The following is a 144,179-nucleotide window of genomic DNA, read 5'->3' as shown; positions in this document are numbered from 1 at the left end:
GACACCCACGAAGTTGTAAGAAGAATCATGGAATGGGAGTGGAGTTGGGGGGAGGTGCAAATGCAATTACTCTCGAGTTTTTCTAAAAAGGGATTGTTCTTGTAATAACTTAGACTCAAATTATGCCATGTTCTTACTTGAAGAAAAAAAACTAGAAAGCAGGCCTCACAAATTACTGTTAACCTTCCCCCTTCCTTGTAATCTTGAGGATCAATTTGTGATTACAATAGTAGGTAGAATGCTAAGTTTCTGTACATGAAGTATAAGTGATCATAATGGCATTATATCCTAAGGTGAATCATTTCCCATGCCACCCTGCAAATGATATTGCATTGCTTAAGGAACCTCAATCTAAATTAGGTAGTATATGTGTACTTCTAGCAGCCACTAGTATTTGTTATAAATGGAGTATATATGATATATACATTCAAATTAAAAATACATATGAAGATTATTAGAAAATGTAGGTTTCTTCCTGTCCTGTGGTGGTGCAGTAGATAAATAATTGACCTGGAATACTGAGGTCACTGGTTCAAAACCCCAGGCTTGCCCACTCAAGACACATATATATGAGAAGCAACTACTATGAGTTGATGCTTCCCACTCCTCCCCCCTTTCTCTCTCTCCTCTCTCTAAAATAAAAAAATAAAATCTTTAAAATATATATGTTTCTGTATTTACTAAAAAAATATCTTATCCAATGTCCAATTTATCATTAGCTTTGTCATTTTTATTACTTCTTGGCCATATAGAAGTATTATTTATAGAACCAGCATTATATCCCTAAACCCACACACACATATATAAAATAGTCTATTGATTTAAATTCAATAAACATTAAATACTGTTTGTGTGCAAAAAACTGTGTAGGTCTATATCTACACGTGTGAGGTATATACAGGCATGAGCACAAGTAGGGTTACAGGTGTAAGTACACAAAAGTTTATTTTTACATTATTATTTATTAATCATTGTATTATTTTCCATATGAACTATAAACCTACTTCTGCCCACCCCTATATACATATATCTGTGATATTCACACACTCATATATATATATCATATAGATAGATATCAAGATTTTATTGTTATATATTTATTAGTATATAATTAAGTACTTTCAAGACCTTTTTACAATGATGATTCTCATTCCTCTGATGTACTTCAGACCAGAAGGGTGTATATCTCAGTGTGGTATTTTCTAATTCCATAGAATTTGTTTTTAAGGAAAATTTATTTCCCTGAGGAGAATGCTGCCTTAAATCCTTAGATACATTATTGACAAGTAAATATTGAGGTAGCTATATATCAATATTTCATTTAAAAAATAAATACTGAGGTAGAATCAGAGGGAAGAGAATTAAAATACAATAAGCATGTCCTTTAAACCAGTGGTCCCTAACCCCTAGGTTGTGGACCGGTACTGGCCCGTGGGCCATTTGATACCGGTCTGCAGAGAAAGAATAAGTAACTTACATTATTTCTGTTTTATTTATATTTAAGTCTGAACGGTGTTTTATTTTTAAAAAATGACCAGATTCCCTCTGTTATATCTGTCTGACTCACTCTTGACGCTTGCCTCGGTCACGTGATACATTTCTCCGTCCCACCCTAAAGGCCGGTCCATGAAAATATTTTCTGACATTAAACCGGTCTGTGGCCCAAAAAAGGTTGGGGATCACTGCTTTAAACAATATATAAAAAAGTAATAATAGTCACCATTCCACTTACAAGGTTTTTTCTATATGCTAGATACCTCACAATTCTATGTGGTAGTTAACATTATCTCTCGTTTTTATAATTTAGGAAATAAAGCTCAGAGAGATTAAGTAATGACCAAAGTCATACAAATAGTGTGCCAATTATCAATGCCAATTATCATTGTCTGAAGTCTTGTTTTTTCTAATTAAGCTATGTTGTTAAATAGGGAAAAAACTATTCTTCCAAATATATAGCAGACTTACCTTTTCCCCTCAGTGTCCTTTGTCTATTGTGACACAGGATATCATTTGTCTGTTGTGCTTCCTTTTCCTTTTGCTCTCAATTTATGAACACATTGGTTTCAGAACATCCTTTGATGGCAGGTACAACACTTGTTCAAATCCCAAGAACAGTGGAATTACCAAATTTAAAAGTAAAGAGTCCTGGCTGCATAGCTCAGTTGGTTAGAGCATTGTCCCGAAGTGCAGAGGTTGCCGGTTCGATCCCCAGTTAGGGTGCATACAGGAACAGTTCCGTATTCCTGTGTGTGTATCTCTTCCCCTTTCTCACTAAAATGAATTAATATTTAAAAGAAAAAAGTAATGAAACACTGTACAGACCATCTCTTAAGGGATACACAAGAAACTGGTAACAGAAGCAATCCTGGAGAAATGAAGGACTAGAGGACAGTGGTTAGAGATAAAAGCTACTCTTCATGTTTGTGCACATGATTGTGCATGTGTGTATATAATTGTGCATGGCCTTTTAAAAAAACTTCATGTATTTTGAAAAGAGGATTACTAATGATGCCTAGTAATGAAAAAGACTTCTTGGTATTTTGTATCTTGTGTCAGATGACGCTCAAAGCCTTGGTTTTTAGTTGCATCCTAGCTTTGGCCCTCCTAGGAAAAGCTAGTTAATAGGAGGATGTCACAGTATCTGACTAGTAGGAAAACACTACCACCTTACTTTTGTATATATGCCAGAGGATGCCATAGCCCATCATTCACTTTCTAAATGTTCTCAGTGTGAGCTTTATGCCGACTCAACATACACAGAATTCTATTTTGTGACTGCCTCATCTATCTGAAGTAAATCAGTTCCATGCAATAATCATGATGACATTGTAGTCTGAGAACTCCCTCAGGAATATAAACTGCTTAAAAAAAATTAGGGGATTTTTCAAAATGAATATAAAGTGATAAAAAAGCATTTGATTTTTCTTTTTTATTAAACAAGAACATCAGAAAAGCAAATGACAAGTCAAAGAAAGTTTGATTATCAAATGAGATGCAAAACCAACTTTTTTTTCATTGGTGAAAAAGCACTATACAAAAGGCTGGCCCTGGCCGGATGGCTTGGTTCATTGGAGGGTCATCCTGAAGCACAGAGGTTGTCGGTTTGATCCCCGGCCAGGGCACATACAGGAACAGATGGAGGTTCCTGTCTCTCTCTCTCTCTTTCTCTCTCCCTGCTGATTCAGCAGGTCTGGGAGGGGACACCCCCACTTAAGAAAAAAAAAAAAGGCTGAAAGTACTGAAGTATCTGCACATTCCCTGATCTTGAAAGTGCATTAAAAAATATCCTCTAATTTCTGTGAGCAGTATAGTTCACATTTCCTGTCTTGTTTATTTAAAATATTTGCCATGGGGAAAAATGAGCTATTAACTTAAAATAATACTTTTATTTTTATTTAAATTACAATTTCTGAAAAGCACATTTCATTTAAATAACTAATCAGCTACTCTCTTTCCCAGAGACCTATTTTAATTTTAATAATTGAAAACACTGCAGTATCTTGTTTTGTAGGTCTGTCGTGTATCAAATGTAAACAGGTACATTTTACCCCCTTACAGAAAGATTTTCCAAATGTAACCAGTGGGGAGAGACATAAATATTGGTTAGCACGGACTTGTTAATAGTGAACACAGGCCAACTGATAAAGCTTAACCTAAGAAACCCATTATTGCAGCAAACACAAATCTTCAAGCCAGCTCCAGTGGATCAGCTTTTCTTGTCAGATAAAAGAATGAAGTAGTGATAGTGGTGATAAAATGCACCTCTTTGCTTCCCTTGGAAGTAACTGGTAGCTCCCAATTGTTGAAGTTCTCTTGTATCCATCTACTCAATGTAATAAACTTCTTCCTTTAATCTGGGAAGATGGATAGCACCTTATTCACAGGTTACACAAATGGGCACCATTTCTTTATGGTACTTGACTTCAGTTCCTTTTCCTTTTGCCACCCTAGGCTTATTGACATCCATGGTTCATGATTTTTTTGTTTCTTTCAAATGCAAAGAAGGCTGTGGGGTGGGACCCTTTGAGATGAATTCAGCCTCATTGCATATCAGAAGAAAAGTATGTTCACCTCTAAGAATTGAGGGGCACAGACAATGAAGTGAGTTCCTTAAGATATCAGAACAATCACCCTCTTCCAGCTCCGCTGCTAGCTCATAATAATGTGCTCTTTAAAACTAAGAGAGCTTCATTTGAACATTCTTTCCTAGTGAAGGGTCGTGATTTTCTCCTTCCTTCTCTTTAGCCTCATCAAATCTAGAGTATTTCTTTCCACAAATTCTGACTAACTTTATCTCAGAAATTCTTGTCAGAGAAATAGGCTGATACTCTATCAGTGCCACTCTGCATATAGTACTGCCATAAGTGCTAAATGACCATACCAGAAAAACAATATGCTTTATGATTCATTTATTGAAAAAGTAGAGGAGCTTTCTCCTATTTAAAGCTAATTTCTGCACCTGAACTTTGATGCCTACATTCATTCACCTTTCTAGAAGCCCTCACATCAATTATGCCTATAACTGGTTACTCAATTAAATCCTTAACTAAATCTTCTCCCAGCATTACTTCATCTTAATGCTCTTATATCATCCAGTTTAGTCCAAAGCAAAATAAAACCCACTTTTAACCTATTCTTCCTTTACTGACTTTTCTCTCTTTTTACCTATAAGAAATTTATTTTGCACTTCTACCTCACGTTCCTCACCTCTGCTTTTCCAGCCTCTGCTATTACTACCCCAATTGTGGGTACTATTACTTAAGTCTTCTCACATCACTAAATCCAAGAAATTTTTTCCTGTTTTCATCTCATTTGATGAGTAAGTACTGAACTTGACACTGTTCAGTACTCCCTATTTCCTTCCAGAGCACTGTTGCCTTCCTTCAATTTGTTCTAACTCTCTTGCTGCTCCTTCTTTCTCACCTTGCAAGCTAACTTTCCTTTACAGGGCACTCAATGTTCTAGGACTTTAAGACTTGTTTCTATGCCTTTTTTTCTTCTCATTGTAAACTTGGTTCAAGCAATCTCATTCAAACCAACAGCTTCATTTATAATGACAACATCCAAATGAATATTTCTCCACCTTAATACAAAATGGTGTTGATTTGCTTCATATATACATATATATTATATATAATATTTGCTTCATAAAAAGATATATAATTTCTGAACTTTCCCAGGGATGAAAAGTCATCCTCATCCACCCCTCCCAACTCGAACAATAACAAAAAACACCATCCCCCTCTCTAACCTACTTTCAAATCCTATTGATCCTAGCGCCTAAAAAACCCCCAAAACTTCAAATCTTCCCTCTTCAATCTCCATAGTCATTACCCTAATCAAAAAGTCTCTCACCTGACCAGGTGGTGGTGCAGTGGATACAGCGTTGGACTGGGAATCAGAGGACCCAGATTTGAAACCTGGGTCGTGGTTTGAGCGTGCTTGAGCATGGGCTCACCGGCTTGAGCACAGGGTCGCTGGCTTGAGTGTGGGATCCCAGACATGACCCCATGGTTGCTGGCTAGAGCCCAAAGGTCATTGACTTGAAGCCCAAGTTTGCTGAAGCCCAAGCTCACTGGCTTGAGCAAGGGGACATCGCTTTGCTATAGTCCCCCCTCCCTTAAGGCACATATGAGAAAGCAATGAACAACTAAGGTGCCTCAACAAAGAATTGATGCATCTCATCTCTCTCCCTTCCTGTCTGTACCTATCTGTCCTTCTCTGTCACACATAAAAAAAGTCTCTCAATGCATGGCCTGATCTGTGGTGGTACAGTGGATAAAGCGTGGACCTAGAATACTGAGGCCACTGGTTCGAAACCCTGGGCCTGCCTGGTCAAGGCACATATGGGAGTTGATGCTCCTACTCTTCCCCCCTTCTCTAAAAATTAATAATAAAAAATAAGGTCTCTCAATGCAAATTGTCTAGGAGACTCTTTTATTTCCTGGTGTTTCATAAATCATGTTTTAATTTAGAAAACTTGCTATTCTCCCTGTATATAATCTAGACATATATAAATCTAAATATCACTTTGATATAGTCTATAATCCTATTATTTTATATTCTTGAATGCACAGAGCACAGCACATGGCCTGAAACACAAAAAACCACTTGTTGGATGAATGAATAATTATTCAAAGTTACTTTCTTTACTCCCTTATATTCTCCCAATTTCCTCTAAATAAAAATAAAGCTTTCTACTTTGTATGGTGAGTTATTAGATTTTGTCATTTATCACATCATAGGTATATAAATGTGGAATCACCTAAAACTAATATAAAATTATCAACTATACATTAATTAAAAAACAACTTTCAGCTATAATACTTAGTTATTACTTCTGATTATAATCTGAAAGGTTTCACTTTATGTATTTAGGTTTCTAATTTATACAGCTTTGCACATTATGGATGATGACTTCAGCTATAAAGAAAATGAGGCAAGAGTAAATACGGGCAGAATCCCTAACATATCCACAAATCGTGATTTATAGTGATAATCTGTTAGGAAAGGATAACAATTTTCCTTCCTGAAAGAGAGAATTCGGAAAAAAATAAATCTCTAGAATTTCTAAATTTTGCAGATAACGAAGTCCCCTTCTGTTTGATACTCCAGGTCCACAGAGCCAAACCAGATTTTTTCCTGTTCTTTGCTCTTTTTGGTGGGAAAAGGGATCTTTATGGGGGGGGGGGGGGGGGAATGATACCAAGCTTTCTTTTCCCTAAAAGTAGGCCAGAGTAAACAACTAAAACTTTATTATTTTTTAAAAAGATTTTATTTATTTTAGGAGAGAGAGTGAGAGAAAGAGAAGGGGGGGAGCCTCAACTCCCATATGTGCCTTGACCAGACAGGCCCAGGGTTTCCAACCAGAGACCTGTGTTCTAAGTCGACGCTTTATCCACTCCGCCACCGCAGGTCAGGCAACAACTCAAACTTTTTTTTTTTTTTTACAGAGACAGAGTCAGAGAGAGGGATAGACAGGGACAGACAGAGAGGAATGGAGAGAGATGAGAAGCATCAATCATTAGTTTTTTCGTTGCGCATTGCAACACCTTAGTTGTTCATTGATTGCTTTCTCATATGTGCCTTGACCAAGGGCCTTCAGCAGACGGAGTAACCCCTTGCTTGAGCCAGCGACCTTGGGCTCAAGCTGGTGAGTTTTGGTTTTTTTTTTTTTTGTATTTTTTTCTGAAGCTGGAAACGGGGAGAGACAGTCAGACAGACTCCCGCATGCGCCCGACCGGGATCCACCCGGCACGCCCACCAGGGGCGACGCTCTGCTCTGCCGAGACCAGAGCCACTCTAGCGCCTGGGGCAGAGGTCAAGGAGCCATCCCCAGTGCCCGGGCCATCTTTGCTCCAATGGAGCCTTGGCTGCGGGAGGGGAAGAGAGAGACAGAGAGGAAGGAGGGGGAGGGGTGGAGAAGCAAATGGGCGCTTCTCCTATGTGCCCTGGCCGGGAATCGAACCCGGGTCCCCCGCACGCCAGGCCGACGCTCTACCGCTGAGCCAACCGGCCAGGGCCTTTTTTTTTTTTTTTTTTTTTTTTTGCTCAAACCAGATGAGCCCATGCTCAAGCTGGCGACCTCCGGGTCTCGAACCTGGGCCTTCCGCATCCCAGTCCGGCGCTCTATCCACTGCGCCACCCGCCTGGTCAGGCAACAACTCAAACTTTAAACACAATTTAATACTTCAAAAACAATTAATCTAAGTATCTATTAATTTGAGGAGAGAGAGAAAGAAATGGGGGCGTTCTGCTTCTCGCATGTTCCTTGACCCCACAAGCCTGGATTTTCAACCAGCAACCTCAGCATTCCAGGACTACACACTATCCACTGTACTACCACAGGTCAATTAATCTAAATATCATGTTTTTTTGTTTTTTTTTTAAATGTCCTTGTCTGTTTAAGATGAATACTGAAAGGGTAATTGATGTGATCTTTGGGGTTTGCTTTAAAATAGTCCAGGAAAGATAAAAAATGTTTGGGTGGTGGTGGTGGGGATGCAACAAGATTTTAAAAATATTAATATGGCCTGACCTGTGGTGGCGCAGTGGATAAAGAGTCGACCTGGAAATGCTGAGGTCGCCGGTTCGAAACCCTGGGCTTGCCTGGTCAAGGCACATATGGGAGTTGATGCTTCCGGCTCCTCCCCTTCTCTCTCTCTGTCTCTCTCTTTCTAAAATGAATAAATAAAAAAATAAAATAAAAAAATTAATATTTTCTTAAATTCCCTAACTTCATTATACTTTTCTTTGAATTTTTCCACAATTAGAAGTTTAAAATATTAGCTTTTGCTATTGTTTACTCTCCAACTCCCTTTTGCCTATTAATGAGACGGCTCCTGGCCACAGGAAGAGGAAAACTGCACAACCAGTTTTGCAAACCTCTGCCTGTCCACTTGTGAATACACTAACTCAAGACAAGCTTTACTTTTGTTATATACCTGTATAATCAGCATGTAAGTATCGACTTCATTTTAAAATTTATTGACTGATTTTTAGAAAGACAGAGGAAGGGGGAAGCAGGAAGCATTCATTTTTTTGTTCCACTTATTAGTCGCTTTCCTGCTTGTGCCCAGACCAGGTGTTCCAGGACGACACTCTTGACTGACTGAGCTAACCTGCCAGGGCTCTATTTCATTTGGAAAGAAAGTTGGCTTTCTGCATACATCTCAAGTTTGGGGGCTACTAAACCTTCTCCATTTATCCCCTTTTTATAAGCGGAGTACCACAAGTCCTTCCAGAAACAGCTGTCAGCCATCACGTCACGCGTTTCGGGGGCACGGTACCCGGCGTCCGCCCGACAGAGCCATCTCTAAAGCTGGAGGCCTCCGCCTGGCCCACTTACTCCGGGCCTCAGTTTCCCCCGAAGGGAGCGGGCCGTAGCAGGGTCCCGGGCCGCAGGCTGCCCCGCCCCCAGGGCGGAGACCGGGCGGAGCAGCGCGCTCCCCTCCGCCGCCTGCCGACTCGCTGCTGCCCCAGGTGCCCGCGGCGCATGTGCCTGGCGCCCCTCCCCGGCCCTGGATTCCACTTCCCCTCCGCTGGCGCTGCAGCCGCAGCTGCTTCCAGGCCCCGCGCCGGCTCCAGAGTCCATGGCCGGGACGCGCTGGGTGCTCGGGGCGCTGCTCCGGGGCTGCGGCTGCAACTGCAGCAGCTGCCGGCGCACCGGCGCCGCCTGCCTGCCCTTCTACTCGGCCGCCGGCTCCTTCCCTTCGGGCGTCTCGGGCCGTCGCCGCCTGCTGCTGTTGCTCGGGGCCGCCGCGGCCGCCGCCTCTCAGACACGGGGCCTCCAGACGGGGCCTGCGCCCGCCGGGAGGCTGGCGGGGTTTCCCCCTGCGGCCGCCTCCGCCGCCGCCACGGCTGCCGCTTCTTACCCGGCCCTGCGCGCCCCTCTGCTGCCGCAGTCGCTGGCGGCGGCCGCGGGCCCGGCGCGGGGCTACAGCCAGGTGCGTGGGCGCCGCGAGCCGCGCGCGAGACCCTCCCCCGGCCGCGCGCACGCGTCCCCGCGCCCCTCCGCGTGCGCGGCCGGGCATCCGGGGCACGCGCCTTACACCCGCCCCCACCCCCGGCCGCCCAGTCCTCCTATTGGGCCCCGGAACAAGGGATGCTCTCCCAAGCCTCGGGGTTTCTCCTTGTTTTGTTCTGAGACTGTGGTCAGGTGGGCAGCGTAGTGTGGCTGGGGGTAGATGTTGCGGCCTTGTTTCCTGCTGGCCCATGGTAGGTCCTGGGAGGCCGTGGACGCCCGCACCCCGCATCCCTGTGGCTCCCCGTCCGCTGGTTGTGAAGTTGGGAGGCCCCGCTCCTCGGCGGGTTGGGAATGTCTGTGCAGCCAGAGCGCGAGGCCTGGGCGGCCCCGGGCGCCTCGCGGCCGGCGGATGTGAGGGCTCACGCTCCCAGCTGCGTGGGCTGGGTTCTTGGGGAGGGAGGCTCGTCCTTAGGGCTCCTCTTCCCTGTAGTGCTTCTGTGGAAGGCGGGCTGCCCCGCTTTACTGAAGGTCACCTCTGCACCTCCACTTCCTCTGACAGAAGGTCCTGTGGGATCACGGGTCGCCGCCGTCAGGGAGGACAGTTTGGGAGACTGGGATATCGGGGGAGGAGCGCCGAGGAGAGGGGACGTCTAGGACTGAGGGAGGCCAGGGTTGGGGAATCTGGGAGTGGGGTCTACAGTATTTTCATTTTTAAAGTCAGTGTGTGCTTTGAGAACTTAGATTGCAGATTTTTGGTGCCTTGTAGGAAACTTGCTTTTTGCTTGTTACGTGGTGTCTGGGAAATGTCACCACATTTTTTGACTATCCAAGTCCTGATGCTTTGGTTTATGTTTATCTTAACTCAATTTGTGCTTCTCCTTGAACTTAGGGAAACTAAGGGAGGCTAGCATGGCTGTTGTTTGCCAGTGGCTGAGCTAATTGACTTGAATCCAGGCCCAATACTTTCTGCTGCCTGTGATGCTTATGGAATTCTGGGAAATTGGGGGATGTTGCCATTATTAAAAAATAAACTTATGTCTAATAAGCCTTTGTGAGTTGGCTGCTCTCGACTTGTTTTCTGTGGAATTGACTAGTGGTATCTGTTGAGCCTCTACTAGTGTTGTACACTGCTTGTATTTGTCATCGACTTATTAAAATTATATGTAAGTCTTCATGAAAATGATGGGAACATACAAAGGAGAGTATTTCTCTCTTTAGCCCAGTAGAATGCAAGTCACTTAAAGCATGAATGGTCTTCTTGTGTTCATTGTAATGCTATTTGCATTCTTATTAAATATGTTCAGACCCCTGCTAGAGATTTACATTTATCATTGACCCCATAAAATTAGACGTGTTTATGTAAACCGGGCAAGTACAAAGGAATCTTCTTCCTTAGCTCAGTAGAATGCAAAATTTAAAACTTAAGTTGTCTTCCCTGTTATGGTTATGGTGTTTGTTGGAATCTTATTAAATTACAATTTTTGCTTAGTTTTGTAAAATAGTGTTCTTGAGATATGTCTTGGGCTCCTGTTACCTCCCACAACTGCTGTTGCCTTTTATGATTTTGTCCTTATTCAACTGGTCTGACATACCAGTTGACAGATTATTCTTTCCAAACATTCTGCTGTCTTGTTCGTTTATCCACTTCTAAATGGCTTGTATTAACTTCCCTTTGCCTACCAGGTTAAGGAGGCACATTGAGCTTCACACTCAAATCCCTCTGCTAAATGGTACCAAGTTCCTTTTGCCATTTCATCTTCCTTGGCTCCTAATTGAACCCTACAGTTTAGCCAAATGGGATTATTGCTATTTTGCAAATGAGCTTTTGTTTGTACTGCTTTCTACCCTCAGCCCTCAAATTGAAATACCCTTTCCTTTATGTATCGCTGTCAGAAGTCTATCTTTCCTTCAAAGTCCATCTCATATCATGTCTTGATTATTCTTGTAGTGCTTTGTTTTGAATTCTTCTATTATTTTGTATCTTATAGCACTTAAAGCATCTTGTGTGCTTATCTCCGTGTAGATGGTAAGGAAGATAGATATTTGTCGAATTGAAGGGACCCCTCTTCTTCTGCCTTAATGGAAACACTGTTATTAGGTGTGGTAATTTGGGCCTGAAGAATTTCAAAACAAGTCCTGAATAAAATTTCTGTCCTGCCAAACCATTAGGATATACCTGCTTGTTGCTTTAGGATGTACAATTTAAACCAGAACAGGATGAGTTGGATTTTTGATGCTTACTTCTTGCTTCTGAAATATAACTGTCCCTTAAGAATAACATCCAGAGTGTTAGTTTGTGGAAGTAAACATTTTCTAAGCAGTTTGTCAAAGAAATTTTTTTGTATTTCTTCATTTCTCCCGGAAGGAGTCTAAAACTACCTACCTGGAAGACCTTCCACCTCTCGCTGAGTATGAATTGACTCCATCCAAGTTAGGAGAGGAAGTGGACGATGTTTATCTCATTCGAGCTCAAGGATTACCATGGTCATGCACTGTAGAAGATGTGCTTAGCTTTTTTTCAGGTATATTTTATGTGTTTTAAATATGTAGTTTTGAGTGAAAGATAGTCCCACAAAATCCAAGTTAAACTATGCTCTAAACATCTATGATGGTTGAGAATTATCTCATCTGGCTGGTTATATGTGTGTACTAAGTAACACTATGTGTACCATTTGTGATATATACCAGATATATGCCAACCAACCACACACACACACACACACACACACACACACACACACACACCGGATATATACAAAAAATTTAATGCTAAGACTAAAATTTAATAAAACCAGTTTTCTCTGAAGTTTTAATATGTACAGATCAAAAAGCCAAACCTGTTAGTGGAAATATGTTAGTAGGAATATGGATTAAGAGTAGCTGTTTCTGTAATACACATATTTAGAATTCGAGTTCACTTAATATCAAGTGACATAGTTTTCTTAACATGTTTGGAAGGTTTACTTATCTGGTTATTTATTTTTAATCTATTTATTTTATTTAGTGAGAGGAGGGGAAGCAGAGACAGACTCCTGTATGTGCCCTGACTGGTATCTACCCAGCAATCCCTCTAGGGGGGGATGTTCTGCCCATCTAGAGCCCTTGCTCATTTGCAAACAGAGCCATTTTTAGTGCCTGAGGCAGAGGCCATGGAGCCATCCTCAGCACCTGGGGCCACCTTGCTCCAGAGGAGCCATGGCTAACAGGAGGGGAGGATGAGGGAGAGAAGGAGGGAGGGAGAGAGGGAGAGGGAGAGAGAGAGAGAGAGAGAGAGAAGGAGAAGCAAGAGAGAAGTGGGAGGGGGAGGGTTGGAGAAGCAGATAGGTGCTTCTCCTGTGGGCCCTGACTGGGAATTAAACCAGGACATCCACATGCCAGACCAATGCTCTATCATGGAGCCAACAGGCCAGGGCTAGCCTAAATGTTATAAAAGCAAAGTAACATACTAAGTATCTTAATGTGTGGTCAAGCATTTTATAAAGCCATTTACATCTTATACTTTCTCTCATTTTGAGAAGTGTATAGTATAGGGATTTCTTAGTAATTGGAAGAGTTAAATTATGGTAGCAAAATTATTCTTGTAGGAGATATTTTAGAGTTTTTCTGGTTTCTGATTGTAACAAAAGAAGACATTTATGCATAAATGTAACCAGAGAAGCATTGGGAAGGACAATACTTTTTAGGGGGGAGCCTAGCTTGAATTGCCATTTAATAATCAGGAGAGCATAAGCTATGTGCGATAAAGTTTGCTTATCTTTTATACGTGGAACATTTTAGAAACTGTATCATTGGCATTTGGATAGCTTCAGTAATAAGGGTTTGTTTAACAAATATGGCAGGCATTTTGTTTCCTGCTTTGTATTGTTGGAAGATTGCATTCTAGTGATTTGTATAACTGAGCTAAGTTTGATTTCTGGTTTTAATTGACTTTTACTCACATACTTTTAGACTGCAGAATCCGCAATGGTGAGAATGGAATACACTTCCTCTTAAATAGAGATGGGAAACGAAGGGGTGATGCCTTAATTGAAATGGAGTCAGAGCAGGATGTGCAGAAAGCCTTAGAAAAGCACCGCTTGTACATGGGGCAGCGGTACGTGGAAGGTACGTGAAGTCACCTTGTGGCTTTTCATGATCATTACATTGGAGTGAAGCAGTTAGATACTGTGAGTATACCCTTTTTAGAAGGTGCAGAGATGAAGCAGAGATCGTCTGTTTCTTACCTGTGAAATGAAGATGTTGACCAAGTTTACCTTGCAAGTTGTGATGTTTAAATGAGTAAGGCTTGGCACAGAGTACATGTTCAATAAATGTCATTTGTTATTTTCTCCAGAGATGTATAAAAGATTAAAAAAAAATCCTAGCTTTTAAAATCTGGGAGAACCTACCAAGTATGATATTGTTAAAGGCTTCCTTTGTTATGGAAATTTGGCATATCTGTTGTGCTTTTGCTTTGTAGTGTATGAGATAAACAATGAAGATGTGGATGCCTTAATGAAGAGCCTGCAGGTCAAATCTTCACCTGTGGTGAACGACGGTGTGGTCCGGTTGAGAGGACTTCCTTATAGTTGCAATGAGAAAGACATTGTAGACTTCTTTGCAGGTACTTTTCAGTTTTATCATGTTTGGGGACTCATTTTTTTTAAAATTTTTTATTCATTGATTTTTAGAGAAAGGTAGGGGGAAGGGGGAGAGAGGGAGAGAGAAACATCAATTTGTTCTACAGATTTATGCGTTGGTTGATTCTTGTGCCATGACTGGGGATCGAACCCGCTACCTTAGTGAATCAGGACATCACTCTAACTAAGCTAGAGTGATGGGCCTCGAACTGTGTGGGCCTCACATCTTTTTTGTCCCCATTGTCTCTTCTATCTTAGGTGAACCTTTTCCTAGTAACTGCATATAGTTACATTAACTTTTTTAGGGGAGAATTCTTCATTCGGAATTGCAGTATCTAGAAATTATATGTGTTTTGACCTAGAATGCTAATCTTTGGGGGATATCTGATTTCAGAATGATTTCATGTGGGTTTATTTTACTGTTGAGGAAAAATATCCTTTCATAACAGTGTCCGTATTAAGACAGTAGCAATTTGTATGATTTAATACATAGTATTGTCATCTAATTCATAGCTGTAAAATACGCATCATTAGTAGTGATGTTAGTCTAAATCTTTATTTGCCCTACTATATGATGGCTAGAAATGAGAGAAAGAAGATTGTGGATTGCTTGGACTCGAAATATTCTGGAAACATAGATGTGTAGGTGTTACAAGTTTTTGGCTGCATAATAATTTTCTGCCAGTTAGGCATGTATCTAACTTTGGGACTGGCAAAACAGCTCCCAGCTTTTACTGATAAAGTAAAAAAGAGAGCATGTGAATGAATATGTTCATTTTAAGGATGAAAAAGCTCCTGTTAGCACTAACTTGTAATAACTTTTTGGTTGGCCCAGGACTGAATATAGTAGACATTACTTTTGTGATGGACTACAGAGGGAGAAGAAAAACAGGAGAAGCCTACGTGCAGTTTGAAGAACCAGAAATGGCCAACCAAGCCCTATTGAAACACAGAGAAGAAATCGGTAACCGGTGAGTAAAGGAGATATGAATGAAGCTGGAGTATCATACATTGGGTCATTTTGATGAATGCAGTGTAATATGACTGTCAAATGATTTAAACACAGAAAAGTAGAGAGAATAGGATGATGGCCTTTCAAAATGTCTTTCACTAGATTAACAAATTATTGACATGTTAATTTGCTGTATCTGTTATTTCAGTATGCATCTTTAAAATACATTTTCTTACATGATCCCACTATTATCACATCTAACAAAATTAGCAACACTTTATTATCTAATGCCAGTCCATAATCACATTTTCTTAATTATACCTAATATGTCATCCTAGTTGAGGTTTTTTTAATACCGGAATCTAGATAGACATGGTCCACACATTACATTTGATTGTATGTCTGGAGTTCTTTTAAAGTAGAGCAAATCCCCTTTTTAATTTTTTTATTCCTTTCTTTTTAATGTCACTGACTTTTGAAGAAATTGGATTGTCTTATACAGTGTCTCATGTACTATATTTATTTATCTTATTGCTTCCCCACGGTGCCATTTAACTTGTTCCTTTGTGTCTTGTATTAATTCCTGAAAAGGGCAGTTAGAGCTAAAGTCTTGAATTGATTCAAGTTCCTATTTTGATGTGGATACTTTATAGCCGATTCTGTACATCACGTACCTTCAGATACACATAGTGGTGTGTGGCTTCTTTTGTGTTTTAAATTTAATTTTGGAGGAGTACTCTAAAGTGTCAAGTTTTTAATCACTGTTTTGTTGTTTTCTGGCCTTTTTACTTGACTCCTTTGAAAAAAAAAAAAAAAAAAAAAAGCCATTTCAGCCCTGGCTGGTTTGCTCAGCAGTAGAGCGTCGGCCTGCTGGATGGAAGTCCTGGGGTTGATTCCCGGGAAGGGCACACAGGAGAAGCACCCATCCGCTTCTCCACCCTTCCTCCCCTCCTTCCTCTCTGTCTCTCTCTTCCCCTCCCGCAGCCAAGGCTCCATTGGAGCAAAGTTGGCCCGGGCACTGAGGACGGCTCCATGGCCTCCACCTCAGGCGCTAGAATGGCTCTGATTGCAGTGGAGTAACGCCCAGAGAGACTGAGCATTGTCCCCTGGTGGGCATGCCAGGTGTCTGGCATGCGGGAGTCTGTCTGCCTGCCCCCCCCCCAGCTTCTCACTTCGGAAAAGTACAAAAGAAAAAGCCATTTCGAAGCCATTGTATTTCAGAATTCCTTATAGAGTAGCTTCAAAGGTCTTTTATTTTTTAAGTGATAAAAGTATATGCAAAGCACTCACCATTTTCATTTTTTTACAAACATTTTTTAATTTATTGATTGATTTTAGAGAGGAAAGGGAGAGAGAGAGAGGGAAAAACCATCAGTTCGCTGTTCCACTTATACATTCATTGGTTGTTTCTTGTATGTGCCCTGATCGGGGATTGAACCAGCAATCTTGGTGTATCAGGACAGTGCCCTAACCAACTCAGCTAGGACAGCACCCCCATTTTCTTTCAGCACTTGTAGGTCTTTAAATATAAATAGAAATGATTTTTACAATTTAAGCTTAAAAACCTAATTTAGAAAAGCAGTGTTGAGAAAAAGGAACTGGATCCAGAAGCTTGGATTTAATAGTCTTACTGCCAACCAGATTGGAATTGACATTTAGATAACGAGTTCTCATTAGATTCTTAGCGAAGTTCTGGAAAGGAGTTAGCTGCTCATCTACTGTGACTTTTAATATGATTAATTTTCACAGAATTGAATTTTAAGGTTTCAATGGATTGTTAACCAACTGTGAAAAACAAAACCCTCTTACCAGATTAATTCTTTGCACATGCACAATTTACCTGAACATAGTAGTTCTCATGAAGCAAAACAGAGTAGAAAATAGTGTTAAAATGTATATGAAGAAGCCCAGCAGCCAGTAAGTACACAACTGAGTGCAGCAGCAGGTCGATATTTCTCTCTCTCCTCTGAAATCTGTCAAGTAAAATTTTTTTAATGTATATGAAGAAAACTTGAGAGGGGAGTAAGTCATTGATCTGATCTGTTAAGAGTGCTTTTTCATGGGCTAATATCCATTCTTACCTCTTCCACACCACTACAACCTGTTACCTTTGGACACTTGTATTTCATAAGCTGTTGGAAATATTTATATACATGTTTTCTTTTAAATGAGTTCAATGTAAAGTTACTTTGCACCATTTGTGCCTGTTCTCTTTTGCTTTGACATAGTTATATAGAGATATTTCCAAGCAGAAGGAATGAAGTTCGAACACATGTTGGTTCTCATAAGGGAAAGAAAATGGCATCTCCTACTGCTAAGTATATAACTGAGCCAGAAGTGGTCTTTGAAGAACACGAAGTAAATGAGGATGTTCGACCTATGACAGCTTTTGAATGTGAGAAGGAAATAGGTAAGGACCTGCCTGCCTCTTGTTGAGACTCATTAGGTCTATCTTGTATGTTTTGATATTTGTTAAAGTATTTCTTTTTACTATGTTGTATGAAACTATAAAACTGTCAGACAAGGGAACTGAGAAAGGTTTAATAACATCTTTGAATGTAGTATGTACCTTGAATATATGCAGAAGGGCTTAATTACTTCATAAGGTTTTAAAAATTAATATTTGTGAATTGTGTGTCAGAAAAGCTGGGTGGCACAAATATAACAAAAGGAGTAAAATGGCAATATTTAAACGAGGTGAGAAAAGATGTGGGTGGAGAGCAGGAATGCTGACTGAAATGAGGAGTTTTGGTTGCCTCTGTATTTAACTATTCCTGTGAACCCTAACCTCAAAGCAACATTTGGAATCTTTGAAGTTTCATCAGTGCTTTTTAAACTGGTGTGCTGGGATTATCCTGTTACCATATATACATGTGTGTGTCTTTATGTTTTTTAGTGCCTATAAGAAAGTTACTCTTTCCTTAATTTTTTTCATTAATTAAAAAAATAGGCCCTGGCCGGTTGGCTCAGTGGTAGAGCGTCAGCCTGGTGAGCAGGAGTCCCGGGTTCGATTCCCAGCCAAGGCACACAGGAGAAGCGCCCATCTGCTTTTCCACCCCTCCCCCTCTCTTTCCTCTCTGTCTCTCTCTTCCCCTCCTGCAGCCGAAGCTCCATTGGAGCAAAGTTGGCCCGGGCACTGAGGATGGCTCTATGGCCTCTGCCTCAGGCGCTAGAATGGCTCTGCTTGCAACAGCAACGCCCCAGATGGGCAGAGCATTGCCCCCTGGTGGGCGTGCCGGGTGGATCCCGGTCGGGCGCATGCGGGAGTCTGTCTGACTGCCTCCCTGTTTCCAACTTCAGAAAAATACCAAAAAAAAAAAATACGGCAAAAATTTTAGATCACTTTGGCTTTTAAAATTAAAGCCCTCGTTCCTTTCTGGTTCAAAAGGAATTGAGGATTTTGACATAAAAGTTATACCCAGTTGTAATCTGTTAATAACTTTTGAAGCTTTTATGCTCTTGACAGTCCTTTTTGTTCCGCTTCCCAGAGTTGCCTAAGGAGATGTCGGAAAAGCTTCCAGACGCTGTTGATTTTGGGACTACGCCTTCTTTACATTTTGTTCACATGAGAGGGCTGCCTTTCCAAGCCAATGCCCAAGACATTATAAACGTACGTGGCAGTAAGATACCCGGTCTCAATAGGTTTGAGTAAAGGTTCTAAAATTGAACTTCTATTAATTTCCGGAAGATAGAGAAGAAAATACAGTATTTCCAGAGTATCTTCGGATAGAAAGGTGGCATCTCCATGTTTTTGTGGAGGCTTGTTTTATTTTCTTTACCTAAGAAATATGGGTTTTATTACATTTTAGGGTGAAATATATAGTGGATAAGAAGATTTTATAGATGCCACAATGTATTATGCAGGTTTAGTATTCAAAGAATGTTTGGTTTTTCTCTGAATTGGTTCAACACATTCAGGTTTGAGTTTAGGAAACTGAGACTCAGAGGAATTTGCCACCGGACAGTTATGTAGAAGACAAGAATTCAGTACTCCAAAATGCTTGGAACTTTCATTAGACCACGTAGCCTTCTTGCATTATGATTCTCTAATAGGTACCAGATCTTTACCTAAGTGAAGGCTGTATAGTCTCATTACAGCATTCCATTTTGTTGCTTTGGTTTGGAATGATAACCACTAATTTGTCTGTTTAAGTAGTGCTGATAAGAACTGGTCATCAGGTACATGTCGGATGAAAAAAATGATAAAAATGAATTATTAAGAAAGAAAGTATATGCCCAGGCCAGATAGCTCAGTTGGTTAAAGCACTGTCTTAAAGCACGGGGTTGCCGGTTCAGCCCCTGGTTAGGACACCCTACAGGAGCAGATCCACGTTCCTGTCTCTCTCTCCCCCTTCCTCTTTCTAAAATCAGTAGGAAAAAAATGTGTTTGATGGACAAACAGTCTTTAGAAACAGGGAAGGGTGCGTGTGGGAGGAATAATAAAAGTGGTCTTGATTGGTATAAAAAAAAGTTGAGAACTATTTGTTGTATAGTATTATATTTATATACTATAGATTTAAATTCTTACAGACAGTTTTAAGTTTTCTGTGAACAGATATTTGAAATGAACCTTGAGTTTCTAAGAAGATCAGAGAAGCCAGAGAGATGGTAGATGCCTAACTACTTTTGTTGCTTAAAGAGATTGCCTAAAAAGCAAATTAAAGTGTATGAATCAGTCTGAAAGAAAAATGTAGAATCATTAGACTTGTAGAAATGAACCTCATACCATTATGTTCCATTTGGCTCCCTTTGTTTGTTGTTTAGTTTTTTGCTCCACTAAAGCCTGTTAGAATCACCATGGAGTACAGTTCCAGCGGCAAGGCCACCGGAGAAGCTGATGTGCACTTCGAAACCCACGAAGATGCTGTCGCAGCTATGCTCAAGGATCGGTCCCATGTTCGTAAGTGCTGCCTGCTCGTGGTTTTCATTGTCACGTGTGATGTATGTCTTTGCTTACAGATTCCTTGTTCTGTTTTGGATTTTGCCTAGACTATTTCCTTGGAAAAATTGTACTCTAATACGACTAAAGTAAACGTAAAAAGGATAAAGTGCTGTAATGTAATGAAAAGCATTTATTTGCTAATTCTCCTGCATATTTTTATCCAGAGTTAGTCAGGATTTTTAATTTTGGTTTTTATTTTAGTTAAAAGAAATGGGCAAAGGGTTTGAGTTTCTGTCTCAACCACAAGAAAAATGGCTATAATATTTCTGCCTGTTCATCTTTTTGAACTAAAACTTTTTTTGTCATTCTCAGACCATAGGTATATTGAATTGTTCCTGAATTCATGTCCAAAGGGAAAATAAGACTTCTAGGGACTCCAGAGAATAAGGTAAATTTAATAGGTACACTTGTGGAAATTATTTTCAATTGATAAATTAATCATTAACTCACTGATTTGTAATATGGTAGAAACTGTTCTCTTTAATAAAGATGAAAGAGCCTGACCTGTGGTGGCGCAGTGGATAAAGCGTCGACCTGGAAATGCTGAGGTCGCCGGTTTGAAACCCTGGGCTTGCCTGGTCAAGGCACATATGGGAGTTGATGCTTCCAGCTCCTCCCCCCCCTTCTCTCTCTCTGTCTCTCCTCTCTCTCTCTCTCTCTCTCTCTCTCTCTCTCCCCCTCCCCCCCTCTCCTCTCTAAAATGAATAAATAAAAAAATTAAGAAAAAATAAAGATGAAAGTAATTATGATAATTGAAGCATCAATATAAGGAAAGACATTCTGCTCGGAAACAGAATTCATTATGATAGTATAGTGGCTTTGAGTATTTTCTCCATATATAATTCTCGGCACTCCTCATATTATATGCCTAAAAATAATTTTTTACCTTTAGCAGCTATAAATCATACTACACCGGAAATGTGCTTGCATTTGTTTTTATTTCTATGAAATTTTAAACACATTTTCTCAGTTCTAAGATATTTTTAAAATGTTTAAAATGATATGTCTGGAACCAGGGTGTATCAATGATATGTACACTTGCTGTACTACTGTTTCTTTTCCTAAGATGGTGTTATGAAAATGCTTGTGCTAGGAAGTACATGATTTCATGGGGTTAACGTACCTGTGACAAATCTAAATATGTCTTGATGTCTTTTACTTTGACTAAATGTTATGCTGTGTCTTTTTTCCCTGTAAAATCTTTTGGTATATTTTATTCTGATCATTTTCTCTACATGTAGTGGTGCCTTCCTTTTAGACACTTAACCATAATGATTTCTTGAACACACATGGGGCATTTCTTTATCGTAGTTTTCGTGGGTTGTTTTTGGATCTGAAGTCCCACAATTTTGTAATATTAAATGCTGATATTAGCTAAAATCTGTGTAAAATATATTCTGTACTCAACTTTAAAAAGCTCCTATCTTCATACCCGGCTGCAAATACTAATGCCTAATTTTCCTCACCTCAACTTAATTTCTCAGATAAGTTTTACTAAATTGCAAAGAAAAAAAATTTATTGAATTTTTAATTTTAAATGGTATGGGAATATGTTCAGCACTTTTTCATTGTTAGTAAATGTGCAATGCTCTTTTTATTTCAGGATGAAGCAAGAAGCATTTCATTTGCACATCTTTCTTGGATATGGGATATAAGGCTCCAGTTTTTTAGCAGCAACTGCTAGAGAAAGGATTTTGGGGTTTGGGGTTAATTGCTTATAAGAAAAATTCCATAGTGGACTGTTTAGAAAGAAAAAGGAAAGATTTAGTTTGGGATTAAATAAACCACACATTTAAATTTTGTTTAATCTGTCCAGGATAGGATCTGATTTAAAAATCTAGTCTTTATTTTATGATTAAATAATTTGTTTTCATAGAGGATATGTTATCCAGTGTAAAGACTGCATATTTTTATTCAGCACTGTCCTTTAAAATCTCCCATTTTAAAAATGATTTGTTTGAGAGCTCTGATATAAAACTTCCTATGGAATAAAATACGGATTTATTTTAACCAAATACTCACCAAAGCAAGCAAAGGTTTCAGACCTTTGAACCATTATGGTTCAGCAGAGTAGTTATAACTTTAGGTGTGTTGGATGACTTAGGGGTAGAAATTTTTAAAAATGATTCAAACGAGAGAAAAGTAGACCACAGGTTACTGAGTATAAATGACAACCGTCTGGCAGTTTCCTATCTTCAGAAATGTTTTGCCTTTCTAAGCCTGTGCCACTGGCATTTAACATTAGTGCCTGTATACTTCAGGAGGGAGTTCTAGCCTCAACTTAAAAGTTGTCTGAACACATCTCCCCGCCCCCACCCCATTTTTGGTTTTGGGTAAGCATTAGGGGTATTATTTTCAAAACTGTGAAGTGACACGTCACAACAGTCCCTACCAGTAAGGACATTAATGGCTTCACTTGAATTTAAACCAGCTCTAGATAGGAAAACATCTAAATCCCCTCATTTGCTTTTTCAGTGGGGTAGCACATCCCATATTTTAGAACAAGTAGGGGTGCCTTGCTTAAATAAAAATAGCATTTAATGTATAATTGTGTGAAGGGTTTATGGATAAAGCTGTACTTCTGTCACATTGTGGCAGTAACTTCTGCTTTAATATTAAACAGCTTGTTATTTAAATTTTGGGTCAAAATGCTGGCTTCACAATGTAGTCATTAATAAACTAATTTTATGTTCACCTGTGTAGGAGAATCAAAGTCCTGTATATTTTTTTTGCCATGTTCCTGTTCTCAGGGTGACAACTGCTACGTAGTTACCAGGAGATGCAGTTCTAGTTCTTCAAATCGAATTAGTCCAGGTTTCTGAGAGGTGATGGCTGGAAGAGAGATTATGTCTTCTCTCAGTAATTCATAACCATCTTTGATTACCAGCTAAGATACAAAATTACTGTACTGTAAGTAGTCAATAAATGAAGACTTGGTTCAGGCTGCATATTACCTAAGAGTATTTATTTTGGAGTGTGTTGATAAACCAAATATATTTTTATTATATCAAGTCCTGATATATTATTATAAGGAGAAATGATTTTCAGTTGTGTTTGCCATCCTATAAGAATATGACTTAGTCAACCAGCTTGACAGCTTCAGTATTACTGCCTAGATGGAAATGTGTTTTCATATATGTGTGCTGAGCTGTGAGAACTGGTGCCTGTAGCTATCTGTAGCTATATTACCTATTAGAATGTGATCTTGTTTCCCTTTAGCAGTAGCTAGTTAATTTGCTGTGAAAAAAAATCTGTAGGGTCTTTTGAGAATGGGGTTGGTGAGGAATTAATTCATTTGCAATCGCTTTATTTTAAAGCTAATAAGTCATTTGCATATCTCTGGGAAAAGAAGGAGAGCAAAAGCCTTAAAATGTTATGTGGTGAGTGAGCTAGAAAGGGTTTATCTTTTTCGCACACTAGTAGCTGAGTTTTCAGTGAAAAAAAATGGCCATTGGGAAGTTATCTAATGAATTCATATACTTTTTAATACTTGCTTTAGTAAGTTATTGTTCATAATTTAGGTTACTACATGAATGATTGCTGACAAGGCAAGTGTAAAAAGCACGTAATAGAATAAAAGTCTTTCATTTCTATCCAAAAGACATTTTTCTTTCCTTAAATTCGACAAAACTGGGTTGAATATCATTATTGGCTATTAATATAAGTAATGACAGTGATTTTCTTTTCTATTTATGTCTTTATAATCTCCTTTGTGGTAAAGCTATCAAAAAGAGGGGGATTGGATATGGCCAGGTGACCTATATCCTGCTTTAGCTGGCTACTTCTCAAATTGTTGTAAGAAAGGACTCGGTTAATTAACAGAGATACCAAGGAAGAAATTGCTAAAGATTGTGATCTGGTCTGACAGACTCACTGATACCAGAGAATGAAGCAGAACCAGAGTGTTTGTCCCTCTGCCTGGATGAGGGAGCCTTGTGCCAGGTGGGAAGAGAGGCTGAGTCTGCTATGGAGTGGACATCTCTCAATCCCCATAACAGGTGCAGGGTGGGGAGGAAGAAACAGGAGAGCTGCTCTGTCTACATGAGGTTTTGAGGCAAGGACCCTGCTGATTATTAGTCAACATGCCCTCTTGGTATCCTCTGCCCTAAACATCTTCAGCAGATTCTCATGTGGAGATTTTCCTCTGGGTTACATCTATTCATCTTACAATTGAAAACATTTCATTGCTTTCAGAGTTTCCCCTAAATTAGGTGAAAGGGTTTACATTCAATTGGTAGGACCTGTATTATAGAGCAGAAGGGTATTATTTCAGCAGTAGAGGCAGGCCTGAGTTCTGGGGGCTTTCAAAAAAATTTCTCCAATGTAGTTGGAATGGAATTTTCCCCAATTCAGTGGATTAGAAAATCATCTCTGAAGTTAAAACTGCTATAAACATTTCCATGTAGGTTTTTGTGTGTACTGTACATAATATTTCAACTCATTTAGGTAAATTCCAAGGAGGGGTTGTTGGGTCCTATGGTAAGACTTCGTTTTTACAAGAAACTGTGAAGCTATCTTCTAAGGTGGTTATACCACTTTGCGTCTTCACCAGCGAGGAGTGCGAGTTCCTGTAGCAACTCATCCTTGTAAGCATTTGGTGTTCTCGGTATTTTGAATTTTCGCTATTCTGATAAGTGTGTAGTGGTGTCTTGTTTTAATCTGTAATTCCATAATTTCATAAGATGTTGAGCATCTTTTTATATATTTGAATCTGCAGATTGTCTTTGGTGAGGTGCCTATTCACATCTTTTGCCCAGTTTTTTAGTTGGGTGATTTTCTTAATTTTAGGAAGGGGATGTAAGAAGTTTTTATTTGGTCCTTAAGTCTTGAAGATATGAAAATAAACAGTGGGATAAATTTAAAAAATCATTTGTTTAATTTTTTGAAGGAAATGCAATTCTAGAGATACGAAGGGATATACGGTCTCCCTCCCTTCCTGTACTTCAGCCACTTACTTTTTCTTAGGCACCCTGTCATCAGTTTCTAATGTGAACTTCCAGTGATATTTACTGTCCAGATAAGTAAATATAGCCAATGTTTTCATTTAAGATATACAGCAGACTATATATACTATTCTGTACCCTTTTTCCATTTGATACATCGTAAAGATCATTTGCTATCAGTATACAAAATTCTTCCTCATTTTTTAAAATGATTGTACATAGTATGGATGTATGCACTGGAACCGTTCCCTTACTAATGAACACAAATTGTTTCCAAGCTTTTGCTGTTTAATTCTGAAAAGAATTACCTTGTATAAGTATGTCATTAGGTACATACATAAATTTCTCTGTAGGATAAATGGTCAGAGTATGTACACTTGTAATTTAAATCAAATTAAATTTGTATCTCTATATATTTTTTAGCTTGCACCAGCAGTGCAAGTGCCTTCTTCATAGCCTCACTGACACAGTGTATTAGCAGCTCTTTGCCAGTCTGAGAGATTACACACACAAACACAAACAATGGTATTATGAGGTAGCACTTCACATTGAGAACGTTTGCATGTCCTTTTTTGTGAATTCTCTTCATATCCTCTCAGTTTTCTTATAATCCTCATATACTTGTCATCATTAATTTTAAAGCAAATCCAGACCATAGTATCATTTATCTGTGGTTCAGTATACATCTCTTTAAAAAGGACTTTTAAAATAATCATTTCTAAAAATACTAATTTCTTATCACCAAATATCTATCTGAAATATCCTCTTAAAAATTTTTTTTAATATTTTATTTATTGATTTTTAGAAAGAGGGGGGAGAGAGAGAGAGAGAGAGAAGGGGGAGGAGCAGGAAGCACCAACTCCCATAATGTGCCTTGACCAGGCAAGCCCAAGGTTTCGAACTGGCAACCTCAGTGTTCCAGGTCGACGCTTTATCCCCCTGCGCCATCACAGGTTAGGATCTTAAACAGTCAACACATTGCAATTGGTTAGGTTACTATACCACCTTTTCCCCTTGTGACATTTTTAATATAAAATTTCAAGCATTTAAGTTTAGTTATAAGCATGCCTATACCTATCACCTCGATTCTACAAGTAATATTTTTCCATATTTTCATTATTATCTGTGCCTCCATTACTCTAGTTCTTTATGTGTGTCAAAGAAAGTTGTAAACATCTATAGTTGACTCTTAAGTTTTTGGGCATACATATTAAGCTTTTTTCTTGTAAAATTTACAGTGACATGAACAATGTTAAATGTACCATTTGATGAGTTTTGATGTACAACTTGTAACCCAAACCACTAGCAAGCTATGGAACGTTTCCATCACATCAGAAAGTTTCTTTACCTTCAGTTGCTGTACCTCTCCCATCCCTTCTCCCTGTTGGGATACCGTTTTCACCATAGATTAGTTTGGGCATTCTAGAACTTCATGTAAGTGGAATCGTGTCGTATGTATTCTTGTGTAACTGTCCTTAGCATGTTTTGAATTCACCTATGTGTTTCTGCTTTGTTCCTTTTCATTGCCGAGTAGTATCCCATTGTATGAATATGCCTCAGTTTAACTTTTCACTTGTTAGGTGAACAACTGGTGGATGACGGGCGTTTTCCAGTTTTTGGCTATTATAAATAAAGTTGCTGTGAACCTCTTGTGCAAGCCTTTTTGTGGACCTATGTTTTAATTTCTTTTGAGTAAGTACTTAGCAGAGTATCTTGAGTTGAAAGATTAGTGTATTTTAGCCCCTGGCTGGGTGGGTCAGTGGCAGGGGTCTCCAAACTTTTTACACAGGGGGCCAGTTCACTGTCCCTCAGACCATTGGAGGGCTGCCAAATACAGTGGTCCTCTCACTGACCACCAATGAAAGAGGTGCCCCTTCCAGAAGTGCAGTGGGGGCTGGATAAATGGCCTCAGGGGGCCGCAGTTTGGGGACGCCAGGTAGAGCATCGTTTATCAGGCTGAGGTCATGGGTTCAATCTCCAGTCAGGGCATATACAAGAAGCAACCAATGAGTGCACAACTAAATAGAATAAGCAGAACAGCAAGTTAATGCTTCTTTTTTTCTCCCTACCTTCCCTCTTCCTTCCCTTCCGGTTCCTCCCCCCCCCCATATATATATTCAATGGGAAAAAAATTAGTATATTTTAAATGTTACTAAATTGGCATATCTCTTTCCAAAGTGGTCATCCTGTTTTACGTACCCACAGACAAAATGAGAGTTCCAGTAGGTGTACAGTCTCACCATTTGGTGGTGTCATCCTGTAATTTTAACCCTTCTCTGTGTTAAATAGTATCCTATTGTGGTTTTTAATTCAGTTTACTTGATAATCCATGATGTTGAACATTGTTTCATAAGCTTTTGGATCATTCAAATTTCTTCAGTGAAGTTAAAATGTTCGTTTCCTATTTCTTCTCAGTTTCGTCTTCCATTTTCTTTTTCCTTTATTTTTTTAATATAACTTTTTTTTAAAAGACTTTCTTAATTTTTCAGAGAGGAGGGGATGGGAAAGAGGAATAGAGAGAGAGAGAGAGAAGGTGGGGAGGAGCTGGAAGCATCAACTCCCATATGTGCCTTGACCAGGCAAGCCTAGGGTTTCGAACCGGCGACCTCAGTGTTCCAGGTTGACGCTTTATCCACTGTGCCACCACAGGTCAGGCCTTTTCTCCTTTATTTTTGAAGACACAAGATTAGCCTGTAGAGGTTTCCACAGTCTGAATTTTGCTGTTTGCCTTTCTGATTATTGACCACTTTTCTGTTGTTTGGTTTTTTTCTTAGCTAGTTAGCAGGAGCCCTTTATTCTTTTTTTTTTTTTTTTTTAATTTCAATTTATTGTGTCTACATGGATTCAAGTGAGGAGTCCTTTAGTCTTGCAATGAACCAACAATATAGTTTGTCACTATATTATGACAAATTATTTTCTTCAATCTCCCCTTATATGGCTTCCAGGTTTTGTGTCAGAATTAGGACATCCCAGTGAAGTGATTCTGAAAGTACCTGGTGGTAAGACATGAAGGCTTGTAACCAACTTAGACCCTAGAAGGTGGATGGATTTGGTGAAACGGATCATCACCAATATACACTTAAGAAGAAGCTTTTCAAGAGATCCAGACTAGCCTAAATCCCACCAGTGAAACTGTACAAGTACATTCAAAGACTTCTCCCGAAACATACCTGACTCTAATTGAAATAAAGAGGCTCACCACCTTTCTGCCACTTGACAATGACATTAGGGAATAAAGACCACAAGCAAAAAAGCAGCTTGAGTTATTCACTATATCTGATAGGTTGGCTGTAATTCCATTCATTTCTTGCTCCCCTTAAGAAAGCAAATACAGGCCCTGGCTGGTTGGCTCAGCGGTAGAGCGTCGGCCTGGCGTGCGGGGGACCCGGGTTCGATTCCCGGCCAGGGCACATAGGAGAAGCGCCCATTTGCTTCTCCACCCCCCCCTCCTTCCTCTCCGTCTCTCTCTTCCCCTCCCGCAGCCAAGGCTCCATTGGAGCAAAGATGGCCCGGGTGCTGGGGATGGCTCCTTGGCCTCTGCCCCAGGCGCTAGAGTGGCTCTGGTCGCGGCAGAGCAGAGTGTTGCCCCTGGTGGGCGTGCCGGGTGGATCCCGGTCGGGCGCATGCGGAAGTCTGTCTGACTGTCTCCCATTTACAGCTTCAGAAAAATACAAAAAAAAAAAAAAAAGAAGAAGAAAGCAAATACAAGTGATAATACTGGGTTAGTTTTTAACCTGCTCTAATTTATTAGTAAGCTATTGTTGATAAACCTCATAAATGAGCACGAATGATATTACTGTGCCAGAAAGCAGCACCCGGAACAGGTAAGGCAGTACTACTTCCTGGACACTTGCACAGCCCTCTCCCCTGCCTGCCTACTGAATGCCTGGCTGATCTGTTGACCAAGCTTGGTTGTTAGTAACTCCCAGGAATGGGACATCTTCAGCTATGCTTACAATTGGTCACTTGTTCTTCTAACCTATTTTATTTTTCAAGAAAACAGGCTGTCTTTGAATAAAGTTTGTCTCATTCCTAGGTATAGAAACTGCTTGTCAGATACTTGATTTCTGACTTGGTGGATAGACATGCTTACAAAAATCTCATACCAGTGTAACTAAAGTATTAACAACAAAATCAGCTGTCCTGAGGAATGTTGAGAACAAAATGGATGACCTCAACAATTGACAATCCCCAAACCAACAGATGTCTAAGAATCATTAAGATTTGACCTAAGAGATCTTTTTTTTTTTTTGAGGGGGGAGGGGGATATATTAGGTTATTTGAAAGATGATTTACTATAAAAAACATGGCCACCAATTTCTGAAATACAATTCTTTAGAAAGGGCTGGCATTTTCTGTTGAGCAAAGCTGAAATGAGGCTGTGATAGTGGCCCTGAGAGCTACTTGAAAAACCAAAGGCTATACCTGGAGTCCTTTCACAATATAAGTTCCCTTTAAGCTTTTCATCATACATTTTTATAACTTCATTGTAAACGAATGAAGGACCTTAGGCTGAGCTGTAAGTCTGATTTAAAATTCTCAGGGCCCTGGTCGGTTGGTTCAGTGGTAGAACGTCGGCCTGGCGTGCAGAAGTCCCAGGTTCGATTCCTGGCCAGGGCACACAGGAGAAGCGCCCATCTGCTTCTCCACCCCTCCCCCTCTCCTTCCTCTCTGTCTCTCTCTAACCCTCCTGCAGCCAAGGCTCCATTGGAGCAAAGTTTGCCCAGGCGCTGGGGATGGCTCCATGGCCTCTGCCTCAGGCGCTAGAGTGGATCTGGTCGCAACAGAAGTGATGCCCCAGATGGGCAGAGCATCGCCCCCTGGTGAGCATGCCGGGTGGATCTGACTGCCTCCCCATTTCCAGGTTCAGAAAAATACAAAAAAACAAAAACAAACAAAAAAAACTCAGGCTAAGGAAAATCCTCAGATTCTATTTGGAAATGAATTCATTTAGGAAGTTCAGTCAGGTTCTATTACGTTAGACTTGTATTTGAGTAAGAAAGCACAATTTATTTAAAGTTTATTTTATACAAAAATGTTGCAAAAATAGAAGTCCTGTATTTATCTTGCCTAGCTTACCTATTTTTGAAATCTTATATTGCTACAGTGTATTTGTCACAGTTAACATTGATACCATTAACTAGATTCCTCACTACGTATATTCAGATTGTATTAGCTCTCATCTAATATACTCTTTTTGTTCCAGGATCTCACTTGCTTAGTCATCATGTCTCCTTACCCTCAGACTCTGACCTTGACAATGTTAAGGACTACTGGTCAGATATTTTATAAAATGTCCTTCAGAAGCAGTTTCCTGAGGTTTTTCTTATGGTTAGCCTGTGGTTATGTTTCTGGGAGGAAGGAAGGACACAAAGGCATCATTCTCCCTACATCTTAAGGATTCATGTTATCAACATGACTTACCACAGACTATGTGAATGTTGATCACCTGGCCAATAGAATGTTTATCAGGTTACTGTAAAGTTCCTTTTGTAAAGAACTTTACGTGAAGGGATGAAGAAATACTCATTAGTAGTTAGAAAACAGTCACGGGAATGTAAAGTACAGCATAAGGAATATACTCAATATTGTAATAACTATTTACGGTTCTAGGTGGGTACTTGAAATATCAGGGAGAACACTGTAGAGCAGGAGTCCCCAAACTACGGCCCGCGGGCCGCATGCAGCCCCCTGAGGCCATTTATCCGGCCCCACCACACTTCCAGAAGGAGCACCTCTTTCATTGGTGGTCTGTGAGAGGAGCATAGTTCCCATTGAAATACTGGTCAGTTTGTTGATTTAAATTTACTTGTTCTTTATTTTAAATATTGTATTTGTTCCTGTTTTTTTTTTTTTTTACTTTAAAATAAGATATGTGCAGTGTGCATAGGGATTTGTTCATAGTTTTTTTTTATAGTCCGGCCCTCCAATGGTCTGAGGGACAGTGAACTGGCCCCCTGTGTAAAAAGTTTGGGGACCCCTGCTGTAGAGGATATGAATGTCTAATCGCTATGCTGTACACCTGAAACTAATACAAAAAAGGTTACAAGTAAACTGTAATTAAAAAATAATATTTTGCCTGACCTGTGGTGGCGCAGTGGATAACGCGTCAATATGAAACACTGTGGTTGCCGGTTCGAAACCCTGGGCTTGCCTGGTCAAGGCACATATAGGAGTTGATGCTTCCTGCTCCTCCTCCCTTCTCTCTCTCTCTCCTCTCTCAAATGAATAAAAAAAATTAAAAAATATATCCTGACCTGTGGTGGTGCAGTGGATGAGGCATTGATCTAGAGCACTGACGTCACTGGTTCAAAGCCCTAGGCTTGCCCGGTCAAGGCACATATGTGAAGCAACTATGAGGTGAGGCTTCCTGCTACCTGCTGCCCTTCTCTCTCTCTCTGAAATCAATAAATAAAATCTTTTAAAAATTAAATTTTTTAAAATTCCTTTTTTCTTTCCATATTTTAAATTTTTTAATTTATTGATTTTACAGGGAGGAGGGGGCTCAAGAAGTATCAAGTCATAGTTGCTTCACTTTAGTTGTTCATTGTTTGTTGCATGTGCCTTGCCCCGGGCAAGCCCAGGGTTTCAAACTAGTGACCTCAGCGTTCCAGGTTGACGCTTTAATCCACTGCACCACCACAGGCCAGGCTATATTCTCCTTTTTTTTTTTTTTTTGTATTTTTCTGAAGCTAGAAATGGGAGAGACAGATAGACTCCCGCACGCGCCCCACCGGGATCCACCCCGCACGCCCACCAGGGGGCGACGCTCTGCCCACCAGGGGGCGATGCTCTGCCCCTCCGGGGCGTCGCTCTGCCGCCACCAGAGTCACTCTAGCGCCTGGGGCAGAGGCCAAGGAGCCATCCCCAGCGCCCGGGCCATCTTTGCTCCAATGGAGCCTTGGCTGCGGGAGGGGAAGAGAGAGACAGAGAGGAAGGGGGGGGTGGTGGAGAAGCAAATGGGCACTTCTCTTATGTGCCCTGGCCGGGAATCGAACCCGGGTCCCCCGCACACCAGGCCGACGCTCTACCGCTGACCCAACCGGCCAGGGCTCCTTTTTTTTGAAGCAGTTATTAAGCACAGTTATTAAGCCCCACATTTAAGAGGTGGTGAGTTAAACTCCATCTCCTGGAAGAAACAGTAGTTACATAAATTATATGGGATTTTTCTGTATAGAAGATATACCATTTCTCCCCCATTTATTTAATCCTTTATATAAATGTGGACTCATGGATATTTTATACCTTGAGTTCAGTTCTACACTACATTGTTGTTGCTCACGTTTTAGCTTTGGTCCTTGGGAGCTCTCAGTTGGTTCCATGTCCCTTTGATGTGCACCCTCTGGCTTTCCTGGCACTCACTCCCTTACAGGGCTACAGAGTATTTGTTAGTGTGTACAAGGTGTCCCGGACCTACAACCAGCTATTTCTCCAAAGAGCCTTGGTTCCTTATACTGGGGAATGTTATTAGAAACCAAGCTTCAGCCTGACCTGTGGTGGCTCAGTGGATAGAGTATTAACCTGGAATGCTGAGGTCGCCAGTTCAAAACCCCGGGCTTGCCTGGTCAAGGCACATAAAAAGAAGCAACCACAATGAGTTGATGCTGCCTGTTCTTCCCCACTTCCCTGCCTTTCTCTCTCTCTTTCTAAAATCAATAAATAAAATCTTAAAAACAAACCGAGCTTCAGTTTCTAATGAAAGATTGGGTCACTGGGTGTGTGCTACTGGAGTGTTGCTTCTAGGCCCCCTCAGAGGACAGTGCAACATGTCTGTGTACCAACTGCTCTATGCCTATATTATCTATTTTCTGTATCTGCCCTTTTGAAAGCACAATTTTTAAGCATTGTGGCAAAATATTCCTAACCAACTGCCATTTTGAGTATACATTTCTGTGTCATTAATTACACTATTGTGCAAACACTACAACCATCAACTACCAGAACGTTTTCATCTTCCCCAAATGAAACTGCCCATTCCCCTCCATATCCCCAGCAACCACCATTCTACTTGGTCTGAATTTGACTGCTCTAGGAACCTCATACAAGTGGAATGTTTGTTGTCCTGACTGGCTTATTTCACTTTGAATGTTAAGTTCCATCCATGTTGTAGTGTGTCAGTTTCCTCCCTTTTAAAGGCTGAATATTTCATTGTATGGACCTCCTTTGTTTAGTTTGTCTGTTCATTGGTTGGTAAACATTTGGGTTGCTTTATGTTTTGATTATTGTAAATAATGCTGCTATGAATGTGGATGTATAAATGTCTGTTTGAGTCCCTGCTTTCACTTTTTGGGTATATATCCAGAAGTGGAATTGCTGTATTATATGGTAATTTTGTTTAATTTCTTTAGGAACTACCATACTGTTTTACAAAGTGGCTGTACCATTTTACATGGCCATCAACAGTGCATTTCACAGCAGTTCCAATTTCTCCACATTTTAAATTTTGATGAAGTCTAACCTATCATTCTCTTGTCTGTGAATTTGGTGTTTTATCCAAGAAACTGTTGCCAAATACAATGCCATAAATCTTTCACTGTTTTCTTCTTAGAGTTTTATAGTTCTCTGATGTTAGATCTTTGACCCACTGCATTTTTGTATATGGTATAAATGTCCATCTTCACTTGTTGAAAAGACTCTTAATTTGAATGGTCTTGATACCCTTCTCAAAAACCATTTGACTATATTTGTGAGGGATTATTTCTTCTATGCTCTCCATTCTATTCCTTTGGTCTTCTCTTCTGTCTTTATGACAGTGCCACAGTTTTGATCAGTTGCTTTGTATTTGAGACCTCCAACTTGGTTCTTTTTCAAGATTGTTTTGGCTATTGGGTATCCCTTGACATTCCATATGCTTTTTAGTATGGATGCTTCTTTCAATACCATTGCTGCTATACTGGGGTTTTGGGTAGAGATTACACTGAATCTGTAGATGGCTTTGGGTACTGTTGACATCTTAATGATATCAAGTCTTCCAATTCATGAACATGGGTGTATTTCCATTTATTGGTATCTTTAATTTCTTTCAGAAATGTTTTATAGTTTCCAGTGTAAAAGTTGTTTGTCTCTTTGGTTAATTCTTGTTAATACTGTTGGAAATGATGGAAAGCACAATTTTTAAGGAAGATGGGTTTAACGTTAAGTCAAAGTATTCATGACTTGGTCCCTTAATTTTTTGGAATGCTACACTAATAGCAGATCTTTGGAGCTTTGTTTTTAAAAAGGCTAAATAGGTGACGTCAGAGAAATGGCACCGTAAGGAGTGATACCAATAAATCTCCCCCAAAATTCAACAAGATCTTCAACCAGAGACAGAAAAATCTATCCTTGGAGCCTCCAGAAGTTTCACACTAAACGCGAAAGTATGATCAAGTGAAAAATTGACTAAATATATAATCAACCCCGAAGGAAATAAGGAGGAAGAAACACTCCGCCTTCCTCACTAACCTAAATAAGGGCTGCTTTCACTGGGAACTGAGAATATAGGAACTAAGGCAGGCATAGGGGGTGAACAGAACCAGACTGCGGCACAAACATCTGAACCAGGCTGTGGCACGGACATCCAAGCCAAGGAAAAACTGTGCTTGTGGCAACCCAGTCAACACAAGCTAACGCTCGTGCCAAACCCAGACAAAGAAAGGCACTTGGGACAGCCATCTGCTCGATCTCCTGGTTGGCGCGCGCAGATAGTGGGCGAGAGATTCCTCCTAGAGCCCTGGGAGTGGGCGCCCCTGTTACCAGACAGAGGGGCAGAGTCAGAGGCCTTTCTTTGGGCTGAAACTGGAGTCTCGGGGTCGTCCCTGTGCCCCAAAAAGCAGCACGTGGGGAGGAAGCGGGAGCGAAATTCCCTACGCTCAAACTTTTCCATGCGGGTGGGGCGCCTCACGAGGAGTGAGAGGCAGCTGGCCTGATCTCCTGGTTGGTGAGCGCGGAGAGTGGGCGAGAAATTCCCTCCGGGAGTGGGCGCCCGTGTTCCCGGACAGAGGGGAGAGTCAGAGGTCTTTGTGTGGGCTGAAGCCCCGCCTGATTATACTAGGGGCTCTGACTGATTGAGCCTTACCCAGAGCCCTGTGCTGAGTGGGAATAGAGTGGGGATTTACCAGCTCTTTGAGCCTCTCCAGGCAGAGGCAGCAGCAACCCCATAGCTGGATCATCAGGCTACTAATTCAGGAAGGAAAGACTAGGAGAGAGGCAATGGGAATACGGACTCTCTCATTGGCGGAGCCTGCAAATGCTAATGAGCCTCGACTGCCAATGAGACTGAAGCCCAATATATGACATCGCCATAGAGACTTATCAACTGCAAACCTCTACCTAAGCGTGCCACAGGGGCAGAACCTGGGGTACAGAGTCACCGACCAGGAAGAGGCAGAGAAAAGAAAAAGGAAGAAGATAACCTCTCAAAATCAAGAATAATCCACAGACTTTATAACCTATCCCATTTTATTATATTTGTTCGTTAGTTTATCTTCTTGTCTTGATTATTTTCTTCCTTTTAATATGGTTGTTTAATTCTCTGCCGGTCTTACTCTCTCTTCTCCTTGAATTACACTACCCATAAGTGTTACATTTCCCATTATCTTTTCTTTCTTTTTCCTTTCTCTCTATGAGGGTTGCACTCCAAAACCCTTAACTCTCTCTCCTTTTATTCTTTTTTCTTCTTTTTGTGTTTTTCTCTTTTTTTTTCTCCCTCTATATTAGTTTCTTCTTTTCTCCTTTAATTTTGCTCTCATTCAATCCTCAATCAGGAACAAATTATTTTATCTGAGACTCAAATTTTTCTTTGTGGTGCTTTGGGTTTTTTTTTACTTCGCTTTTTAAACTCATCAGCAGGGCTCCCAACCCTGGCTCTCCATTTTATTTAGTTCTTGCTCTACTAAATACAATAGTAATTTTTAAAAATTTCCCCTTTTTTTCTGTTTCCCTCTTATTCCTCTCATCATATCTCTTAGTCAACCATCACCTAAAAGCAAATCATTTTATTCTTGACCCAAATTTCTTTTTTGCATTTTTTGGGTCCATACCCCCTTTTTAGCCCCTTTATCACTTCTCCCCAACAGAGGCCCTCTATTATAGGTAGTTTTTGTTCTATTTAGAACAATATAATTCACAGTTCACCACAAGATTTTCTCAAGAAGGAGGTGAGAGGAGAGGAGAGGGAAAAAAGGGGGGGGGATAATTTTTTTTATTCTTTTTTATTTTTTAACTTTTTATTCTTTATTAATTCCCATTAATAGTATCAACAAAACCACCCTCAGATGCCATTAAGGACAAAGAAATAGAATATCATGGATACAAAAGACAGACAGGTAGCACAGATAGATGAGGAAAAATCTGTGGAGAAAAAATTAAATATATTGGAAACCTTGGAGCTAAATGACAGAGAATTTAAAATAGAAATCCTAAAAATACTCAGAAATATACAAGAAAACACAGAAAGGCAATTTAGGGAGCTCAGAAAACAACTCAATGAACACAAAGAATATATAACCAAGGAAATTGAAACTATAAAAACAAATTAGAGATGAAAAACTCAATTCACGAGCTGAAAAACGAGGTAACAAGCTTAGCTAATAGAACAGGCCAGATAGAAGGTAGGATTAGTGAAACAGAAGACAAGCAACTTGAGGCACAACAGAGAGAAGAAGAAAGAGACTCAAAAATTAAAAAAAATGAGAAAGCCCTACAGGAATTGTCTGACTCCATCAAAAAGAATAACATAAGAATAAAGGTATATCAGAGGCAGAAGAGAGAGAAAATGGAATGGAGAACATATTCAAACAAATAATAGATGAGAACTTCCCAAGCCTGTGGAAAGAACTAAAGCCTCAAATTCAAGAAGCAAACAGAACTCCAAGTTATCTTAACCCCAACAAACCTACTCCAAGGCACATCATAATGAAATTGGCACAAACCAACGACAAAGAAAAAATTCTCAAGGCAGCCAGGGAAAAGAAGAATACAACATATAAAGGAAGGCCCATTAGATTATCATCAGATTTCTCAACAGAAACTCTACAAGCTAGAAGAGAGTGGACCCCAATATTTAAAGTCCTGAAAGAGAGGAACTTCCAGCCACGAATACTATACCCATCAAAGCTATCCTTCAAATATGAAGGAGAAATAAAAACATTCAGATACAGAAAAGATGAGGGAATTTATCATCAGAAAACCCCCACTCCAGGAATTACTAAAGGGGGTTTTCCAACCAGATAAAAAGAACAAAACAAAACAAAACCACAAGTAAAAGCTCCACCAAGAACACAATAAAACCAAATTTAAATTGTGACAACAACAAAAAAAGGGGAGAGGAAGGAGATTAACAGTAGCAAAGGACGATGGAGTGCAAAAGTACTCACAAGATAGTGCACTACAATGAACAGGGTAGGAACCTTTTTCATTACTTAATGGTAAACACCATTGAAAAAACCACCACAGAAGCACATGATTTAAAAAAGATAGCAACAGAGGAAAGATGTATGGAATACAACCAAACAAAAACAAAAGAGAAAAACGAAAGAGAAGAATCAAACAAGACACAAAACTAACAGAAAGCAATGCATAAAATGGCAATAGGGAACTCACAAGTGTCAATAATTACACTAAATGTAAATGGATTAAACTCACCAATAAAAAGGCACAGAGTAGCAGAATGGATTAAAAAAGAAAATCCAACTGTATGCTGCCTACAAGAAATTCATCTAAGCAACAAGGATAAAAACAAATTCAAAGTGAAAGGCTGGAAAACAATACTCCATGCAAATAACATCCCCCAAAAAGCAGGCATAGCAATACTCATATCTGATAATGTTGACTACAAGACAGCAAAAGTACTCAGACAAAAATGGCCATTTCATAATGGCTAAGGGGACACTGAATCAAGAAGACATAACAATTCTTAATATATATGCACCAAACCAAGGAGCACCAAAATATATAAGACAGCTACTTATTGACCTTAAAACAAAAACTGACAAAAATACAATCATACTTGGAGACCTCAATTCACTGCTGACAGCTCTAGATCGGTCATCCAAACAGAAAATCAATAAAGATATATTGGCCTTAAACAAAACACTAAAGCACCTGGATATGACAAACATCTACAGGACATTTCATCCCAAAGTGACAGAGTATACATTTTTCTCCAGTGTACATGGATCATTCTCAAGAATTGACCATATGTTGGGCCACAAAAACAGTATCAGCAAATTCAGAAAAATCAAAGTTGTACCAAGCATATTTTCTGATCATAAAGCCTTGGAACTAGAATTCAACTGCAAAAAAGAGGAAAAAAACCCCGCAAAAATGTGGAAACTAAACAACATACTTTTAAAAAATGAATGGGTCAAAGAAGAAATAAGCACAGAGATCAAAAGATATATACAGACAAATGAAAATGACAATACGACATATCAGAATCTATGGGATGCAGCAAAAGCAGTGATAAGAGGGAAGTTCATATCACTTCAGGCATATATGAACAAACAAGAGAGAGCCCAAGTGAACCACTTAACTTCACACCTTAAGGAACTGGAAAAAGAAGAACAAAGACAACCCAAAAGCAGCCGAAGAAAGGAGATAATAAAAATCAGAGCAGAAATAAATGAAATAGAGAACAGAAAAACTATAGAAAAAATTAATAGAACGAGGAGCTGGTTCTTTGAAAAGATCAACAAAATTGACAAACCCTTGGCAAGACTTACCAAGGAAAAAAAGAGAAAGAACTCATATAAACAAAATCCAAAATGAAAGAGGAGAAATCACCACGGACATCATAGATATACAAAGAATTATTGTAGAATACTATGAAAAACTTTATGCCACTAAATTCAACAATCTAGAAGAAATGGATAAATTCCTAGAACAATACAACCTTCCTAGACTGAGTCAAGAAGAAGCAGAGAGCCTAAACAGACCAATTAGTGGGGAAGAAATAGAAAAAACTATTAAAAACCTCCCCCAAAATAAAAGTCCAGGCCCAGACGGTTATACTAGCAAATTCTATCAAACATTCAAAGAAGACTTGGTTCCTATTCTACTCAAAGTCTTCCAAAAAATTGAAGAAGAAGCAATATTTCTTTTTTTTTTTTTTTTAAGTTTTCTTTTATTAATTTTTAGAGAGGAGAGAGAATGAGAGAGAGAGAGAAGAGGGAGGGAGGAGCAGGAAGCATCAACTCCCATATGTGCCTTGACCAAGCCAGCCCAGGGTTTTGAACCGGCGACCTCAGCGTTCCAGGTCGACGCTTTATCCACTACGCCACCACAGGTCAGGCAGAAGCAATATTTCTAAAAACATTTTATGAGGCCAACATAACCCTCATACCGAAACCGGGCAAGGAAAACACAAAAAAAGAAAACTACAGACCAATATCTCTAATGAATTCAGATGCTAAAATACTAAAGAAAATACTGGCAAATCAAATACAACAACATATTAAAAAAATAATACATCATGATCAAGTGGGATTCATCCCAGAATCTCAAGGATGGTTCAACATACATAAAACGGTTAACGTAATACACCATATCAACAAAACAAAGAACAAAAACCACATGATCTTATCAATAGATGCAGAAAAGGCATTCAATAAAATACAACACAATTTTATGTTTAAGACTCTCAACAAAATGGGTATAGAAGGAAAATATCTCAACATGATAAAGGCCATATATGATAAACCATCAGCTAACATCATATTAATAGGCACAAAATGGAAGGCTTTCCCTCTTAAATCAGGAACAAGACAGGGTTGTCCACTCTCTCCACTCTTATTTAATGTGGTGCTAGAGGTTCTACCCAGAGCAATCAGACAAAACAAAGAAATAAAAGGCATCCATTTCGGAAAAGAAGAAGTAATGGTATCACTTTTTGCAGATGATATGATCCTATACATCGAAAACCCCAAAGAATCTACAAAAACACTACTAGAAACAATAAGCCAATACAGTAAGGTCGCAGGATACAAAATCAACATACAAAAGTCCATAGCCTTTCTATATGCCAACAATGAAACATTTGAGAATGAACTCAAAAAAATAATCCCCTTCACTATTGCAGCGAAAAAAATAAAATACCAGCCTGACTGGTGGTCGCGCAGTGGATCAAGCATCGACCTTGAAAACTGAGGTCGCTGGTTCAGAACCCTGGGCTTGCCTGGTCTAGGCACATATGGGAGTTGATGCTTCCTGCTCCTCTCCCTTCTCTCTCTCTCTCTCTCATCTCTAAAATGAATAAATAAAAAAATAATTAAAAAAAATACCCAGGAATAAACATAACAAAGAATGTAAAGGACTTATATAATGAAAACTACAAACCATTGTTAAGGGAAATCGAAAAAGATACAATGAGATGGAAGAATATTCCTTGTTCTTGGTTAGGAAGAATAAATATAATCAAGATGGCCATATTACCCGAAGCAATATACAAATTTAATGCAATTCCCATCAAAATTCCAATGACATTTTTTAAAGAAATGGAACAAAAAATCATCAGATTTATATGGAACTATAAAAAACCCCAAATAGTCAAAGCAATTCTAAAGAAAAAGAATGAGGCTAGGGGCATTAAAATACCTGACTTCAAACTATATTATAGAGCCATGACAATCAAAACAGCATGGTATTGGAAGAAAAATAGGCATTCAGACTAATGGAACAGAATAGAAAGTCCAGAAATAAAACCACATATATATGGTCAAATAATTTTTGATAAAGGGGCCAACAACACACAATGGAGAAAAGAAAGCCTCTTCAACAAATGGTGCTGGGAAAACTGGAAAGCCACATGCAAAAGAATGAAACTCGACTACAGTTTGTCCCCTTGTACTAAAATTAATTCAAAATGGATCAAAGACCTAAATATAAGACCTGAAACAATAAAGTACATAGAAGAAGACATAGGTACCAAACTCATGGACCTGGGTTTTAAAGAGCATTTTATGAATTTGACTCCAAAGGCAAGGGAAGTGAAGGCAAAAATAAATAAACGGGACTACATCAGACTAAGAACTTTTTGCTCAGCAAGAGAAACTGACAACAAAATAAACAGACAGCCAACTAAATGAGAAATGATATTTTCAAACAACAGCTCAGATAAGGGCCTAATATCCAAAATATACAAAGAAATATAAAATTTAACAAACAATCCAATAAAAAAATGGGAAGAGGACATGAACAGACACTTCTCTCAGGAAGAAATACAAATGGCCAACAGATATATGAAAAGATGCTCATCTTCATTAGTTATTAGAGAAATGCAAATCAAAACTGCAATGAGATACCACCTCACACCTGTTAGATTAGCTATTATTAACAAGACAGGTAATAGCAAATGTTGGAGAGGCTGTGGAGAAAAAGGAACCCTCATACACTGTTGGTGGGAATGTAAAGTAGTACACCATTATGGAAGAAAGTATGGTGGTTCCTCAAAAAACTGAAAATAGAACTACCTTATGACCCAGCAATCCCTCTACTGGGTATATACCCCAAAACTCAGAAACATTGATACGTAAAGACACATGCAGCCCCATGTTCATTGCAGCCTTGTTCACAGTGGCCAAGACATGGAAACAACCAAAAAGCCCTTCAATAGAAGACTGGATAAAGAAGATGTGGCACATATACACTATGGAATACTACTCAGCCATTAGAAATGATGACATCGGATCATTTACAACGAAATGGTGGGATCTTGATAACATATGAAGTGAAATAAGTAAATCAGAAAAAAACAAGAACTGCATTATTCCATACGTAAGTGGGACATAAAAACGAGACTAAGAGACATTGATAAGAGTGTGGTGCCTGACCTGTGGTGGCACAGTGGATCAAGCGTCGACCTGGAAATGCTGAGGTCACCAGTTCGAAACCCTGGGCTTGCCTGGTCAAGGCACATATGGGAGTTGATGCTTCCAGCTCTTCCACCCTTTTCTCTGTCTCTCTCTCCTCTCTCTCTCTCTTTCCTCTCTAAAAATGAATAAAAACCCCTTAAAAAAAAGTTAAAAAAAAAAGAGTGTGGTGGTTGGGGGGTGGGGTGGGGGTGGAGGGAGAATAAAAGGAGAGGGGGAGGGGCACAAAGAAAACTAGATAGAAGGTGATGGAGGACAATCTGACTTTGGGTGATGGGTATGCAACATAATTGATTGACAAGATAACCTGGACATGTTTTCTTTGAACATATGTACCCTGATTTATTGATGTTACCCTAGTAAAATTAATAAAAAAATTTTTAAAAATAAAATCAATTAAAAAATCTTAGGGAAAAAAAAAGGTTAAATAGCTTATTTGCAGTTCAAATTAAAATCTCAAGTGTCTAATTACAAATGCCATCTTACAGTCCATGTGCAGAAATGCCTGTTTTCAACTTAATTTGAAACTAATTAAAAAATTATTTTGCTAATCTAGGATAATTCCCCAAATTATCTGTAGCACCTCAAACACTGCTGTAGCCAAAAATAAGGAAAATATTACTTAAAGGGGAAAAAAAGACAACAAACCAGGCTAGAATTATTAATTTTATTTTTCTATAGTACTCTTAAAACTCAGCATCACCAAGTAACATGCTCGAATTTTGAAATAACTCTTTCTCAGGCTGAACCCTATTTTAGGAAGACAGAATTTCTTAAATACCATGTTCCAGGATGTTTCCACCCCAGAATGTAACCCAGTAACAGAATCGTACCTTCTTAGGTCTTCATTGGATTCAAACAATCTCGGCACAAATGAAAAATACCATCTACCATTTCTTTCCTTCCCTTGGTAAATGCACCTTGCCTTTTCACCCCCACAGGGCTTTGTTACTGGAAGATGTTTGAATATCATACTGTCCAAGGAACTTGTCTATCAGTTCTAATTCTTGGCTCAGAATAAAGAACCCCTTAATCCAGAATTTAATATTCTGAGCTCATTGTTCTTTGTCATGGACAAATGAAATCATTTTACTTTATCTTTGCTTTGCTTTCAACAATTTCTATTTTGCAAAAGTCAAACCCCATCTTTAACACAATTTGTATTATGACTTGAAGAGGAGGGAGGGACTGGGGAAGAGTTGGCTCGTTTTGTATAGTAGGTGACTCTGAAAAGGGCAGATATTTACTTTTGAAGTCATTAATGGGGAATCAGCAAATGTTCTTCTACTTTGTTCTTAAAATGAAATCACCTGCAGGCCAGGACCAGAAAATTCTGGTCCTGAAACTATAATATATTACAATATTATTTTAACTACATTCAGAATTTATATTACTCTTTAATTTCTTCTCCCTGAGTTTGGGTTCACAGTTTGGTAGAGATACTTTAAAGAGGTAGTTAGAGGGGTTGAAGAGGAAAGAGTTTCCTAGCAGCACCTGGGAAAATAGGTAAGACCAGTCATTTTGGCCTTTGTGAACATTTCTCTTTCCCCCTTGAATCTGTAAATGTTGACGAAGATGATAATTTTCCTTTTTATTCTTATCTGCTAAGGATCCTCTCTCCTATTATCTCTACCCAGTGTTATTATCACTATCCACAAACATGAATAGCCTTTCCAAAGACATGCTATAAAATTAACTCTTCAAGTGGGGTTGTCTGGATTTAGAAGAGAAGTTCATCCGAGTAACTTTTATTCATACAGTCTTTAGGGAAAAGGAGCAAAATTTCCAGCACGCCCATCCACTGCATTTTCTCCCTGGACCTGGTTTATTTCAATCATTTCTGTAAACTCTTGAGATGATTTTAAGGTCTGGACTCTGGGAAATCCTGATCCCTAACACAGGTAGAAACATTCTGGTCCAGGTCTGGTCTCCATTCTTACGATGGGCTGGTGGAGTACTGTTTCATCAGATGCTCGTGACAGGGATTGCAAACTCGCTCAGGCTTGATACTTGAAGGAAGAGGCAGTTCATTTGTTGAACAGGCATTACAGAAGGTCCCTCTGCAGTTCTTACATACATTCTACAAGGAAAAGAGGAGGTTAGGTGGGGAATAGCAGAGAAAGGGTAAGGATGCATGGAATATAAAAGGCCAAATACTGTAAACGCCCAATGTCTAATCAAGATTTGCCTGAATGTCTGCTAATGCACAAGAAGGTTAGCCGACCAAACACAATCTCTGCCTACAAAGAAGCTTACAGTCTAGTTTTTAGATTTAAAAACAAAACAAAACAGATAATACACAAAAATCTTTTTTTTTTTTTTCTTTAAAGTGAGAGGGTCAGATAGGGAGAGAGATGAGAAGCATCAATTCTTCACTGGGGCAGCTTAGTTGTTCATTGACTGCTTTCTCATATGTACCTTGATGGGGGTGGGGGGGCTACAGCAGAGCCAGTGACTCTTTGCTCAAGCCAGTGACTTTGGGCTTGAACCAGTGACCATGGGGGTCATGTCTATGATCCCATGCTCAAGTCTGTGACCCTGCGCTCAAGCTGGTGACCTTGGGGTTTTGAACCTCGGTCCTCTGCATCCCAGGCCAATTCTCTAGCCACTGTGCCACCCCTAGTCAGGCCACAAACTCTTTATCTGTAGATTATATACTTTCATTCACTATATTCACGGTTAGATTAGGTAATTATAAAATTAGTTCGCAAGTACTTAAGCATACTCCAAGTAAGCCAGGCAGTGACCTAGCAAGGGACTGGGTAGTAGCCTAAGATAAAAATCGTGCTGAGCATGAACTGAAAGTAGAGCTCCTTACACCCTGATGTGCTTCATGCTTTCCTGTGATGCTCTACAAGCACATTCTTTGGGGTATCAGTGCAGCAGAAGCATAGCTTCCTATGGTCTGTTTATAGGGAAATCAGTCTCTTTATTAAGCATTTTGAATCTTTAGAGGCCAAGTGGTAGGACAGCATGTGGGTCATTAAGGCAGTGTCACTGGTAAGGTTGAGGCAGAGTGGTGCACAGAGCTCCCAGTCTCCATATAAAGACTGTGAAGAATAACTTCCCCTACGGACAATGCTGCCTTTTCTCTAACAATTCATCTTCCTGAGGGTGCAGTGAGGCAGAGGCTCCCTTTTATTTAAAAGCCTGGGAGGAGCCTGACCAGGTGGTGGTGCAGTGGCTAGAGTGTTGGACTGGGAAGCGGAAGACCCAGGTTCGAGACCCGAGGTCTCCAGCTTGAGCACAGGCTCATCTGGCTTGAGCAAAAAGCTCACCAGCTTGAGTGCGGGGTTACTCGGTCTGCTGTAGCCCCACGGTCAAGGCACATATGAGAAAGCAATCAATGAACAACTAAGGTGTATCACAACGAAAAACTGGTGATTGATGCTTCTCATCTCTCTCCGTTCCTGTCTGTCTGTCCCTATATATCCCTCTGATTCTCTGTCTCTGAAAAAAAAAAAAAAAAAAGCCTGGGAGTTTTCCTCTGACATGCTCAGTTACTGAGAATGGCTTAGAAGCTAGAAGTCAGAATTAGAAGAGCAGTTTCTTCTGTATTTCTACAATCACAACTTCCAACACTATAAAAGCACTTCATCTTTATCTGATTCTGCTAATTTAAGACTAGGACATATTATATAGATATCTTAATTTTTTTATTTATTGATTTTAGGGGAGAGGAAAGGAGAAAGGGAGAGAGAGAGAGAGAGAGAGATGGGAACATCAAACTGTTCTGTATGTGCCCCGACCAGGGACCGAACTGGCAACCTCTATGCTTCTGGACAATGTTTTAACCAACTGAGCCACCCGGCCAGGGCTATAATTTGCCAAAATCCAGCATGATCACGAAGGATGGCAGGCAGGTTGTACTCCAGAAGTTGGGCGTGTTTCCTACACCCACTCATCCATTAGCTTTCTGGAGACTGTACTGTGAACTGGGCAACATATTGATGCTGGGGGTACTATTGTAGGAAAGTCATCAGTCTGGTGGTCAGACACTTTTCCTTTCACTCTCTTTACCCTGCGGATAACAAGCAGGGAAAGTGCTCAGGGGAAAACATGTGGTTTACTAGAGAGAGCTCACTTCCCTTTCAGAGGCTGTTTCTCCAAATAATTCAAAGAACCTCCTTCTCCAAAGCCTATCTTAGTCTGTCCTAAGCAGAATGGACTACTGGAAGGAGTGTAGACTTCGGAGCCAAAGTCAGGTTGCCTCTGAGCTCTGCCACTTTTATGAGTTGAGTAACTTTGGGAAAAGCACTTAAACTCTCTGAGCCAAGGTTCATCTATAAAATGATAGCGCAAAGGTCATAAGTTTCACAAGAACAGGACTCAGTCTACCTTTTGTTCACCACTCTTTCTCCACCATATGGAATGGCACATTCCACACTGTAGGTGCTCAAGAAATCTTTATTTATAAATTTATGCTGATTTGTGGCCCTAGCCAGATATAGCTCAGTTGGTTAGAGTGTTGTCCTGATATGCCAAGGTTGTGGGTTCAATCCCGGTCAGGCCACATAATATATCAACCAATGAATGTGTCAATGTGTGGAACAACAAATTGATGTTTCTCTCTTGGCAATAAATAAAAAGTAAAATAAATTTGTTAATGGGGATTTATCAACATGACTTAATATGACTGAAAAACAGGTACACAATAACTGTTCGTTCTTTTTGCTTTCTCCCACTCCTCGCACTCTCCACAGTAGAGCCCCTGTTGTTGGAAGGGGCGCGTGGGGTCAAGGAGGCCCCTGTGAAGAACCATTCACGTCTCACCATTACCTTTGTTAGGCTGCCCCCTTCCTGGCAGAGCTGGCACACTTGTGGCCTTTCAGGGAGCAGTGGCTGATCCTAAACCACACAGCAAGCCGCAGAAATATTAGTAATTTCAGAATAGACATTTTTAGTCACAAAATTAATATAACCACACTACAGACTGTCTGGAAACTAACAAATTACAGTCCCACCACCTTAATACAGCTCTGAATAATACTACCATTAGCCTTGGAGCTTCTTTAATTTTTATAATGAAGTAATGTGATTTTACTTATAAAGAGAAAATTCAATTATGTAAGTGTAAAGTAAAAAAAAAAAAGCCCCATCCCTCTTGCTTACTCTACCATCAAGAATGGAAAGCAGGCCCTGGCCGGTTGGCTCAGTGGTAGAGCATCAGCCTGGCATGCAGGAGTCCCAAGTTCGATTCCCAGCCAGGGCACAAAGAGGAGACGCCCATCTGCTTCTCCTCCCCTCCCCCTCTCTTTCCTCTCTGTCTCTCTCTTCCCCTCCTGCAGCCATTGGAGGAAAGTTGGCCTGGGCGCTGAGGATGGCTCTGTGGCCTCTGCCTCAGGCGCTAGAATGGCTCTGGTTGTAACAGAGTGACACCCCAGATGGGCAGAGCATCGCCCCCTGGTGGGCATGCCCGGTGGATTCTGGTTGTGCGCATGCAGGAGTCTATCTGACTGCCTCCCCGTTTCCAGCTTCGGATAAATACAAAAAAAAAAAAGAATGGAAAGCCAGTTTCATTTTATATCCTAATAAGTAAATGACAGAGGTGACTCAGTCAAGGTAGCATTTGTCATCTTTCTCATTGAGCTGTCATACGCAATTTAGTAGTAAAGTATTTTACAATCATTTATATTTGCTTGTTTCTAAGTGACTGAGAAGTATTTTGTATAGGGAAAACTAAGGGAAAGGGAGGTACAGTGAGCTTTGAGGTCCACTTTCTTAGGCGTCAAAGAGAATTCAAGTAAGTGAGAACTGTTGTTTACTTAGTGAAGTGCTCGAAGCTCTGCTGATTTCAGGCACATGCATTATTTGTTTAAGGGACTGTTAAAAGGGTGGCCAGAAGCTATGCGTCTATCTACTGCATGGTACAGCCAATCATATAATTTATACAAGACATTTTTCAAAACAGGAGACTCATTACCTGTTCATCCACAGGGTGAGGCTGCAGCCTAGAACGGAAAATTAAAACTAGTAAAAACAGCAATTTATTATATTTCCATTTGTATCATTTTAGAAGCACACACAAAAAAGCAATACCATGGTTCTTTTATGTTGTTGGTAACAATATAATAACTAATCTTGGCCTCCAAGGAGGGGAAATTTTGGTTGTTAAATCTATTACTAGAAGCTGATCCTTGATCTACATTCTGGTTCCTGTTTAAAAATAGGTTTGGAGTTATATGCTTCCTTTTTACTACCAAGCAAATAGCACTTATTTTTCTAAACTATAAAACTCCAAATGATCAGTGCCCTGTTTTAGTAGCTTCTTTTCCTGTATGATATTATAGAAATCTATTAATTATGCCATGTTATCAGTCCTCTCTCCCTAATAATGTTATTATGTGAACCGCAGCAAACTAATCAGGGACAAGGAAATATCCACTGTCACATGAGTACCCATTCAGGGATACTTCATGAGACCCAGCTGAGCTAACTCTGATTTTCCCAACTTAAAATAAACTTCAGAGAAAAGCAAGGTCCACTTTCAGTTCCAGAGAAAATGTACCACAGATCTACAGCAGTTACAGTTCTCTTCGGTTGAATGGCAGCGTGACCACCAGTGTGACCAGGTTTTCAGCTGTTCCTTGGACCACAACCCTAGGAAGACTGAGTATGCTTTAGGACTGCAGTTTGGGTCAGGACAGGCCCTGGATGCAGCTATTATGCAGCAGAGACAAGGGACTTAAAAAGAGAAGACAAAGTAAGCACAGGCAACTTGGGTGTGCCACCCATCCTATGCTCCTTAGGCTTTTTCATGTGTAAAGTAGGAACAGATTAAATTTTTATAAGGAGAGTTAAATGTGTAAGGCGGTAATAGAACACAACAGATATAAGGTAGTACTGTCTTACATTTGCAGGGCCTAAGTCAGAACCTGGCATGTAAGACACTCCTGATTGCTATGACTTGAGTCTGGAAGGAGGCTGACCCTTTCAAGTCCTGGTTAATTCTATGGCCTACTCCCTTCCGTGGCCCAGGCTGATCTGATTGTTAGTGGGCTGTTGATTAAGGTTGGTCCTGGGTCAGACCATGCTTTTTGGGAGTTGACTTCAAGGCTCTGGAATCATTCCGGCCTTGGGGGTGAGGAAGGGCTGGTTAGGCCAAGTACCTGCACCACCAGCCTCCTCTTGCACCATGTGACTTATCATTCCAGCAGCCTTTTGCTCCAGGTGACACACAACCTCTTTCTTAAGGCATCCAAGACTAGAAGGGGCAAATGCCAACAATATGCCCTGCATAGTTCTCTCAGAACCCTGCTGAGGTATCTTCCATTGTTACTGAGCTTATACTGTTGTTGTTACAAGTCACTTTAATTTTTAGAGCAGTTTTAGGTTCACAGCAGAACTGTACAAGTACAGAGATTCCCCATATATTCCGTCTACCCTCTGCCAATATCAACATTCCTCACCAGGGTGGTACCTGATGTTATAATCAATGAACCTCCATGGATACATTATAATTACTCAAACTCCATAGTTTACCTTAGGGTTTAAACTTGCTTTTGTATATTCTATGGGTCTGGACAAATGAATAATGATAGGTATCTATCATCATCGTATCCCACAAGTATTTTCACTGTCCTGAACAAATCTGTGCTCTGCCTGTTCATCCATCTATCCATATTCTCCAAACCCAGATAACAAATGTCTCCATGGTTTGGCTTTTTCCAGGATGTCAAATAGTTGGGCCTCCTTTGGTTTTTAATGCAGTAGCACTATGTAATATTTTGTTATAGTTCTACCTGCGAAAGTATTTTTTTTGTGTGTGTGACAGAGACAGAAAGAGGGACAGATAGGGACAGACAGACAAGAAGGGAGAGATGAGATGCATCAATTTTTCGTAGCGGCACCTTAGTTGTTCATTGATTGCTTTCTCATTGTGCCTTGACCAGGGGGCTCCATCATGGCAAGTGACCCCTTGGTTAAGCCAGTGACCTTTAGGCTAAAGCCAGCGACCATGGGGTCATGTCTATGATCTCACACTCTAGCCAGCGACCCCACGCTCAAGCTGGGACCCCGCACTCAAGCTGGATGAGCCCGTGCTCAAGCCGGTGCCCTTGGGGTTTCGAACCTGGGTCCTCTGCATCCCCCAGTCCCACACTCTATCCACTGTGCCACCGCTGGGTCAGGCAGAGAAAAATTGTTAAAAGTCAATTTCCTTGAAACAATCTTAGGCTCTTCATCGGAAATAGGGGCACATAGCTGCCTTTCTCCGAGCACATAGGTGGAAACAAGTCACACTCACACCAATCCAGCAAAGATCAGAAATAATCTTTTAAGTGATCATTTGAGTTTGGGGATTAACTGAGGGAGAGTCAAAGGACAGCTTGCCCACCCTTCTTGTTTCTGAAATGGACTGATTGGGTTTGTTTTAATATGTTACAATATTTATTGGTTTATTATTTATTCATTCCCCTTCAAAATGTCTTTCTAGAATATTAGTATTACAAGTCAGTGTCCAGTCTTGTGTCATTGCTAATGTCTATCAAAATCTCCCTCTTTCCCACCATCACAAAATAACTTCATATCTTAGTTAACATTTTATTAACAAACACCTGTGGCATTCTTCCAGGGGCTTTTTTAGATTAACATTTTCCTCTTGAATTTTGTGCTTCCCATCCTGCCAAAAGAAAACAGCCCAATTTATTAATTATTCAGAATGCTAAACAACGATGATGTTGCAGACATTTTCCCCCTTAGCTTGGGTATAAAAGCTAAGCAGCTTTTTTTTTTTTAGGGAAGGAATTTAACTTTCAAGATGTTTTTCCTTATTCTTTGCCCCAAGTAGTTTCTGAACAGATTATTCTGGTAGAGTTTGCAACAAATGATCTTCAGAGCAGTTATTTTATTTTTTTAATTCTTGAGATTCAAATTAAAATCTCGAATGTATACTACTTATTTACAAAGTGGGCTCAAGGTATCAGTTACTTCTCCGAGGAGAAAAAGAACAGATACAGGCACATATATTCCCCCGGCCAGCTGAGCTCTGGGGAACTGGCAGACCGAGCATGGCCACGTCCAGCAGACCGTGTCACCTGGACACTCAAGGCTGTGACGACTTCTACAGCCTCTACAAGTCAGAGAGTTTTCTTCTCTGAAGGACCAATGTAAAGTTCTGAACTACATTTCTGCCTGCAGTTTTTAGAGACAAATTCTTTTGGTGGCACATACATGCTTGCTGCCTCTCAGCCCCCAAAAGTAGAATGCATGTTCTTATGTTGCTCAGATATCAAGGGAGGGAGGGAGATGAGATATTACCCTGTGGGAAACCCCACTGCAGGGCAATTCCAAGACTGAGAACCCCAAGGGCAGCCTCACTGGAAAAACATAGTAAGACAGGCCAAGATTTCAGTAAATCTCTGTACGCCCCTACAAGTACACTTTGTATCTGCTAAACTAACATAATAAAGACAGTATGCTACACAGTGGTACTTTGCAGACTTTAAATTAGTAGTAATGAGTACTATATAATAAATTTCCATTCTTTTCTACTCTCCAGCTAATTAGCAGCCCACGCTCTAGAAATTTTAAAGAAGCAGCTTATGCCCTGGCCAGACAGCTTGGTTGGTTAGAGTATTGTCGCGAAGCGCAGAGGTTGCTGGTTTGATCCCCAGTCAGGGCACATACAGGAACAGATCGATGTTCCTATCTCTCTCCTGCTCTTTCCCTTGCTCTCTCTGAAGTCAATAAAACAAACATTTAAAAAAAAAGAAAGGAAGCAGCTTATCAATTTCTTCTGTTTTGTTATATATAAATGTACTAAGAAGGTGATTTTTTCCCTGTGTTTGTCTTTAACAGAACAAGTATTTCATGCTTTTCTAATTTTATTATATGTTCTTACCTAGTTTTGGCTCCCTTACAACTACAGGGGCCAGAGGTCTCTGTCCTGACACTGTTCTGTAGAAACTTCTACTTCTGCTCTTTAAACCACTCTACATTACTGTCCCTTCTCCACGCCTGGTTCTGTTTTCTTCTGATTTTCCCACAAGAAGTACCTTGAGTATGCTAAAACTGAAGTCCTCATGGTTTTGAAAACAGTTTAAAGAAACAAATCCACACTTAAGACAATTCTGGTAAAGGAGAATTCAGGATTGGGGAGGGGTCATACCATGCCATATTATTAAAAACATTAGCTAGCAGATGTCCAAGCAACACATATTTTTGTTAAGATACCAAAATAATCTTACTTGACAAATTAAAAAGGATAACAGGGCCACTGGAAAGCATGGTTATTAATCCCCTGCTCCAAATGAAATCAAGTTAGAGCATCTTAGAGGGAGACTCAGAATTGAGCACGTCTGAGTTCACTCCTGCTCTAGCCTGCCCTCTACTGGCTCAAGGCCACAGCGATTCAGCATGCACTCCGGGAGAGGTAACTGTCCGGCCCATCGAGGTAGCTAGCCTCTAAGTACTAAGTAAATGAACAAGGGAGTAACAATTATTACCGTTTTGGGTTCTGGGTTCTGGGAACCCTTTCCTGGGATGCTTCTGTTGTTCTGTAACCTTCTTTCTCTTTCCTGTTTTAGTTCTAACTCAAGCTGATTCCTGGGATAGGTGGGAGAGGAAAAGGATGAACATTTGGATTTCTGTTCTCATTTACATTCTATAAGGAATAGCAAACCTTTTCCTTAAAGTTTAATAATGAAATTTTAATACTTGGTTAATAAAATATCACCATACATGTGGACGGCTAGGCTTTAAAGCACAAAAATACAATATAATAAAACTAGTAACACTAAAATACATATAACATGTTTAGTCTTTCTTAGACTAAGAAGGTACTTCAGAATCTCCAGTGCCTGAGGGTCACCATTCTGAATGTCTGAATGTCAATATTTAATATTAACTCTTAATGAAACGTTGTGGTCAACTGAATGACAATTACTAGGACTTACTGTAACTGAAAGACAGTATTTAAAAATTTTCAGCAAGACGGTATGAATTCACAGGCACTAGAGACCCATTTCATGTGAACTCTCTCTCTCTATAGTTACAGCGTTCAACCCCCAGTTACACCTTTGACCACTAGCGTCCTCAGGAGCTATGTGCTTTCATATCCAGCAACCAAGTTCTATTTGATTAAAGTCTGTGGCTTCTGCACAGAATCAAGTCTCATTTGAGAAATAACATGGATTAGGGGCTTGGAGTGAGAGACAGGTTTTTAAGTTAGAATGTTGCACTTACTAGCTTAATTGTGTAAATCTGGACAAATTTAACTCCTCTAAGCCTTAATTTCCTCTGAAGTGGGGGTAATAAGATCACCTACTGAGAGGGTTGGTAGGAAGCCGTTAGGAGAGAATGCATGTGAAGTGCTTAGTAAAGTATTTGGCACACAGCAAGAATTCAGGAAATACTGTTATTATTAGTGTTATCTTGGCAATTAATTCTCTTACTTTTTCCTATATATCTGGGGCCTTGGTTTCTAACTTCCTAATTCTTTGATCACAAAGGATGTTGTCAAGATATTGAGGCTGCTAACGCATGTGGAGCTCTCTGAATTCTAAGTTCAGAGACAAGGCCCTGTGAAGACAGAACAGACGGCTGGATCATGAGACCACTTCTCTTGCTGTCCAGCCTTCAACCCCCAGGACCACCCTGTGGGCTCCGGGGCCCTCTGGTCACCGCTGCCTGGTGAGCTCGTCCACCTCCAGCTGCAGGCTGTTGATCTTGTCTCCGAAGTCCTGCTTGAAGAGCCGGTTGTCCAGTTCCGCGGACTGGCGGCTTCGCTCAGCCTGGCGCAATCTGGGTGTGAGCCACATGAACTTGTGATAAAAAACAAAAGCCATGGTAGGGAGGAAGACCAAAGTTCACAACACAAAGTAAAACAACCCAAGGAAGAAGGCATGGAGAGACAGAGAGAGGCGAAATAAAACAACAACAAAGAAACTTTGTAGGACATAGGGGAAGAAATTATAAGGAGAAAGAGAGAAGAGACAAATTCTAAAGAAAAGCAAGATGAAGGTGAACCAGGCAGAGGAAAGTGATTTTCCATTGTTTTTTATTCTAGTACTACAGTTTACAGCCATTAGATGATAAACAACAAAACATCACTTTTTAGAAAATCCATATCCAAAGCCAACCGTAACACAGGAACTAAAGTTAAATCCACTTTGTTTTTATTTCCTAATTGGTTTGGTATTTTATATTTGTTTTATACATATTACTGGAACTTGCCAATGGGCAACTATCTTCTTATATATGAAATTAGGACCTTTTCCAGTCCGTCCCCTAAACCACAAATTGCATCAAATCATGGGGCTTTATAGATCAACCCTTGCCCAGGCTTTGGGTTATTATATAAGGGGAAGCCTTTGTCCGAGTCTGGCCATCTCTTTCCTTTCTGTTCCTGCCACGCGGTGTGTGAGTACGTGGACGAACAATGCAGCACTGGGCCTGCACAGGACTCCGGACCACTTTCTCAGGAAGAGGCCGATGTCTTCCATACGTCCTCTAACTTCGCACCTATTAAGAAGCATGTTCTAAGAGGTGAGACATCTGGGGCTCTATATAATAGCATTTGGAGGCATGCTATGTATAGTCTGTAGAACATTTTATTTTGGTTTTGAGCACTCCTTCTAAATGCTCATAGAAAAGGCAATTCACCATAAAAGGTTGATGAGGATAAAAATAGGTACAAATTATAAGAAAGAAAATAAGGTGAAGAGCACAGGATCCTCCAAGAGGTTGGTTATGTGCTCCTTGACTTGATTTTGGTTCAAGTCTGCAAGGGCCTATAAAAGCATGTATGAAATATATCTTACTCTCTAAATTCTGGTTTTTCCAAGAAGGCATAGAATTTCAGGAGCAGGAAGTAAAGGAGTTATCTTTGTCCCAACTTAAGCAGCTGAAATGCTGCAAATAATACCATAATGGAAAAAAGAGAACAAAACTTTCTGTCATGACTCTGAAGAAATGATGGCTTATGCAAAGCCTGTCTCTCAAAATAAAATCATTTTTAAAAATCATATTATTTATAGGATTATTTATAATGTAAAGCCCAGGAAGGGTTAAATTTGTGGTCACTTAGAGAAAGAAGCCCTGCTAATTATTGTTTGTGGAGATCTATTGGGAATCTTTATTTTTTAGACTAAATAATAATAAAGAATATGTATTTTTAATCATTTGCCTATTTCCGACTCTGGGATGGTTTCCTAACTATTAGATTGTTAGTTTCCTAGAAACTTTAGCAAATCTCCATCTAAACAAAAAGTAACAGAAACTCTCAAGAAATGTTTCCAGCACAGAATGACAGGCAGGAAACCATCACTCAGGTCAATACTTTGTCATCTTTACAAAACGAAAAGCAGGATAGATTTAAACACATATGTAGTGTATTATTTTTATAGAAGAGGAGTGTTTTCATTAAAATTGTTCTCTCTGAACTACCTAAATAGGAAGTAGAATCGCAGGAAAATGGCAGAGGTAGAAGATGATAAATATTAGGAGGGTTTTCCCAAGCTTCCACATTACTATGTTATAAGTTACCTAATCACTAACTTTATCTCTATGTATTTAAAAGAAATGTAAGGATGCTGTTTTTCCCACCCCCAAAGTCACTAAGGCAAAAAAGTTGCAAGCAATCTTGGTTACTGAGAATAGAACTGTAGTGAAATACTAAGTACTTATCTTGGCTTGGGGATTAAATCTATGTTAACAAAAGTGAAAAAAGGTCATGGCCTAAGAGACAGAACTACTTTAGAAGGGTCCAAGTCCATACGGTAGTCACCTCTAGATCATTCCATCGCAATGGTAGAACAGGCTTGCTGACAGAGACGATGCCTCTAGAATCTGATATTGTCGGGGACTAGGTTGTAAAGGCATCAACAATACATGTACAAAGCTTCAATTCCCTAGGCTTCTTTTTTAAATGGGACATTTATTTATTGGTCAACCCAATTTCTCAAAGTTTATTTGGAATTTAAGAATTTATACTAAATTTTCTAACTCTGGGAAGAAAACAAAGAAGAAAAAACACAGCCTATATATCAAACTTCCTTTTTTTTTTAAAGTCTAACAAATTCAAAGTCAATTTTTGGTGATGTTTTATATAAATCTGAGCCTAAATATAATAGCTTTCAGATTTCTTCCTTTTACAAATTAAGTTGTGATATTAGACTTGCGAGGTGACCGAACTGTAAAATGCCTAATGATGTTTTGGGATCAATTTATTTGCTGCACTATTTAAGGTCTTTGCCTGTTTCACCAAATCCTTTTCACTAAATTAATAAAATAAAAATAAAAATGGAGTGAAAGGGGCATGAGAAAATGGGTAAACAGAAAAGACAAAGACAGCAAGAGAATAAGTCAGGTTATAACTTGAAGAGGCGTTATTATTTTAATTGTCTGCTTTAATGCCAAGTCAAAAAAACATTAAAAAATAATTTCATAATAAATTTTATTAATTTATGAACATTACAACTAATTTGTTGAATCATAAACATATAATTGCTCTGAGCAAGCACTTAGATAATTTCTTGGATAGACCAATATGTTTTTATTTCAAATCAGCCAAACTAGAAGTTTCAAGATTATTTATTAATTTGTGAATAACTTTTAAGTTACTATCAATATTCAGTGCCACTCAGGACCCTCCCTGGTCAGGAATCATCTGAATAAAAGAAGTCATCCATTCATCCATTCATTCATGCATCTACTAAATGAATGCCTTGTAAATTCAAGGCACTGTGACAGACCCAATGAGGGAACTTAAAAAATTAGTTAATGAACCTTCAAGAGCTCATGCTCTCATCAGAAGATACACATAAATCAAGGGTATATAAGGTAAGGCAGAAATGAGAAGTGCTCTAAGCAGTATGGGCAGGTATGGATTTAAGGCCCCGGGAATTTCTCTCTCTCTCTCTTTTTTTGTATTTTTCTGAAGTTGGAAACGGAAAGGCAGTCAGACAGACCGGGATCTACCTGGCATGCCCACCAGGGGGCGTTGCTCTGCTGCAACCAGAGCCATTCCAGTGCCTGAGGCAGAGGCCATAGAGCCATCCTCAGCGGACCCTGGGAATTTCAACAAGGACATATCTGGCAAATACTTTCAGCTGGAAGAAGTATCAGAGGAAGCTCTGGGCAGGGAGCTTTTGAACCTGAACATGAAAAATGTATCTGAAGAACAAAGAAGTGGGGAGAGGAAGGACATTTCTCATCGGAGAAACTATTAGGAAAGAAATGGATATGAAAAATGGAAAGCATGTCCAGAGCCCTAGTTTAGTTTTGCTCAAGTGCAAGAAGGGTGTTCAATGGGAGTAAAGGGGGCAGGCAACACAGGCTGCCACACTGAGTGATGTGGGTGCCGTGGCTCACTCGCGCTTGAAGTCTCAGTCATTTCTCTGGGCACCAGAGGAAAATGGTGTTTTCAGATCGAAAGAGAAACAAAAGAGTAGCCCAGGGAGACGTGCTTTGTGAATGGGAGGTACTGGCGGAAACAGCTGGTCAGAGGATGGAAACACAAGACCGGTCTCCGGATGGAGGACAGAGCTGCAGATAGAAAGATTTTGGGAGTCATGGGTGGAAGGTGACGGTGGAAGCTACAGAACTATTCAGGAGGGAGGAGGGAAAGAGGGTCAAGTTATTAGAAGGACCCTCAGTACCCCTACATCACCTTGCGCCAAAGTATTCAAAGACTGTAGTGATGAACAATAAGATAACAAAATCACAAACACTGGAGTCCTCTCATCCTTGTTAAGCCTCCCCGCCCTAACACGTGACACTGAAATGGGATTAGTGAGACGGTTAGAGTTCTGCTGTTCAAAACAGTCGTGAGAGGCTGATGTTTCTTAGAAATGTTTTCTGTAATATTTTAGAAAGCACAAAATTTTACTGGTTTTCTTTCTACCAGCATGTCTAATGTTAAGCTGGAAGAATTTCATACACCTTCTGTTTGCCAAATGCATACTACATGCTCTTTATTTCCAGCACTGAAGGCCCGAAGTATTTCACGAAAGAAATGGCACTTTACCTTTGTTCAAGCTGTTTGATGGTAGCAGCCATCTGATTAGTTTTCTCTTCCAAGCGACTGTTTAGTTCACTTTTCTGTTTTACTCCTAAGTCTGAACTCTGTTATGGAAAAGAATTATGAGTAATGTATATATAACATAAAATCCTAAAATAAATCGCACATGCCTTTTGAACCTAGTGATAAGTGGGAAATAGAGAAATAGAAATGCTCATATATTTGGAAATTAGTTAATTCCCAAGTGTAGATAAAAAACAATCACCGCCTGACTAGGCGGTGGCACAGTGGATAGAGCGTAGGACTGGGATACGGGGGACCCAAGTTCGAGACCCCGAGGTCCCAGCTTGAGCACGGGTTCATCTGGCTTGAGCAAAAAGCTCACCAGCTTGGACCCAAGGTCGCTGGCTCAAGCAAGGGGTTACTCCGTCTGCGGAAGGCCCACAGTCAAGGCACATATGAGAAAGCAATCAATGAACAACTAAGGTGTCGCAACAAAAAACTAATGATTGATGCTCCTCATCTCTTTCCGTTCCTGTCTGTCTATCCCTAGCTATCCCTCTCTCTGACTCTCTCTCTCTGTCCCTGTAAAAAACAACAACAAAAACAACCACCAAAGAGCAACATTTAAAATGAGTATTGCTACATGCAGCTTTGTCACAAAAATCATAGTCAGAAAGTTCATCAATTTAGCATATTCCAGTACAAAAGGTAATGAAATATATAACTCAGTTGGCAGGTTAGACCAGAGGGTAAAAATTATAGGCTAAAAAAACACCTCTCCCCATTATAATCTGAAAGGTGATTGTGGCGATGGTGAGACTCCTGAAGGGGTTTGTAGGCAGCTGGCCTCAAAACGAGATGTGACTTCTTGTATTTAAAGCGTGTTCCAGACAACTTGAGGGGCAGAGGGAGCCTGGGATTTTACAGAGCCGTGGGCCTATTCCTCCCATTTCCCCTACCTGCAGCTTGAAGGCAAGTTCATGCTTGAGAGCCCGGAGATCATCCAGTTGCTGCCGCAGACACACCAGGGCATCCTGCTTCTCACAGACATCCTTCTCCAGCATCTTCATGGCCAGTTCCATTTCCTGCCTCATGCTGATCTGGATCTCCAGTTCTTTTTCAACATCCTGCCCCCAGAGGTAAATAAATTGCTTACTCTCTCCTCATCGAAGCACAAACCATAAAACTCCATAGGAAAAGGAGGACCAAACTCTCAGGTCTGAATGTTCTGGCAAAATAGCTCTAAGCGATCATTCAATGCAGGGGCATTCACAGTAAGAATGATTAGGATAATTACAATAACATTTACTAAATAATTTACAAATCTGAAGAGCTCAGTAGGCCAAAGATAGTGCTATTTAATATGTCTAATATATGCACATACCAGAGGCACTGCATCAGATATCAAGATAGACAATTGATTTCATGTCTTATAGAAAGAAATGTAAACTGTTACAGCAGCCAGCAGGAATTGAAGCAGCTGCAGTTCTCTTTGATTTGGATGTTGTTGGCACATTCAAGAGCCCAAGCAAACCAAGATACCTCGGGTCTCCAAGGTAACATTTCAATTACTGTGAATAGTCAATATGGCTAACTGAAGTTTTATATTTCCTTAACATGAACCTCCTTTTTGTTTAAACCACTATTACTGCAACATTATTTGGACAATTGAAGACACAAACACCTGAAGCTCTTCTGCATTCTGGCTTTGCCCAGGGCACACCTAGGATCTTGTCTACTTGCTTGGTTTCTTTCTTCTTTAATATTTTATCTTATTGTAATAAAAATGTGAAAATTTTGTGTAAAATTTTTATCGCATGCTGTTTAACTGAGGCACTCCTCTGAACAAGGTTAGCATGACAGAAAATGAATCAGACTGCTTCCTATAAAGCCAACATATATGATTTGTAGGAGCTTCCTATGGAAAGTATTTTGAGATCTAATTTACAAACACAGTAGAAGGAAAATGATATTTCAAGGATTTTTAAACAATATTGTTTTCTCAGAAAATCTGGAATTCTGTTCTATACATTATTACTTTGTGATAATTTATAGTACAAATCAGGTTACCCATATTTTCAGCTTTCTCCTTATTGTTAGAGACATTATTGGGGTATCCAATGGTTTGTCATACTATCTAAATTGCAGGAAGGGTTAATATACTAATACCAGAGGTGTATTAATATACTATTACGTGGATAAAATCTAGGACAAGAATATAATTTTCTATTGTACATTCTTTTCTTTTCATTTAGAAATTAAATGTAATGGAGTGACATTAGTCCACAGGAACCCAGGTTTCAGATGGACATTTCCACAGTACACGAACTATTCATTGCATTGTGTTCTCATGACCCAAAGTCAAACCACTTTCTGTCACTGTATATTTGATCTTTACGCCCCTCCCTTCCCTCCTTCTGGTAACCACTTCACTCTTGCCTGTGTCTGAGTCTCAGTTTTATATCCCATATATGAGTGTAATCATATAGTTCTTAGTTTTTTCTGATTTACCTATTTTATGTAACATAATATTCTCAAGTTCCATCCATTTTGTCACAAATACCAATATTTAATCATTTCTTATGGCTGAGTAGTATTCCATGTATATATGTACCACATCTTCTTTATCCAACCCTCCAATCGAAGGACACTTTGGTTGTTTCCATGTCTAGGCCACTATGAATAATGCTGCAATGAGCATGAGGGTGCATGTGTCTTTGCAAACAAATGTTTTAGAGTTTTTTGGGTAGATACCCAGTAGAGCGATTGCTGGGTCATATATCGATATTAACTCTATTCACACTGTTTTCCATAGTGGCTGTACCAGTTTATATTCCCACAGGCAGAACCTCTTTTCTCCACAGCCTCTCCAACACCTGTTATTATGTGTCTTGTTGGTAACAGCCAATCTAACAGGTGTGAGGTGGCATCTCATTGTAGTTTTGATTTGCATCTCTAATAGCTAGTGAAGATGAGCATCTTTTCATATATCTGTTTGCTGTTTGTACATCTTCATGAGAGAGGTATGTTTAGGTCCTCTCCCCAATTTAGTTTCTTGGTTGTTGAGCTCTGAGTTTATTGCTTATTTTGGAGATTAATCCTTTGTTGGAGCTGTTGTTTGCGAATACCATCTCCCATTTGGTTAGCTGCCTTTTTGTCTTGTTAGTTTCTTTGCTGTGCAGAAGCTTTTTAGTTTGATATAGTCCCATTCATTTATTTTTGCCTTTACTTCCCTTATCTTTGGGGTCAAATTCATAAAATGTTCTCTTTGGCCAAGGTCCAAAAGTTTAGTATTTGTGTTTTCTTCTATGTAATTTATTGTTTCAGATCTTATATTTAGGTTTTGTCCATTTTTAAAAAATTTTATTTTATTGATTTTAGAGAGAGATGAAGGGAGACACAGAAACATTGATCTATTTCTGTATGTGCCCTGACCAGGGATTAAAATGGCAACCTTGGTATACTGGAGTGGTGCTCTAACCAACTGAGCTATCTGACCAAGGCATGTCCATTTAGAATTAATTTTTGTGCATGAGGACAAACTGTAGTCAAGATTCATTCTTTGGCATGTGGCTTTCCAATTTTCCCAGCTGCATTTATTGAAGAGGCTTTCTTTCTTCTATTGTGTGTTTTTGGCTCCTCTGACAAAGATTATTTGCCATAAACCTGTGGTTTTATTTCTGGGCTCTGGATTCTTTTCCATGGATCTGTTGGTCTGTTTTCCTGCCAACACCATGCTGTTTTGATTATCATGGCTCTGTAGTATAATTTTAAGTTTGGTATTGTGATACCTCCAGCTTCATTCTTTTTTCTCAGGATTGTTTTGGCTATTCGGGGTCTTTTGTAGTTCCATATAAATCTGATGTTTTTTTGTTCTTTTTTTTTTTTTAATGACATTTGGGTTTTAATGGGGACTGTATAAAATCTATCATTTTGAGTAATACGGCCATTTTAACTATGCTGATTCTTCTAATTCACGAATACATATCTTTCTACTTCATTGTGTGATTTTCAATCTCTTTTAATAATGCTTTTCAGTTTTCACTGAAAAGAATAGGTCCTTCACATCCTTTGTAAGTTTATTCCTATTTTATTTATTTTTGTTGCAAGTGTAAGATGAATTTTTTTTTCATTTCATTTTATTTTCTGAGGTTTCATTGTTGGAGTATAGGAAAGCAGCACACTTTTGTATATTGCTTTTATATCCTGTTACTTTACTGTATGTTTATTATTTCTAATAGTTTTTGGTAGTCATTGGAGTTTTCTATATATACGAGCATGTCATCTGCAAAAAGTAATACCTTTCTTCTTTCCCAATATAGATGAGTTTTATTTCTTTCTCTTGTCTGATTGCTCTGGCTAAGACTTCCAGCACTATGTTGAATATGATTGGAGAGAATGGGCAGACTTGTCTTGTTCTTGATTTTAGAGGAAAAGCTTTCAATTTTTCACTATTGAGTATGAAATTGGCTGAGGGTTTGTCATATATGGCTTTTATTATGTTGAAGTACTTCTCTTTTATACCCATTTTATTGAGTGTTTTAATCACAAATGTTTCTTTTGGAATGCCTTTTCTATATTTATTGATAAGATCATATGGTTTATGTCCTTTGTTTTGTATTACATTGATCAATTAGCATATGTTGAATCATCCTTGTCCTTTTGGAATAAACCCCACTTGGATCATGATATATTAGTTTTTTAATGTGTTGTTGTATTTGATTTGCTATTATTTTGTTTAGGATTCTTGCATCTGTATTCAACAGAGATATTGGTCTGTAGTTTTCTTTTAGGTTAAACTTGTGAGGTTACGGTATCAGGGTTATATTGGCCTCATAGAATGTGTTAGAAAGTATTGCCTCTTCTTTAATTTTTTAGAAAACTTTGAGAAGAACAGGTATCAAATCTTCTTTGAATGTTTGGTGGAATTCATTAGTGAAGTCCATCTGCTCCTGGACTTTTATTTTTGAGGAGATTTTTGATAATTGTTTTAATTTCCTCATTGTTTATTGGTCTATTTAGGTTTTCCACTTCTTCATGGCTCAGTCTAGGAAGATTGCATAGTTCTAGGAATTTACCCATTTCCTCTAGGTTGTTGAATTTAGTGACATATATCTTTCATAGTATTCTAGTATGATCCTTTGTATCTCTATGATGTCTGTGGTAATTTCTTCATTTTCATTTCAGATTTCGTTTATGTGAGTCCTTTCTCTTTTTTCCTTAGTGAATCTAGCCAGGGGGTTGTCAATTTTATTAATCTTTTTAAAGAAACAGCTCTTTGTTATATTCACTGTTTTCTATAGCTTCTTAAAAATTTTTAATTCTCTATTTCATTCAGTTCTGCTCTCATTTTTATTATTTCCTTTCCTCTGCTGACATTGGGTTGCCTTTCTTCTTTTTCTAGTTCTTTCAGATGTAATGTTAGTTTGTTTACTTGGCATCTCTCTTGTATCTTGAGATAGGCCTGTAACGATATAATCTTTCCTCTTATTACTGCTTTTGCTGCATGCCAGAAGTTTGGATATGGTGTTTTGTCATTCTTATTTGTTTCTACATACATCATTTGATCTATTTTTTTATTTTTCTTTACTTATTTAATATTTCTTTAGTGAGAAGCAGGGAGGCAGAGAGACAGATTCCTGCATATGCCCCGACCGGATCCACCCGGCAAACCCCCTATGGGGCGATGCTATGCCCATCTGGGGTTGATGCTCAGAAACTGAGCTATTTTAGTTCCTGAGGTGAGGCCATGGATCCATCCTCAGTGCCCAGGGCCAACTTACTCCAACTGAACCATGTCTGTGGGAGGCAAAGAGAGAGACAGAGAACGGAGAGGGGAAACAGTGGAGAAGCAGACGGTCACTTCTCCAGTGTGCCCTGACCAGGAATTGAACCCTGGACATCCACAAGCTGGGCTGATGCTCTACCATTGAGCCAACCGTCCAGGCCCTGATCTCTGCTTTTATTTCTTCTTTGACCCAGTCATTTTTTTAGTAGTGTGTTGACTCATTATCACATTTTTTGAGTTTCTTTACTTTCTTTTTGCAGCTGAATTCTAATTTCAGAGCATTATGGTCAGAGAATATATTTGGTATAATTTCAATCTTCTTGAATTTGTTGAGGTTAGTTTTACGACCCAACATATGGTCTATCATTGAGAATGTTCCATGTACACCAGTGGCCCCCAACCCCTCGGCCATGGACTGGTACCAGTCCATGGGCCATTTGGTACCGGTCACAGAGAAAGAATAAATAACTTATATTATTTCCGTTTTATTTATATTTAAGTCTGAACAATGTTTTATTTTTAAAAAATGACCAGATTCCCTCTGTTAAATCTAAGACTCACTCTTGACGCTTGTCTCGCTTACGTGATACATTTATCCGTCCCACCCTAAAGGCTGGTCTGTGAAAATATTTTCTGACATTAAACCAGTCTGTAGCACTGATGTACACTGAAGAATGTATAATCTACCTGGTTGGCTCAGTGGTAGAGCATTGACCTGGTGTGCAGGAGTCCTGGGTTCAATTTCCGGCCAGGGCACACAGGAGAAGCGCCCATCTGTTTCTTCACCCCTCCCCCTCTCCTTCCTCTCTCTTCCCCTCCCACAGCCAAGGCTCCATTGGAGCAAAGTTGGCCCAAGCGCTGAGGATGGCTCCATGGCCTCTGCCTCAGGCGCTAGAATGGCTCTGGTTGCAACAGAGCAATGCCCCAGATGGGCAGAGCCCCCTGGTGGGCATGCCGGGTAGATCCCGGTCGGGCGCATGCAGGAGTCTGTCTGACTGCCTCCCCGTTTCCAACTTCAGGAAAAAAAAAAAAAAATGTATAATCTGATGTTCTGGGATGAAAGGTTCTATAAATGTTAATTATGTCCATTTGGTCTAATGTGTCATTTAAGGACAATATTTACTTATTCTGTTTAGATGATTTATCTAGAATTGTCAATGGAGTATTAACATCCCCAACTGTGACTGTGTTTTTGTCTTCTGTTTCTTCTTTTAGTTCTGTCAGTAGTTGTTTTATATATTTTAGTGCTCCCTTATTTGACGCATATACAGTTATGCCTTCTTGATATAGTGTCCTCTTTATAATTATGAAATATCCCTCTTTGTCTGTTACTTTTGTTGTCTTGAAATCAATATTGTCATATATAAGTACAGCTATACTTGCTTTTCTTTGGATCTTACTTGCTTGGATAATTATTTTCCAACCTTTCACTTTGAGTCTACTATCTCTCTCTCTTTTTTTAATAGAGACAGAGATAGAGTCAGAGAGAGGGATAGACAGGGACAGATAGAAAGGAACGAAGAGATGAGAAGCATCAATCATTAGTTTTTCATTGCGCATTGCGACACCTTAGTCATTCATTGAAATGCTTTCTCATGTGCCTTGACCGCAGGCCTTCAGTAGACCGAGTAACCCCTTGCTTCAGCCAGCAACCTGGGTCCAAGCTGGTGAGCTTTGCTCAAACCAGATGAGCCTGTGCTGAAGCTGGCAACCTTGGGGTCTCGAACCTGAGTCCTCGGCATCCCAGTCCGATGTTCTATCCACTGTGCCACCGCCTGGTCAGGCGAGTCTGCTCTTGGCTTTGCACTTAGATGAGCCTCCCGAAGGCAGCACATGGTTGGGTTTTGCTTTTTGATCCAATCACCTACTCTGTGCCTCTTTATTGGAGAGTTTAGTCCATTCACATGTAGGGTAATTATTGATGCATGAAGATTTTCTATAGCAATTTTATCTTTTGTTTTCTGGTAGCTCTGTGCTTCCATTGGTTTTTTTCCTTGTTTCTGTCAATTGTTTTTGATTGGTGGTATTCCATATTCTTCCTGCTGCTTCCTCCTTTTTTTTTTTTTTTTTTGTATTTTTCAAGTTGGAAACGGGAGGCAGTCAGACAGACTCCCGCATGCGCCTGACCGGGATCCACCCGGCATGCCCACCAGGGGGCGATGCTCTGCCCATCTGGGGCGCTGCTCCATTGCAACCAGAGCCATTCTAGCGCCTGAGGCAGAGGCCATAGAGCCATCCTCAGCGCCTGGGCCAACTTTGCTCTGATGGAGCCTTGGCTGCGGGAGGGGAAGAGAGAGACAGAGAGGAAGGAGAGGGGGAGGGGTAGAGAAGCAGATGGGCGCTTCTCCTGTGTGCCCTGGCCGGGAATCGAACCCGGGACTCCTGCACGCCAGGCCGACGCTCTACCACTGAGCCAACTGGCCAGCCACCCTCTTTTTTAAAGCTATATATTTCAGGGTTTTTTTGTGGGTGGGTTACCATTAGGTTATTAAAAAAAAAAATGGTTTCATATATGTAATAGTTCTTTATCTTATGAATGCTTCTGCCCTTCATCCTCCTGTGCTAATTCAGATTTTTATCCCCTTCCATTTTATGTTTATGTTATGTTTATGTTGTCACAGATTATCCCTGTTTACACTGTAAGCTTGTTGGAGCTTTTACTTACAGTTTTGTGTTGTTTTGTTCTTTTTATCAGGTGGTATAACCCCTTGAGTATTTCCTGTTGTGGGGGTTTTCTAGTGACAAATTCTCTGTTTCTGTATATCTGGAAAAGTTTTTCTTTCTCCTTCATATTTAAAGGATAGCTTTTATGGATATAGTGCTCTTGGCTGGTAATGTCTTTCTTTCAGAACTTTGAATATTTGGGTCCACTCTCCTCTGGTTTGTAGAGTTTCTGCTGAGAAATCCGATGATAATCTGATGGGCTCTCTTTTATATGTCATGTTCTTCTTTTCCCTAGCTTCCCTGAGGATTCTTTCTTTGTCATTGATTTTTAACAGTTTTAATACAATGTACCTTGGAGAAGGTTTGTTTGGGTTGAGGAGACTAGGTGTTCTGTTTGCTTCTTGGATTTGAGAATCTGATTCTTTTCAGTCTTGGGATGCTTTTATCAATTATTTGTTTGAAAAGGCTCTCCATCCCCTTCTCCTGATATCTATTATTTTTATATTGCTCTTTCTAAGTCAGATAGTTCTCATAGAGCTCTAATATATATTTTTTAAATTCTCGAGTCTCTCTTTTCTCTCTGAATCATCTCTAGTTGCCTGTCTTCTATGTCACTGGTTCTTTCCTCTATCTGGCCAGTTCTATTAGCTAAACTTGTTAAATCATTCTTTAATTTGAATATTGAATTCATCTTCAGAATTTCTGTGTGGTTCATTTTAAAGTTTTAACCCCTTTGGTGAAATATTTGTTTTGTTTGTTAACTTGTTTTTTGAGTGCATTAAATTGCCTATCAATGTTTTCTAGCATCTCATTGAGTATTTTCTGAATTCTCTGTCATTTAAATTCTATTTCCATGAGACTGAAATTGCTTTCTGGAGATTTTTCATTTTCTTTCTGAACTGTGTCTCTTTCTTGATTATTCATGATATTCCAAGGACTTCTTCTCTGCCTAGTAGGCATGTGTGAGTGGCACTTTCTTAGTAGTTAATTCCAAGAGGTTTTTAAAAATCATTTTCCAGTAGGTAGTGCTAGATTACAAGTTATAGCTCTGTGAAATTCCCTGGCTGACCCCTGGTGCAATGCTGCAGCTGGGATGATGTGGGCAGGGTGGGCTGTGAGGACTTTTCCTCCCGGCAATGGTGATCTTGGGCATCCGCATGTAATTTCATGTGTCCTGACAAAGCAGGGGCCAGACAGGGAGTTCCCCTGTCCCTCAGAAGAAACTGGTTTTGCATAGCTAGTTCTAGGGTATGCCACTGATGTACCCTGCACCTCAACACCAAGGGCAAAGGGAGGCGAGTTCTAGGAGGCTAAGGGGTTGCACAGCTTTTTGTTTCCATCTCTCTGTCCAAAGTATAGGCTGCAGGCAGACTGTAGGAAAACCGGCACTGTCACAGAGTGTGGCTTCTGCCCTGTTCCTGCTCTTAAAGACACTAGTAGTTTTTCACTCCTGAGAGTCGCCACTGGAATCTCTGCTCCTCTCAGCAGGTGAAAACCCAGACACACCGGGTTCTTCCCCTCTCTAGAGCCTCATCAGCAGTGCTTGGCTGCAGAGCTGGCTGGCATCCTTATCTTTCGCTCCCCCGACTCTGGCCACTCCCTGCCCACCTTTAGTTGCTTCCATGCGCGGATTTTTTAGGTGTGCCTGTGCGCCCAGCTGGCGTTCCTTGGCTGAGTTATAACTATTCAAATTGTTGAAGTTTCAAGGGGAGAGATCAAGGGGATCTCTCACTCTGCCATTCCTCTGACATATATATATGTATATATGTATATATATATATATTTTTTTCTTTTTTTCATCTTAAAAATATTTTTTAAGACTAGCCCTGGTCGGGCTGTTCAGTGGATAAAGCATTGTCCTGACACACCGAGGTTGCAGGTTCAATCCCTGGTTAGGGCATGTATGAGAAGTAATCAATGAGTATACAAGTAATGGAACAACTAAGTATAACATGTTGATGCTTTCCCCTTTCTCTCTCTCAAATCAATGAAAAATTTTAAAAATATATTTTAAGACTAACACCAATGACATGTTTTTCTATTTATGTATAAGAACAAGAATAAATTTAGAAATAACAACTAAAAGTAAAAGAGTATAATTCTACATTAATCATTCTCGGTAATGAGAAGAGGAGCTATCCCCTCTAAGGAGACATGTCAGACTTTTTAGAGGAGTGAGGACTGAGGTGGGCAGGGGGGATTATGCAGTACACACAATGCACTGTGGAATTGGGCACCTGAAACCTGTATAATTGTTTTAATCAGTGTTACCCCAGTAAATTCAGTTAAAAATAACTGAACAGGAAAAAAATAAAAAGAAAATGTAGGTTCCATATACTTAATGCCTTTGCAATACAAAGTATAAAAGCAAAAGCAAAAAAAGTGACAAAATCGTACTGTATGTTGAGAATACTCAGAAGATGGATTAAGAAAGCATTAGAGGGAACATAGCCAATAAGTGACAAACAGGCCTATAGGATCCACAGAAATGTGTCTGAAGTACTGATACTCCTGACCTTAGTCTCTAAGATAAAGCCCCTAAGTAGCTGTTAAATATTAACGTGTTCTGATACAAGCAAAGTTTACCAGTCGTAACTGTGTCTCCTCCTTTAAATGCTTTCTTGCTTCACTTAGTGCTTGTCCTTCTGAAGTTCTGTCTTGCTTAGGACCCTTGAAAAGATAAAAATGATCATACCTAAGCAAGTGTAACAATGAATGAAGACAACAAAGAAATTAAAGAAGTTTAGTAAGTTGAAATTCTTAAGCTGAACTGGGAATTTTGTGTCATTTTAAGTCCTTAGAGAGCTACCAAACCAAGTAGCAGAAGTCTTAAAAAAATCAGCCTCTAAGAACAGAATATCATTCATTGTCAACTATGAATTAGGCTAAAAATTCAAATGGTAATATATTCCTTCTCCAGAGATCTTACATCTGGTGTCTCCTACCATCCAGACAGATCACGGCTAAAAAGAAGGAGGTCATCAGAAAATTCTCCTGAGCAGTCACAGTTGTTTTCAAAGTCCATGCATTAAAGTCAAAAGTTACTCATAGAGAACTGCTTTGGTTCCTACTTGGAACCTAGTTATTTATTCATTAGGAACCATTTTAACACTGGATGTCTGGATTCCTAAGTTCACAGTTGGTTAGGATATAAGAGAATAGGAAGACCTTTCTAGAAATAGCAATACTAACAGCAAAAAGCAGAGATGCCAACAAAATCAGAAAAGACAGAAAATAACACCCACACCATCTGGGAATATTTAAGTACAGGTATTAAAAGCTCTTTCAATTTCAACAGCTCCCTAAAGTAACACCATTATAAATTAGTACAGAATTGCCAACGTTGATAATTACGATCTTCAGATATCATAAAGAACTAACAGTGTTACATTATATTCTCTGCTTAAGAAGGCTGAGAATTGTATAATACATAAAAGTTTTGCAAAATATGTTTATACATATATAAAAACTTTGGTCCTTTTAGGGATTATTATCTAGAAAATTCATTTATATAGTAACTCTCTCCCAGTGGTATCAGATAAATACTTCTAACAAAACAGTAAAACGGTCTAAAATAATAATTCACTTAACAAATATAACATTTTAATACAGCAAAAATCATTAGTATATAAAAACAAGAAACTGAACTAGGCTGTTTCTTGAAGTCTCTAACAGATGCAGGTGGCGGTGAAGCCAAGGAGCATCTGTGGGAGAAGGGGCACCACCCTCCCATAATCTTCACTGCTCACTTAGCTTTGCAGGAAGTCTCAGGAAAAACAGTTTGCTTCAACTGTCCTTGGAGGCGCCCCCCACTGCTAGCACACTGACTCTCCTGTCTAGAAATATTTTATAAATCCAGTAAGATTAACCTTCCGGTTGGATTCCAAAATGTAGGAGCTTTCCTCTTTAACTCGTTCCATTTCTTCTTGCAAGGTAATAATCCTGTTGTTTGCAACTGCAAGCTGTTGATAAAATTAGAAAAATAATCTTTTCTTTCTTTTATTAACACACGATAGGATAATTCATGATTTGTTAGGACATGATTTTCATGCTTAGATATTTTCAAAGGGAAGAAAGCTATCTATAACACCACAAAAATGTCCTTGTAGGGAACTGAGGAGAAATATTTTTAAAGTAGGTTAGATGCAAATTTAAAATATCTCCTTTGTGGCTTTTAGTGTAAACTTTATTTCAGCACCAAAATGTTAACTTAAGATCATTTACCTTAAGGGCATCCTCATGGATAACAATTATATTTAGTTACAATACCTATTTCTAAAATGTTGAAGAGGTCACCTCATGCCCTGGGATCCATCTTATGAATCTTCCATATGACCTTTTACAAATGATTTTTAAAAGAGTAAACAAATGAACTCCTAAGTTCTCAGTCTAAAAGGTGCCATTAAGCACTGGAGAGTTTTCACTTTAGCACTTAAAAAGATAAGGTAATGTTATTAGGAGAATACTGCTAACCGGAAATGCTGATATCCCCATTCCACAGAAGGTTAAAGCAAAGTGGAAACACTTTTGTTCTCTGCACCTACTGACCTTTATTCCCCACAGAGAATGTAAAGGAGCCTGAACGAGGCCCGGAATAGAGCTGAGAGGGTTCCTGTCAGCCAGGCTAGGCTCCCTGTTCATTCTCTTCACTAGCACTGGGCGCAGGTGCTGCCTGGTGCCTTGCTCTAACACAAAAGGGCAGAGGAGCGAGGTCTCAGGCACGCTTTCTAGAGGCGAGTCTGGAAGCCCATTTCTGTCTGCTCCATGGACCTGATGGTGTGTAAGGAAGTAACTCTGGTCTAGATTCAAGGGCCCCTCAGACAGCTTCTTCCAATATCTCAACATCAGAGGAAGTTTTAGGACTTGATGACGTAGATCCAAAAGGGATTTCTAAATCGGCTGTACAATAGTAAGGTGGATATTCAGGTATCGTCTGCTTAATGCTTCTCATTTTGTTATACTGGTTCAGAACTCAGGGGGGAAAAAAAGATCTTTTTTTCATTCTTTTTTTTTTTTGGCAGAAACAGAGAGAGGGACAGATAGGGACAGACAGGAAGGGAGAGAAATGAGAAACATCAATTCTTCGTTGCAGCTCCTTAGTTGTTCATTGATTGATTTCTCATATGTGCCTTGACCAGGGAACTACAGCAGACCAAGTGACCCCTTGTTTGAGCCAGCGACCTTGTGCTCAAGCTGGTGAGCTTTGCTCAAACCAGATGAGCCTGCGCTCAAGCTGGCGACCTCGCGGTCTCAAACCTGAGTCCTCCACATCCCAGCCTGATGCTCTATCCACTGCGCCACCGCCTGGTCAGGCAAAAAGGTCTTCTTTAAAATTTTTATTTTTAAAACTCATCCTCTTAAATCCAAAATAGATGGAAATGAGAAAAAGCAGGCCTCATTACATTTATCAGCTCCTTATAAAGCCTACCCACAATGCTTACTTATCTGTAAACGTTCAAACTTTCAAGAAAATAAATCTTATTGGTGAAATGAATAAGTCAATGAATGAATAAATTAATATTTTTAGTAAAGTAAATCTAGGTCAGGAGGACAATCTTATGATTGACGGAATAAAATTAACAACTATATTTATACTAAGTGCTTGCGAGTTACTAGGCACTGACTAGTCTAGGCCCTTATGCACTAAAAATATTTTAATTTTACAAAAATATTATTATTTCTATCATCCCCATTTTACAGATAAGTAAACCAAAGAACAGAGGCTTAAGTCACTGGCCTAGGATTAGAAAAGCAGGGCTGGGACATGAACCCAAGTGGTCTAGCTCTCGAGAGCATGCTTAACTGCTGTGCCACATTGCCTCAGTATAATAGCAGTAGAATGACAGTATAAAATTTCTGTGTACAATATATCAAAAGCCTTGTGGGACAAAATTCTAAACGTCATATCCATAAATTAAAGTTTTAATATAATTTAAGAATCTATACTCAAAAATAAAGCCCAGAGAACTGAATAATAAAAAAGGTGTTTTAATGTTATAACAATGTAAGTTTGTCTGAAAAAAAAAAGAATGGAGTGACGTCAGAGAAATGGCGCCATGAGGAGGGCTCCCAATACCTCTCCCTGAAATTTCAACAAATTCAACAACCAGAGACAGAAAAACAATCCCAGGAGCATCTGAAATATACATACACCAAACAAAGTGTTATTAACAAAACCACCCTCAGATGCCATTAAGGAAAAGGAAATCAAATATTATGGATACAAAAGACAGAGATGTAGCACAGATAGATGAGGAAAAATCTATAGAAAAAAATTTTAATAGATTGGAAACCTTGGAGTTAAATGACAGAGAATTTAAAATAGAAATCCTAAAAATACTCAGAGATATACAAGAAAGCACAAAAAGGCAATTTAGGGAGTTCAAAAACCAACTCAATGAACAGAAAGAATATATTACCAAGGAAATTAAAACTATAAATATGAATCAAACAGAGATAAAAAACTCAACTCATGAACTGAAAAACAAGGTAACAAGCTTAGCTAATAGAACAGGCCAGATAGAAGAGAGAATTAGTGACATAGAAGACAGGCAACTAGAGGCACAACACAGAGAAGAGGAGAGAGACTCACGAATTAAAAAAAAATGAGAAAGCACTACAGGAATTGTCTGACTCCATCAAAAAGAACAACATAAGAATAATAGGTATATCAGAAGGAGAAGAGAGAGAAAATGGAATGGAGAACATATTCAAACAAATAGACGTGAACTTCCCAAGCCTATGGAAAGAACTAAAGCCTCGAATTTAAGAAGCAAACAGAACACCGAGTTATCTTAACCCCAATAAACCTACTCCAAGGCACATCGTAATGAAATTGGCACAAACCAATGACAAAGAAAAAATTCTCAAGGCAGCAAGGGAAAAGAAGAATACACATATAAAAGAAGGCCCATTAGATTATCATCAGATTTCTCAGCAGAAACTCTACAAGCTAGAAGAGAGTGGACCCCAATATTTAAAGTCCTGAAAGAGAGGAACTTCCAGTCAAGAATACTATACCCATCAAAGCCATCCTTCAAATACGCAGGAGAAATAAAAACATTCACAAATACAGAAAAGATGAGGGAATTTATCACAAGAAAACTCCCACTTCAGGAAATACTAAAGGGGGTTTTCCGACCAGATACAAAGAACAAAACAAAAAAACCCCACAAGTAAAAGCTCCACCAAGAACACAGTAAAATCAAATTTAAACTGTGACAACAAAAACAAAAAAGGGGAGAGGAAAAAGATTAACAATAGCAAAGGAAGATAGAGTGCAGAAGCACCCATGAGATAGTGTACTACAATGAACATGGTAGGTACCCTTTCCATTACTTAATGGTAACCACCCCTGAAAAAACGACCACAGAGCATATGACTTGAAAAAAGAAGTAACAGAAGAAAGAAGTATGGATTACAACCAAACAAAAATAAATGATAGAAAAACAAAAGAGAGGACTCAAACAAGATACAAAACTAACAGAAACCAATATATAAAATGGTAATAGGAAACCCTCAAGTGTCAATAATTATACTAAATGTAAATGGATTGAACTCACCAATAAAAAGACACAGAATAGCAGAATGGATTAAAAAAGAAAATCCAACTGTATGCTTCCTACAAGAAACACATCTAAGCTACAAGGATAAAAACAAATTCAAAGTGAAAGGCTGGAAAACAACACTCCAAGCAAATAACATCCAAAAAAAGCAGGTGTAGCAATACTCATATCTAACAATGCTGACTACAAGACAGCAAAAGTACTCAGAGACAAAAACGGTCATTTCATAATGATAAAGGGGACACTGAATCAAGAAGACATAACACTTCTTAATATATACTCACCAAACCAAGGAGCACCAAAATATATGACAGCTACTGACTGACCTAAAAACAAAAACTGACAAAAACACAATCATACTTGGAGACCTCAATACACCACTGACAGCTGTAAATTGTTCATCAAAACAGAAAATCAATAAAGAAATATTGGCCTTAAATGAAACACTAGAACAATTGGATATGATAGACATCTACAGGACATTTCATCCCAAAGTATCAGAGTATACATTTTTCTCTAGTGTACATGGAACATTCTCAAGAATTGACCATATATTGGGCCACAAAAATAACATCAGCAAATTCAGAAAAACTGAAATTATACCAAGCATATTTTCTAATCATAAAGCCTTGAAACTAGAATTCAACTGCAAAAAAGAGGTAAATAAACCCACAAAAATGTGGAAACTAGACAACATACTTCTAAAAAACGAGTGGGTCAAAGAAGAAATAAAAATAAGGATCAAAAGATACATACAGACAAACAAAAATAACAATATGACATATCAGAATCTCTGGGATGCAGCAAAAGCAGTAACAAGAGGGAAGTTCATATCACTACAGGCCTATATGAACAAACAAGAGAGCCCAAGTAAACTACTTAACTTCACATCTTAAGGAACTAGAAAAAGAAGAACAAAGACAACCCAAAACCAGCAGAAGAAAGGAAATAATAAAAATCAGAGCAGAAATAAATGAAATAGAGAACAGAAAAACTATAGAAAAAATTAATAAAACAAAGAACTGGTTTTTTGAAAAGATCAACAAAATTGACAAACCCTTGGCAAGACTCACCAAGGAAAAAAGAGAAAGGACTCATATAAACAAAATCCAAAATGAAAGAGGAGAAATCACCACAGATATCATAGATATACAAAGAATTACTGTAGAATACATGAAAAACTGTATGCCACCAAAATTTTTTTAAAGATTATTTATTCATTAGAGTGAGAGAGAGAGAGAGAGAGAAGGGGGGGAGGAGCAGAAAGCATCAACTCCCATATGTGACTTGACCAGGCAAGCCCAGGGTTTTGAACCGGCAACCTCAGCGTTTCCAGGTTGACGCTTCATCCACTGCGCCACCACAGGTCAGGCTATAAGCCACCAAATTTAACAATCTAGAGAAAATGGATAAATTCCTAGAACAATACAATCTTCCTAGACTGAGTCATGAAGAAGCAGAAACAGTGGTAGAGTGTCGGCCTGGCGTGCAGGAGTCCCGGGTTTGATTCCCGGCCAGGGCACATAGGAGAAGCACCCATCTGCTTCTCCACCCCTCCCCCTCTCCTTCCTCTCTGTCTCTCTTCCCCTCCCGCAGCCAAGGCTCCATTGTAGCAAAAAAGATGGCCCGGGTGCTGGGGATGGCTCCTTGGCCTCTGCCCCAGGCGCTAGAGTGGCTCTGGTCGTGACAGAGCAACGCCCCGGATGGGCAGAGCATCACCCCCTGGTGGGTGTGCCAGGTGGATCCCGGTCGGGTGCATGCGGGAGTCTGTCTGACTGCCTCCCCGTTTCCAGCTTCAGAAAAATACAAAAAAAAAAAAAAAGAAGAAGCAGAAAGCCTAAACAGACCAATAAGCAGGGAGGAAATACAAAAAAGTATTAAAAACCTCCCCTAAAATAAAAGTCCAAGGATAGACGGCTATACTAGTGAATTCTATCAAACATTCAAAGAAGACTTGGTTCCTATTCTACTCAAAGTCTTCCAAAAAATTGAAGAAGCAATACTTCCGAACACATTTTATGACGCCAACATACCCTCATATCCAAACCTGGCAAGGACAACACAAAAAAAAGAAAACTATAAACCAATTTCTCTAATGAATACAGATGCTAAAATACTAAACAAAATACTAGCAAATCAAATACAACAACATATTAAAAAATAATACATCATGATAAAGTGGGATTCATCTCAGAATCACAAGGATAGTTCAACATATGTAAAACAGTTAACGTAATACACCATATCAACAAAACAATGAACTGAAATCACATGATCTTATCAACAGATGCAGAAAAGGCATTCGATAAAATACAACACAATTTTATGTTTAAAACACTCAACAAAATGGGTATAGAAGGAAAATCTCTCAACATAATAAAGGCCATTTATGATAAACCATCAGCTAACATCATATTCAATGGCATAAAACTGAGAACTTTTCCTCTTAAATCAGGAACAGACAGGGTTGTCCACTCTCTCCTCTCTTATTTAACATGGTGTTGGAAGTTCTAGCCAGTGCAATCAGACAAGAAAAAGAAAAAAAAGGCATTCATAATGAAAAAGAAGAAGTAAAGGTTTCACTTTTTGTAGATGATATGATCCTATATATCAAAAACCCCAGAGACTCCACAAAAGATTACTAGAAACAATAAACCAATACAGTAAGGTCACAGGATACAAAATTAATATACAAAAGTCCATTTCCTTCCTATATGCCAACAATGAAACATCAGAAAATGAACTAAAAAAAATAATCCCCTTCATGGTTGCAACAAAAGAAAATAAAATACCTAGGAATAAACATAACAAAGAATGTAAAGGACCTATATAATGAAAACTACAAACCATTGTTAAGGGAAATTGAAAAAGATATAATGAAATGAAAAAATATTCCTTGTTCTTGGATAGGAAGAATAAATATAATCAAAATGATCATATTACCTAAAGCAATATATAAATTCAATGCAATTCCCATCAAAATTTCAATGGCATTTTTTAAAGAAATGGAACAAAAAATTATCAGATTTGTATGGAACTATAAAAAACCCCAAATAGCCAAAGCAATTCTAAGGAAAAAGAACGAAGCTGGGGGCATTACAATACCTGATTTCAAATTATATTATAGAGCCACGACAATCAGAACAGCATGGTATTGGCAGAAAAATAGACATTCAGACTAATGGAACAGAATAGAAAGTCCAGAAATAAAACCACATATATATGGTCAAAATATTTTTGAGAAAGGGGCCAACAACACACAATGGAGAAAAGAAAGCCTCTTCAACAAATGGTGCTGGGAAAACTGGAAAGCCACATGCAAAAGAATGAAACTCGACTACAGTTTGTTCCCTTGTACTAAAATTAATTCAAAATTAATCAAAGACCTAAATATAAGACCTGAAACAATAAAGTACATAGAAGAAACATAGGTACTAAACTCATGGACCTTGGTTTTAAAGAGCATTTTATGAATTTGACTCCAAAGGCAAGGGAAGTGAAGGCAAAGATAAATGAATGAGACCATATCAGACTAAGAAGTTTTTGCTCAGCAAGAGAAACTGATAACAAAATAAACAGCCAACTAAATGAGAAATGATATTTTCAAACAACAGCTCAGATAAGGGCCTAATATCCAAAATATACAAAGAACTCGTAAAACTCAACAAACAAACAAACAAACAATCCAATAAAATATGGGAAGAGGACATGAACAGACACTTCTCCCAGGAAGAAATACAAATGGCCAACAGATATATGAAAAGATGCTCATCTTCTTTAGCTATTAGAGAAATGCAAATCAAAACTGCAATGAGATACCACCTCACACCTGTTAGATTAGCTATTATCAACAAGACAGGTAATAACAAGTGTTCGAGAGGCTGTGGAGAAAAAGGAACCCTCATCCACTGTTGGTGGGAATGTAAGGTAGTACAACCATTATGTAAGAAAGTATCTTGGTTCCTCAAAAAACTAAAAATAGAACTACCATATGGCCCAGCAATCCCTCTACTGAGTATATACCCCCATAACTCAAAAACACTGGTACGTAAAGACACATGCAGCCCCATGTTGACTGCAGCATTGTTCACAGTGGCCAAGACATGGAAACAACCAAAAAGCCCTTCAATAGATGATTGGATAAAGAAGACGTGGTACATATATACTATGGAATACTACTCAGCCATAAGAAATGATGACATCGGATCATTTACAACAACATGGATGGACCTTAATAACATTATACTGAGTAAAATAAGTAAATCATAAAAAAACTAAGAACTGTATGATTCAATACATAGGTGGGGCATAAAAATGAGACTAAGAGACATGGACAAGACTGGTGGTTACGGGGGTGGGGAGAGGGATGAGAGAGAGGGGGTGGGGAGAGGAGGGAGGGGCACAAAGAAAACCAGATAGAAGGTGACGGAAGACTATTTGACTTTGGGTGATGGGTATGCAATATAATTTAATGTCAAAATAACCTGGAGATGTTATCACTGAACATATGTACCCTGATTTATTGTTACCTCATTAAAATTAAAAAATATATATAATTAAACAGCATTTCCTAGCTGGTGATTTAACTTGGTTTTATTTAAACCAAATTTATCCCACTGAGTGTAACAGAATAGTTAGAAATAGGAAAAATAAGGTCTTTTCCACTTGTAAAATTTTATATAAGGATTTTAATAGAAACATCTAATGTCACTGAAGAAAAAAAATATGTAGCTTAGACTTTGGTAAGTCAGGAAAAAATATATTAATCAGGAGTGAAACATAAAGTAATTTCCCTCTTATTTTAGGAACTTTTAAAAGAGTTTTCACATATCTATTCTTATCTGATCTTTAGAGTAATTGTGAGGCTGAAAGAGAAAGTATAAATGACAGTAGGGAACTGGGCCTTTGGAAGTCACATGACTCTCTTGCTCAGCAGCACATGACATGTGGCATGTTGTGTAAGCAGGGATTACTGGTCTTCTGACTAGTGAGTGCTCTAGTGCTCTTTATGTTAGCTACTCACAACCTCAAGGAGAAAATAAAGCCCGTGGAGGTAGGGAGCTTGCCGATATGGCACACATAAATCCATGCCTGGCACATATAAATCTTTGTCTAGCTCTAGCATAAAAGTAGTATCTATGTTTGTTGAATGAATAAATGATGAATAATTTTATGCTATATGCTAAACATTAACTGTTGGCTGGCCCTGATAAAACAAAAGAAAGTAAGATATTTGATCAGCTTAGGTTCCATGCCTGTATAGTCCAACTGGATAATTGAAACCCCTGAGAAAAGCCAGCTGGCCATTCTGAGTCAGAACAAGGAGTTATGTCCTAGAGTAGACAGATCCTAAAAACTCAAGTCCTTTATTTCCAGGGCTCAAGAGATATTACTTTCCAGTAACACACATTACTAAATTCTATAAGTCAATCAAAGAATCTTCAAAACACTTACTTCCTCTGTCAGTTTAGTGTTGGATTTTTCTAAGGCATCCACTTTTGCCTGAAGGTTATTTACAGTAGCACTATTAAGAAAAGAAAAACATAATGGTCTCTTTTGAGAAACAGAACAATATCCTGTACTTTCCTTTTAAATGCCCATCACATTTATCATTCACTGTAATCTCCACGATTTTCAGGAGACTTGCAAGCTCTAGGACAGCTTGCTAGGGGATGTGTGTCTTAGCAGCTACATCACTGGCACTGAAGCTTGTATTTAATAAGGACTTGTTGAATAAAATGAAAGAGCAAATGCATTATACAGGGAACTTTAAGGTTTACTGGTATATAATAAGAGGCTACATGAATTAAGTGCCTGCCACATAACAAACACTCTTCTAAATGTTTTTACTTGTATTATTTCATTCACTCCTTTCAATAGTCCTAAGTGTTAGATATCCTCAATTACAGATAAAGAAACTGAGGCATAAAGAGTAAATTAATAGTGTCATGCTTATATTCTATTGTCAACTGTAACCATATCTTTGCTTGACTAACAACACCTCCATCATTCAGTGTAGTCACTATTAGTTCTTGGTCCCCAGAGAATGCACTTAAATTATTTTGGAGTTTTCTAGCTGGATCCAAGGTGACAATTTAAATTGATATTGCTATAATCACATTATGGTCTTTGTTTAAATTAAAATGATTGTTTTTCATAGGAAAACTATAAACAAAATAGTAATAGATATATTTATTCTTCTTAATTATTTGATAGTCTTTAGAACATCAATGTACTTGAGAACACCAAGATATTTTGGATGGCTCTGCTGTGGAGAGAGAAGACTGTTTCATGTTCCACACACTTCTGAAAAATACTTGGGAAGCATTTGGTAAATGAATGGTAGTGATCGTGAAAAGAAGGTAAATTAATACCACCAATTTGATGTATAAATGAGAAATGCAAGGGACCAATGAGATAGATTAATCTAAAGGTCCTAAAAGCAATGAATGGTTTACCTACAGTTAGTACTGAAATATGCTAGATCTACTGAACCAAGAGGGCCACCACTTTCAGCTGTAAACAGTAGGTCATAGAATAATGTCATCTTGTTCAGCAGCATTGGTTTATGTTCATGAGATGCCGTAGGAACTTAACTCCTTTTTACATCAATTAGCCTGTGGTAAAACTGGTTTCATCACATGTTGTTTTGCGTAAAGCTGCAGAACCTATCGATGATGTTAAATGAGGACTTACTGGATGTCAAATATTTAAGAAACTAAATTGAATGTATTTCTTTAATTACTAGAGGCATAATTACATGCTAATCTTATTACTGTCTTTCACTAAAGGTTACCAAAACAGTTAAATGCCATTTTTCCATTGCCTAGCTCAGTGACCAGCAAGTAGGAATTCTATATATATATTTGTTGTACTGTTTTAATTTATTCTTACAGCTCATCAGTTTACCCTTCGCTTCCCTCTCAACAAAACCCCAAATAAGTAATAATATTTATTCATTTTTTACTTCAGATGTCTGTTGAGTTCTTCTACATAGTTCTTCTGGTCCAGAATTGCAGTAATCTGGCCATCTCTGGGCAGAGGGTTGGGGGAGGTTAGGGGTATAGAGAGAAAATAGAAAATAAATAATATTAGAAATACCGAGACTTCCCTTCCCTCAATCTTTTTATAAAACAAAAAAAGGAAATTGTGGCATAGCCACTGAACCAGAAGACAGACCTGATGTATAACCCCCTTGACAGCAACAGGAAGACTTGAAGGTTTAAAAAAAAGATGCACAAAACCCCGTATTCTATTGATAAAGCCCTGTTATAACTTATATACACAAATCAATAACTTAGGTTACAGATGTAATATTATAACCTATCAGGGGCATTTAAAGAATAAACATTTTCTTCTCCCAACTGATAGTTTTTTTTCTTTTAGCTTCCCTAGTATTATAACAATTTTCCATTTGTTGTAGGAATTGAATTAAGCTTACCCTGGTGTAATAATAGTTGTTCTCAAAGGATATACATTTGCCTTTAAAATAAATGGTATAAAAGGCTTTCATAAAGGTCAAGTGTTTATTATTATGTGAAAAAATAAACTGTGAAAAAAGGAGGTTCACTTTCAGAGCCAGCTAATTTATAATAGGCAAAAATTAAACAGCCAGACTTTTCAAATAAAGACAAAAATCAAGGCCACATACCTATACAACTACTTAAAGAACAAGTGATATAATCTTAGCTCTATGTCCAAGGTTGAAAGCTTCAGACTAATTATGCTTTCATCTGCTAAATTTATAAAGGGCATAAGGTGTGTTTTTGATCTCCAATTTCTAAGTAGTATATCACCATGTTTTAAAAAACTTATTTTGAAATAACTGTATATTTACAAGAGTTGTAAAAGTAGTGCTGTTCCCACACACTTTATCTTAATGTTAACATTTTACATAACCCCATGACACATATTTAATATTGTAAATTTTAAGCAAACTGAGAATGCAATTCTTCTTGTCAAGAGAGACCATGTTTTCAAACACTACTTGAAGAGATTGAGCGTTGGGTTTGTATTATACAAATTTTAATTCTGTTTTCCCCTGAACTACCTAGCAGAAAAATCACTTTCACTAAAACCCCTTTTAGGATTAGACACAATAAACAGTGCTGGCAACATGCTATTAAAACTGTACTATTAGAAATTCTTTCAGCTAGTCTGTTAAAAAGCAGTATTGTTGAAAACTTTAAATACTATCATAGAATATTAAGTTAAAAAGAAACCCAATTTTTTGGGTACATACCCTTCGCTACCTTTACTGCTGTTCCCATCCTTGAGATACATTGAAAAGTCTATAACTCCAACCTACAGAGAGAATTTTCAGAATTTAATAAAAAATTATATTCTTTTATCAAGGCAGAACACGTCTCATTCCAGACAATACTCATAACAGTGATATAGTCATGACAATTACTAAAAGATTTTAATGTTTCACTTTGAGTATAATCACCAATTGACAAGGATTGTAAGTAATGAATCAAAATTAAGTCAATAGGATTAGAAGACCACATCAGACTAAGAAAGTCAACAGAATACTTCTAAGAAATTTAAGGTTTAATGTTTCTTTCTCTTACACTATTTTCAAGTATTCTGCTACTGAACCCTTATATTTGTTTTTAGAAACCTCTTTTAAAATTATAATTACAATAATACTGTTCATGCCCTTATAGAAGTTTTAGAAAATACATATAAACAAAATGAAGTAATACAAAACACCCATAATCCCAGCCACCTGAAGATGACCACTGTTACATTTTGGTATCTATTCTTCCAAGTTTCCACTGGCATGCCTACACTTTTCAATATTTCTATATTATCATTCAGCTTATTTTTCTCTCTCGCCTTCCTCCCTTCCTTCTTTCCCTCCCTTCTTTTTTTAAAAATTCTGATTGGGGATTGAACCCGCAACCTTGGCATATTGGGACACTGCTCCAACCAACTCAGCTACCCAGCCAGGGCCAGTTTTATTTCTTTTTAAAATACACAACAAAATATACTTTCATTTCCATTTTTCATTGGAAAATGTAACAGAAATTCATTATAGCATTTTATACAGAAGGGATGACAAATAGGCACAGTGAAGACAGCAGGTTTATTTATGAGGCAATAAATGCGTACCAAGCTCTGTTCTAAGTATATTACATGTGCTCATTCCTTTTTCCCTCACAGTATCACTGTGAACTAGAGATAGTATTTCTTATTACAGGTAAGGAACCTGAAGCATCAAGAAACTAAGTAACTAGCTAGAAAATGAAGAAGCCAGTCTCAACCTAAACAGTTGGGTTTCTGAGACTTCACTCTGAACTACCATGCTATACTGACTTTTAGCATTTGGCCTGTTTATGTATATGTTAGCCTGAGCAAAATACTTTAAGAGATCACAGTCAAGGTAAGAATTTGATAAACATTCAGAATGCATAAATGAGCCAAGTTGGAAGGTAAACAAACTAATTTTTTTTTAAGTTAGAGAAGGGGTAACAGGGAGACAGATTCCCACATGCACCCCAACCAGGATCCACCTGGCAACCCCTGTCTGGGGCTGATGCTTAATCAATCAAGCTATTTTTAGCATCTGAGGCTGACACTTGGACCTACTGAGCTATCCTCAGCACCCAGGGTCACACTGAACCAACTGAGTGAGTCACTGGTTGGAGAGGGGAAGAGGGAGAGAAAAGGGAAAGGGACAGAAGCAGATGGTCACTTCTCTTGGGTGCCCTGACCAGAAATCAAACATGGGATGTCCATACGCTGGGCTGAAGCTCTATCCACTGAGCTAACTGGCCAGGGCAAACTCATTTTTTTAATATTCACATCAAAATGAAAGGAAATCCTATTTATGACTTAAGGAATTTCCCCTAATTTTGTTGGTGTAATCTGATCAATCCAAATTCTGAGATGACAAAACTCAGAGTGACACACTTGGTAAATGAGTATGTTTTTCATACCTGAGAGTCTAGATCTTCTCCTTTCATACAGAAATTGGCATCAATGACATTCAGGCCCACCAACAGACCAGCAATTATGGCTCCTTCTTCTTCCATCATGAGGGCATTTGGCTCATAGAATTCACTGTAAGAAATCCATAGAATGCTCTATTGTAATAAAATCTCAAGAACCAATGATGAAATCACAAAACAAAAAGGAAAACGCTTGCCTCATGGTTGAATATGGTCATCTATGATAATAGTAAAAAAAAGAAAAGAAAAAAAGATGGCTCGAAGACTTTATTTAGATAATAGATGCATGAATAAACTCTAGATAATAAACAATTCAGCTGAAAGAAAAAAATAATCAGAATGGTATTTTCATTGAAATGAGTATTCATGCTTTCCCCACATATCTGTACTTGTGAACAGAACTTCTTCATTTTAATGTAGACCTATTTATCTATTTGTTATCTTTATAGGTAGAACTTTTTGTATCTTGTTTAAGAAGTTTTTGTCTCCTTTATGTTTTCCTCTAAAATTTTTTTTTCTTCTTTCTCATTGTTTCCATCTGGAAAAAAATTTTTTTGTGTGTTGCATTTGAATTTAATGTTACATGTCAACTTCCTGTCTTATTAAACCTGGGTGCGTGCTAAGGTATCAAAAGCCTTTCCCTATTGTGTAGAGGTGTTAAGTTTTAGACTGCCCTGCAAGGGACCATATATGTGCCACAGTGACAAACAACATTCATAACATAAAAATACCTATTCCTGAGCATGTGTGTTGGAGGTGTGGGAGATGGTGTCAGTTAAACTATGTGAAAGTGTTATGAATCAACTGTTTCTGATCTACAAAACTGATAAATTTACATAACTTGACCTTTTATGATGGATAACATAGCAAGAAAAAACACACCAAAGTTCAATGAGAAGATGCTCATACCTGAGAAGTTCCTTTTTGTTGATCAGAGCTTTCATATATTCTGAAAGTTTCTTTTGCATTAATGCCAATCGAAGCCATGCTCTTCCTCTGCCTACTGGTGTCCTACAAAAACACAGAAACCAAACAACTAAAAGTAGCAGAAATAGGAGCACAATGGGACAGATTTACTTACTTTTGCTAACGGTCCCCCAGCAGAGCACACACACTGAGGTGCTCCTCACAACCTCTCCTCCCACATCCTGTGCAGATTCTGTGTGACGAAAGGGAGCCGGAGGATATGCTTGGGGCAAATACTCTGGTGAAGAATTACTGAATGAGACCACAATTTGATGGTCCAAAGTGTTCCGTCAGATATTCCATCAGATCAATATCAGTGAATCCTCATAAATTTAGTGTGGATCATATAAGTGCCCAAATAATAATAATAATGCAGACACAGGCTACTTAGACCTCTATCTGATTAAAATTAAACCAATCTAACTGGGGAAGGTGATCAGAACTTTTTAAAGTTCTAAGGCAGGTTCTGGGTGTCAGTTCCCGAGGTTCACTTGTTAACTGCTTTAATTTTAGTTGTCAAACTCCATCAAACACATTCTTTTTTTTAAGTCCAGTATGCCACCTCCTTTGACTAATTTCTTGAAATTCACTAAATGTTTCCCACAAGTGCTTTAAAAAAATAAGAAAATGTGTGGTATTTTAACATGAAGACAACTTCTCTCAGATTAATAATAATAATTATTCCTCACAGGCACATTTCTCTTAATATTCTACATTTCCAGTTCTCTCAAAACAGTGCCTACTCATAGCAACAGTACGCATTTTGAATTGTTATGAAATAAATTATTATGGTCATCATTTTTTTAGTCTCATTCTTCAAGGGAATGGTTAATGAGAATGTTTTCTCTCACAAACAGAATCCAACCTTAAACTTACTTAAGTCCTGGAAGATCTTTAACACTTGCTGTTATCTCTGCAGCTTCTGGAACAAGCTTTTCTACCAGTTCTAGAGGCCCCCAGAAGGATTTATTTTGTCCAAGGAAAGTTTTCTTAGCTAAGGAGATAAAAACAAAGCTGTATTTTAATATTCTTGACAACATAAACATGCCCTCAACACACACACACACACACACACACACACACACACACACACACACCTCCCATCTATTCAGTACTCTTTTCCAGGAACTAGTCCTAGATTACCAGGTATTTCTAAAATTATTCATGCTTTCATAATATGTAACATTTTATAAAAATCAAAAATCCCCTACTTTCTAAGACATAGTCCTTCTTTTTTTTCAGGAAGAATTTATGGACTAGCTCTATATATAACAAAACATTTAACAATATAGTACTTAAAGCTATCTGGTATTAGTGAAGAAAAGTCCAATAGGAAAGACTATATAATCCAGAAAGAGGCTATCAACTATCAGGGAAGAAGAAGGAAAAGGAAGGTCAAGAAGACTGGGTCCTACGTTCAAAAGCTTTCAGTTAAGTGGGAAGAGCATGGGAGCGAGAGCCAGGTGCGAGGTCTAGCACTTGCTCTGCCCCACACACGACAGATAGGCGAGGCACCTCCCATCCTAGGCCTGTTGCCAACCCGCCAAACGTAACTGCCGTATTGGAGTAGCCACTTAGAACGGCCCTTCCAGCTCTAGGATTTGTATTTAATGATCTGTGTTTTTTAAGCCCTATAATACTTTAAGACAACCATATCCCTGCACCCACACAGGTTGCATTTCAACAGATTAATATGAATTCAAGTCTCTTATTCTTTGGCTCCACAAAGAATGCTTTTCTTCCTGAGCACACATTGTTAGGCAACAGCTGGACACACATTTTGAGGCCATGGCCCACCTTTCAAGCCGTGTTTCAGGCAGTGCTCCATCACCACAAAGAACTGCTGGAGAGGTGCGTAGTCAGAGTCCAGAGTTCTCCCCAGGTTCAGAGCTGATTCGATCAAGCCCTTGATACTCAGCTTGGCCATGTTCATCAGGTTCATGCGTTCGTTAGCCATGAGATAATTAGGATCTATAGCCAAAGGAGAAGATGTTGCCTGGTTACTGGAAATAATGCATTTAAAAAGTCAGTATAATTTCATTATGTTGACCTTTGCATTGATGGTGCAAAGGAAAAATGGTGGGTAAAATAGTTGTTTTGGCAAAAATCAAGGCAGTGGTACCAAGTTATACTATTAGCTGCTATATTCTTCTCTGCCATGTACTTGTTAAAAAAATAAGATATGTTCCCCTTAGGAATATCCTTAATCACAGAGTAAAAATTTCACATTTTCAGCTTTGAGTGCAGTCTTTTAATATTTTCAGCACTGCCTCTGCCAACACCCTGACTGGGCAGCCATCACAGCTCACTCTCCCACAGCCCTCAGGCTGGTCCGCTTCCACCGTGTGAGCTGCCCCTTTATTCTTTACACAATTTGTGAAGTGCTTTAAAAAATAAAACCAGCCTGACCAGGCGGTGGCGCAGTGGATAGAGCGTCGGACTGGGATGCCGAGGACCAGGGTTCGAAACCCCAAGGTCGCCAGCTTGAGTGTGGGCTCATCTGGTTTGAGCAAAGCTCACCAGCTTGGACCCAAGGTCGCTGGCTTGAGCAAGGGGTTACTCGGTCTGCTGAAGGCCCACGGTCAAGGCACATATGAGAAAGCAATCAATGAACAACTAAGGTATTGCAACGAAAAGCTGATGATTGATATTTCTTATCTCTCTCCGTTCTTGTCTGTCTGTTCCTATCTATCCCTCTTTCTGACTCTCTCTCTGTACCTGTAAAAAAAAAAAAAATCACATAAAAAAATAAAACCAATGAAAAAAAAGATAGAATACTTAAAATTTGTTCCAAATATACTATTTGCATTATTAGTATTTATACTAATTATCATCATTATTATTTGAACTAAGTATTACTAAATAAAAATAATTAACATTATTAGTATAATGCAGTATTAGAACTCAATCAATTCGTAATATTTTTAAGACTTAGAACAGAGTGTGTGGCTCTCATCATTCAAACTATCTGAGAAAAGAGACTAAGTACCATATTTTATTGACAGAATTCAGAACTATTTGTACACTTAACACCTTCATTTACAGGTGTGTATCCTGTGTCAGATACTGTGGGCTGCTGCTTACAATGTAATCTCAGTCCTTCCTTACAACATGCTGCGAGACAGTCACCAACATACAAGGAAGGACAACGAGGCTTAGAGTAAAGCAGCTGCCCCTGCGCACAGCACTAATAGACGATTCAGAGTTTAGATCAAGTTTCTCCAAATCCAAACCCTGTGCTCATGACCTCTATAATCCACTTATAAATGAATCAGTGACTCCAAAAAAATGTTTATCCTTCTTTCTTGCTGACTGTTCTTCTACATGATTACCTTATTTAATTCTTGTGACTCTATCATTTAAGACTATCCCTTCTTTTCAGGAGTTAAAAGTAAACCCATAACAATTAAGTGGTCCAAGGCCAAAATAATTATAGGTGGCAGAATTTGGACATAGATCTTATAATATGAAAATGCTCTTTCCACTATAACATACATCTTCCCAAACATCAAATATGCTAAATTTCTATAAAAACTAAAAAAGGCCTAAAGAGCTATGAAGTATTTTAACTCTTCTTTGGAAGACAAAAAATACTAATAAATCTGTGCTCCCATAATACAAACAAGCCACAACATAAAACGGGGATTATTTTATTTAAATGGTCCCAAGCAATTTTTTCACAAAATGTTTTAATTTATGTCTGCTTTTACAGTTAAATGAGCAGAATCAAATAGCCAAAATCTCAGCTGATCTTCTCTATTAAGGACTTACTGTAAATTGACAGTTCCAACTATACAAATCTTGGTTTATTGGAGAGTTAGTTCTCTATGGTAATACTTTTAGAGAATACTTTATAATGAAAAGTCAGAATTGGTACACATTGCCATTAACTTTTTCTTGCACACCAACAAATGTTTTAGGACCATGCCTCAAACGTGGCTCTCTTTGTTCAAGGTAGGTCAAGTTATCAAGACCAGAATAAGTTCACAGGAAACACAGAAGTATTAAAAGGAAAAAAAAGGATATCCTCTGAAAAAGCAGTGAAGAACAAAGTCATCAGACATTAATTTCCAACTTTGTTACCAGCATTTATGTATGGTAGTGTCTACGACCTCCAGTAGTTACTGGGAGAAAGAAACAGGGTGGGGTGTGCATGGATGTTTCAAGAAAATGTGGTTGAAGTTGGATAACTGGCTGCCTATAAGAAATTATTCTCTCTGCCTCGAGCCTGTACACCATTAAGTCCGGGTGCTAATAATATTAAACAATGTTGCTAGTCAAAGTATATAACCAGTTTCCAATGTAGTAAGAACCAGTCATGTGGGGAGAGCTGGATTTGGAGTATGTACAAAATACCAGGTTTGAAGACCCGATTTCCAGAAGGAGTGATACATTGCTATCAGCTCTTCTGCCCCATCTCATGAGTCTTGTAATCAGTAGCAAAAATGTTCAAGACATCTGGCTGGGGTCTGGGGTGCATAAACTACAGAAAGATGGAACTAGTGCCTAGGAAATTAAATGCGTTAATACCTTAGACTGTTAGTATGGTGCTAAACCCTATCTAAACTAAACTGAATCAAACACAAACAATACACCCATTCTTTAGAAAATATTACTCTCAACCTCATCACTACTGACATTTTGGGCCATAATATTTTTTTGGCGGAGGTAGGGAGGGTGGTTGCTGTTCTGTGAATCAAGTTTAGCAGCAACCCAGGCCTTACCCACTAGATGTCAGTAACACCCTCCAATGACAACCAAAAATGTTTTCAGATCTCTAGATATTGCAAAACATCTCCACGGAGATGAAATCGGGTTCCCTCTCCATTGACAACTACTGCTCTAAACAAATTCTAAAAAGTCAAACAAAAATTGGGGTAATTTGACAATTATACATCAGAGCTGAAAATAATTTATTGCTTGTTATTAGTTTCTTAAAACATAAGTTAAATTGATTATTATTTAATGCATATTATCAACATTTTTGTGTTGTATAGTATATATAAGAGTAATGGTCATTACAAATAATTTAAATTATGTTTTCTGGTTAGTATTAAAGTGCTGAAAACAATTAGTACTTAAAATTAATTATCCTTTTTTATTTTGTAATGTTGGCATTAATTATGAATACCAAATCCTTAACTTGATTTGTCACAGAATAAGAAATTCTCGACTCAATTAATTTGTTGTCTTGACTTGTACTAAAGTATAAAATGATTTTGTGGAACTAATATATACTGTTAAAAAGGGCTGTAACAATCAGATGAGAACATGAAGGGACTTCTGAGAGGCTGGTTAAGTTTTGTGGGGGTTTTTTATATGTGAGAGGAGGGGAGATAGAAAGACAGATTCCCACATGTACCTCGACCCAGATCCACCTGGGTCTGGGCCATTGCTGAAATCAACTGAGCTATCCTCAGCACCGGGGAGCACGCTTGAACCAATTGAGCTACTGACTGCGGGAGGGTAAGGGAGAGAGGCAGATGGTCCCTCTCATGTGTGCCCTGAATGGGGATCAAATGCGGATGTTCACATGCCAGGCCAACACTCTATCCACTGGGCCAACTGGCCAAGGCCAAGCTTGGTTTTTTGATATGGGAATCAGTTGTGTGAAATTGTTGATGTGTGAAATTTCATTGAGCTGAATACTTCTGTGATCCTTGCTGTGTATTTTATACTTTGAATTATAAAAAGTTAAATAGACCCTGGTCTGATAGCTCAGTTGGTTAGCGTCATCCCATCATCCCGACATGCAAAGGTTGCAGGTTTGATCCCAGTCAGGGCACATATAGGCACAGATCAAAGTTTGTTTCTTTCTCTAATATCAATAAATAAAAGTTAAATAAAGTTTTGCTATATTGTATAGGCCAGAAAATTATTTTTTTAAATGCATGACTTTTATAATATTTAGTCATACATTTTCTATGAGAAAATAATCATTAAAATTGTAATTTTCACAGTGCTGACATTTGACTATTAATCTCAAAACTGAACTTTTGTGTATTCATTCATTCATTCATTTTCTTCAATTAATATTGAACATACACTGTTCAGAATCCATAAATAAAAGACTTAGTCCCAAACATCGAAATACTTACTATTTAACAAACTTGGGTAATATAGAAGTCTGGAGAACAAAACAGGGAAGCTTACAGAGAATACTTGAAATTTCAGGATAAACATTATCACCTTTGGCAAAGATCAATTTTATTCCAGGATAAGTATATTCAAAAATTTTATATTAAACCAAATATAATACCCATTGTATGAAATTAAATGTAAATTATATATATATATATATATATATATTAAGGTTAAGACAGTAGACATGATATTAATATAGCATTTTAGGCAGGCTGTAAGTCCAAGACAATTTCTTCTGCCACTGCTGTACTTCTGTAGAAAAGTTTGAGATGCATAGCAAACATATAACAATTAAGAACATCAACAAAAATATGAATAGGACACTATGGGAATATGCATAGGAAAAAGCTACCTGACCTGGCTCCATTTTTCATTTAAATTTAAGGGGCACAGGTAAGTATATATAAATTCTCAGAGAATGAGGATTTTTTAACTTATAAAATGTTTTTTTCAAAGACTCTATCCATTCTAGAGAGGAGAGGGAGACAGAGAGAGAGAGAGAGAGAGAGAGAAACGGGGAGGAGCAGGAAGCATCAACTCCCATATGCCTTGACCAGGCAAGCCCAGGGTTTCGAGCTGGTGACCTCAGCGTTCCACGTTGACACTTTATCTACTGTGCTATCACAGGCCAGGCAACTTATAAAATGTTTATTCACTCTATAGAATTTTAAGGAAATTAAAAGATATCCAGGCCCTGGCTGGGTTTCTCAGCGGATAGTGTCATCCCAGCATGCCAGGGTTGCAGGTTCGATCCTGGTCAGGGCACATACAAAAAGCAATCAATGAATGCACGACTACATGGAACAACTAAGTGGAACAGCGAGTTGATGCTTCTTATTCTCTATCACTCTTTCTTTCTCTCTCTCTCGCCCTTCTCCACCTCTCTCTCAAATCAATGAAAAAAAAAAAAGATCCATTAACATGGCTGTTAACACTGGACTGAGTGTGGCAGACCAATGCAGTTAAAGATAAACTGGAGACATATAAATAGTCTTATATAAAATAGTAAGAGTGGATCAAATATTACTCTTCTCATGCAATCTGACTTTTCACCCCAAAAATCAGACAAAATAAACTAAAATCTCTACAATATAGTAATTCATAAAGGTAGCAGAGTAAAAATTAATATATAGAAATCACTAGGTGCCATTATTTCACTAAGAGGATGAGACTTTTGAATTCATTCTTAAAGGACAGAAATAACTAGTCAGGCAAGGAAGTGGCAGGAGCAGAGCTGTGAAGGAACAGCTTGGGTACAGGCACAGAAGTATGGAAGAACATGGCATACTAAATAAAAAACACAAAATGCCAGAGGTTTACAATGCATGTACATGTTGTGAGATGAGAAATGGGTCAGAGAGATTGCTAAGAGCCCAGTTTAAGGAGTGTGGGTTTTTACTGTAAAGTCAGTAAAGATTTTAATGTGAGGTGTGATGTCACAGATTTGAATGTTAGAGAAGCCATTCTAGTAGCCTTGTGGAAGGTGAATTAGAAGGGTACAAGAACTCAAGGCCGAGGAACAAGTAAGGATCTACTGCAGCAGCTGAGGAGAAATGATAAGGAATGGGACCGGAGAGAGCAGCAGGCACTGAGTGGAGAAGAGGGAGTCCAGTCAGGATTGTGGTGAACACAATACACTACACCAGGGGTCCCCAAACTACAGCTGGGGCCGGGGCCATTTATCCACCCTCGCCGCACTTCCGGAAGGGGCACCTCTTTCATTAGTGGTCAGGGAGAGGCCCATAGTTCCCATTGAAATACCGGTCAGTTTGTTGATTTAAATTTACTTGTTCTTTATTTTAAATATTGTATTTGTCCCCGTTTTGTTTTTTTTACTTTAAAATAAGATATGTGCAGTGAGCATAGGGATTTGTTCATAGTTTTTTTATAGTCCGGCCCTCCAACGGTCTGAGGGACAGTGAACTGGCCCCCTGTGTAAAAAGTTTGGGGACCCCTGCACTACACAGATGATATATTATAGAATTGTACACATGAAACTTATGTGATTTTATTAACCAATGTCATCCCAGTAAATTTAATAAAAAGGAAAAAATAAAATACCCGAAAAAAGAATTAAAGGGATTGCAACTGAAAAACAAACCAACCAACCTGATGACCCCTTGGACATGAGTTAAGGAGAAAGAAGGAAGAGGAACCTTCCCATTTCTAGTTCTGGCGATTAGATGCATGGTGGTGCAAATCATCTTGGTGAGAACACAGCAGGGGCAGTGGACTAAAAAGTTATTGTGGAATGACTGTAGCTAAAATAATGAAGTATACTGATTGATTTTCAAATCAAAATTCTTTCAAGAATGTGTGAGTCTTCATTAAATCTCTTTAAGACTGCTCATTTCCACATGAAAACATTTTAATAAACTTTAGAATCATGTGATTCATTTAGTTAAGTGATGACAGAAGTGAACCCAAAGTCATAGCTAAGAGTGACAATGAGTCACACTGTTTTGTAAACCAATCATCTGACCAAGACCCCATTTTATCTCTTGATACTGCAGTGACTAATGTTCATACAGAGAAATCCTGAAATGTTTCATGAATAATTGAAGGAAAAGTAGGGTATATTTAATCAGTTAAGTATGTTACTTTGCACCCTATTCTTGGCAAAGTGGGGATAATTCATATGTAATAAAATAGTAGTTAATATTCAGAATTCCCTGGTTATTTAATAGATCAAAACTTTTATATGAGAGCCAAAATAGTTGTCACAGAGATTTCCAATGATACCTGAGAGCATTAATAAGAGATTTAAAATGACAAACTAGCAGAAAGGTATGGAAAAGAAAGCCTTTTCTATGTTCAGAATGACTGAAGACCAGTTATTTCTAAATAAATCTATTTTGAACCTTTGCTGTAATAGTTCTTAGGTTATAAAATTGAACATAAAATGAGTCCAATTATGAAGTCCATATGAGTCCTTCATAATGAAGAAAATTACTAAAAAGACCTTGCCATAAAATACCCTTTCTCCATATCTCACCTGTAAAATGTTGGGAGAGACCATCTTCCCTGGACCTCCTGTGCTACCACCTGGGCTTACTGGGCTGTATCAGCACTCCAGGTCCTGACCACTCTTTCACCCAGGCCGTTTCTCAGGGTTGTTTATGTGGCTAATAATCATGAGAGATGAGGCTTTCCTACCGCTTCCTATAAAGCAATGGATCCCCCAAACAGCGCTCCTCAGATGCAACACAAGCTACCCACCACTGGTGGAGCTTCTCGCTGCGCCATAGTGTCCCCCGGTGGGACTCTGGTGCAAGAGGAGCTGACACACATGCGGATGCTCAGGCTGCTTGCAATGTCACGATGACACACATGCAGATGCTCAGGCTGCTTGCAATGTCACGAGGAACATCCTTGGTCTCTGACCTAGGAGTCTTGGGTCTTTTGCCAGTGTCCAAGAAACAGTAAGAGGAGAATTTCTTTCCTTTTTCTTTTCCTTTTCCTTTCCCTTCCTTCCTTTCCCTTCCCTTTCCTTCCTTTCCACCCTCCCTCCCACCTCCCTCCCTCCCTTCCTTTCTCTTTTTCTTTTTTTTTTTTAGCTTTAAGTAGGGTAAACACCAGACCCCCACAAAAACCAGGAATTATCTCTATCTTAAATTCCTGGAGTATCATATACTTGTGCTCCAAATGAGGCACCAAAAGTAACATAAATGAAGTATGAAAAATTTTAGCATATTGTAGAACTCGAGACAGACCCGAAATGTGAAAACACAGGCAAAATGGAAGCAAGTATTCCAAAAGACAGGGATGGGCCTGTCAAGGGAGGGGACGGAAACGGAGTGGAATGGGAGTCCTTCCTGGGAGAACTGGAACACACAGGGAGGCCGGAGGCAGGCAGGTGACACGGGTCTCTAAAACTGGACTTGTACATTCGTGAAAGAGGCAAGGGGGACCTCGTAGATTCTGAGCAGGTGAGCAGTATGATTAAAAGCTTGTATGGGGATGATGAGTCTGAGAGGATTATGCAAAGTGGATTTGGGGGAAGAGGGTCAAAATAGCCTTCCATGAAGAACTGTATCTGCTAAGAAAAGAGAAGTTAAGAATAACCCCAGGTCTTTGCCCTGGGAGACTAGAAATAGAAATGAAAAGACAAAAAAACAAGTAAGTGTTTTTGGAGATAAGGAGTAAAATCAGCTTGGTTTTGGATACAGAAAAGGATATTTATGTAAAAGCATTCTCTGCATAATTTACATCACATTGTTGCAAATACAAATTAAAGTTTGGGGTTGCATAATCACTAGCATAAGGATAACAGCAGCAATTATTAGAAAAGATGCGTTCACCAGAAGAGATATTTTAAAGGGAAATAGGTGGACACAGGGTTAGTGGCCCCGCCTTTAAAGGGTCCAACAGTTATAGGATGGGAACAGAAGCCAAGCAGTCATTTCAGGAATGACTTACATCTTAGCTGCTAGGGCTGAAATGGATCCATACCAGAGAGGCAGTACAGGATACTGGAGTGTCCTGAACTAAAGGTTAGACTCCTTACTGCAGTATAGAATTGATTTAGTATGTTCCTCATAGTGAAGTTATGTATTGTTTCACGGAACTTTTGTTCTAGATATATACACATAAGTGATGTATGTACTAAGATGCAATGGAAATATGCTTTTACAGTGGATCTTGAGTCAAAAAAATTTGAAAAACTTTCATGTGATGGTTAAGAGCATTAAGCTCTGGAGTGAGTCTGTTGGTGTTTTAACTCAACTTGAACTCTTCCCAAGCAATGTGATTCTGTAACGATTCTTTTCTCTCTCTCTGTCTCTCTCTTTTTTGGGGGATCTGCTTTTTATTCTGAGATAATTGTAGATTCACAGGTAGATTTAAGAACTAATACAGAGAAATCATGTACCCTTAACCTACTTCTCCCAAAGGTAACATCTTGCAAAACTAGAGTACCTTATCATAACCAGAATACCGACATTAAGTTACTGTCAAGACACAGAATATATCCGTCAACATAAGGATCTCTCATATTACCCTTTTATAGCTAAGCCCACTTCCCTCCAGCCCCCTACCCTCTAACCCTTGGCAACAATTAGTCTCCATTTCTATAGTTTTGTTATTTCAAGAATATTATATAAATGGAATCATATATTATATAGTTTTTTTCCCCATTGAGAGGCAGGGAGGTAGAGACAGATTCCTGCATGTGCCCTGACCAAGATCCACCTAGCAAGCCCCCAACTAGGTGATGGTCTGCCTGTCTGGTCTGCTCCATTGCTTGGCAACCAAGCTATTTTAGTGCTTAAGGTAAAGCCATGCAGCCATCCTCTGCACCTGGGGCCAACTTTGCTTGAACTATTTGAGCCATGGCTGCAGGAGGGGAAGAGAGAGAGAGTGGGGGGAAGGGGTGGAGAAGCAGATGGTTGCTTCTTCTGTGTGCCCTGACTGGGAATCAAACCTGGGACTTCCACACACCGGGCCAATGCTCTACCACTGAACCAACTGGCCAGGGTCTTATGAAACTCTTTAAATTACCATATTTCCCCATGTATAAGACACATCTTAATTTTGAGGCCTGAAATTTGAAAAAAAAAAAGGATTACATAAAGTTATTGTACTCAAGTTTTATTCATCATAAAATTCATACAACTCCTCAAGTGGGAAATGCAAGTAAAAAACCCTACAACCATTGTATAAGACGCACCCAGTTTTTAGACCCCAAAATTTTTGAAAAATGATGTGTCTTACACATGGGGAAATATAGTAGTTTTTTTTTCACTCAGCATAATTCTTTAGTGATCCATTCAGGTTGTTCTGTGTATCAACAGCTTATTCCTTTTTATAGCTGAGTAGTATTCCACTGGGAAAGTTTCTCACTCTGTAGGCTCACTTTTCTCATCTATAAAATGATAATAGGGCCCTTTTTTTTTTGATAACAGGATTTTGAATATTAAACAAGTTCACATATGTTAAGTATTCAGAAATGCTTGGGACCTGAAATGCTGAGATCACTGGTTCACAACCCTGGGCTTGCCTGGTCAAGGCACATATGGGAGTTGATGTTTCCTGCTCCTCCCTCCTTCTCTCTCTTTCCTCTCTAAAATGAAAAAATAAAATCTTAAAAAAATTTAAATAAAATTAAAAAAGAACAATATATATGTTTGTTTCTTTTAAAAAGAAATGTTTGGGACATACTAAGAACAACCACAAAAAGTCACCTACTAAGAGTACTATGGCCCTCCATAAATATTACAATTTTAGTTAATTTAAAATAAACCTTTACTGAATGACTACATGACACAGTGCTAGATGCCAAGAAAGTCTCTTAAGTATGTTCCTTCCATTCTTCAAGTTGGTGGACACTAAATCTTAACCCAAAAGAAAACAATTCAAAAAACCTGTAAATAATCTTGATCAGGTAATATTTCATTCACATGGCTATAATATTTCCCTAATTCAAGTACTGTCCCAACCATTTCAATGCTCACAGAGATGGGTAGTAATCTGGGCAACTGCAAGTTCACAGAATCTGTTTTCAAGGCTTATAATAAGTATAGAAAGGAATTCAATGTTTATAGCAAAGCTAAAAATATGAATTATGTGCTTTTTATCCTTTCATTTAATCTTCAGAATTTTCTAGTGAGGTTCAAGACTTGTAGACACAAATTAATAGCATATAATGAAAGGAGATATGAGCTAATTGATCACTCTAAGAAGACATGTCATGTTCTACTAGACGGAAGCCAAAGACACACTGAATGTAAAACCAGTCATCACTGTAAGAAATCAGTTCACCAGAAAAACCTTCAATCTTGCCAAAATTAAAAAGCAAACAAATTCTAACTATTCAAATTTGCCACTTCTAAAAGTTTGTTATTTTAAAAAGCATTTTTTCAGGAGTCTAGAAGCCAGTGTTAATACTTTATGAAAAAGCCAACTGTCACGACACATCCACAGAACAGATAAGAAATGGAATTGAAAGAGCTCAGCAATGCGGTAAGTTCCCCTGTAAAGATCTGGGCTGACACATAATCAGCTTTCCCACAGTTTGAAACCAGGATCCTCCCAGACCCTGAGCTGCTGTGTGTGGTTTGTGTGGGTAATTCTCCATAATTCATATTTATGTATATTATTGCTATAAGTATTCATTGACAAAAACTCAAAAGTTATGTAATACAGTAAAATTATAGCATTTCACATAACTGAAATGAGACAAAAGAAGTAGAAAATGATATAAAAAAAAGACAAGGATGAAATGACTCAAAAGTTAACAAGTAAAGCCATTTCCCTTCCTCTATTCTGATGTTTTTTTAAAGACTACATTCCAGAAAGACTTCTGTAAACTGGTTCTTGGCCAATATTACCATATACTACTTGACTGGTAATTGAATAAGATCATCAAAGCATTGATACAATTAATATCTTCCAGATTTTTATGTGCTCTACTGTAACAGCTCATCTTATTGCCCCTTTGATTTTGCCTTTAATAACCATTTACAAAAATTCCAGCAAAAACAAAAAAAACAAACAAAAAGGCTGGCTCACAGTAGGCTTGATTCTTGCAGCAGTCCTTTGTATTAAGAAAACCAGAATTTTACCAGGGTTGAGTCACAGGAAGAATTCCTTGAGAAGGGCACGGATTTGCTGGCTTTTATGTAGAATTTTTCTCTCATATCTACTTTAAAGAAATCAAAACCTTAAACCTATCTAGTGCCTGGGAAACAATAAAAATAGTAGCTAACACACTAGTAAACATTACTCACTGAATGAATAAATCTATACCCTCCTCTTTTTGTGTCTGTGAACTGTCCATCTACAAGTAGTACTGATTTTTTTCACCAAATTATATATAACTAGTTATATTAAAAGTGGAATCAAAGGTGTAATAAAAAAGACAGCTTCACTACAGGAAATGAGCTGAAACTCAGGATAACTTATTCACTCAAAGTGGTAAAGAAACTATTGGGCAGCACTGGACATAGAAAACTGTCTGATTTGAACATCAGGAAGTTTAAGGCAATCTCTGCTCTCAAGGATTTTACTCTGTAAGTAGGATGATAAACACACATGAATTAGAGAACAAGTAAAAAGCCTTAGGCCCCATGTTTTGTAGGATCTGGGTGTGGACCCAAGCGGCCAGGGAGCGCCACCAGGAGCTCTGGTCTATACTGAGGGCGGTGCAGGTGGGTGGGGGAAGGGAGATGGGAGTAAATGCTCTCGGTGGGCCGCCACAGCAACAAGTCAGGAGAGGAGGCTGAGGGCAGCTCACGCAGTCAGTGAACAGGCCAGTCTGGGGGGAGGGGGGGGAGAGAGAGAGAGAGAGAGAGAGAGAGTGTGTGCACTGAGGCTGTCGACCTTCAATTGCCCAGGCAAAGGGGGAGAATGTAAAATGATATAGTAAAGTGGAGCCACACTCCAATTTCTCTATTTTTATTTTAAAATGTGTGAATCATCTTGAGCTCCCTTAAATTAGGTGCCCATTACAGAAAAAACAATAATTGCTTTGGGAAACTTTTATACATTATGTGAGACTTTTCAAAGCAATTCCACCTCAAAAGGAATGATGACCAAGCTGAAAGCATGAAATGTCATGGAGATCTGCAAATCAGAGCCACAATCCAGACCAGTACTGTAGATTGCTGGGATACCTTTGTTTGATTACTGTGGGATTCACAGAACTATATATATAAAATATAAATGGCAGTGCCTGGGGTTACGAACAAGACAGGTCTGTATGTTTGTTCTTCATTTAAATTTGTATATAAGCTGGAAAGAGTACATTTATCTATTAAATGCAACTTAGATATTTGTCTTAACATCATCAAGGGTACTTATTTTCACCTTTCTGGGCATATACATACTGAAACATTTTCAAACCTACAGAACCTACCTCATTCATAACCTGGGGACTGCCTCTTTCTCTGTTTTTATAAATGACAAAAAACTTTACATCTTCCTAACACACAAATGAATAAACAGCCATGGAAAAACTTGATATAATCCTGAAATAAAGTCCTGTTTGAGCAATATTCATTCAGCAAATATTCTTTTTAAAAAAAATTTTTTTTTAATTTATTCATTTTAGAACGGGGGGGGGGAGAGAGTGAGAGGAGAGAGAGAAGGGGGGGGTAGGAAGCATCAACTCCCATATGTGCCTTGACCGGGCAAGCCCAGGGTTTTGAACCGGCGACCTCAGCATTTCCAGGTCGACGCTTTATCCACTGCGCCACCACAGGTCAGGCGATTCAGCAAATATTCTAAGGGAACAGTATTATACATAGATAAATGCCACTTTACTTGAAACCACAAGGGTAAATAAAGATTTTAAATGCAAGACCGAAAACCCTAACCCTATATGAAAAACCTGGCACATATGCTTACTGTTCTAGTTACTAAAATAAAAAAATCAAACCTAAAGCTGACATTCCCTCTTATGAAAAACAATCAAAAGGTGGTTAGAAATTTTTTTTAAAAAGAAAGAAAGAAAAAACAGCTGAAAGATGTTGGTGTGGCACGCACCTTCTGTATCATCACGCATTTGCTCCACCAAATCTGTCAAATCCTCCCAAGAGTCTTTGCAAACGGCAAAAAGAAAGGAAAAGAAAGATAAAGTGTCATGCAAGCCAAGAAAGAAAAATTCTATTAAAAACAAGGTTTCAAAAGGGATAACTGAAAGGGAGATTCCTGGAACTCTTTCCACTTAACCCAGAGATTAACAGTGAAAAGGGCTGGGAACACACCCGAGGAGGAATGTGCACTAACTAAGCAAGCAGAGGTATCCACTCTAGTAAGCTGATTCAGAGCGAAGGTTAATAATTTCAAATTTCCTAATAAAAGGAAACAAAGATTTAATCCCATAAAAAAGTAACTCATATATTTTCTTCCCCACTGAAAATCAAGATTCGGTTCTTTGCGTTCTGAGTGTACAGAACATTGACTTCAGCCGACGTTTATTTTGATCACTTCAGTGAAGCTGAAACACGTGTGTAATATTTTTTTCGACTCAGTACAAATATCATGATGCAAACTAGTGACTCTTCTTAAAATAACCAAAGAAAAAATTTTCCCGGTGCTCTCCACCCCCACAGCTCTCCTTTTTCAAAACAAAAGTATAGATGCTGCTTTGAAGACTGATAAAACACTTAAAATTCAATAAAAACATGTTTATTATATTAAAAGTATAGTACTCCCTCTCCTTACTATAAATTCAACATTCCTGTATATGGGATATTCTGTGTGAGGCAAAGGACAGGAGAGAATATGAAGATTACAAATATAACACTGGGGAACAATTTTTTTTCATTTTCTGTTGCATGAGGTTTTAGAACTGTTTCTATATATTTCTGCATCACTGATTCCAAATCTGAAATCTATTTTTTGGTGCATGCTCTAGTTTTTATGCAATTTTAATTTCATTTTGTTACAGTTAATGGCATGAATTGGTTTTTATTTTTTTTTATTTTTTGTTTTTTTTTTTTCATTTTTCTGAAGCTGGAAACAGGGAGAGACAGTCAGACAGACTCCCGCATGCGCCCGACCGGGATCCACCCGGTATGCCCACCAGGGGCAACGCTCTGCCCACCAGGAGGCGATGCTCTGCCCATTCTGGGCGTCGCCATGTTGCGACCAGAGCCACTCTAGCGCCTGAGGCAGAGGCCACAGAGCCATCCCCAGCACCCGGGCCATCTTTGCTCCAATGGAGCCTTGGCTGCGGGAGGGGAAGAGAGAGACAGAGAGGCAAGCGCGGCGGAGGGGTGGAGAAGCAAATGGGCGCTTCTCCTATGTGCCCTGGCCAGGAATCGAACCCGGGTCCTCCGCACGCTAGGCCGACGCTCTACCGCTGAGCCAACCGGCCAGGGCCCATGAATGGTTTTTAAATTGGAGTTCAAGGGCAACGACTCTTAGATTGAACATAACCACAAGTCAGTTAATGTTTTACAATCATTTTTACATAATTGTAGTTGTTTTTAAATGTAAAAAATTATTATCTGATAAAAACACCCTCTTATTTTGTTTTAAGATTGAATCATGGCTTCTTTGAGTAGGCATAAATGTAAGAATAGTCCTGACACCTTCTGTTATATATGTGGCTGTTACACACTTCAATGTCAAAGGCGCAATATTTCATCATTTGTGACACGTGCATATATTGCCTATTTTCAAGTTCCCCTTGGCAATCAAGACAAGAATTGGGCTTCTCATATTGTGTGTCATAATTGTGAGGAAATGCTTTGTGACTTGAAAAAGGAAAACGCAAAGGAATGCCTTTTGGTATTCCCATGGTTTGGCATGAACCTAAGGACCACAGCAGTGACTGTTATTTCTGTCTGATCCATAAAAGGGCATCGGCAAGAAAAAACAGCATATGATCGCATATGCTAATATTCCTTCAGCAATACGACTTATCCCACACTCTGAGGCACTCCCGGTTCCTGTTTTCAATGGTTTAATTTGTTCTAAGGACGAAGAAAGTGAACATGGTTATCAATTGTAGTTTGATAAGATGCATGAGGAAATGGTTGTAGAATATGAAGGGTCTTCTTCTGATGCCAAGCAGTCATTAACTCCTCAGCAGTTTAGCCAACCTGAATTGAATGACTTTGTAAGAATGACATAAATATTGTCCTCAACTTTCTGAAGTATGAGGAGAATAACTGGATCATTTGTGTGGATTTAAAATGGTAAATTTCCTGCTAGGACAACAGAGAGGTTTCACGAAGTATCTTTGCTTTCTGTGTTTGTGGGACAGCCAAGCTCGGGAGAAACACTGGACACAGAAGGAGTGGCCGAAACATGAAACTCTGGAAATAGGGATGCAACATATTGTAAATGAACCTGTAGTTAATTGACACAGGATCATTTTTTTTTTCAGAGACAGAAAGAGAGTCAGAGAGGGATAGACAGGGACAGACAGACAGGAACGAAGAGAGATGAGAAGCATCAATCATTAGTTTTTTGTTGCAACACCTTAGTGTTCATTGATTGCTTTCTCAGATGTGCCTTGACTGTGGGGCTACAGAAGACTGAGTAACCCCTTGCTTGAGCCAGCAACCTTGGGTCCAAGCTGTGAGCTTTGCCAAACCAGATGAGCCCACGCTCAAGCTGGCGACCTCAGGGTCTGGAACCGGGGTCCTCCACATCCCAGTCCGACGCTCTATCCACTGCGCCACCGCCTAGTCAGGCAAGACAGGATCATTTTTCCTCCACTTCACATCACACTTGGCTTAATGAATCAGTTTGTTCAGGCTTTGAATAGAGAAAGTGAATGCTTTCAACATTTTTTTCTGCTTTTCCTGCTTTGTCTTTTGAGAAGATGAAAGCAGATATATTCGATGGACCTCAAATTCGAACCCTCTTGCGTGACGAAGAATTTGCCAGGAAGATGAATAAGGAGGAGAAAGCAGCACAGCAGTCTTTTGTGGCAGTTACAAAGAACTTCCTTGGCAACAAAAAAGCAGAAAACTATGAACTTCTGGTTCAAAGGATGCTGTTGGCTTTCTGCAACATTGGATGTAACATGAGTGTTAAGATTCACTTTCTGAACAGTCACCTTGATAAGTTTCCCGAAAATCTTGGAGCTGTTAGTGATGAGCAGACTACTGCTAGAGCATCAAATGAGATTGTCCTCAACAAGTACACAAACGCAAGAGCTACAAATGCAAATTTTTGCCTGAATAGAAGTTAAATAAGTTTTGCGCAAATTTTATGATTAAAATAAGTGTTTTAATATGTTCTATTTCAAAATTGTAGACCAATTCTGATGCAATCATATCTTTTAGTGTATTAGTGTATTTATTGCATTATATAAATTATTATATTTTCACAAAGATGATGGACAAGAAGACATTCTACTTCATGATGTTAAACTAAATGTTGAAAATTTTACAATAAGATGAAAACCTAAAATCTTAAATTGCAAAAAAATTGTAGCTTACAGAGAAAAACTAACGTCAGATTTGAGATCAGCACACTCGAATTAGGTAAGAACAAGTGTTTTTGTGGATGCAACAAATATTTTGTTCCCCAGTGTAATAGATATTTGTGTCTTAAACCTGTAAGATCATTATCTTTTCTGAAATAAAATCTGAGAACTTATAGGAAAAAATTTAAAAATTGATTAGCTTTATCCTTTAATAAATCTGAAACTACCAATATTATTGCACACAACTGCAATATTCATATTTAAGCTCACTAGATCATGTGAATTTCATAATGTGTAAATACAGACAATAAACATAAGTTATCATAAGATGAAGCATAACAAAAGTGAGAAAATGGACAAACATTGTCCACAATAAGACTTTCTTCTTGAAAGATTTATCACAGAAGCCAGCATAGGTTCTGAAGCAGTAATTTGGAATCATCATCCAGAAAAAGAATTTTCATTTGCCTTACTCTCTCAATAGTTTATTAAACAAGTGGGCTGTAAGCACACATTCTAGTGTTATCCTACAAAAGTTTAATGAAAGCCCAACCGGTGGTGGCAAAGTGGATAGAGCATCGACCTGGGACATTGAGGACTCAGGTTGGAAACCCTGAGGTCGCTGGCTTGAGCGCAGGCTCACCAGCTTGAGTGTGGGGTCATTGACGTGAGCAAGGGGTAATGGCTGTGTGGAGGACAGCCCCGCCTTGCGCCTTCACGGTGCAGATGAGAAGCAATCAATGAACAACTAAAGTGCTGCAACTACAAGTTGAGTTGATGCTCATCTCTCTCCCTTTCTTTCTCTCTCACTAAAAAAGCACAAGAAAAGATACAAATATATAAAGTTTAAATTTAAATCCAAAAAACAGGGAAGCAGATGAGGATCTAGTGATGTGATATGTGATTAAAGTGGAACTTTTTGGAAACTAAAGATATGTCGACTATTGGTTACGTCAGACGCTGAGAGCAGGTAATATAAAAATCCATGTAGTATTACACTTGCATTGTCTCCCAATTCAAAATTCTAGAATTTAATGACTTAGCAAAGCAAGTACAGGAATGCAGCACAGAAAACTCGGGTTTAATTCCTAACTTCCATCAACATCCCAAGTCAGTCATTTTATAAACAGAGGCGGGAGAGCACAACGGTTCAGAGAACAGACTTCAGAGCCAGACACCTGGGCTCGCATCCCAGCCCCACGCCTCCTGGCTGTGTGACCTTGGTCCTGGTACTTCACCGCTTTTCCTCAGCCAGTAGCCAGTTTCCTCACTTCCAACACAGAGAAAAGAACAGTACCTATCCTACAGCACTATTCAGAGGAGGAAAAGAGTCAACATAGGTCCCAAACCCTGTAGCTGAGTATTTCCTGGTTAAACGTTATTTTAAAATTCAGAATATACATGTATTTTTAATTTTAGAAAGGTGAAATGGTACACCCCGAAACTAGGAAAAACGCAGAACTGTCAAGGCCAGGGCAGCACTTCACAATCAAGCCCATGAATATTTCTGCAGGTAATAATGAATATTCAAATTAAACAGGATAAATAAAAACGATAAATAGCCTCAAGTAAATTCAGGTCATTTGTAGCATTAAATGAGTTCAGGCAAATTTATGAAAAATACTTTTGGTTTTCAGAGCATTTTTGGATTTTGCAATTGTGGATCTGTATGTGTAAAACACTTAGAAAGTGTCTCGTCTGACCTGTGGTAGAGCAGTGGATAAAGCATCGAGCTGGAACGTTCACGTCGCCGGTTCAAAACCCTGGGCTTGCCTGGTCAAGGCCACGGGAGAGAAGCTACTATGAGTTGATGCTTCCCACTCCCCACCCACCTTTGTCTCTCTCTCTCTCCGCTAAAATCAATAAATAAAATCGAGAAAAAGTCTCATACAGAGAAAGTGCAATATAAGGGTTAGCTACTATTATTTTACAGTAAATTAGTGTTAAAGTACATTTCATAGCCTGACCAGGTGGTGGCACAGCGGATAGAGATTGGGACACAAAGGACCCAGGTTTGAACCCCAAGGCCACCAGCTTGAGCGTAGGATCACTGGCTTGGGCATGGGGTTACTGACTTGAGTTCAAAGGTCGCTGGTTTGAAGTCCTAGGTCTCTGGCTTGAGCAAGGTGTCACTTGTTCTATTGTAGCCCCCAGGTCAAGGCACATAGGAGAAAGCAATCACTGAACAACTAAGGAGCTGCAACGAAAAATTGATGCTTCTCATCTCTCTCCCTTCCTGTCTTGTCTGTATCTGTCCCTCTCAGTCTGTCTCTCTCGCAAAATAAAAAGAAAATACATCACATATAGATATATTCATATATATAATTTTAAAGTACATCCCTCTGACAATGTTCTACAGATTTATATGTAGCGCTATTAATTCACAAGAATGTACTCTTTTAACCATCACATCAGTTTGCTCTACAGACTTATGTGACCTTGTAAAAGTCAGTGCAGTGAATATTTCTGGTTTACTCTTAATTTTCTCGAAATAGAAACCCTATTTCTCACCTAATGTAATAAAAGTGTATGTTATTAAAGCAGAATATAAAGAGCCTCCACGATCTGCGCAGAGCTCTGGGCAGGGGCCTCCAGGCAGTGGTGGTTAGTACAAGGGGGCTCGCCGACTTTCCCCACAGAGGAAAAAAGAAAAGTCCCACGCAGAGGACTATTCTTTTCCAACCAGATTTTGTTTTTAAACATAAAGTTTATGTGTCAGAGCAATGGAATCAATTTAAAAGCCTCCCCCTCCCATAGAAGGTAAAAGGTGTGTCTTTTCCTTTTAAAGCTGTTCTCCACTTGACCTTGGCATGCTCAGGATTTTGTTGTAATAAAGAATGAACACCATGGAGAAGGATTTACATATATATATATTTTTAAATTGTGCCCTCTGGAATGTCTTCAAATTATTAAAACAGCAACAACTAAAGCATAGAATACATGAGTCAAAGAGGTGACTGGGCAGCATGGACAACTCTTGTCTCTTTTCCAGAACATTTCATTTTTCTAGGGATAATACTTCATTGCCTTGGGCACGCTTTGCCTTTTTTTTATTATTATCATCATACTAACTTTAATTTGTATCATTATGATACATACTCATGAATTGCAGAGAGGAGTAATCTAAAGGCTTGTTAGTTGACACAGAAGATAGGACTAGATTAAAACTTCATTAGAGAAAATGTGTAATTCAGAGTTGTACCAGTTAGAATTGTGCCAGATTTATAAATGGTAAAGCAAATAGTAAGCTATAACAGTTACTCTGGCTAAAGAGCCTCAGTTCTCATTAAACACAATGACTCACAAGAAAAGAAGTGCACAGCTTAGTAATGCCACGCGGACTGTCACTGCGCATGGTGCCAGGAGACTGGTACTGGAACACCAGGAGCACCTCTCCACTCCAAATACGTGGATTAAATAGTCAAAAATGATGCACCTAACAGACTATAATCTTATTTTAAAGATGCATATGAACAAAGATATTTTTTAAAGTCAAGAGATAAGGGACAAGACTGGAACTGTGTAATGATCCCGAATTAGGAACCATAGCTTATTTGAGGTTCACTCCACTCTTTTCTTGGCTATCACTCTGTTTCGGGTTTAAGAAGGAATAAATCAGCAGACTAACTGAAGTAGCTCTGGAAATATTTAATTAGGTTGTACTTCAAAGTATCTGTTCTTACAGTATGTATATGGTGGCTCAAAGACAATAGCAGTGTGGTCCCGTAGAAGGGGCCCTAGCTTTTACAGAAACAGACGTGGGTTGGTGGGGCCACTGCTCTAACAAGGCAGTTACTTCTTTTTTCTCTGGATGAGGGAACTGGCTGAAGCTCCTTCCCCCTGAGAAGCCTCTTTGAATGGGCTCAAAGTGCCTCTCTGTTGTTTATGTATCTACTGGTTGGAGATCTTTCTGCTTCTTGATAGATTCTTTCTACAGGAGCTTTTTTTTACTGCATACAACAGGGTTACAGTCAAGTTTAAGAAAATGTAACCAAGTTACATTGTTGTCTTGAAGCTAGGTGTTTTTTATTTAGAGTGATACTTATTTTTCTTTTGACAGAGACAGAGACAGAGAGAAAGTCAGAGAGAGGGACAGATAGGGATGGACAGACAGGAAGAGAGAGAGACGAGAAGCATCAATTCTTTGTTGAAGCACCTTAGTTGTCCATTGATTGCTTTCTTGTATGTGCCTTGATGGGGAGGAGGGAGGGAGAGGGGGCTATAGCAGAGTGAGTGACCCCTTGCTCAAGCAAGCGACTTTGGGCTCAAGCCAGCAACTTTGGGCTTCAATCCAGCGACCTTTGGGCACGAACCAGCGACCATGGAGTCATGTCTACAATCCCACACTCAAGCTAGCAACCCTGCACTTAAGCTGGTGAGCCCATGCTCAAGCTGGCGACCTGGGGGGTTCAAACCTGGGTCCTCCGAGTCCCAGTCCGATGCTCCATCTACTGCGCCACCACCTGGTAGAGTTTATTACTTTCTTGAGGGAAAGTTTTCCTGAAGCCCCAACGACAGGTGACAAATACTTAACTCTTTGAATGACTTCGTGAAAATAAAAGCTAACAAATTAAAGTACTTGACACATCAGTTACTCAATGTCAACTTTACCATTTAGAAGACACCAATGTGTGGCCTGAATTCGGATTTGGGTGCAAACTGGGTTCCTCTATTTGCCACAATTATTCACAGAAAAACAGAGAAAATGGGATTAACAAAACAAAACTAAATATTGAACACAGAGAAAAATATAAGTCAACATAAGTAGATCAAATGAGAAATTTAATAGCTGAGGTACTGTTAAACAAACAGTAATATAATTAGCTTGGCAACATGATAAAAATTAACAAAGGTACTGTCAAGCTATTAAAAAAATGCCTAGAGGTCCTGTTCTAATAAAATAATAATTAGTCCAAGGTCTATCTTCTCCCCATGGTATAGTAAAAACAAAAAGATAAGCAAACAAACAAAAAATAATATAGTATATTAATAGTAGTATTATATAATAGCATAATAGTAGTATGTTAATAATAGTAGTATATTAATAATAAATAATAGTAATAATGTTACTGGAAAAAGTAACATTAAGTTATTCTGATATTTGATTTCTTTTTTTTAATATTAATATAGCTAAACCATGTTAGTCTTTGCATGGTATAATTTCCCCTTTTTTCTGTTTAATTTATCTGCTTCTTTAATTGATATTTGATTTCTAATATCAAATATGTATTTGCTTTTCGTCTCCAGTCCCTGAAGACTCTTGAAACTCTTGTAAATTCCTAAGTGATAAGAGCACAAAAGAGCATTTTGTTCGAATGGGGCAACACTGCACGAGCTCCTGAATGTGTCCTGGATGGGGCTAGTCCCCCCAAAGTCCAAGCCATAATTAGAGGCTTGGGATTTTCAGCCATGCTCTCCTTTCTCTAAAAAGGGGTGGGGGCTGGAAATGGAGTTTGCAATTGATCACGCCTACATGAGAAAATCTCCATAAAATTTCAGTAGTGGGACGTTCCCAGACGTTCAGGTATGTGAGCACACACACGCACTGGGAGAGTAACCTATCCTAGTTCCACAGGGACAGAAGCTCCTGCACTTGGGACCACCAAGACCTCGCCCTATGTATGTCTTCATCAGGCTGTTCATCTGTATTCTTTACCACATCCTTTAACCACCTGGCAAATGTAAACATTACTCAGCGTTCTGTGAGCTGTTCTAGCAAATAATTAAATTCAAGGGGGAGGATGTCATGAGAAGCTCTGATTTGTGGAAAAGTAGGACAAAAGTTGTGAGCGACCTTGGGGACCTACTACTTTTGATTGGTACTTGAAGTGGGGGGGGGGGCTCATGGAACTGAATCCTTTACTGTGGGATCTGATGCTATCTGCAGGTAATCAGAATGGAGTTAAATTGTAGGACACCCAGCTGGTGCTGCAGAATTACTTGGTGTTGGAACAACCCCGGGCCCCTCATTTGGTAACAAGAGTGTCAGAAGTGAAGTGTTCTGTGTGAGAGTAAAGGAGGAAGACACAGGAAGAGAACTGTAGGTTTTTTCAATGTAGTTATCAACCCTTGAGCCATTTAACATTTACTGGGCACCTGTGGTAAGCAAAGGACTTTAGGGAGGTAGTCAGTACATTTAGTTGGTACAGAAGTTAGAAAGATGAAATGTCCACAGACATTGTCCTTAGGAGAACTAAGTAATTTTGACACAAGGTCAAACAGGATTGGTATTAGAGAGATGAGGAAAGGTAAAATAGATTCCTAAGTCAGGTAATAGGCGAGGTGGTATCGGAAAGCTAGGGAAGACAGGACCCAATGGGGAGTGACGGGGGAAGGAAAAGGGGCCTTCCGTAGACCCTGTGCCATTTCACCTGAATGGCTGCGATGGCAGAGATAACGTCTCTGATACACCTCCCTGTGGAGCTGCTGCCCGCAGGACGAGACCTGGGGGATTCTCGGATGAGATGCAGTACTTCCAATACACACCCTAAGTTTTACAGTTCCAGGAGAAAAAAAAACCTGAGCCGTCTCTCCATCTCAGAAAGCAAATTCTAGCAATCTAAGTGAAGTGTGAAATTCTCATTGTACATTAACAGTGAAACTCATTCTCTTCTACTTTGGACATTGTCACTAGCTTCAAGAAAAAAAAAAGCAGTTTACAGTTGCTAAATCAACTGTCCTAGAAACCACCACCATTTCCTTTGGAAAGTTCAGATTTTACCACAGTGTGAGAAACCACAAGTCAGTGCAGCAGCGAAAGAGAAACATAAGTTGCAAAAGAGTTGCTTATGTGTAAATTTTTAAAAAAATGTTTATAGCAGCTTGGAAATTATAAGAAAACTGAATTACGTAGCTATATATATATATTTATGATATATATATGGCATATATATATATGAATGCCCCATGGACACAGACAACAGTGTGGTGACTGCAGGGTTGGAGAGGCCGTAGGAGAGTATGGGGGTGATAAATGGTGGTGGACAAAGACTTGACTTGGGGGGTGAACACACAATATGGTACACAGAGACATGCTGGAGAACTGGTCACCTGAAACCTGTATAATTGTTGACCAGTGTCACCCCAATAAATTCAGTTTAAAAAATAAATAAAAATAAAATACATTACTATTTGACCCAGAAATTCCACTTCTGAAAATGAAAACTGGTAAAGTGTCCAAGCTATAAACACAATGATGTACACCAAACTGCCTGTGTTAGCCAAAATTAGAACCAACCTAAATGTCTGTAGTAAGGGAATTAAAGACATTACGCCACATCCAAATAACTGAAGACAATAAGCAAGGTGATGTAGCTTTCTACTTCCTGATGTGGAAACACACAGCAGAGGGAAAAAGGCAGGTCACATAATACAGGTGTGGTATGATTTTACATGTATAAAACTATGTAGGTAAACTTGGTGTGTATACATTTTAAAAAGAAGAATCTGGTTACTAAATCTTATTGGGGTTATATATAGGTGTTAGAAGTTCAGATGAATTATATACTATTTTATATTTTGTACTTTTCTGTATTTTTTTAAAGCTCACAATTTTTCCTAATAACTTAAAAAATAAGGTTATTTTCATTAAAATACATATATAACAATACTAAATATATATTTTTAATAGAACATAATTATTGTCAACACACTGACATATACATTTGGAAGATATTTAATTATGATGACAAATAATTACTTAGGGGCCACTTGGCAACATTCACTGTTTCACCATATTTTTGCTTCTAGCTCATCAAATCCTTCTAGAGTTCTCTAGAAAAGTTCAAATAGCAAAAATCGCAAGGGAACAGGTTTTAGTATTTACTTCCCTGTTCTCCAAAGCAACTTTGTAGCAGTTACAATAGATTGGAAAGGGGTTGTAGGAACCACAGTGGAAAACTGTGCCCCGTTATACTCTTCACCTTCCCCTAAAAAGAGACACTACGAAAAAACCAAACTATTCAGAACCACAACTGAAGAGCGGAGAATACTGTGGGTGCTCTCAAATGACAGCGTTTCTCTTCCCAGAGCTAGGTCTCATAGGCGCCCAGGCTCACGGTTGCGACAACTTGAATTTCAATCTGAGCTCCATCTCTGAGTAGTTATCTAATCTGGTACAGCATTTACCTCTGGAAAATAATAATTAAGTCCATGATTAGGTTAGGACAAAAGACTTTCTGGTGTTGGGCACCAATTACCCAAGATGAGTTAAAGTGAACTCCATGAAGAAAGGGACAAATTAAAGATTTAAGTCAAAGCTCCAGTCTAAGAAGGGCCAGAAAAGGCTCACCAACAGAGAGGAAAGACAGTAAGGCCCTGTGATTACTGACACCGCACTGCAGTGGACACTAGCGCAGGAGCAGTAAGGAGTTGGGGAGAAATGGAGAGTAGGCCTGGAACGGGAAGGAGAAAGCTGATTTTAGGGAGAGCATGTTATATGAGGTCAGCTCAGAGGCATCACGCAGCTCTCCTGGGGTTTAAGCGTGAACTAGGGAAAAAAAGCCACTCTACTAATATTTCTCTACCAGTCTTCGGATTTTATAAAATCTCAGAGGCAGATGGGTAAAACTGACCTTGAAAGGGTACTAGCTAGGCTATCTCAGAGCAGAGCAACAAGATGGGATGAACCTGGTCCAGAGAACTTTGCTCAGCAGGCATCTGAGATGGTATTAAAAGCTTTGACAAGTTCATAAAAACTGCCTTGTGCACACACAAGCACAACTCGGAGAGCCTGACAATGTAAATTTGAGGCTAAATGGGCTGTGGCAACAAATAGTCCAGCAATCTCACCAAGGGCAGATGATAAAAGGAGAGATGTGCCATATCGAAAGCAAAGGACGGGGGGAAAGGGAGAGGGAAAGGGGGAGAGGGAGGGGCACAAAGAAAACTAGATAGAAGGTGACAGAGGACAATCTGACTTTGGGTGATGGGTATGCAACATAATTGAACGACAAGATAACTTGGACTTGTTATCTTTGAATATATGTATCCTGATTTATTGATGTCTCCCCATTAAAAAAATAAAATTATTAAAAAAAAAAAAAAAGAAAGCAAAGGACAACATGATACTATGAAGGAAAAAAAAAGATCCCTAATGACTCAGGTCTTGTTTCCTGAACTCTCAGGAAAGGAATCAATGCTGCATCAACTGCATGTAAGTGTAACACTGTGGGTCGCCGTGTGCATCCGGCACTTGGACAGCTCTGAAAACAAAGCGTGGCTGTAAGGAAACAGGCCCGTGACCTGGAGAGCTCAACGTCTACTAGAAGTATATAAAACTATGCTGGAAACCGAGTCCAGAGCAGTAGCTCCTCTTTTAAGCAACTGTTTCTGTCCGTGGCTGTGTGAAACTCTGTCAGAGTTACTCAATGAGTCGGATGGATGATGAGTGCACACTTATCGTTTCCATGAAGTTCTTTTTCTTTTAAAAAACTGCATTTCTTTCTGATTATATTAATGTATGCTCTTGTAGAATATTTGAAAGACATGAAGAAGTATATATAAAGACTATCATAAAAATCACTAGTAATTCCTGTCCAGAAATATCATTTTACATTTTTGTTACATTTCCCTTTACTTGTGTATCTGTGTACCTACATTTACAACAGATTATGATCATAGTACACATATAACTTGGGAAATAGCTTTTACAACTTATTATATCCTAAACAATATACTATGCCATTAAATATTCTTCCTCAACATTTTAGTGCTTGTTATATAAATGTTCTACACTTTATTGAACAATTTCCCTGTTAAGCTATTTAAATTGCTTTTAAGATTCTGCTACAACACATCATAATACTATGATAAATACACATACTTAAACTTTTTCCCTATTGGTCTGATTATTTCCTTAGGATCGATGTCTGGTATAATCACTGGGAATTACTTTTTTCAAGGTTCTTGATTCGCATTGATAAAGTGATTTCCAAAATGGCCGTACCAGTGTATGCTCTACTCGGAGAGCCCCTGCCCGAGTCTGCTTATACTTCCTTCAGCACTAATTATTATTCACGGATATTTTAAACAACAATAAATGATATTACACTAAACTGCTATTTTCTAAACAAGATATAGTGCATCTGGAGTATGAAATAAATGATAAAAAGGATAGAAAAATTTAAAAACCTAGAAAACAAATTGTGTGCAACAGAGGGAAGGTGTTCCAATAATTTTTTTTAAATGAATTATTTTCTGGGGTTGAGGGGCACTGAGTTCACCTGAAGTGTGTTGGACATCTACCATAAACAGTACACAGTGCTGTGGGGCCTTCTGAAGAGGACTCCCCGAGAAGAAATAAATGTCACTGGAGAAGATTCCAAGTGCACTGAATCAAGTGATGCAGTTCTTAATGATTCGGGAGATGAGGGCGGTGGATTGTTAGAGAAGGCCTTATAGATGACTGGAATCAAGAGTTCCTTCCCTTTCCTGATTTAATGTTAGCCTGAAGAGTGTCAAGAGGGAACAGTGTAATAAGAATAGTCAGGGTTATGGTGAAGTACAGAATCAACAGCTGCTGGAACAGGTAAATAATGAAAAAGACTTTGAAAACCTTTGGGTAAGCATGAGCACCCAAAGAAGGGCATGGGAACACTTGGCTAAAGAGCAAGAATTCAATTCCATTACTATCTCAAACAATCCACAACCATGAGCATTACTGCTACCCCAAACAGCTTTTCACATCATTCTGAATGTCTGCTTGAGAAACAGGTTAAATTTAGCACATAAAGGTGCTATCATTTCAGTAGTGTGCCATTTTTGCCACTTGGCAGCCTCTGCACATGTAAATATTTTTAGACACTTTGAGAGTGGAAAGAGGAAAAGAGAACACTGCATAAAAAGCAAACATTTCTACCTGACCAGGCGGTGGTGCAGTGGATAGAGAGTCAGACTGGGATGCAGAGGACCCAGGTTCGAGACCCCGAGGTCGCCAGCTTGAGCGCGGGCTCATCTGGTTTGAGCAAAAGCCCACCAGCTTGAACCCAAGGTCGCTGGCTCCAGCAAGGGGTTACTTGGTCTGCTGAAGGCCCACAGTCAAGGCTCATATGAGAAAGCAATCAATGAACAACTAAGGAGTTGCAATGCGCAATGAAGAACTAATGATTGATGCTTCTCATCTCTCTTCATTCCTGTCTGTCTGTCCCTGTCTATCCCTCTCTCTGACTCACTCTCTGTCTCTGTAAAAAATAAATAAATAAATTTAAAAAAAAGCAAACATTTCCAATTAATTGATGAAAATCACCAAGCAGGCCCCGAATAGCATGCTTTGGGTGTCATCTGGATGCTCACTGGCCACTGCTGTGCTAACTGTATACAAAACTGCTGGAGACATGTCACCAAGACTAGAAGACATTCCTTATTATACTGAGGTTTATTGTTGGACTTATGGTCACTGAATCTGGCTCTACCACTTACTATATATCTTCAAATGTCAATTTGAGCATTACATGCTTATTATTTTCTTTTATTAAATGATTTTTTTTTATGAGGAACAAGATATTTATTTATTTAGAACTTAAATTTAATGAGGTGACATTGATCAATAAGAGTATATTGGTTTCAGGTAAACATTTCTACAGCATTTGAACTGCTGATTGTGTTGTGTGCCCATCACCCAAAGTCAAATCATTTTCCGTCACTGTGTATTTGTCCCTCGTCGCTCCCCTCCCCCACCAATTTGAGCATTACATGCTCATCATCAAAAAGGAAAGGTTCACACAGAAAGAAATGAAAATAGGAAGTCTAATCACAAATTTACATTACTGCTATTCAATATTAAGAGTAATAGTTTTCTTTTTTCTACTTATTGGGAGAAATGATTCTTATTAGGTCTTATATGATTTACTATACCTGTATTTTATTAAAGTACAGAAATAAATGCACGCACATAGTGAACTTACTCACTGTTAAAACACTTCAGATTTTAATGTTAAAAAATTAACATTTATGCATACCTAGAAGAGAAAAATTTACTACCCCTATATTTTGTCCCTAGTTGAGTATGTGGCTTTATTAATATTTCTGATCAAAGAAGTGAAAATTTAATAGAAAGAAACTTTGGAAAGGAGCTGAAAATATGTACTTAAAATCTTTCAGTTGTGGCATTTGGGTCTCTCTGCCTCTGCGAGTACTGTCTCCCCACCTCCTCACTCCACCCTTCCAGTGAGTGATCAGATAAATCCTGCACACCTTTTAGGTCAGAGCTCAAATATTACTTCACTGGAAATCTTCCCTGGAACTCCCTAACATCAGATCTTTGGTTCTGTAGCACTGCACTGCAAGGACTGCCCTGGTATTTGTTGGAAGTACCCCACCCCCACTTATTAGTTAAGACCCTCTGCCTCTTTGCACAATTGATTTGTCAGCTAGATGTTTCCTTTGGCTCTAAGTTTCAGAACCTGCACATGTGTTGGAAAACATCAGCTGGAATTCCATACAATGACAGTGCCGTTCAAAACAGCCTTCAGGGGAAAAATACATTTTTAGAAGGCTACCAAGAAGTCTTTTAGCAAATGCCTCAATTTGCGTATTTTGTTTTTTAAAAAGTATTCCCATCCATTTTAAAAGTCGTGCAATGGGAAATATTCCCTTAATTATAAAGTCCAGTGGTGTATCACTGTCTCAAAAATAGTTCTGAACAATTTTAGTATTTTGAATGTGTTATTTGCTTTTTGAGCAAGATTCCTATGAATGAATAAATGTGAGCTGTTTGGTTCATGTAAACATTTCTAACAGTGCTGTTTGAATTTACAGGAAAGTTTGTGGCAGAAAATGTGTGAATGCCACTAAACTGTAAGTGGCACACACAGAGCACTCAGCTTGCTCACTGTGCTGTATGTACCTTAGGAGCTAGCATAGTGTGGGGCATAAATTATGAGTAGGATACTTAAATGTATGTTGAATGAAGGGCTGGGAATCTGATCTTATGTTAAAAACTGTGTGCTTTTAAGCATCATTTTTTTTCTTGGGGGTTCTAATGAACACTGAGGATTATTCCCCCAGAAAAAAAAAAGCAGATATAAGATTTTGTATATAGTTTTTAAGATCACGGATCCCAGGATTAAAAGCCTGCAACCGATTGCAGTGAATTCATGCTATGAAGTTTCTTGGTAAACATCATTTGGCTTCACCTACCAAAATGCCCACTAGGATGTACATGTTTTTCATTAAAACATATGCAGCTCCTGCCTGACCAGGCGGTGGCGCAGTGAATAGAGTGTTGGATTGGGATGCGAAAGGACCCAGGTTCAAGACCCCGAGGTCGCCAGCTTGAGCACGGGCTCATCTGGTTTAAGCAAAGCTCACCAGCTTGGACCCAAGGTCATGGCTTGAGCAACGGGACACTCGGTCTGCTGAAGGCCCATGGTCAAGGCACATATGAGAAAGCAATCAATGAACAACTAAGGTGTTGCAACGAAAAATTGATGATTGATGCTTCTCACCTCTCTCCGTTCCTGTCTGTCTGTCCCTATCTATCCCTCTCTCTGTCTCTGTAAAGAAAACAACAAACAAACAAACAAACAAAGAAACAGAAAACACAAAAAAACACATGCAGCTCCCATGCAGGATGGGGTTATACTAGCACACAGTGACATTAGTGAGTAAAAGTACCCTGGTAAATGTCATTGGAGTAACCTCAGCAGCAAACACTTCCCACAGTCACTGAATAACAAACACTTTCCATTTCATCTTCAGGGGATTTTTCTTTGCTTATATCCTATCAGTAGAGTATTCCTTATTGAATGGAAAAGCCCTGATGCTAAATCTGCACAGGTACTGTCCTTAGGGAAATGTAGTCATTCTAAGCACTGTATGGCTTTGGATTCCATGTCCCAGTTCCTAAGAAACAGTGTTGTCCTTTGGCAACTACGAGTTCACACTTGTTTTACCGCAGCCGACATCTTTGTTTCACCTCCGATTTGTTCACCTTGACAGTGAACTCAGAGGGCAATGGCTGTCTTTCTTAGTCCCTAAAACTGGACTTTGCATCAAAGGAAGCCCAACAAATGTTTCTGATCAACTGACGGATCACATTCCTTGTGTGTAGTGAGGTATATTATTACTATACTCACAGATGTTTCACATAAAGCTCTCTCTTTATATATTACAGTATAAATGCCACATACCTAAGTGAACACTAAAAGAAAATGCAAATACCAGGGGAAAACTGCAGGGTTATGCCATAACAACATGAGTAAAGTCAGCCATCACATACAAGTCCCCACAGTAACCCTAAAGTCAAAGCCATGAGCAAAGGCTCTCTTCTCAATGTGTCTGTCCAGTACATCATTTCTTCACAGTCTGTGTCTATTATCTGTATCTGGAGCAGTAAGTTTTCTAAGTCACAAAGGTAATTTCAATGCTTACAGCTGTCTTTGTAACCAAATGGTATCTTTTACTGTATTACACTGATCATCTTGCATCCCCTCTCAAAATCAGATTCCTCATCTTTAAAAGAAGGTTAATAGAAAAATAATTATTCCTTGATAACTGAGTTTTATTTTTAGCCAACTATTTTCTTGTATATAGAAATCTTAGAAAGGACAATGATAAAACATGAATTTAAGCTACTAATATTCCCTTTAAGACTGTTTCAGAAGGTTAGATATAAAAACAGAAACATACATTAATGTGGCAATACATTTAGGAATCTAGATTAAACAGTTGCAGTTCAAACTCCTGTTCCATGAATAACTATTACACAAATAATTGATTTCCTAGAATGCATCACATGAATGATCTCACTTAACCCTTTTAACTTCCTGTCAGGTAGGTACCACTCCTGACTACTGGCCGCTCCCCAGCTCAGCGAGGTCACGAGGTACTGTTTGACCTGCACTCGCTTTATCTGCTTCGTGATCACTAGTTATCAGACAAGGTCCAGCCCAAGTCTCATTTACTGGATGAAGCCTTTCCTGAACCTTCTCCTCTCCTGTGGAATCAATCCTAGGCTTTTGTCTTTAGGGCAAACCTATATACAATTAAAGATAGGTAGATTTGCTCCTGTTTTTTAAAATTTTTATATGTATTAATAAAAAAAGAGGCCTGACCAAGTGGTGGTACAATGGACAGAGCATTGGACTTGGATGCTGAGGACCCAGGTTCAAAACCACGAGGTCGCCTGCTTGAGCATGTGTTCAGCTGCTTGAAGCCCAAGGTCACTGGCTTGGCTGGAGCCCCCTGGTCAAGGCACATATGAGAAAGCAATCAATGAACAACTAAGGTGCTGCAACTATGAATTGATGCTTCTCATCTCTCTCCCTTCCTGTCTGTTTCCCCACCCCTCTAAAAAAGATTAAAAAAAAAAATAGAGATAACATCCTTGCACCAATAAGTATTAAAATAATAATAACAAAGTGGGTCCTGGCAGGTGGCTCAGTGGTGTCGACCTGGCATATGGACAACCCAGTTTGACTCCTGGTCAGGGCACACAGGATGATGTGACCATATGCTTCTCCCTCCCTCATTTCTCTCCCTCTCTCCTTCTTCTCCTCCCGCAGTCAGTGGCTCAATTGGTTCAAGCGTTAGCCCTGGGCACTGAGAATAGCTCTGTTGGAGCACATCAATCTCAGGCACTAAAAATAGCTCAGTACTCGAGAATCATCCCCAGTTGGGGTTGCCGGGTGGATCCCAGTCAGGGCGCATGTGGAGGTTTGGCTATCTCCCCACCTCTCACCTAAAAAAAAAAAGAAGTGAATGTTTTTATTCCCATGTATTAAATAAGAGTTAAGCCAGGCAGAAACTCTAGGTTCAAAGAGGCCTACACTGCACAGTGAAGAGTATGAACTCTGTTTTCAGGAAAAGCTGGAAATCACAAAGCTCCTATTGCTGAGGCTACACCGTCTGTATTACCGTTTTAAGAAAATGCATTATGCTTTCTGCCCACTTTCTTTTGTGGGAGTCAGGGGCCCCACTGCAGGACTTGTGTGGTCAGATGTCTTCTATGATCAGCCAGGAAGTATTCTATGAATACTCCTGTGTGTCCAGGTACCAAGTGCTCCATCTTGTCAACAAGGTGAGATTTATATTATCACTGGCCTAGTGACCACCACTTAAATGCTGACAGCTCAATTAAACCTAACAATGGTCACAATATTATAGCAGATATTTTTTGGGTCCAAATAACTGTTGGTACATCCAGTTAGCCAGTGGAGCGAGGAAATGAAAGGCCTGTAACGTTCCACCTGGTTTTCTAGCTCACTAAACCTACAGATGCTTTCCTGGGCCTGGACCTTCTTCTATTGTTTCCATTTCTACCCATTTGACATTCTTGCCTCTCTTGCCAAATTTAAGGCAGAATTCCAAAATTCATTATCAGCATTTCTCTATTTTCCGCCACACCCTCTATAGCTGATTCTAGGGGTCAGGAACTTCCCATCTGTCTTTTTCCTTAATCAAAGGGGGTGCCACTTACAGTTCAGCCTGCAGCCCTCATACACATTCTGTCACAGATTTCTTCGCTCTAGATGCTTGCATGAACCAAATAGCTCACTTTCGCTCACTCAGGAATCTTGCTCAAAAAAAAAAAAATATATATATATACTCAAAGTACTAAAACTATTCAAAACTATTTTTGAGACACTGATGCCCTGGATTTTACAATTAAGGGAATATTTCATATTGCATGACTTTCAAAATGGGTGGGAATATTTTTAAAACAAAATACACAAATTGAGGCATTTGCTAAAAGACTTCTTGGTAACCTGCTAAAAATGTATTTTTTCATCCCGAAAGGTTGTTTTAAACAGTACTGTTGTTCATTCCATGGAATTCCAGCTGATGTCTTCTAATGCTGTGCCCATTCTGAAACTCAGAGCCAAAGGAAACGTCCAACTGACAAACCAATCGTTCAAAGATGCAGAGGGTCTTAAAAACTACTTAAACATTGCCCTCAAAGACACATCCCAAACGACTGTTCTGTGTTCTGTGATGCCAACCCTAATACTAACTGGGTTGTGTCTAATACTAACAGGCTAAGTCTAACTAGGAAAATAAAATGCTTATCAGACACAATAGGGGGAATCTGAGTCATGGTAAGATTGCAAGTCAAGGTCAAGGAATCAGCCGCCTCTTCCTAATGCCATCTGCTGTGTGCAATTCACCTTCTGCCCCGTCTTGTAGATGATATGCCTACACATTGGGAAGGTGTTCTCATCATATGTGAGCATTTCTGTCTTTACGATTTTAATGGTACAGAAAAAATACTAGCTAAGAGGTTAGAACAAATTAATTCTCTTCCTGATGGTATCGAGTTATGAGAATTAAGGGGTAGAAGGTAGAAGCTGAAAACCTCTCACAATTTAGAAAAGGTTCTGGGAGAAAGTCAAGAGACCACAAAGGTTTCAAAGGCACTGACAGTGGAAATTTCAAATGGGTCATCAGTTACCACAAATAACTTACAAAAGGCAATGGCCAACAGATTCCATGGGTAGGGATTACTTTATTAATCATGTTTAACCTTCTCAGGCACTATGTTTTAAGAGTCCTTATTCATTAAATGAGCACAGTATAAAACTGCTCTTCCATCTAACCTAATAATCTATGTAATTAAAAAAGGGATGTTTGATCAAATATTTTTCTAGATATCATAGCCTTTTTAAGATTATATTATTTCTTGATAGGATATCCCTAGTGTGTTTCAACTGTACCATGTACAATTATTATCATGCCGTCTTAACTCATTTTATTACAAGTCACTGCGATTTCTGTGATAGTTTAGTATATAATCAGAATTAACAGCTTTTTCATGATCAGTTAGGGTCAGATGTGATAAGTGACCTCAAATATTCTCTTCAGAAGCTTCAAGACAAAGAACTCTACATGGTTCTAGCATCTTCTGAAGGGATACCTGAAGGGGGCAGGGAGAAACGATGTCTTTCAGTGAGGGGAGGAGGGGCGCTGGGTATTGGGCAATGAAGAAAGGTTTCCAGGGTTGTTAACAGTTTCGAGTGTGGGCTGTTCCTACCTGTCCCTGACCCTCCCCGCCTGCTGTAACAATGAGGATGCTGCTGAGAGTCTAGGGGATTCTAGGGGCTGGGGTCTGACCATACCTTCATGGGTAGGCTCTGGGTCAGGCGTAAGTGAGATGTCATCCAGCTCTCTCAGGCAGAGCCATTCTCCATCCATAGACACTCGGAATTTGCAAAGGTAGATGGTCTCCATGGCAGCCTGTGTGATCTTGTCAGTGGTGGGGGTTGGCATATCGGTTGGAGGCGTCAGAGCAGACATGATGACTCAGCTGGGACCACAACACACACACACACTCTCTCACACACACACTCACACACACACTCTCTCACACACACACTCTCACCCCCCCAAAAAATAAATAAAACCACTTCACCAAAAAAAAAAAAAAAAAAAAAAAACCCAAAAAACCACAACACCCAAATCCAAAGCTGTGGAACAAAGCTCTCAAGAAAACGGGTGCATAAGGCTAAGGAAAAACATACACAAGAAAAAAATCTTATGGTTGAAGAACCAACTGTTCACGAAAAACAATTCTATATTATCTCTTCTCATAGATGATTCCTACCACATAGCAAAATCAAACGATGCTTGTCTTCTCCCAGCTTCTCTCCTTTTAGCTTCCCTTCTCTACCCTTCTTCAGCTGAGCTAGAGGCTTTAAATCCTGCACAGCAGATGCTGTCTTAGGTGGCTTAAAAAAACCCCAAACTGGCCTATGCATGAATAAGTGAAAAACCCTCCTTCTTTGTGCAGAAAAAAAAAATACAAAAGAAAAAAAAAAGAACAAAAACCAAACCAATATTTTCAATTTAGCTTTAAAAAAATCCTGAACTGCAGAAATCACTTCCAGGAGCGCTCAGATGAGCCGGGATGCTGAGTTCTGATAGGATTGGTTGTGCGCAGTAAGCAGGGTGTTGACCAAAATGGCTGACTAATGAACTGAACTGAAAATTCAGGCTCATGTGACCAGCTGCTCTGAACGGAGGGCGAGCAATTCCCAGGATGCTTTATAGATGCTGCTGATGCAGGGAGAGCAGCTAGGCTGCTCGCTCTCATCCTGCACAACCCACTTCCAGACCGTGCTAGTCAAACTGTGATCAGACATAACGCAATGCACATATCCTCATCAATTCCCGTCACTCTGGGACAACAGAGCTGGATTAACAGGAGGACAATTAACACTGCGTAAACCCCACAGCAGACATGGTAAAAGAGGCAATTAGATTAATTTAACAAGCTTATAATTCACCTCTTTTATGCTTATATACCCAGCTATTAAAATTCTTTACCCCGCCAAAGGTAAGAAAAGCTAAAGCAGATTTTCAATTTAAATACTGTATTATATTTTCAGGCATTTGTAATTTCCTTCGTCAAAGTACAAAAACCTGACATTTTAGACTTGACAGAAATGCAAGAAAAAAAACCCTTGAGGTTAAAAAAGTAAAATCCTCCCAATTAATACCAATTTCATCCTTATTGATGTTCTGTATTTAACAAGTTTCTGTATTTTGCATGTATTGTGTTTCTAATCAGAAGATAAAATTATGTTATATTTTAAAAATTCTCCCATCCCAGAACACCTCACAGGCACATTATCATATTCTCTTAAACCAGCCAACTAACTCACTTAGCCACCTACACACGTATCTGTATTATCCAAGGAGATGCTTAGACCTTGGTTTCTGAGTAACATAAATAACAAGGAGATAAGGGATGATAAAGATTTTCTTTGAGAATGTTTTGGATGATTGAAAACAAATCCCCCTCCCCCATTTAAGGGTCTGGTTGTAAAGAGGAACATACAATTTCAAGAAATATAGCCCGAGCAGGCGGGTCTGGTGCAGCGGGCAAGAGCCCGGAATATGGAGAAGAAATATAGCCCAAGATGACTTATTCCATTCTAGAGATTTCTTATCAGAAAGATGCCTTGATTTACTAATTTCTGAAAACTAGAAAAAAAAGATCTCCTTGAATATTATTAAAATTTCATAAATGCTTCATCTTAATGTGAGATTAAGCTCAATGAACAAATGCTAAGAACCAGATATTGTACGTAACTAAGCATTTTCATAGTTAGAGGAAGGCACACTGGTACAAAGTAAGAAAGCAAATAACTACATGCACTTTTTAAATTAGGAAGCAAATCATTAAAGTACTACAGAAAAGTAACATAAGGTTTATTTATTTCTATTTAAATCTCTTCCAACATCATCCTACATCTGGAACCAGAGCCATCCATTCATTCATTCATTCATTCATTCAATATTCACTGAGACTACTCCTTGCCGCCAGCATGAAACTACTCCATACTGGGCATGCAGCAGTAAGACAGGATCATGGTTTTCTTTTTTTTTTTTTTTCTGAAGCTGGAAACGGGGAGAGACAGTCAGACAGACTCCCGCATACGCCCGACTGGGATCCACCCGGCACGCCCACCAGGGGCGAAGCTCTGCCCACCAGGGGGCGATGCTCTGCCTCTCTGGGCGTTGCTCTGCCGCGACCAGAGCCACTCCAGCACCTGGGGCAGAGGCCAAGGAGCCATCCCCAGCACCTGGGCCATCTTTGCTCCAATGGAGCCTTGGCTGCGGGAGAGGAAGAGAGAGACAGAGAGGAAGGAGGGGTGGGGGTGGAGAAGCAAATGGGCACTTCTCCTATGTGCCCTGGCCGGGAATTGAACCCGGGTCCCCCGCACGCCAGGCCGACGCTCTACCGCTGAGCCAACCGGCCAGGGCCAGGATCATGGTTTTGAGGAGGCAGAGCTTGCATATCCAAATAATAAACACAAGCCTTCATTTAAACATATTCACATTTTATTACAGTTCAATTCCTTTCTAGTGAGACATATTTTTATGTTATACCTTAAAGCTGAAAGGGGATAGTTTATATTTTCACTTTAAGCCATGCAATACTTCAAAACAAGTAAGCATTCATTAAAATCCTTAAGTTAAACTTACACTGAATAGTTCCTGGAGCCACAATGCCAAACAGGCCTGGCTATCTGTTATCTCTGTACACAGGACATCAAGACTCTAGTCATTGATACATCCTTAAAATATACCGTGAATAGCCTGACCAGGTGGTGGCGCAGTGGATAGAGCGTTGGACTGGGATGCAGAGGACCCAGGCTCAAGACCCCGAGGTCGCCAGTTTGAGCGCAGACTTATCTGGTTTGAGCAAAGCTCACCAGCTTGGACCCAAGGTCCCTAGCTTGAACAAAGGGTTACTTGGTCTGCTGAAGGCCCGCGGTCAAGGCACATATGAGAAAGCAATCAATGAACAACTAAGGTGTTGCAATGAAAAACTAATGATTGATGCTTCTCTCTCCATTCCTGTCTGTCTGTCCCTATCTATCCCTCTCTCTGACTCTGTCTCTGTAAAAAAATTAAAAAAAAAAAACCATGAATACAGAAATAAATCTGATTGTTTTGGGGTTGCCAGTGGTCTAAGTTCAGTCCAATTCAGTCTGTCACAAACAATCTTTCTACTAACCAACCAATAAACATTTACTAACCCCTGAATAGGAAATTCAGGTGGATTACAACATACCAGAACAAGAACATCTAGATTAATAAACAGAGAAACTTGGTTAACTCTCCTTCCAAAGGTCATTCTCTTCAGTTAGAGGACACATGAAGGCAAGTCCAAAGTAATAAAACTTTGGCCAAGAGGAGAAAACTTGCCCACACTGGTTCTCCTTGTTTCCCAGATCTATCAGTTTGAGGAGGTATTAGCAGCCATTTCAGAAATAAGAACTGTGGGTGGGCAGGAAAACCTGTACTTCCACTATCTAGTTATACCTGTCCGCAGGTAAACACCCTTGAGTTTTCAGCATGAACAAATTATTTATTGTTTTTAAGCAATGCATTTATTACAAAAACAAACACTCCTTGTAGAAAACTAATAAAATAATTCTAAATACCGCTTTGGTACTGGTTTTACATGTGGGTCTTTACCAAGTACACATATTAGCTTAGAATATAAAAGTAATATTAAGTCATCAGTAAGACATACAAATCTTAAACTTTTTTCTCATAAACTTACTAATTATAAGATATACTGTACTATTTTCTCATTTACTCCCACTTGCGAATAAAGACACATATTTGTAAAATAGATGTGAGGAGGGATGGGGTACAATCTGTGGCCCTAAAACAGAATTAATAGGACTATGTGAAGTTTAAAACCAAGATGATGATCTGAATAACACTATGTTCTTGCTGCTTAAACAGCTCAAATTCTCCACATTATAATTGATTGAAAACAAATGAGATTCACATTTCAAACTTAGAAGTGACATTCCTTTTAAAGTATACTTAGTCACTATTATAAGACAAAGACTGATTTGTTATGCCCAACGTCCCTGCTATACAATATGGAAAAATAATTACTTAAAGTGACTATAATTTATTGAGTTTTAATTTTCTATAAGATGCTTTATAAATTCCCTATCAAATCTTCACAAGAATCCTGCAAGGCAGATATTGATATCCACTCTTTACGTACAAGGAAACCAAAGTTAAGGCAAGTGACTGGCCCAAGGTCACACAATTCGTGAGTGGCAGATCTGGGCTTCCAAGGTGCTTTTGTGTAGATGCCCCAAAGTCTGTTTTCTTCTATACTTTGTAACTTCAGCACTCCATCCCAAGGATTACATTTTACTCAGGGAATAGAAAAACAAAACCAAAACATAAAACGATAAGCAAGGTCTTCACAGAATTTCCTAAACATGAATTTCAACAAATTTAAGATTTGAAAGAGGACATTTCTATCAGCTTTGACACTTTACACCTTAATGCTGCACAAACCATATATTCCACTTAATCACCCTTCTGCATTTAATTCAGGTTTTTATAGTAAGTGGGCATTTTCTGAGAAACTGAGAATTCAGCCTGGATCTTTCCTGCCGTGTGCAGTCTTTTCTGAATACAGTATAAATTGTCTTATTTTAAAAATATTATTACAAGTAAACAAATGCCTAAACACTAGATTTAGCTTCTTAAAAAAAAACTTTATAGAAAGGGTTTCATGCTCTTCATAACCTTCTAAGCCAGTGGTAGTCAACCTGGTCCCTACCACTGTAGGTTGTAGGTAGTAAAAGAGTTGCCTAAAAAATGTTTCCTCTTTATTGTAGTATAGGTTACCTGTACCCATCCTAAAATAAAAGTAGAATCTCACTTTAATGAATTTTGCAGGATATCACAACTGTTACATTTCTACCCAAACCGTATTAACATTGAAACGTCCTCCTATAGTGCCAAGTGGCTCAAGTATGAACTTTAAATTACTTTGGGAAGTCAGTAATGCATCATAAGCATTAAAGAATTGGCTTGAAATTATGTGAAAGGAAATTAAAGTGAGATTCTACTTTTATTTTAGGATGGGTACAGGTAACCTATACTGCAGTAAAGAGGAAACATATCTTTTAGGCAACTCTTTTACTACCTACAACCTACAGTGGTAGGGACCAGGTTGACTACCACTAGTGGGCGTTCCAGCTTTCATGGTGGGCGGTAGCGGAGCAACCAAAGTATAAATAAAAAGATAGATTTAACTATAGTAAGTTGTTTTATAAAGATTTATTCTGCCAAACTTAGCGAAAATCCGACATAAAGTACTTTGTAAGTAATTATTATTATATGCTTTAACTTGCTGTAACTCTGCTTTATAAATTTTATAAAGTTACTTTCCTACTTTATAAATCACCATTACTGTGGAACCGGTGGGCGATTAGAAAATTTTACTGCTAACAGAGATACAAAAGTGGGCGGTAGGTATTAAAAGGTGGACTACACCTGTTCTAAGTACTCAACATTGTGTTTTCTAAGCTTCATCCACACTGTAGTGTGGTGGTGGTGGTGGTTTATCCTTTTGGCTACTGTATGATAAAGTAATATTTTATTATATGTATGAACAATTTTCTAATTCACTCCCATGCTAGTAAGCACTTGGGCTAAGTTTTTCATTTTAACTGATATTATTTAGGGGGTGTGGAGAAGTTGGAGGAAGGAAGAGGGGGGACAGATGGTGATGGAGGGAGACTTGACTTGGGGAGGTGAACACACAATGCAATAAACAGATGATGTACTGCAGAATTGTGCACCTGAAACCTGTATAATTTTATTAACCAACGTCAACCCAATAAATTCAATAAAAAAAATTAAAAATAATATTATTGAGATACTTTTCAGAAATAGATTTCTTGTAGGTATGCCAATTCTTCCTAACAGGTTTGGGGGTAAGAGACCATTTCACTTATTTCTTTTATAGTTCGTTTCCTCCTATTACCTAGTTCGTATTCTGTACATAATGGCACTTCTTAAAATTTGTGGACTTACACAACTAAGTCAGTTTGTAAATCTCCTAAGTTATGTTTCCCAAGGGTTCTTGGGTCATGGTTTTAAAATTTAAGAAGAAAAACCTCATATTCCCTCGCCTCATTTCAGTAGTTGCTATTAGCATAAAAGGATTTCCTTGATAAATTACTGTGATGATGACATTGGTGGAAAGCTCAGATGTTTTGCTAAATTATAAGATTATTCAGTGGAACAATCATGCTTTGCTCACATGCTCCTGACCTCCCACCCCCTCCCTCTCACTTCCCTCTTTCAGACAAAAATCTATTATGTTTACCTCTGGTACTGGTAATATTTCTATAATTTTAGGTTTATACACTTGGCAGACTTGGTATGACTTTGTAGATATTAACCAAGGATGGTAATAAGTGCTTTAAAATGATTACAACTGAGAAGCTGAGTTATTATTTTGTTAATAACAAACACCACCAGGAGTATTACAACACATCATCTTTTTATTTGTTAAAATTAACCAGAATAAGACAAGAAATAACTCCTATCTTAATAACTCAAGCTGATTTCATGGCTGAATGGCAGTAGGCAATGATTTAGAAATGTCAAACTACCAAAGACTTAGTAGAAGATCTTGGGAAATTTATCCTCTTGCCCCAATTTACTCAACTATAAAATGAAACTAAATAACTCACTTTACAGAGATTGTAGGCTCCATGAGAACTCTGCCTGCTTTGCACACCATTCTATCTGCTTAAAATAGTTCCTACCAAATACCAGAGTCTCAATAGATACTTGTTGGTATAGATATGTTAACTCTAAAGTACTCCATATTCTTGCAGTGGTATATTTCCACTCTTCTGTTTCACTTCAACTCTGGAAGCCCCCAAGGTCTATATATTTATGCCCCAACAGACAGGTCATTCTAACACAGGCATTATTAGTTTGTACCTAACATACTCATGTAACATGCATAGGGCACCTGCTATATGCTAACAACTAAGAATCTGAGAAAGAACAAGGCAACAGACAAGAAAAAGGCCATTACAGGTGTTTAAAAAATTCCTAAGTCGTTGTCACACAGATGGCTATTCATTGTTGTTTGCATAGTTAACAGTTTTCTCTATCAAACTAGTGACTTGCGAATTTCACATTCATTCATTCATTCATCCATCCATTTTTAGCAAATCAGGCTTTAATGAATAGAACAAGGAACTAGAGGGTCGCTGTTGCCTGAAAAGGAGCCTTGAATTCAGGACATGATCTCAGTTATGGGAGGCGGTGAAGCAGGCTGAGACAGCATGGGGACTGTGAAGTCAGAATTCCCAGTGAATCCCAGATCCATCACTGAGAAGTTGAGTAACTTTGGCAAATTACTTGTTTCTGAGGCTGTTTTTTTACTGATAAAACGGGGATAATAACATTAAAAACTTCAGAGTTAAAGGAAGCGATCTAAGTAAAATGTTAAGCATGGTGCTCAGGCCAAAGCAAGCAGTCAGTAAATGTCAACATTACCATCATTACAAGTGCTTCTACCTTGGAGAGTTCTAGGGGGGAAAAGCAAAAACTTGATCATCACATCAAATGAAAATTAGTTAAGGATAAATGCTCATGTGACTGAGACAAAAGAAAGTTAAAAAGGAGATCTGAGCAAAGGGTATGCTGGGGCATCTTTTGGGCTTGGAGGAAAAAAGAGGAGATGGGTTAGAATTTCACCAGCATTCACATCAGGTGACCAGATATCCTAAGTTCATAAAAAGGCAAAGGAAGCAGATGAATGTCTGTGGGAAGTCCCTAACCAGATTCTAGGGTAAGAAGAACTGCATTCTAAACGCCAGCATGCTCAAACAATTTCTCCTGCTTTGTACATGCCTCTTGCTGTCCTGGCCGGCCAATCCAATCTCTCCTTTTTAATGATTATGAGGTTTCAAACTTCTCCGCCTCTACCCCATCCTCCACGCCACTCTCTGGCACATACTGAGGGCCATGTTCATTTGGTATGGAACAAGTATAGATCCAGACAATCACCAACAGGGAGGACAACACACTGGCCAGCAGTCCTCAACTCCAGATATGTTTTAGGAATACTATGAACTTTTCACAATTATTCAAATATAGCTATAGTACAAGGCACAGCCATATTGATACTTAACCTCTCCAATACTACTACTGCTTTATAACTGTAAAAGCATTTCCTTTCACATAATTTCAAGCCAATTCTTTAATGCTTATGATGCATTACTGACTTGCCAAAGTAATTTAAAGTTCATACTTGAGCCACTTGGCACTACAGGAGGACATTTCAATGTTAATAAGGTTTAGGTAGAAATGTAACAGTTGTGATATCCTGCAAAATTCATTAAAATGAGATTCTACTTTTATTTTAGGATGGGTACAGATAACCTATACTGCAGTAAAGAGGAAACATATCTTTTAGGCAACTCTTTTACTACCTACAACCTACACTAGAAAAATATGTTCTCTTTGGCTTCTTGATAAAATTTTACTTCCTTAACACACATTTTTCTGTTAGAAGTCAAACGAAAGGAGAAAAGATGTAAGACAGAAAGAACAGTTAGGTGAGTATTTTTTGAGGCCAATACTAGGTTTCAGTCTGAAAAGTTGCTTTTTTGCCATCTTTCCTCTGTTCTCTATTCCACCCACCAAACTTTACTGCCCTCTACCTAAATTGTATTATTATTATTATTTTTGTGTGTGTGTGGCAGAGACAGAGACAGAGAGAGATAGATGAGGACAGGCAGACAGGAAGGGAGAGAGATGAGAAACATCAATTCTTCATTATGGCACCTTAATTGTTCATTGATTGCTTTTTCATATGTGCCCTGACCGGTGGGCTACAGCAGAGTGAGTGATCCCTTGCTCAAACCAGTGACCTTTGGCTTCAAGCCAGTGACCATGAGGTCATGTCTATGATCCCACACTCAAGCCAGCCACCCTGTGCTCTAGCTGGTGAGCTTACACTCAAGCTGCATGAGCCTGCAATCAAGCCAGTGACCTCAGGGTTTCAAACCTGCATCCTCTGCCTCTGCGTCCCTGTCCGATGCCCTATTCATTGCGGCACTGCCTGGTCAGGCCAGACTAAAGTATTTTTGTCTTTTTAATTTTTAAAAAGCATATAGCAGATGAACTGATTGATTTGTATTCACCTCCTAACCATTGTATTTTCTAGAGTACTACTAAGCAATGAAAGAAGACAGAGATACACACACACACACACACACACACACACACACACACACAGAAATGTCTATGGAGAGTAACCTAAAATCAATAAATACATACATATATTCATGCATATATACAACATATGGATACCTTGATATTGTATGTATGTATGTGTGTATGAAACTGTGAACATAAAAGTAATTTTCTCACCTTAAATATTCATCCCTGGGTTTATAGGTAAGAAAGCTCCTTCCCCAAATCAGAGGTTTTTAAAGGGCATCAGTGAAAAATGGTCAGATGCTTCCAGGAGCCTCACTCTCTGCACCTTCCAGGGCTCAGACAAGGCACTCACTGCTGGGTATACTCGACTTTGAAGTGGGTAGTCATAGTAACGCTGCCAGTCCTTTCCAAGGTTTTTTCTTTCTTCTTTCTATTCCTCTCCTAGCCCTCCTCCCGTCTCAAAACAGCACATACAAATACCGAAAGAAGGCTGCTGCTTTATGAGTAGAACAGTTTTTTGGTATACTGCTAGAATTGGGAGAGACAGGACAAAGGGAGAGATGTGGGCTATTTGCATGGCATTGCCTTACACATAAACGTTTGCTGCCGCTCGGAGAGTAGGAAGAAAAGAAGAGTAATTGTCAATAGAAGCTGGTAATGGTACAGATAGCAGAAGAGTCTCTTCCCTCCAACACCAAGGAGAAGCCATCTTTTCCCCATCCTGTCCATTCACAAGATGAGTTCTAAGGTTAGGATGGAAAAGGAAGGTGTTAAAAGGAAGGCATACCATGGCACGCAAGTAGCTCCTTCTTACGTAGTCAATGAGAAATTGGTGTGGAGGGTCATATACTTAGGGGGGAAAGGCCCCATTAAATATGAACATCTACATGTCTGTGAATGCATGCAAAAGTTCTGAAAGGAAACATCAAACTCAAAGGTGGTATCCTCAGAAAACAAATAGTGGTGGTGATAGGGGGTCGGGGACCGAGAGGAGTTTACTTTGTACTCAATGTAGCTGTGTATTCTAAAATATCTAAAAATGAGACTAGATCCATGTAGTAACTGCAATTTTTTTTTTTTGTATTTTTCTGAAGCTGGAAACAGGAAGGCAGTCAGACAGACTCCCGCATGCGCCCGACAGGGATCCACCCAGCATGCCCACCAAGGGGCGATGCTCTGCCCATCTGGGGCGCCACTCTGTTGCAACCAGAGCCATTCTAGTGCCTGAGGCAGAGGCCATAGAGCCATCCTCAGAGCCTGGGACAACTTTGCTCCAATGGAGCCTTGGCTGCAGGAGGGGAAGAGAAAGACAGTGAGGAAGGAGAGGGGGACGGGTGGGGAAGCAGATGGGCGCTTCTCCTGTGTGCCCTGGCCGGGAATCGAACTCAGGACTCCTGCACGCCAGGCCTAAGCTCTACCACTGAGCCAACCGGCCAGGGCATAATTGTAATTTTTATAAATCAATTAAAAATGGCACGGTAGAAACGTGTGTGTATGTGTGTGTGTGTGTGTGTGTGTGTGTGTGTGACAGAGACAGAGAGAGGGACAGATAGGGACAGACAGACAAGAAGGGAGAGAGATGAGAAGCATCAATTCTTTGTTGTGGCATCTTAGTTGTTCATTGATTGCTTTCTCACATGTGCCTTGACCAGGGACTATAGCAGACCAAGTGACCCCTTGCTCAAGCCAGCAACCTTGGGCTCAAGCTGGTGAGCCTTGCTCAAGCCAGATGAGCCTACGTTCAAGCCATAACCTCGGGGTTTCAAACCTGGGTCCTCATTGTCCCAGTCCAATGCTCTATCCACTGCCCCACCGCCTGGTCAGGCATGGTAGAAAATTTTGTAAGATTCAAAAGCTAGAAGCACAAAATGTAGCAGATTACCAGCTCTCAGAGGTTCAGAAGGGGACATAATCCAACAAGGCACATCAGAAACCTTCTTTCACACTGCATTTAAGCATGCCGAATACTTTATGGACATTTTATCCTGCAAGGTTTTATAGACACAGTATATCATGAAACTTGAAAACGAGGCTACCCCTTCTGCACACATTTTTGATATCTTCATCAATGTCTTTTAAACCAAAGCTTCTGAACTCAAATATAAAGGTTAACTTTAAAATCTCTATAGTTAGGATTTCCAAAATAAAAAGATAGTGCCTTAATATACAGAGTGGGGGCAAAAGCAGGTTTACAGTTGTGAGTATCCAAAACACAGAGTTAATTCTTGTATTATTATTTATTTGTTACTGTATTACTTTTCATGTGAACCACTGTAAACCTACTTTATCTTACCCTGTACTGTCTCTCAAAGTTATTATATATTATAGACTTTTGGGAAATACATTAGCAAGAGTAAAAAATGGGTGTTGTGAAGGCAAATATTCACTGGATGTTTAGGGTGAGTGCAAATATTGTCCTGGTAATTGAAATGAAAAGTCTTTTAAAAACTGTTTGGTCTCAGTTGCTCAAATAGACAGGAGAGCCAGGGTTCTGATATCCAGGTACATCATAGAAAGCAATGTTGCACTGACTTGACTGGATAGGGACAAGAAAGTATTTTTACTAATAATCAGAGCATTCCCTTCTCCAAGTATGTGTGGATTCTAAAGTACATATAAGAATAACAGGTAAAAAAAATTTAGTCTAAAACAAGAACTACTTTAAATCAATTTTATATTTGAATAAAACAAGTATCAATGATCTATTACTAATTTGAAATTCCTCAGTGACTAGTCTTCAAACACAGTGGAAGTGGAACACTGGAATTTTCCACGAATTTTTCTGAGCATTACAGACCAATAAACTATTTCAGAATTAAGAACCATGAGGAACTATTACAACTTAATGTGCTGCCCTGACCAATTTGCTCAGTGGTAGAGCATCAACCTGGCATGCAGAAGTCCCAGATTTGATTCCCAGTCAAGGTAAACAGAAGCAGCAACAATCTGCTCTACTTCTTTTTTCTACCTCCCTCCCCTCTTCCAGCTGTGGCTCGACTGATTTGAGGATGAGTGCATGGGCCCCAGACTGGGGGTTGCCGGGTGGATCCCAGGCGGGCACATGTGGATGTCTGTCTTCTATTTCCCCAACTCGCACTAAAAAAAGAGAACTGAATGTGCTAAGACACTGTGCCATATTCCTGCTGTTATTGGTTATTGTAGAGACTAAGAGATCACACTTATGAAACTTTAGCTTTAAGTCTTCCATTCCTGATCTTGATCATACTTAGGCTCCACTTTTTGAATATTTAAAAAATAGTGTCAACACTTAATAAGAGGAAAGAATCAAATAAAATTAACTGAAGTTGAGATTCTCACTAATTATATGGCTAACAACAACAACAAAAAATTCTACTTCAGCCTGACCTGTGGTGGTACAGGATAAAGTGTTGACCTAGAATGCTCAGGTCAGTAGTTCAAAACCCCTGGCTTGCCCAGTCAAGGCACATACAAGAAACAACTGTTTATCACTCTTACCTGCATCCTCCTCTCTCTCTCCCCCCTCCCTTGCCTCTCTCTAAAATTATCATTAAAAAAAATCTTAAAAAAAAAAAAAGAAAAAAATTCTGCTTCAAATCCTGTACCAGCCTGGCCTGTGGTGGCACAAGGGATAGATAAAGCATCGACCTAGAACGCTGAGGTCGCCAGTTCGAAACCCTGTATATACGGGAGTTGATGCTTGTCTGGTCAAGGCATATACGGGAGTTGATGCTTCCTGCTCCTCCCCCCTTTCTCTCTCTCTCTCTCTCTCTCCTCTAAAATAAATAAATACCCCCCCCCGTACCACACCTGTTTCACAGTTATAAGGAACTGATAGGAGTGTCCTCATTCTCTAGTAATGTAGTCAAGCAGATTACACAAAAATAAAAAAAACTTGAGAGAAAAAGACGCAGTGCTTAAAGAACATAGAAAGCAGTTTCTTTAGAAAATGAAAAGCAGAGCTGAAAACACTCTTATCGAATTCTGCTTACAACAGGGCTCATTTCTGCCCTAATTGGAATTAGACACTCCCTGGAATGTCTAATCTGGAGATTAGTGTTGACCACTGCAACACACAAATCAGGGTTTTACTGAGACTTAGTTGGCCACTGTTGGTCCTCTTTGTAGGTAGGTAATAAAAGAAAGTAATAAAGGTGACACTGGGTTACTTCTAACTGAATCCAATGGACCATAACTTAGGAAGAACCATCCCACCAGTTCTGGACAACTGGTGTTTGCTAAAAGTGCATGAGATTGGTAGGCAAGGAATTTGGGTCAACTTCATTCCTTCTCTTACTCTGCTACTTAGGACAAATCACTTAATACTGATCCTCAGCTTCTTCATCTGAAAAAGTGTTATTATATTAATATTTGGCTCACAGAGACCTGAAGACTAGGATAATCACAGTAGATGAACATAGGAAATACGCCACTAATGTTTATGTTTTCCTAGATGATGGGTCAGGGGCAGAAAAGGCAAAGTCTGGGTTTGCTGGCAATGAAAAGGTTTGTCTTGGTGGTTAAAAAAAGAAAAGAAAATCTCTAGCTCTAGGGCAGAGTGGGGGGAGAGGGAGAGAGAGGGAGATATACCCTCATCCCCCCACGCAAGTTTCTCTCCCAATTCAGAACTCATACAGCCAAGTATTTGGCATTTATAAATATGCTTTGTAATCTTAAGTAACGTTTTCACAGTGTAAGATCTTGTGTTTTTAAATCAGATCTAATACTCTCCCAAGAGTCTTTTATACACAATTGCCTACTCTAGGGCCCGGCTCATTACAAGTAGCAGTAAACATTTGTTGACGGAAAGGCACAAAGTGGGGTCCCCAGCGTTAAAGGGCTCCCGTGACAGTGCTTATAAAAGGTGGAGGCCTCCTCCAGCCAAACGATATAATCCTGGGAGGTGCCCTTCCAAAGCCACCCTTTCCTTTCTCATCATCTCGCGCACCGCTCTTGATTTCTTTTCCCATTCCGGGGGACGGATCTGTAATATGTATTTACCGGTGTGGAGTGAACGCTCCTAAAGATTTACTGGTACAAGTGAGGCGGCGACGGCGGCAGCGCAGCAGCCACACCTACCCGGCTGCCGCGGCGCTGGGAGCCCGCACTAGGCGGACCCGCCGGCCGCCGGGTGTCCGGGCACCGCCCCCTCCCCGGCTCCTCCGGGGGAGGCTCCCAGCCAGGGACCCGGTCGGGGACCCAGCGAGCACGTGAAAATCTGGCGAGGATGAGCGCCCAGCCCTGGAGAGGCGGGGAGGCCGCGCCGGGCGGGAGCCCGCGGCCTGGGGAGACTCGGCGGTAAGGCGGTAAAGAATCGGGCGACCCGACCGCGGCCGCCGCCTGCGCCCCGGGCCCGGAGCTTCCCAGAGCCCCCCGTCCCCCAGCCTGGCGCCCCGCTCCGGAGCCCCAGCGGGAGGCGGGGCTCCGCGATCCCGAGCCGCCCTCCCCCGCCGCCACTCACGGTGCTTGCCGCCGCCGCCGCCGCTCGGGTAGCTCAGCAGCAGGAAGGGCAGCGGGGAGCTCGGCGACGGCGGGGTCCTCCAGGCGCGCTGCTGCGGCGGCGGCGGGCGCGCTGCGAAGCCGGCGCCTCCATCGCCCGGGTAGAGCAGGAAGAACGGGGCGGCCACCGGCGAGCCGGGCTCCGACTGCCCGCCCGAGGAGGCCGGCGGCGGCGCCACCTCGTCCTCTCGGTCGGCGTCCTCGGTCGGAGCGCCGCGCGGCTCCTCCAGCCGCTGCTCCCCGCCCCTCGCCGGCTCCTCGCTGTAACTTTCCGCGCCAGCGGTGGGCGGCGGTGCGGTCTCAGCCATGCTCGCTTTCCTACGCCGCCGCCCCCTCCTCGCACCCGGGCCTGGGCAGGGGAGCTGGGGTCACGGTGGGGAGCGGCTGCCCCGTCCCGTCCGCGCCGGGGCCGCCGCCTTCCTCTTTGGCCGCGGGCTGGCGTCTGACTCCGCCGCTCCGTCCACAGCCCGCCCCGCCGGGGCCCGAGCCAGCTGGAGGGACGGCCCCGCCCGACGGCGCGGCCTCCGCACCGGCAGCCTCCTCTCGATGCCCCTCCCGCCCGGGCCCCCAGCCTGCGGCGCGGCGCCCCTAGGGGGCGGTGTCCTTCTCTGCCCGTTTCCCACCTTCCGCTGCCGTCCCAAGGCGCTGCTCTCGCTGCCGCCGGGGCAGGTCACAGCGCTGTGCCTGGTCCCTAGCCGACCCGGCACGGCCCCCCGCAGCGGTCAGGTGTGTCTGGCCCCCAGGCCTGAAAGGTGGGAGGCCTGGAGAAATACCTGGAGGCGTTTTTGTGTGTAACCGCCTAACTTCAGCTGTAGGGCGGAGGGACAAAGATCTGGGGTAAAGAGGCTAAAGCCAATTTTAAAAAGGACCCCCCCCCCCCCCCCCAGGTATTAATCTGTACCATTTACCTTTTACACACACTAGAACTTTAAACATTGAGTCACAGTTTTGATTCAGGAGCTTTTTGTGTGAGAAACCAGAGGTGGGTGTATTCCTTTCATCACCTCTTTTGTTCCCTGTCATGTGCGGTGTATAGAAACCTTGAATTTGCTTTGACTTTAACTAACTGGTTTCCGGTGTTCCGGGTGCGCATGAGTGCATTTTAAGCCAAGCAGTTTAGAATTTATATGACAAGCGTCTATTACAGACCGACAGCTTTCACTTTCACAGTGCCTCGCCAGTAATTAGCCCCTGTTGCTTTATTTGGACTATTTGAATCAATGATTACCGATCTAGTAATTCCTGTAAGTAAACATTCTTTATCTAATCAAGACAATTTCTAGTTACTGTCACTATTCTTTACTCTCGATTCCGTGAATGTGCCTCCGTATTCCTTAGCTGATTGGCTTTGTGTTTGGGTTGTAAAATGCTGGCATGGAATCCATGTTGTCTCATAATTAAAAATCACTATTGTGTAACATTTTGCCCACCTGCTTTTCTCACTCTGGTCTAGCTTTTCCTCTGCAGAGCAGGTTACATCTCTAAAAGGAAAAGTAAACCTTTTTATTGTTGTTCTCTTAAGATCACTCTTGAAATTACCACAAGAAAATGTCATGTTACTTCTAATACTATCTTTCACCAAATCTTTTAAACAAGAAGTATTTTAAAAGGAGATATTTACAACAAGCTAACTTCAGCAGTCAGAAAATTTCTTACTAGCTTTTCACTTTCTACCATTCCCCAGCGCAGTGGATCCCAGTGCTATTGCCTACTTGATTATTTGTCCTCTGAGCTTGGATGCTTCTTCTGTAAAAATGATCATATTACTTAGTCATAGGTATATGTGGGGATGAAATAAGAAATACGAATAAAGCTTATAACAGTGTCTGGACCTGACCTGTGGTGGCGCAGTGGATCAAGAGTCGACCTGAAACGCTGTGGCTGTTTCAAAACTCTGGGCTTGTCTGGTCAAGGCACTTATGGGAGTTGATGCTTCCTGCCTCCCCCCCCCCCCCCCCCCCCTCCCGGTCTCTCTTCTCTAAAATGAATAAATAAATAAATAAATAAATAAAAACAGTGTCTGGCATGCCCTGGACAGGTACTCAGTTGCTAGGAGCGTCATAAGATGCAGGTTCCATCCTCTGTCAGAGCACATACAAGAATCAACCAGTGAATGCATGAATGAGTGGAACAACAAATTGATTCCTCTCTCTCTCTCTCACTCTCTTCCTCTTTCGCAAACCAATAAATAAAATTGAAAAAAGAAAACAGGGTCTGGTATAGGGTAAAATAATAATTATTAGCTATATATTGTTTCGGCAAAACAGCATATAGCTTAAGAACACACTCAATTTAGAAAAGCCTTTTCACCCTATCTTTAAAATTTGGAAGTTTGTTGGGCCTTTTTATTTTTCCTGGTGATGGTAAGGGTCTTGGTTTTAAATATATATATATATATATATATATATATATATATATATATATATTCGCCTTTTAGGAATTGCAAATTATATAATACCCTGAAGAGAAAAACTAAAAGACTTCGATGTATTATTTGTTTTCTGCAGAGAACTGTTCACAATGTTCACATTTTATTTTAGCTCCTAGACAACTATAGGTAGAGACAGGTTTCAATTATTGCAACCTGACACAAAATCTACAATTTCTTCTAAGTTTGTGTTTGTACCAATTATAAAAGGTTTAAAAATTTCAATATATTAGTTTCAGTTATGCAGCAGACATTTGCATAACTTATGAGGTGATTCCCCCATAAATCTAGTACCCACCTGACAGCATGCAGTTATTACAATATTGGCTATATTCTCTCTATGATGTACTTTACACCCCCCTATTTTGTAAATGCCAATTTGTGTTTTTTAATCTCTTCACCTTTTTCACCCAGCCCCCCAACACTGTATTATATGATTTTAACTAAATCTTTTACCTTGTTTTTGCTTGCAGAAATGTCGAAGTATCATTATATTCTTGTCAGATTCCTTCCGAGATGTTTTGGAATGTTTCAGTAAAGAATTTTACAGGAATATACACTTATGCCATTGTAGATAGAAGTAAAAAGAGCAGAGTCCTCACAAATCACTCTCGAGAAAGGCCAATAAGCAACCAAGGGAGTTATCAAGTTAACAAAGTATGAAATGCTATCTACTTTCAGTGGCTAACTTCTTTCTATTGTAGTTAGCCAAGATGCCTATATATATGAGAAGCATTGACTTTCTGTGGAATCTTGCAGTATATTGGGATTTTTTTTTATGCCTCTCTACTTTTAAAAACAGTTCTATTTATTATGCTTTATGTCACTAATTAAGTGGCAGTAATGAATATAGAATCAGCTGAAATACGAGTCCTTTAAATTTTATAGGAAATGCTGTGTATAAGCATTTTCTTTAAAGGTGGATGGTACTCCAAGTTCCTAGTTTCTGATGCTTTTAGCTTTTGGATCAATAATATAATCACAGCTGTCTGACCTCTGGTAACATAAAGGGCTGATTCAGCTGCTACACACATTTAGGGAAGCCAAGATGATGAAAACAAGCCTAAACATGTTGCTCCCTCCTTAAAATGCAGAGCATCTTCCTATATTTTTAAAGTGACAAAATCCAAGCCATTGTAAGAATCAAGCTGTTTTTTTGTGACAAAGGGGTGCTTTTCAACTTTATCTGTGTTTTATTTTTGTCCATGCTTGGTTTTTTGAAACCCTTTGGTGACCTTAAGAATGGATATTTAGAATATATTACAAGACATTTTAGAGATCAGTGCCATGGATATACATTTAGCATAAATTTCTTTTCTTTTTATTAAGTGAGAGGTTGGGAGGCAGAGATAGACTCCCAATCCAGCCCCCCCAACCGAGGGATCCACCTCGGCAAACCCTCTACTAGATGATCTGCCCCTCTGGGCCAATGCTCTATTGCTTGGCAACCAAGCTATTTTTGGAACCTGAGGCCTGGCCTTGGAGCCATCCTCAGTGCCTGGGGCCAACTTTGTTTGAACCATTGGAGCCATGGCTGTGGGAAAGGGGGGAGAGAAAGGTAGAGAAAGGGGGGAGGGATGGAGAAGCAGATGGTGGCTTCTCCTGTGTGCCCTGACAGGGAATCGAACCAGGACTTCCGCACACTGGGGCTGATGTTCTACTGCTGGCCAACTGGTCGAGGCCACATTTAGCATAAGTTTCTTAGAGCTGTCATCAGAGAAAAGACAACACTTGGGAAGGGTTATTTTTTCAGTATAGTATATAGGTTTATTGTGATTCTAAAGTAATGGCTTTCTTGAGCATTTATTTTTCATTGTATGGTACTTGGGAAAAGTATTATTTGAAAACAAGGCTTATTTAAGACCATGTTTAACTTATCATTTTAATAAATGCAGGATTTTTTTTGCACTAATTAATAATAAAACCTCAGTGTAAAAAACTAAGAGTATCATTCTTTGCTTTTGAATTACTAGGTTTTGATTATGTTATTACAAAGATACTAATCAATATATGCCACCTCTCCATGTTTATTGTATCTATAATACTCTGCAGAAATATTAACATTACTCAATGCCAAGTGCTGTTCTAAATGTATGTTATATGATTTAAGTGTTTAAATGGCTATAACAATCATGTATTTTTCAATGTGAGGAAATTGAGACACAAAATGGTTAAGCAGACCAAAAAAACAATGTTAAGCGGTGAAAATGGGAGTTAAACTCAGTCTGGGACAAGAGATCAACCTTTTAATTGCTACTCTATTTTGTTTCTCTGAAGGCAGAACATTATTTATTAGTTTCCTCCAGAATTTTTTGAACTATATCTGGAATACATAGCTAAAGTAACTACATTAAATCAATAAGTTTGATATGAGAAAATACACTAGGTAAAATTTAAAATACACATTAACATTTGTTGATTTGGGTGGTGTTGAATTTTCTATACTGTTTCTGTGTTTAAACTCTTTTTAGCAAAATACAATTTTTTTAAAAAAGAATCAATATGTAAGAACATTTTGCCTGACCAGGAAGTGGCGCAGTGGATAGAGCAAAGGACTGGGATGTGGAGGACCCAGGTTCGAAACCCCGAGGTCACCAGCTTCAGCACAGGCTCATCTGGTTTGAACAAGGCTAACCAGCTTGAGCCCAAGGTTCCTGGCCAGAGCAAGGGGTCACTCAAGTCTGCTGTAGCTACCACCCCCCCCCCCCCGCCCCTGTCAAAGCACATATGAGAAAGCAATCAATGAACAACTAAGGTGCTGCAACGAAGAATTGATGCTTCTCATCTCTCTTCCTGTCTGTCCCTCTCTCTGACTCTCTCATACACACACACAAAAATATGTAAGAACATTTAAAAAACTCTGATTTATTACTTGAAGTAATACTGTTTGAAGGATTTGGAACTCTAGTTGAATGCTACATGAGTTTTTTGGATCATCTACAATTCAGACCATTGTACTTATCATTGTGATCCCTGAAAGGTAAATTATATTTTTACCTTACATGAATTATTTTGGTAATATCAACTTTAAAGTAATATATTACTTCAACATATTAATTTAAAATTTTTTTATTTCATACAACCAGCAAGGAAGAATAAGCAACTTGAGCCATTCCTCAGATATATCAAATACTTTGCATCAGATAAGTTCTTTAAGCTAGTTTTTATATTTAAGAGAATACAAAATTTTTTCCAGTTTACTAAAAGCCTTGATCATTGAAGTATTTGTATGGGTCTGATACGCAATTAAATTTCTACATAAAAATTAAAGGAATGTTTATTTAACTCCTTCATAGATTATGAATAGTGATAATAAAGTATGGCTCACAGAAATTGACTAGCCCAGAGACAGCCAGATGATTAGTGACAGAGTAAGTCACTGGCTCACTAATTTGGAATTTTCTTCTACTTTAATTTTGAAAATTTTATGTTTTCAATAGCTTACCATAGTTTACCATGCTGACATAATACAGGCTGTTGTTTGCCTGATATGAGTAATCTATTTTATTGGAACTCTTATCTATGAGATTCTCAGAGATCACAAAATGAGTCTCTATGAAAAATGGTAACATGGTATCACAGTGGATAAAGCATCGACCTGGAATGCTGAGGTCGCTGGTTCAAGGCCCTGAACTTGCCGGGTCAAGGCACATGTGAGAAGCAAGTATGAGTTGCTTTCCACTCCTTTCCCCTGCTTCTCTCTCTCTTAAGAAAAAAATAAAAATGTTAACATCAAGTAGTTAACAGTTTATTTTTCACGTGTTAGGACAGTGCCCATCACACATCTCAGTGCTCTTTAAATGTTTACTGTATTTTTCGCTCCATAAGACGCACTTTCCCCCCCAAAAAGTGGAGGGGAATATGCCCATACATCTTATGTAGTGAAAAATATGGTATTTTATTAGATATTTTAACACACCATGTGGTTCAGAATATTTTTTTTCTTATTTTCCTCCTTAAAATCCTAGGTGTGTCTTATGGTCAAGTGCGTCTTATGAAGGGAAAAAAAAACCCAGTAAGTAAATATAAATTTGAATGATGTAAATATTAAATCCAGCAATTGTTTTGCTTCTTGCTATTAATTCACATCAGACAAGGCCATGTTTTACGTTTATAAAATAGGATAGCATCATCTATATCCTAGCTATTCCAGAATGAATATTTAGTGTTGTGAGGTCTCTAAAGGAATACTTGATATATTCAAATTATATAATAGGCTTAATTTTCCACTTTTCCTAAATTGAAGGCTTTTTTCTTTTAAAACATTTTTTTCTTACCACACCTTTAAACACGTCAACGATTTGACAGAATATCCTTTTTGCCGTGTCCCAGATTTCCTGTATCCCTTCATGTACTCACCCAATGCTCTCTTCTTCATCCGAACTTAGGGTATTAGTTTCTTAAGCATTTCTACATATTTGACTGCACTTAATTCTCTATATTCCTGTAATGGATAGAAATCACTATACTAGATATAAGTTATGAGTACCTCTGTGCCAGGAGTTAATTCTCACAACCATGTAGTAAGAGCAAATGCTTATTAGATGACTACGGTATTTAAAGTCGTTCTAGTTGCTACATATATTGACTTAATCCTCATATAACTCTACAAAGTTGGTGCTACTACTAACATCACTAATTTGGATGAAAAAACTGAGGAATAACAAGAGTAAGTAATTTGAGTGAAGTCACAGGCAGCAAGTGATGGGGCTGGGTTAGGAACCTGGGTAGTCTAGTCTGCCCTTGAACTGGAAAACCTGTTTACACCCCTTTCTCCTTGACTCTCACACTACTGTACTCACACCTTCTGACACCAGATGTATGTGAGGTTTTCCCCCACTAAGCAATTCTGTGACAACAGCTGGGTGTCCTATAATTTAACTCAATTCTGACACTATCTACCTGGAGATAGTCAGATTGTCACCTGTGCTTTTGACAGATCGCCTATAAATCAGAGGTCCTAGACTCCCTCCTTGGGTTTGATTAATTTGCTCACAGAACTTATGGGATCACTTATGCTTACTAGTTTACTAAAAAGGGAAGGGATATAGATAAAAAGTCAGATAAAAAGGTACATAGGACAAGGTCTGGGAGGGTCCTGAGCACAGG

The 144,179-nt window shown here is 39.3% G+C and overlaps 2 protein-coding genes across 16 annotated transcripts; one reads left to right on the top strand and one right to left on the bottom strand.

Annotated features, from left to right (window-relative positions):
* The first annotated feature begins 8,558 nt into the window (after window positions 1–8,558).
* On the top strand, window positions 8,559–26,574 carry GRSF1 (G-rich RNA sequence binding factor 1). Of its 2 annotated transcripts, none has more exons than XM_066387469.1 (10): window positions 8,559–9,446; window positions 11,832–11,988; window positions 13,415–13,570; window positions 13,926–14,069; window positions 14,921–15,056; window positions 17,266–17,447; window positions 18,526–18,647; window positions 19,802–19,937; window positions 20,292–20,367; window positions 21,583–26,574. In XM_066387469.1, the coding sequence occupies exons 1-9, from the start codon at window positions 9,093–9,095 to the stop codon at window positions 20,339–20,341; spliced, it is 1,437 nt and encodes a 478-aa protein (XP_066243566.1). In that variant the 5' UTR covers window positions 8,559–9,092; the 3' UTR covers window positions 20,342–20,367; window positions 21,583–26,574. The 2 variants fall into 2 exon arrangements, with proteins under 2 accessions (XP_066243566.1, XP_066243567.1); XM_066387470.1 differs by lacking the exon at window positions 8,559–9,446 and adding an exon at window positions 9,486–9,717.
* A 15,865-nt stretch (window positions 26,575–42,439) lies between these two features.
* RUFY3 (RUN and FYVE domain containing 3) lies at window positions 42,440–137,164 on the bottom strand. 14 transcript variants are annotated; one of them, XM_066386124.1, is made up of 19 exons: window positions 121,756–122,652; window positions 100,300–100,353; window positions 86,470–86,643; window positions 85,549–85,666; window positions 84,616–84,717; window positions 83,695–83,818; window positions 81,993–82,054; window positions 80,718–80,783; window positions 79,205–79,274; window positions 70,055–70,147; window positions 68,772–68,855; window positions 58,693–58,860; window positions 57,737–57,834; window positions 53,392–53,511; window positions 52,215–52,314; window positions 50,325–50,389; window positions 47,693–47,720; window positions 46,549–46,617; window positions 42,440–43,849 (listed from the first exon to the last, which is right to left on the bottom strand). In XM_066386124.1, exons 1-19 carry the CDS (start codon window positions 121,931–121,933, stop codon window positions 43,706–43,708), a joined length of 1,917 nt encoding a protein of 638 aa, XP_066242221.1. In that variant the 5' UTR covers window positions 121,934–122,652; the 3' UTR covers window positions 42,440–43,705. The 14 variants fall into 14 exon arrangements, 11 of the variants coding, with proteins under 11 accessions (XP_066242221.1, XP_066242219.1, XP_066242223.1 ...); XM_066386122.1 differs by lacking the exons at window positions 100,300–100,353; window positions 121,756–122,652 and adding an exon at window positions 136,605–137,163; XM_066386126.1 differs by lacking the exon at window positions 100,300–100,353 and having other exon boundaries at window positions 121,756–122,650.
* Between the last annotated feature and the right edge of the window lie 7,015 nt (window positions 137,165–144,179).

Source organism: Saccopteryx leptura, chromosome 5, assembly GCF_036850995.1.
Source record: "Saccopteryx leptura isolate mSacLep1 chromosome 5, mSacLep1_pri_phased_curated, whole genome shotgun sequence".
Taxonomy (NCBI): Eukaryota; Metazoa; Chordata; class Mammalia; order Chiroptera; family Emballonuridae; genus Saccopteryx; species Saccopteryx leptura.
Note: the sequence above shows the minus strand (reverse complement) of the source record. Positions and strands in the feature narration are given on the sequence as shown.

Bases quoted from the DNA above. Each gene is read 5' to 3' on its own strand.
- RUFY3 (XM_066386122.1), bottom strand. From the start codon at position 136,950: ATGGCTGAGACCGCACCGCCGCCCACCGCTGGCGCGGAAAGTTACAGC. The intron at 83,819-84,615 runs GTATGAGCATCT...GATTTCTTACAG, and splicing joins AACAAAAAGGAACTTCTCAG to TGAATTCTATGAGCCAAATG. The intron at 43,850-46,548 runs GTAATGGTGAGA...TTTTCCTTGTAG, and splicing joins AAGGGGGCAGCCTAACAAAG to AATGTATGTAAGAACTGCAG.
- GRSF1 (XM_066387469.1), top strand. From the start codon at position 9,093: ATGGCCGGGACGCGCTGGGTGCTCGGGGCGCTGCTCCGGGGCTGCGGC. The intron at 9,447-11,831 runs GTGCGTGGGCGC...TTCTCCCGGAAG, and splicing joins CGGCGCGGGGCTACAGCCAG to GAGTCTAAAACTACCTACCT. The intron at 13,571-13,925 runs GTACGTGAAGTC...TTTGCTTTGTAG, and splicing joins GGGGCAGCGGTACGTGGAAG to TGTATGAGATAAACAATGAA.